Source organism: Phyllobates terribilis, unplaced genomic scaffold, assembly GCF_046119375.1.
Source record: "Phyllobates terribilis strain yellow unplaced genomic scaffold, ASM4611937v1 Scaffold_7__3_contigs__length_470593459, whole genome shotgun sequence".
In the NCBI taxonomy this organism is placed as follows: domain Eukaryota; kingdom Metazoa; phylum Chordata; class Amphibia; order Anura; family Dendrobatidae; genus Phyllobates; species Phyllobates terribilis.
The window spans coordinates 7,159,278-7,288,532 of record NW_027362767.1 but is presented as its reverse complement, the minus strand read 5'-3'; the positions used below and the strand labels follow the sequence as shown (position 1 = coordinate 7,288,532).

The following is a 129,255-nucleotide window of genomic DNA, read 5'->3' as shown; positions in this document are numbered from 1 at the left end:
GGGGGGGAGACAGAGGATGAAGCGGGGACGGGAGACAGAGGATGAAGCGCGGGGGGGAGGACAGAGGATGAAGCGCGGGGGGGAGACAGAGGATGAAGCGCGGGGGGGAGACAGAGGATGAAGCGCGGGGGGGAGACAGAGGATGAAGCGCGGGGGGAGACAGAGGATGAAGCGCGGGGGGGAGACAGAGGATGAAGCGCGGGGGGGAGACAGAGGATGAAGCGCGGGGGGGAGACAGAGGATGAAGCGCGGGGGGGAGACAGAGGATGAAGCGCGGGGGGGAGACAGAGGATGAAGCGCGGGGGGGAGACAGAGGATGAAGCGCGGGGGGGAGACAGAGGATGAAGCGCGGGGGGGGAGACAGAGGATGAAGCGCGGGGGGGGAGACAGAGGATGAAGCGCGGGGGGGAGACAGAGGATGAAGCGCGGGGGGGGAGACAGAGGATGAAGCGCGGGGGGGAGACAGAGGATGAAGCGCGGGGGGGGAGACAGAGGATGAAGCGCGGGGGGGAGACAGAGGATGAAGCGCGGGGGGGGAGACAGAGGATGAAGCGCGGGGGGGGAGACAGAGGATGAAGCGCGGGGGGGGAGACAGAGGATGAAGCGCGGGGGGGAGACAGAGGATGAAGCGCGGGGGGGGAGACAGAGGATGAAGCGCGGGGGGGAGACAGAGGATGAAGCGCGGGGGGGAGACAGAGGATGAAGCGCGGGGGGGAGACAGAGGATGAAGCGCGGGGGGGAGACAGAGGATGAAGCGCGGGGGGGAGACAGAGGATGAAGCGCGGGGGGGAGACAGAGGATGAAGCGCGGGGGGGAGACAGAGGATGAAGCGCGGGGGGGAGACAGAGGATGAAGCGCGGGGGGGAGACAGAGGATGAAGCGCGGGGGGGAGACAGAGGATGAAGCGCGGGGGGAGACAGAGGATGAAGCGGGGACGGGAGACAGAGGATGAAGCGCGGGGGGAGACAGAGGATGAAGCGGGGGGGGGGTGAAGCGGGGAGGAGAGGGAGGTTGAAGCGGGGGGGGGAGACAGAGGATGAAGCGGGGGGGAGACAGAGGATGAAGCGGGGGGAGACAGAGGATGAAGCGGGGGGGAGACAGAGGATGAAGCGGGGGGGAGACAGAGGATGAAGCGGGGGGGAGACAGAGGATGAAGCGGGGGGGAGACAGAGGATGAAGCGGGGGGGAGACAGAGGATGAAGCGGGGGGGGGAGGGGGGAGACAGAGGATGAAGCGGGGGGGGGGGGAGGGGGGAGACAGAGGATGAAGCGGGGGGGAGACAGAGGATGAAGCGGGGGGGGAGGGGGGAGACAGAGGATGAAGCGGGGGGGGAGGGGGGAGACAGAGGATGAAGCGGGGGGGGGGGCGGGAGACAGAGGATGAAGCGGGGGGGGGCGGGAGACAGAGGATGAAGCGGGGGGGCGGGAGACAGAGGATGAAGCGGGGGGCGGGAGACAGAGGATGAAGCGGGGGGGCGGGAGACAGAGGATGAAGCGGGGGGGCGGGAGACAGAGGATGAAGCGGGGGGGCGGGAGACAGAGGATGAAGCGGGGGGGCGGGAGACAGAGGATGAAGCGGGGGGGCGGGAGACAGAGGATGAAGCGGGGGGGCGGGAGACAGAGGATGAAGCGGGGGGGCGGGAGACAGAGGATGAAGCGGGGGGGGGGGGGAGACAGAGGATGAAGCGGGGGGGGAGGGGGGATGAAGCCGGGGGGGAGAGAGGATGAAGCGGGGGGGGGAGACAGAGGATGAAGCGGGGGGGGAGACAGCGGACGAAGCGCGGGGGGAGACAGCGGACGAAGCGCGGGGGGGAGACAGCGGACGAAGCGCGGGGGGGAGACAGCGGACGAAGCGCGGGGGGGGAGACAGCGGACGAAGCGCGGGGGGGAGACAGCGGACGAAGCGCGGGGGGGAGACAGCGGACGAAGCGCGGGGGGAGACAGCGGACGAAGCGCGGGGGGGAGACAGAGGATGAAGCGCGGGGGGGGAGACAGAGGATGAAGCGCGGGGGGGGAGACAGAGGATGAAGCGCGGGGGGGGAGACAGAGGATGAAGCGCGGGGGGGAGACAGAGGATGAAGCGGGGACGGGAGACAGAGGATGAAGCGGGACGGGAGACAGAGGATGAAGCGGGGACGGGAGACAGAGGATGAAGCGGGGACGGGAGACAGAGGATGAAGCGGGGACGGGAGACAGAGGATGAAGCGGGGACGGGAGACAGAGGATGAAGCGGGGACGGGAGACAGAGGATGAAGCGGGGACGGGAGACAGAGGATGAAGCGGGGACGGGAGACAGAGGATGAAGCGGGGACGGGAGACAGAGGATGAAGCGGGGACGGGAGACAGAGGATGAAGCGGGGACGGGAGACAGAGGATGAAGCGGGGACGGGAGACAGAGGATGAAGCGGGGACGGGAGACAGAGGATGAAGCGGGGACGGGAGACAGAGGATGAAGCGGGGACGGGAGACAGAGGATGAAGCGGGGACGGGAGACAGAGGATGAAGCGGGGACGGGAGACAGAGGATGAAGCGGGGACGGGAGACAGAGGATGAAGCGGGGACGGGAGACAGAGGATGAAGCGCGGGGGGGAGACAGAGGATGAAGCGCGGGGGGGAGACAGAGGATGAAGCGGGGACGGGAGACAGAGGATGAAGCGGGGACGGGAGACAGAGGATGAAGCGGGGACGGGAGACAGAGGATGAAGCGGGGACGGGAGACAGAGGATGAAGCGGGGACGGGAGACAGAGGATGAAGCGGGGACGGGAGACAGAGGATGAAGCGGGGACGGGAGACAGAGGATGAAGCGGGGACGGGAGACAGAGGATGAAGCGGGGACGGGAGACAGAGGATGAAGCGGGGACGGGAGACAGAGGATGAAGCGGGGACGGGAGACAGAGGATGAAGCGGGGACGGGAGACAGAGGATGAAGCGGGGACGGGAGACAGAGGATGAAGCGGGGACGGGAGACAGAGGATGAAGCGCGGGGGGGAGACAGAGGATGAAGCGCGGGGGGGAGACAGAGGATGAAGCGGGGACGGAGACAGAGGATGAAGCGGGGACGGGAGACAGAGGATGAAGCGGGGACGGGAGACAGAGGATGAAGCGGGGACGGGAGACAGAGGATGAAGCGGGGACGGGAGACAGAGGATGAAGCGGGGACGGGAGACAGAGGATGAAGCGGGGACGGGAGACAGAGGATGAAGCGGGGAGGGGAGACAGAGGATGAAGCGGGGGGGGAGACAGAGGATGAAGCGGGGGGGGGAGAGACAGAGGATGAAGCGGGGGGGGGAGAGACAGAGGATGAAGCGGGGGGGGGAGAGACAGAGGATGAAGCGGGGGGGGAGAGACAGAGGATGAAGCGGGGGGGGGAGAGACAGAGGATGAAGCGGGGGGGGGAGAGACAGAGGATGAAGCGGGGGGGGGAGAGACAGAGGATGAAGCAGGGACGGGAGACAGAGGATGAAGCGCGGGGGGAGACAGAGGATGAAGCGGGGACGGGAGACAGAGGATGAAGCGCGGGGGGGAGACAGAGGATGAAGCGCGGGGGGGAGACAGAGGATGAAGCGCGGGGGGGAGACAGAGGATGAAGCGCGGGGGGGAGACAGAGGATGAAGCGCGGGGGGGAGACAGAGGATGAAGCGCGGGGGGGAGACAGAGGATGAAGCGCGGGGGGGAGACAGAGGATGAAGCGCGGGGGGGGAGACAGAGGATGAAGCGCGGGGGGGGGAGACAGAGGATGAAGCGCGGGGGGGAGACAGAGGATGAAGCGCGGGGGGGGAGACAGAGGATGAAGCGCGGGGGGGGAGACAGAGGATGAAGCGCGGGGGGGGAGACAGAGGATGAAGCGCGGGGGGGGAGACAGAGGATGAAGCGCGGGGGGGGGAGACAGAGGATGAAGCGCGGGGGGGAGACAGAGGATGAAGCGCGGGGGGGGAGACAGAGGATGAAGCGCGGGGGGGGAGACAGAGGATGAAGCGCGGGGGGGGAGACAGAGGATGAAGCGCGGGGGGGGAGACAGAGGATGAAGCGCGGGGGGGGAGACAGAGGATGAAGCGCGGGGGGGGAGACAGAGGATGAAGCGCGGGGGGGAGACAGAGGATGAAGCGCGGGGGGGAGACAGAGGATGAAGCGCGGGGGGGAGACAGAGGATGAAGCGCGGGGGGGAGACAGAGGATGAAGCGCGGGGGGGAGACAGAGGATGAAGCGCGGGGGGGAGACAGAGGATGAAGCGCGGGGGGGAGACAGAGGATGAAGCGCGGGGGGGAGACAGAGGATGAAGCGCGGGGGGGAGACAGAGGATGAAGCGCGGGGGGGAGACAGAGGATGAAGCGCGGGGGGGAGACAGAGGATGAAGCGCGGGGGGGAGACAGAGGATGAAGCGCGGGGGGGAGACAGAGGATGAAGCGGGGACGGGAGACAGAGGATGAAGCGCGGGGGGGAGACAGAGGATGAAGCGGGGGGGGTGAAGCGGGGAGGAGAGGGAGGTTGAAGCGGGGGGGGAGACAGAGGATGAAGCGGGGGGGAGACAGAGGATGAAGCGGGGGGGAGACAGAGGATGAAGCGGGGGGAGACAGAGGATGAAGCGGGGGGGAGACAGAGGATGAAGCGGGGGGGAGACAGAGGATGAAGCGGGGGGGAGACAGAGGATGAAGCGGGGGGGAGACAGAGGATGAAGCGGGGGGGGGGAGGGGGGAGACAGAGGATGAAGCGGGGGGGGGGGGAGGGGGGAGACAGAGGATGAAGCGGGGGGGAGACAGAGGATGAAGCGGGGGGGGAGGGGGGAGACAGAGGATGAAGCGGGGGGGGAGGGGGGAGACAGAGGATGAAGCGGGGGGGGGGGGCGGGAGACAGAGGATGAAGCGGGGGGGGGGGGGCGGGAGACAGAGGATGAAGCGGGGGGGCGGGAGACAGAGGATGAAGCGGGGGGGCGGGAGACAGAGGATGAAGCGGGGGGGCGGGAGACAGAGGATGAAGCGGGGGGGCGGGAGACAGAGGATGAAGCGGGGGGGCGGGAGACAGAGGATGAAGCGGGGGGGCGGGAGACAGAGGATGAAGCGGGGGGGCGGGAGACAGAGGATGAAGCGGGGGGGCGGGGAGACAGAGGATGAAGCGGGGGGGGGGGGGGAGACAGAGGATGAAGCGGGGGGGAGGGGGGATGAAGCCGGGGGGGAGAGAGGATGAAGCGGGGGGGGAGACAGAGGATGAAGCGGGGGGGGAGACAGCGGACGAAGCGCGGGGGGAGACAGCGGACGAAGCGCGGGGGGGAGACAGCGGACGAAGCGCGGGGGGGAGACAGCGGACGAAGCGCGGGGGGGAGACAGCGGACGAAGCGCGGGGGGGAGACAGCGGACGAAGCGCGGGGGGGAGACAGCGGACGAAGCGCGGGGGGGAGACAGCGGACGAAGCGCGGGGGGGAGACAGCGGACGAAGCGGGGGGGGGGGATGAAGCGGGGAGGAGAGGGAGGTTGAAGCGGGGGGGGGGGGAGACAGAGGATGAAGCGGGGGGGAGACAGAGGATGAAGCGGGGGGGGGAGGGGGGAGACAGAGGATGAAGCGGGGGGGGGGGAGGGGGGAGACAGAGGATGAAGCGGGGGGGGGAGAGGATGAAGCGGGGGGGGAGACAGAGGATGAAGCGGGGGGGCGGGAGACAGAGGATGAAGCGGGGGGGCGGGAGACAGAGGATGAAGCGGGGGGGCGGGAGACAGAGGATGAAGCGGGGGGGCGGGAGACAGAGGATGAAGCGGGGGGGGGCGGGAGACAGAGGATGAAGCGGGGGGGGGCGGGAGACAGAGGATGAAGCGGGGGGGGGGGGAGACAGAGGATGAAGCGGGGGGGGGGGAGACAGAGGATGAAGCGGGGGGGGGGAGACAGAGGATGAAGCGGGGGGGAGACAGCGGAGGAAAAGGGGGGAGACAGCGGAGGAAAAGGGGGGGAGACAGAGGAGGAAAAGGGGGGGAGACAGAGGAGGAAAAGGGGGGGAGACAGAGGAGGAAAAGGGGGGAGACAGAGGAGGAAAAGGGGGGGAGACAGAGGAGGAAAAGGGGGGGAGACAGAGGAGGAAAAGGGGGGGAGACAGAGGAGGAAAAGGGGGGGAGACAGAGGAGGAAAAGGGGGGGAGACAGAGGAGGAAAAGGGGGGGAGACAGAGGAGGAAAAGGGGGGGAGACAGAGGAGGAAAAGGGGGGGAGACAGAGGAGGAAAAGGGGGGGAGACAGAGGAGGAAAAGGGGGGAGACAGAGGAGGAAAAGGGGGGGAGACAGAGGAGGAAAAGGGGGGGAGACAGAGGAGGAAAAGGGGGGAGACAGAGGAGGAAAAGGGGGGGAGACAGAGGAGGAAAAGGGGGGAGACAGAGGAGGAAAAGGGGGGGAGACAGAGGAGGAGGAAAAGGGGGGGAGACAGAGGAGGAAAAGGGGGGGAGACAGAGGAGGAAAAGGGGGGGAGACAGAAGGGGAGGAGGAAAGGGGGGGAGACAGAGGAGGAAAAGGGGGGGAGACAGAGGAGGAAAAGGGGGGGAGACAGAGGAGGAAAAGGGGGGGAGACAGAGGAGGAAAAGGGGGGGAGACAGAGGAGGAAAAGGGGGGGAGACAGAGGAGGAAAAGGGGGGGAGACAGAGGAGGAAAAGGGGGGGAGACAGAGGAGGAAAAGGGGGGGGAGACAGAGGAGGAAAAGGGGGGGAGACAGAGGAGGAAAAGGGGGGGGAGACAGAGGAGGAAAAGGGGGGGAGACAGAGGAGGAAAAGGGGGGGAGACAGAGGAGGAAAAGGGGGAGACAGAGGAGGAAAAGGGGGGGAGACAGAGGAGGAAAAGGGGGGAGACAGAGGAGGAAAAGGGGGGGAGACAGAGGAGGAAAAGGGGGGAGACAGAGGAGGAAAAGGGGGGGAGACAGAGGAGGAAAAGGGGGGGAGACAGAGGAGGAAAAGGGGGGGAGACAGAGGAGGAAAAGGGGGGGAGACAGAGGAGGAAAAGGGGGGGAGACAGAGGAGGAAAAGGGGGGAGACAGAGGAGGAAAAGGGGGGAGACAGAGGAGGAAAAGGGGGGGAGACAGAGGAGGAAAAGGGGGGGAGACAGAGGAGGAAAAGGGGGGGAGACAGAGGAGGAAAAGGGGGGGAGACAGAGGAGGAAAAGGGGGGGAGACAGAGGAGGAAAAGGGGAGGAGACAGAGGAGGAAAAGGGGGGGAGACAGAGGAGGAAAAGGGGGGAGACCAGAGGAGGAAAAGGGGGGAGACAGAGGAGGAAAAGGGGGGGAGACAGAGGAGGAAAAGGGGGGGAGACAGAGGAGGAAAAGGGGGGGAGACAGAGGAGGAAAAGGGGGGGAGACAGAGGAGGAAAAGGGGGGGAGACAGAGGAGGAAAAGGGGGGGAGACAGAGGAGGAAAAGGGGGGGTGGAGGGAGACCGAGGGCGAAGCGGGGGGTGGAGGGAGACCGAGGGCGAAGCGGGGGGGGGGGGGTAGACCGAGGATGAAGCGGGGGGGGAGACAGAGGATGAAGCGGGGGGAGACCGACGCACAACGCCATCAAGGCCCCCACCAGCTCTCAGGATCATCTGAACATGGTCATTCTCAGCTCGGCCATTGGGGGCGCTCCAGATCCCATTTCATGCTCCCGGTAGCCGCCCTACTATTGCAGAGTCCAGGAAATGACGGACTGCAGGGGGACGTCCGGTACCAGTGCTATCCCGGACCCCCAAAGATTGCGGCCCCACGTGTTACTATCCCGGACCCCCAAACATGGCGGCCTAACGTGTTACTATACCGGACCCCCAAACATGGCGGCCTCATGTGTTACTATCCCGGACCCCCAAACATGGCGGCCTCACGTGTTACTATCCCGGACCCCCAAACATGGCGGCCTCATGTGTTACTATCCCGGACCCCAAACAGGGCGGCCTCATGTGTTACTATCCCGAACCCCCAAACATGGCGGCTTCACGTGTTACTATCCCGAACCCCCAAACATGGCGGCCTCACGTGTTACTATCCCGAACCCCCAAACATTGCGGCCTCACGTGTTACTATCCCGGACCCCAAACAGGGCGGCCTCACGTGTTACTATCCCGGACCCCCAAACAGGGCGGCCTCACGTGTTACTATCCCGAACCCCCAAACATGGCGGCTTCGCGTGTTACTATCCCGAACCCCCAAACATGGCGGCCTCGCGTGTTACTATCCCGAACCCCAAACATGGCGGCCTCACGTGTTACTATCCCGAACCCCCAAACATTGCGGCCTCACGTGTTACTATCCCGAACCCCCAAACAGGGCGGCCTCACGTGTTACTATCCCAAACCCCCAAACAGGGCGGCCTCACGTGTTACTATCCCGAACCCCCAAACATGGAGGCCTCACGTGTTATTATCCCGAACCCCCAAACATGGCGGCTCATGTGTTACTATCCCGAACCCCAAACATGGCGGCCTCACGTGTTACTATCCCGAACCCCCAAACATGGCGGCTTCGCGTGTTACTATCCCGAACCCCCAAACATGGCGGCCTCGCGTGTTACTATCCCGAACCCCCAAACATGGCGGCCTCACGTGTTACTATCCCGAACCCCCAAACATGGCGGCCTCACGAGTTACTAATCACTGGTTATTACATATACATGGTCTTTTCCCTGAACGCTTTGTACAGTTCATCCTGATGTTCTGGTTCATGAACAGAATGCTGGAACTTCAGTTAAGACTGACACAAAGCATTAGAGGAAGCAGAATGCTGGGTGACGACCCCAAGGAGCACAGTAACGGCGGCCATTAGCAGAGACCCCCAGATCTGGCAGTTTAGTAGAGGACAGCGCTCATATGTAGATTTGGGGGTAATGGCGCTACAACTGAGGGGGTCGGGCTCTTTATTCCACAAGTTCAAAAATTCACCTCCCCGCTTGCATCCCGGAGGGAGGTCTCGTCTCCCCGTGGTAATGCAGTGCCCCTGTCCTCCTCACCTGGTCCACAGCAGGCACAATGTCCTGCAGAAATGGCTGCAGCACCACAGCAAAGTCCTTCTTCCCATCGTATCTTCCAGACGTCTGGACGAGCAGCTGCAGCCGCTCCTGGAGGAGACAAAGCTGGAGAACAACAAGGACCAGAGACGCAGTAACCGGAGCGTGTGCTGAACATAGGGGGCGACACTGAGCCTGGGGGAAGGACCCAGAGAAGCAGCCGCGGAACGGCCGTAGATATATAGGAGATGGGAGAACAAGAGGCGCCGCATCATCATTATAATGGGACTGAGCGCTCGTCTGGACGGATCAGTGACCGCAGGGATCTATGGGCAGGATACGACACAGGATCCCTCACCTGGAACCGAGCGCTCGTCTAGAAGGGTCTGTGACCACTGGGATCTATGGGAAGGATACGACACAGGATCTCTCACCTGGAACCGAGCGCTCGTCTAGAAGGGTCTGTGACCACTGGGATCTATGGGAAGGATACGACACAGGATCTCTCACCTGGAGCTGAGTGCTCGTCTAGAAGGATCGGTCACCTCTGTGATATATGGGAAGGATACGACACAGGATCCCTCACCTGGAACAGAGCGCTCGTCTAAAAGGGTCTGTGACCACTGGGATCTATGGGAAGGATAAGACACAGGATCTCTCACCTGGAGCTGAGCGCTCGTCTAGAAGGATCGGTCACCGCTGTGATCTATGGGAAGGATACGACGCAGGATCCCTCACCTGGAATCGAGTGCTCGTCTAGAAGGATCAGTGAACGATGTGATCTATGGGAAGGATACGACACAGGATCCCTCACCTGGAGCTGAGCGCTTGTCTAGAAGGATCAGTAACCGCTGTGATCTATAGGAAGGATACGACACAGGATCTCTCATCTGGAGCTGAGCGCTCGTCTAGAAGGATCAGTGACCGCTGTGATCTATGGGAAGGATAGAACACAGGATCCCTCACCTGGAGCTGAGCGCTCGTCTGGAAGGATCAGTGACCGCTGTGATCTATGGGAAGGATACGATGCAGGATCCCTCACCTGGAGCTGAGCGCTCGTCTAGAAGGATCAGTGACCGCTGTGATCTATGGGAAGGATACGACGCAGGATCCCTCACCTGGAGCCGAGCGCTCGTCCAGAAGGATCGGTCACTTCTGTGATCTATGGGAAGGATACGACGCAGGATCCCTCACCTGGAGCTGAGCGCTCGTCTAGAAGGATCAGTGACCGCTGTGATCTATGGGAAGGATACGACGCAGGATCCCTCACCTGGAGCCGAGCGCTCGTCCAGAAGGATCGGTCACTTCTGTGATCTATGGGAAGGATACGACGCAGGATCCCTCACCTGGAGCTGAGCGCTCGTCTAGAAGGATCAGTGACCGCTGTGATCTATGGGAAGGATACGACGCAGGATCCCTCACCTGGAGCCGAGCGCTTGTCGAGAAGGATCGGTCACTTCTGTGATCTATGGGAAGGATACTACACAGGATCCCTCACCTGGAGCTGAGCACTCGTCTAGAAGGATCGGTCACTTCTGTGATCTATGGGAAGGATACGACACAGGATCCTTCACCTGGAGCTGAGCGCTCATCAAGAAGGATCAGTGAAAGCAGGGATCTATGAGCTGGATACGACACAGGATCCCTCACCTGGAACCGAGCGCTCGTCTAGAAGGATCTGTGACCGCTGTGATCTATAGGAAGTATACGACGCAGGATCCCTCACCTGGAGCCGAGCGCTCGTCTAGAAGGATCTGTGACAGCTGTGATCTATGGGAAGATACGACACAGGATCCCTCACCTGGAGCTGAGCGCTCGTCTAGTAGGATCAGCGACCGCTGTGATCTATGGGAAGGATACTACACAGGATCCCTCACCTGGAGCTGAGCGCTCGTCTAGAAGGATCGGTCACTTCTGTGATCTATGGGAAGGATACGACACAGGATCCTTCACCTGGAGCTGAGCGCTCATCAAGAAGGATCAGTGAAAGCAGGGATCTATGAGCTGGATACGACACAGGATCTCTCACCTGGAACCGAGCGCTCGTCTAGAAGGGTCTGTGACCACTGGGATCTATGGGAAGGATACGACACAGGATCTCTCACCTGGAGCTGAGTGCTCGTCTAGAAGGATCGGTCACCTCTGTGATCTATGGGAAGGATACGACACAGGATCCCTCACCTGGAACCGAGCGCTCGTCTAAAAGGGTCTGTGACCACTGGGATCTATGGGAAGGATAAGACACAGGATCTCTCACCTGGAGCTGAGCGCTCGTCTAGAAGGATCGGTCACCGCTGTGATCTATGGGAAGGATACGACGCAGGATCCCTCACCTGGAATCGAGTGCTCGTCTAGAAGGATCAGTGAACGATGTGATCTATGGGAAGGATACGACACAGGATCCCTCACCTGGAGCTGAGCGCTTGTCTAGAAGGATCAGTAACCGCTGTGATCTATAGGAAGGATACGACACAGGATCTCTTATCTGGAGCTGAGCGCTCGTCTAGAAGGATCAGTGACCGCTGTGATCTATGGGAAGGATAGAACACAGGATCCCTCACCTGGAGCTGAGCGCTCGTCTGGAAGGATCAGTGACCGCTGTGATCTATGGGAAGGATACGATGCAGGATCCCTCACCTGGAGCTGAGCGCTCGTCTAGAAGGATCAGTGACCGCTGTGATCTATGGGAAGGATACGACGCAGGATCCCTCACCTGGAGCCGAGCGCTCGTCCAGAAGGATCGGTCACTTCTGTGATCTATGGGAAGGATACGACACAGGATCCCTCACCTGGAGCTGAGCACTCGTCTAGAAGGATCGGTCACTTCTGTGATCTATGGGAAGGATACGACACAGGATCCTTCACCTGGAGCTGAGCGCTCATCAAGAAGGATCAGTGAAAGCAGGGATCTATGAGCTGGATACGACACAGGATCCCTCACCTGGAACCGAGCGCTCGTCTAGAAGGATCTGTGACCGCTGTGATCTATAGGAAGTATACGACGCAGGATCCCTCACCTGGAGCCGAGCGCTCGTCTAGAAGGATCTGTGACAGCTGTGATCTATGGGAAGATACGACACAGGATCCCTCACCTGGAGCTGAGCGCTCGTCTAGTAGGATCAGCGACCGCTGTGATCTATGGGAAGGATACTACACAGGATCCCTCACCTGGAGCAGAGCACTCGTCTAGAAGGATCGGTCACTTCTGTGATCTATGGGAAGGATACGACACAGGATCCTTCACCTGGAGCTGAGCGCTCATCAAGAAGGATCAGTGACCGCAGGGATCTATGAGCAGGATACGACACAGGATCCCTCACCTGGAACAGAGCGCTCGTCTAGAAGGATCTGTGACCGCTGTGATCTATGGGAAGGATACGACACAGGATCCCTCACCTGGAACCGAGCGCTCGTCTAGAAGGATCTGTGACCGCTGTGATCTATAGGAAGTATACGACACAGGATCCCTCACCTGGAGCCGAGCGCTCGTCTAGAAGGATCAGTGACCGCTGTGATCTATGGGAAGGATACGACGCAGGATCCCTCACCTGGAGCTGAGCGCTCGTCTAGAAGGATCTGTGACCGCTGTGACCTTTGGGAAGGATACAACGCAGGATCCCTCACCTGGAGCTGAGCACTCGTCTAGAAGGATCAGTGACCGCTGTGATCTATGGGAAGGATAGGACACAGGATCCCTCACCTGGAGCCGAGCGCTCATCTAGAAGGACCAGTGACCGCAGTGATCTATGGGAAGGATACGACGCAGGATCCCTCAATTGGACCTGAGCGCTCGTTTAGAAGGATTAGTGACGGTTGTGATCTATGGGAAGGATACGACGCAGGATCCCTCACCTGGAGCTGAGCGCTGGTCTAGAAGGATCGGTCACCGTTGTGATCTATGTGAAGGATACGACGCAGGATCCCTCACCTGGAGCTGAGCGCTGGTCTAGAAGGTTCGGTCACCGTTGTGATTTATGGGAAGGATACGACGCAGGATCCCTCACCTGGAGCTGAGCGCTCGTCTAGAAGGATCAGTGACCGCTGTTATCTATGGGAAGGATATGACACAGGATCCCTCACCTGGAACTGAGCGCTCGTCTAGAAGGATCAGTGACTGCTGGGATCTATGGGAAGGATACGACACAGGATCCCTCACCTGGAGCTGAGCGCTAGTCTAGAATGATCAATGACCCCTGTGATCTATGGGAAAGATACGACGCAGGATCCCTCACCTGGAGCTGAGTTCTCGACTAGTAAGATCAGTGACCGCTGGGATCTATGGAAAGGAAACGACGCAGGATCCCTCACCTGAAGCTGAGCACTCGTCGAGAAGGATCAGTGACCGCTGTGATCTATGAGAAGGATACGATGCAGGATCCGTCACCTGGAGCTGAGCTCTCGTCTAGAAGGATCAGTGACCGCTGTGATCTATAGGAAGGATACGACACAGGATCTCTCACCTGGAGCTGAGCGCTCGTCTAGAAGGATCAGTGACCGCTGTGATCTATAGGAAGGATACGACGCAGAATCCCTCACCTGGAGCTGAGCTCTCGTCTAGTAGGAACAGTGACAGGGTGATCTATGGGAAGGATACGACACAGGATCTCTCACCTGGAGCTGAGCGCTCGTCGAGAAGGATCAGTGACTGCTGGGATCTATTGGAAGGATACGACGCAGGATCCCTCACCTGGAGCTGAGGGCTAGTCTAGAAGGATCAGTAACCGCTGTGATCTATGGGAAGGATACGACACAGGATCCCTCACCTGGAGCTGAGTGCTCGTCTAGAAGGATCGGTCACTGTTGTAATCTATGAGAAGGATGAGACACAGGATCCCTCATCTGGAGCAGAGCGCTCGTCTAGAAGGATCGGTGATCGCTGTGATCTATGGGAAGGATACGACGCAGGATCCCTCACTTGGAGCTGAGAGCTAGTCTAGAAGGATCAGAGACCGCTGTGATCTATGGGAAGGATACGACGCAGGATCCCTCACCTGGAGCTCAGCGCTCGTCTAGAAGGATCAGTGACCGCTGTGATCTATGGGAAGGATACGACGCAGGATCCCTCACCAGGAGCTGAGCGCTCGTCTAGAAGGTACGGTCACCGCTGTGATCTATGGGAAGGATACGACGCAGGATCCCTCACCTGGAGCTGAGCGCTCGTCTAGAAGGATCAGTGACCGCTGTGATCTATGGGAAGGATACGACGCAGGATCCCTCACTTGGAGCTGAGCGCTCGTCTAGAAGGATCAGTGACCGCTGTGATCTATGGGAAGGATACGACGCAGGATCCCTCACCTGGAGCTGTGCGCTAATCTAGAAGGATCAGTGATCGCTGTGATCTATTGGAAGGATACAACGCAGGATCCCTCACTTGGAGCTGAGCGCTCGTCTAGAAGGATCGGTCACGGCTGTGATCTATGGGAAGGATACGACGCAGGATCCCTCACCTGGAGCTGAGCGCTCGTCTAGAAGGATCAGTGACCGCTGGGATCTATGGGAAGGATACGACACAGGATCTCTCACCTGGAGCTGAGCGCTCGTCTAGAAGGATCAGTGACCGCTGGGATCTATGGGAAGGATACGACACAGGATCTCTCACCTGGAGCTGAGCGCTCGGCTAGAAGGATCAGTGACCGCTGTGATCTATGGGAAGGATACGACGCAGGATCCCTCACCTGGAGCTGAGCTCTCGTCTAGTAGGATCAGTGACTGGGTGATCTATGGGAAGGATACGATGCAGGATCCCTCACCTGGAGCTGAGCGCTCGTCGAGAAGGATCAGTGACTGCTGGGATCTATGGGAAGGATACGACACAGGATCCCTCACCTGGAGCTGAGCGCTAGTCTAGAAGGATCAGTAACCGCTGTGATCTATGGGAAGGATACGACACAGGATCTCTCATCTGGAGCTGAGCGCTCGTCTAGAAGGATCGGTCACTGTTGTGATCTATGAGAAGGATACGACACAGGATCCCTCATCTGGAGCAGAGCGCTCGTCTAGAAGGATCGGTGATCTCTGTGATCTATGGGAAGGATACGACGCAGGATCCCTCATCTGGAGCAGAGCGCTCGTCTAGAAGGATCGGTCACTGTTGTGATCTATGAGAAGGATACGACACAGGATCCCTCATCTGGAGCAGAGCGCTCGTCTAGAAGGATCGGTGATCGCTGTGATCTATGGGAAGGATACGACGCAGGATCCGTCACTTGGAGCTGAGCGCTCGTCTAGAAGGATCAGTGACCGCTGTGATCTATGGGAAGGATACGACGCAGGATCCCTCACTTGGAGCTGAGCGCTGGTCTAGAAGGATCAGTGACCGCTGTGATCTATGGGAAGGATACGACGCAGGATCCCTCACCTGGAGCTGTGAGCTTATCTAGAAGGATCAGTGATCGCTGTGATCTATGCGAAGGATACAACGCAGGATCCCTCACTTGGAGCTGAGCGCTCGTCTAGAAGGATCAGTGACCGCTGTGATTAATGGAAGGATACTACGCAGGGTCCCTCACCTGGAGCTGAGCGCTCGTCTAGAAGGTTCAGTGACCGCTGTGATCTATGGGAAGGATACGACGCTGGATCCCTCACCTGGAGCTGAGCGCTCGAGATCTATGGGAAGAATACGACACAGGATCCCTCACCTGGAGCTGAGCGCTAATCTAGAAGGATCAGTGACCGCTGTGATCTATGGGAAGAATACGACGCAGGATCCCTCACATGGAGCTGAGAGCTCGTCTAGAAGGATCAGTGACCGCTGTGATCTATAGGAAGGATACGACACAGGATCTCTCACCTGGAGCTGAGCTCTCGTCTAGTAGGATCAGCGACTGCTGTGATCTATGGGAAGAATACGACGCAGGATCCCTCACTTGGAGCTGAGCGCTCGTCTAGAAGGATCAGTGACCGCTGTGATCTATGGGAAGGATACGACGCAGGATCCCTCACCTGGAGCTGAGCGCTAATCTAGAAGGATCATTGATCGCTGTGATCTATGGGAAGGATACGACACAGGATCCCTCACCTGGAGCTGAGCGCTCGTCTAGAAGGATCAGTGACCGCTGTGATCTATGGGAAGGATACGACACAGGATCCCTCACCTGGAGCTGAGCGCTCGAGATCTATGGGAAGGATACGACGCAGGATCCCTCACCTGGAACTGAGCTCTCGTCTAGTGGGATCAGTGACCACTGTGATCTATGGGAAGGATACGATGCAGGATCCCTCACCTGGAGCGGAGCGCTCGTCGAGACGGATCAGTGACCACTCTGATCTATGGGAAGGATACGACACAGGATCCTTCACCTGGAGCTGAGCGCTCGTCTAGTAGGATCAGTGACCGCTGTGATCTATGGGAAGGATACGACGCAGGATTCCTCACCTGGAGCTGAGCACTCGTCTAGAAGGATCGGTCACTTCTGTGATCTATGGGAAGGATACGACACAGGATCCTTCACCTGGAGCTGAGCGCTCATCAAGAAGGATCAGTGACCGCAGGGATCTATGAGCAGGATACGACACAGGATCCCTCACCTGGAACCGAGCACTCGTCTAGAAGGATCTGTGACCGCTGTGATCTATGGGAAGGATACGACACAGGATCCCTCACCTGGAGCAGAGCGCTCGTCTAGAAGGATCAGTGACCGCTGTGATCTATGGGAAGGATACGACGCAGGATCCCTCACCTGGAGCTGAGTGCTCGTCTAGAAGGATCTGTGACCGCTGTGATCTTTGGGAAGGATACAACGCAGGATCCCTCACCTGGAGCTGAGCACTCGTCTAGAAGGATCAGTGACCGCTGTGATCTATGGGAAGGATAGGACACAGGATCCCTCACCTGGAGCCGAGCGCTCATCTAGAAGGACCAGTGACCGCAGCGATCTATGGGAAGGATACGACGCAGGATCCCTCACCTGGACCTGAGCGCTCGTTTAGAAGGATTAGTGACGGTTATGATCTATGGGAAGGATACAACGCAGGATCCCTCACCTGGAGCTTAGCTCTGGTCTAGAAGGATCGGTCACCGTTGTGATCTATTGGAAGGATACGACGCAGGATCCCTCACCTGGAGCTGAGCGCTCGTCTAGAAGGATCAGTGACCGCTGTCATCTATGGGAAGGATACGACACAGGATCCCTCACCTGGAACTGAGCGCTCGTCTAGAAGGATCAGTGACTGCTGGGATCTATGGGAAGGATACGACACAGGATCCCTCACCTGGAGCTGAGCGCTAGTCTAAAATGATCAGTGACCCCTGTGATCTATGGGAAAGATACGACGCAGGATCCCTCACCTGGAGCTGAGCGCTCGACTAGTAAGATCAGTGACCGCTGTGATCTATGGGAAGGATACGATGCAGGATCCCTCACCTGGAGCTGAGCGCTCGTCGAGAAGGATCAGTGACCGCTGTGATCTATGGGAAGGATACGACACAGGATCCCTCACCTGGAGCTGAGCGCTCGTCTAGAAGGATCGGCGACCGCTGTGATCTATGGGAAGGATACGATGCAGGATCCCTCACCTGGAGCTGAGCGCTTGTAGAGAAGGATCAGTGACCGCCGGGATCTATGGGAAGGATATGACGCAGGATCCCTCACCTGGAGCCGAGCGCTCGTCTATAAGGATCGGTCACTTTTGTGATCTATGGGAAGGATACGACACAGGATCCCTCACCTGGAGCAGAGCGCTGGTCTATAAGGATCGGTCACTTTTGTGATCTATGGGAAGGATATGACGCAGGATCCCTCACCTGGAGCAGAGCGCTGGTCTAGTAGGATCAGCGACCGCTGTGATCTATGGGAAGGATATGACGCAGGATCCCTCACCTGGAGCTGAGCGCTCGTCTAGAAGGATCAGTGACCGCTGTGATCTATGGAAAGGATACGACAGAGGATCTCTCACCTGGAGCTGAGCGCTCGTCTATAAGGATCAGTGACCGCTGTGATCTATGGGAAGGATACGACACAGGATCTCTCACCTGGAGCAGAGCGCTCGTCTAGAAGGATCAGTGACTGCTGTGATCTATAGGAAGGATATGACGCAGGATCCCTCACCTGGAGCTGAGCGCTCGTCTAGAAGGATCAGTGACCGCTGTGATCTGTGGGAAGGATAAGACACAGGAGCCCTCACCTGGAGCTGAGCGCTCGAGATCTATGGGAAGAATACGTCACAGGATCCCTCACCTGGAGCCAGGCTCTCGTCTAGTAGGATCAGCGACTGCTGTGATCTATGGGAAGGATATGACGCAGGATCCCTCACCAGGAGCTGAGCGCTTGTCTAGAAGGATCGGTCACTGTTGTGATCTATGAGAAGGATACGACGCAGGATCCCTCACCTGGAGCTGAGCGCTCGTCTAGAAGGATCGGTCACCGCTGTGATCTATGGGAAGGATACGACGCAGGATCCCTCAATTGGAGCTGAGCGCTAGTCTAGAAGGATCAGTGACCGCTGTGATCTATGGGAAGGATACGACGCAGGATCCCTCACCTGGAGCTCAGCGCTCGTCTAGAAGGATCAGTGACCGCTGTGATCTATGGGAAGGATACGACGCAGGATCCCTCACCTGGAGCTGAGCGCTCGTCTAGAAGGAACGGTCACCGCTGTGATCTATGGGAAGGATACGACGCAGGATCCCTCACCTGGAGCTGAGCGCTCGTCTAGAAGGATCAGTGACCGCTATGATCTATGGGAAGGATACGACGCAGGATCCCTCACCTGGAGCTGTGCGCTAATCTAGAAGGATCAGTGATCGCTGTGATCTATGGGAAGGATACAACGCAGGATCCCTCACTTGGAGCTGAGCGCTCGTCTAGAAGGATCGGTCACGGCTGTGATCTATGGGAAGGATACGACGCAGGATCCCTCACCTGGAGCTGAGCGCTCGAGATCTATGGGAAGAATACGACACAGGATCCCTCACCTGGAGCTGAGCGCTCGAGATCTATGGGAAGAATACGACACAGGATCCCTCACCTGGAGCTGAGCGATCGTCTAGAAGGATCAGTGACCGCTGTGATCTATAGGAAGGATATGACGCAGGATCCCTCACCTGGAGCTGAGCGCTCGTCTAGAAGGATCAGTGACCGCTGTGATCTATGGGAAGGATAAGACGCAGGATCCCTCACTTGGAGCTGAGCGCTCGTCTAGAAGCATCAGTGACCGCTGTGATCTATGGGAAGGATACGACGCAGGATCCCTCACCTGGAGCTGTGCGCTAATCTAGAAGGATCAGTGATCGCGGTGATCTATGGGAAGGATACAACGCAGGATCCCTCACTTGGAGCTGAGCGCTCGTCTAGAAGGATCGGTCACGGCTGTGATCTATGGGAAGGATACGACGCAGGATCCCTCACCTGGAGCTGAACGCTCGTCTAGAAGGATCAGTGACAGCTGTGATCTATAGGAAGGATATGACGCAGGATCCCTCACCTGGAGCTGAGTGCTCGTCTAGAAGGATCAGTGACCGCTGTGATCTGTGGGAAGGATACGACACAGGATCTCTCACCTGGAGCTGAGAGCTCGGCTAGAAGGATCACTGACCGCTGTGATCTATGGGAAGGATACGACACAGGATCCCTCACCTGGAGCTGAGCTCTCGTCTAGTAGGATCAGTGACCGGGTGATCTATGGGAAGGATACGACACAGGATCTCTCACCTGGAGCTGAGTGCTCGTCTAGAAGGATCAGTGACTGCTGGGATCTATGGGAAGGATACGACGCAGGATCCCTCACCTGGAGCTGAGGGCTAGTCTAGAAGGATTAGTAACCGCTGTGATCTATGGGAAGGATATGACGCAGGATCCCTCACCTGGAGCCGAACGCTCATCTAGAAGGACCAGTGACCGCAGTGATCTATGGGAAGGATACGACGCAGGATCCCTCACCTGGACCTGAGCGCTCGTTTAGAAGGATTAGTGATGGTTATGATCTATGGGAAGGATACAACGCAGGATCCCTCACCTGGAGCTGAGCGCTGGTCTAGAAGGATCGGTCACCGTTGTGATCTATTGGAAGGATACGACGCAGGATCTCTCACCTGGAGCTGAGCGCTCGTCTAGAAGGATCAGTGACCGCTGTCATCTATGGGAAGGATACGACACAGGATCCCTCACCTGGAACTGAGCGCTCGTCTAGAAGGATCAGTGACTGCTGGGATCTATGGGAAGGATACGACACAGGATCCCTCACCTGGAGCTGAGCGCTAGTTTAAAATGATCAGTGACCCCTGTGATCTATGGGAAAGATACGACGCAGGATCCCTCACCTGGAGCTGAGCGCTCGACTAGTAAGATCAGTGACCGCTGGGATCTATGGAAAGGAAACGACGCAGGATCCCTCACCTGGAGCTGAGCGCTCGTCGAGAAGGATCAGTGACCGCTGTGATCTATGAGAAGGATACGATGCAGGATCCGTTACCTGGAGCTGAGCTCTCGTCTAGAAGGATCAGTGACCGCTGTGATCTATAGGAAGGATACGACACAGGATCTCTCACCTGGAGCTGAGCGCTCGTCTAGAAGGATCAGCGACCGCTGTGATCTATGGGAAGGATACGATGCAGGATCTCTCACCTGGAGCTGAGCGCTCGTCGAGAAGGATCAGTGACCGCTGTGATCTATGGGAAGGATACGACACAGGATCCCTCACCTGGAGCTGAGCGCTCGTCTAGAAGGATCAGCGACCGCTGTGATCTATGGGAAGGATACGATGCAGGATCCCTCACCTGGAGCTGAGCGCTTGTCGAGAAGGATCAGTGACCGCCGGGATCTATGGGAAGGATATGACGCAGGATCCCTCACCTGGAGCCGAGCGCTCGTCTATAAGGATCGGTCACTTTTGTGATCTATGGGAAGGATACGACACAGGATCCCTCACCTGGAGCAGAGCGCTGGTCTATAAGGATCGGTCACTTTTGTGATCTATGGGAAGGATATGACGCAGGATCCCTCACCTGGAGCTGAGCGCTCGTCTAGAAGGATCAGTGACCGCTGTGATCTATGGGAAGGATACGACGCAGGATCTCTCACCTGGAGCTGAGCGCTCGTCTAGAAGGATTGGTCACCGCTGTGATCTATGGGAAGGATACGACGCAGGATCCCTCACCTGGAGCTGAGCGCTCGTCTAGAAGGATCAGTGACCGCTGTGATCTATGGAAAGGATACGACAGAGGATCTCTCACCTGGAGCTGAGCGCTCGTCTATAAGGATCAGTGACCGCTGTGATCTATGGGAAGGATACGACACAGGATCTCTCACCTGGAGTTGAGCGCTCGTCTAGAAGGATCAGTGACTGCTGTGATCTATAGGAAGGATATGACGCAGGATCCCTCACCTGGAGCTGAGCGCTCGTCTAGAAGGATCAGTGACCGCTGTGATCTGTGGGAAGGATAAGACACAGGAGCCCTCACCTGGAGCTGAGCGCTCGAGATCTATGGGAAGAATACGTCACAGGATCCCTCACCTGGAGCCAGGCTCTCGTCTAGTAGGATCAGCGACTGCTGTGATCTATGGGAAGGATATGACGCAGGATCCCTCACCAGGAGCTGAGCGCTTGTCTAGAAGGATCGGTCACTGTTGTGATCTATGAGAAGGATACGACGCAGGATCCCTCACCTGGAGCTGAGCGCTCGTCTAGAAGGATCGGTCACCGCTGTGATCTATGGGAAGGATACGACGCAGGATCCCTCAATTGGAGCTGAGCGCTAGTCTAGAAGGATCAGTGACCGCTGTGATCTATGGGAAGGATACGACGCAGGATCCCTCACCTGGAGCTCAGCGCTCGTCTAGAAGGATCAGTGACCGCTGTGATCTATGGGAAGGATACGACGCAGGATCCATCACCTGGAGCTGAGCGCTCGTCTAGAAGGAACGGTCACCGCTGTGATCTATGGGAAGGATACGACGCAGGATCCCTCACCTGGAGCTGAGCGCTCGTCTAGAAGGATCAGTGACCGCTGTGATCTATGGGAAGGATACGACGCAGGATCCCTCACCTGGAGCTGTGCGCTAATCTAGAAGGATCAGTGATCGCTGTGATCTATGGGAAAGATACAACGCAGGATCCCTCACTTGGAGCTGAGCGCTCGTCTAGAAGGATCGGTCACGGCTGTGATCTATGGGAAGGATACGACGCAGGATCCCTCACCTGGAGCTGAGCGCTCGAGATCTATGGGAAGAATACGACACAGGATCCCTCACCTGGAGCTGAGCGCTCGAGATCTATGGGAAGAATACGACACAGGATCCCTCACCTGGAGCTGAGCGATCGTCTAGAAGGATCAGTGACCGCTGTGATCTATAGGAAGGATATGACGCAGGATCCCTCACCTGGAGCTGAGCGCTCGTCTAGAAGGATCAGTGACCGCTGTGATCTATGGGAAGGATACGACGCAGGATCCCTCACTTGGAGCTGAGCGCTCGTCTAGAAGCATCAGTGACCGCTGTGATCTATGGGAAGGATACGACGCAGGATCCCTCACCTGGAGCTGTGCGCTAATCTAGAAGGATCAGTGATCGCGGTGATCTATGGGAAGGATACAACGCAGGATCCCTCACTTGGAGCTGAGCGCTCGTCTAGAAGGATCGGTCACGGCTGTGATCTATGGGAAGGATACGACGCAGGATCCCTCACCTGGAGCTGAGCGCTCGTCTAGAAGGATCAGTGACCGCTGTGATCTATAGGAAGGATATGACGCAGGATCCCTCAACTGGAGCTGAGCGCTCGTCTAGAAGGATCAGTGACCGCTGTGATCTATGGGAAGGATACGACACAGGATCTCTCACCTGGAGTTGAACGCTCGTCTAGAAGGATCAGTGACAGCTGTGATCTATAGGAAGGATATGACGCAGGATCCCTCACCTGGAGCTGAGCGCTCGTCTAGAAGGATCAGTGACCGCTGTGATCTGTGGGAAGGATACGACACAGGATCTCTCACCTGGAGCTGAGAGCTCGGCTAGAAGGATCAGTGACCGCTGTGATCTATGGGAAGGATACGACACAGGATCCCTCACCTGGAGCTGAGCTCTCGTCTAGTAGGATCAGTGACCGGGTGATCTATGGGAAGGATACGACACAGGATCTCTCACCTGGAGCTGAGCGCTCGTCGAGAAGGATCAGTGACTGCTGGGATCTATGGGAAGGATACGACGCAGGATCCCTCACCTGGAGCTGAGGGCTAGTCTAGAAGGATTAGTAACCGCTGTGATCTATGGGAAGGATATGACGCAGGATCCCTCACCTGGAGCCGAGCGCTCATCTAGAAGGACCAGTGACCGCAGTGATCTATGGGAAGGATACGACGCAGGATCCCTCACCTGGACCTGAGCGCTCGTTTAGAAGGATTAGTGACGGTTATGATCTATGGGAAGGATACAACGCAGGATCCCTCACCTGGAGCGGAGCGCTGGTCTAGAAGGATCGGTCACCGTTGTGATCTATTGGAAGGATACGACGCAGGATCTCTCACCTGGAGCTGAGCGCTCGTCTAGAAGGATCAGTGACCGCGGTCATCTATGGGAAGGATACGACACAGGATCCCTCACCTGGAACTGAGCGCTCGTCTAGAAGGATCATTGACTGCTGGGATCTATGGGAAGGATACGACACAGGATCCCTCACCTGGAGCTGAGCGCTCGTCTAGAAGGATCGGTCACTGTTGTGATCTATGAGAAGGATACGACACAGGATCCCTCATCTGGAGCAGAGCGCTCGTCTAGAAGGATCGGTGATCGCTGTGATCTATGGGAAGGATACGACGCAGGATCCCTCACTTGGAGCTGAGCGCTAGTCTAGAAGGATCAGTGACCGCTGTGATCTATGGGAAGGATACGACGCAGGATCTCTCACCTGGAGCTGAGCGCTCGTCTAGAAGGATCGGCTACCGCTGTGATCTATGGGAAGGATACGATGCAGGATCCCTCACCTGGAGCTGAGCGCTCATCTAGAAGGATCAGTGACCGCTGTGATCTATGGGAAGGATACGACGCAGGATCCCTCACCTGGAGCTGAGCGCTCGAGATCTATGGGAAGAATACGACACAGGATCCTTCACCTGGAGCTGAGCGCTAATCTAGAAGGATCAGTGACCGCTGTGATCTATGGGAAGGATACGACGCAGGATCCCTCACCTGGAGCTGAGCGCTCGAGATCTATGGGAAGAATACGACACAGGATCCCTCACCTGGAGCTGAGAGCTCGTCTAGAAGGATCAGTGACCGCTGTGATCTATAGGAAGGATACGACACAGGATCCCTCATCTGGAGCAGAGCGCTCGTCTAGAAGGATCGGTGATCGCAGTGATCTATGGGAAGGATACGACGCAGGATCCCTCACTTGGAGCTGTGCGCTCGTCTAGTAGGATCATTGATCGCTGTGATCTATGGGAAGATACGACACAGGATCCCTCACCTGGATCTGAGGGCTCGTCTAGAAGGATCAGTGACCGCTGTGATCTATGGGAAGGATACGACGCAGGATCCCTCACCTGGAGCTGAGCGCTCGTCTAGAAGGATCAGTGACCGCTGTGATCTATGGGAAGGATACGACGCAGGATCCCTCACCTGGAGCTGAGCGCTAATCTAGAAGGATCAGTGATCGCTGTGATCTATGGGAAGGATTCAACGCAGGATCCCTCACTTGGAGCTGAGCGCTCGTCTTGTAGGATCATTGATCGCTGTGATCTATGGGAAGATACGACACAGGATCCCTCACCTGGAGCTGAGCGCTCGTCTAGAAGGATCAGTGACCGCTGTGATCTATGGGAAGGATACGACACAGGATCCCTCACCTGGAGCTGAGCGCTCGAGATCTATGGGAAGGATACGACGCAGGATCCCTCACCTGGAACCGAGCGCTCGTCTAGAAGGATCAGTGACCACTGTGATCTATGGGAAGGATACGATGCAGGATCCCTCACCTGGAGCTGAGAGCTCGTCGAGAAGGATCAGTGACCGCTGGGATCTATGGGAAGGATACGACGCAGGATCCCTCACCTGGAGCCGAGCGCTCGAGATCTATGGGAAGGATACGACACAGGATCCCTCACCTGGAGCTGAGAGCTCGTCGAGAAGGATCAGTGACCGCTGGGATCTATGGGAAGGATACGACGTAGGATCCCTCACCTGGAGCCGAGCGCTCGTCTAGAAGGATCAGTGACCGCTGTGATCTATGGGAAGGATACGACGCAGGATCCCTCACCTGGAGCTGAGCGCTCGTCTAGAAGGATCAGTGACCGCTGTGATCTATGGGAAGGATACGACGCAGGATCCCTCACCTGGAGCTGAGCGCTAATCTAGAAGGATCAGTGATCGCTGTGATCTATGGGAAGGATTCAACGCAGGATCCCTCACTTGGAGCTGAGCGCTCGTCTTGTAGGATCATTGATCGCTGTGATCTATGGGAAGATACGACACAGGATCCCTCACCTGGAGCTGAGCGCTCATCTAGAAGGATCAGTGACCGCTGTGATCTATGGGAAGGATACGACACAGGATCCCTCACCTGGAGCTGAGCGCTCGAGATCTATGGGAAGGATACGACGCAGGATCCCTCACCTGGAACCGAGCGCTCGTCTAGAAGGATCAGTGACCGCTGTGATCTATGGGAAGGATACGACGCAGGATCCCTCACCTGGAGCTGAGCGCTCGTCTAGAAGGATCAGTGACCGCTGTGATCTATGGGAAGGATAAAACGCAGGATCCCTCACCTGGAGCTGAGCGCTAATCTAGAAGGATCAGTGATCGCTGTGATCTATGGGAAGGATTCAACGCAGGATCCCTCACTTGGAGCTGAGCGCTCGTCTTGTAGGATCATTGATCGCTGTGATCTATGGGAAGATACGACACAGGATCCCTCACCTGGAGCTGAGCGCTCATCTAGAAGGATCAGTGACCGCTGTGATCTATGGGAAGGATACGACACAGGATCCCTCACCTGGAGCTGAGCGCTCGAGATCTATGGGAAGGATACGACGCAGGATCCCTCACCTGGAACCGAGCGCTCGTCTAGAAGGATCAGTGACCACTGTGATCTATGGGAAGGATACGATGCAGGATCCCTCACCTGGAGCTGAGAGCTCGTCGAGAAGGATCAGTGACCGCTGGGATCTATGGGAAGGATACGACGCAGGATCCCTCACCTGGAGCCGAGCGCTCGAGATCTATGGAAAGGATACGACACAGGATCCCTCACCTGGAGCTGAGAGCTCGTCGAGAAGGATCAGTGACCGCTGGGATCTATGGGAAGGATACGACGTAGGATCCCTCACCTGGAGCCGAGCGCTCGTCTAGAAGGATCAGTGACCGCTGTGATCTATGGGAAGGATACGACGCAGGATCCCTCACCTGGAACTGTCGGTTCACCTCCATAAGCTCCAGCAGCTCCTGGGAATTCTCTTTCGGTTGGACCACACAAGGGCAGAAGAACCTGGAGAAGAAGCAGCAGAGAATCGTCTGCAGCCGCCATGATGGACAGTGAGTCAGATACAGCAGCGCCGTCCACAGACTACAACACCCATCATCAGCACAGACAGAAGACGATGCTCTGAAGAAACCTGCTCTACACCGGAGCACTACAAGTCTCAGCATTGGGGGTCAGAACACGATCCTGCGCTATAGACCTGGTATAGAGAATGATGGGAGTGATCACCTCTGCAGGACGCAGCCCAGACGCGGATCCTTCACCTGCCGCAGCTGATCCACCCGGAAGAGCTGGACCACATTAACCAGGCAGCGAGGAAGCTGAGGAGAGAGATGAGATACAGCTATATCCAAGCTGCAGGACAGTGTCACACACAACAAGCTCAGGTTTAATAGGCTTAGATACAGCAGCTCAGCAGACAGTACCACACAGGATGAGATTAGATACACGGCTCAGCAGACGGTACCACACAGGATGAGATTAGATACACGGCTCAGCAGACGGTACCACACAGGATGAGATTAGATACACGGCTCAGCAGACAGTATCACACAGGATATGATTAGATACACGGCTCAGCAGACAGTACCACACAGGATGAGATTAGATACACGGCTCAGCAGACAGTATCACACAGGATGGGATTAGATACCCGGCTCAGCAGACGGTACCACACAGGAGAGGATTAGATACACGGCTCAGCAGACAGTATCACACAGGATAGGATTAGATACACGGCTCAGCAGACAGTATCACACAGGATGGGATTAGATACCCGGCTCAGCAGACGGTACCACACAGGATGGAATTAGATACACGGCTCAGGAGACGGCACCACACAGGATGGGATTAGATACAGGGGCGGACCTATCAGCGATGCAATGGTACCGGGGCCCGGCGGTGCAGGGGGGCCCTTGCCGGGTGGCTAACGATGAAGGCAATCTGGCCTGCTTCTCGGAGCCCCATGCTCCAGGGGGGCCCATAGCCAGATTGCCCTGATCATATGCGGTGAGCAGGGAGCGATGACAGGAGGAAAATGGCAGTGGAGCGGAGCTGCAGGGATCCGTAATTACCTCTGCTTCCCGCCCGGCGCTTCCTCCCTGACACAGGCCCGCGCTGCTTGATTACGTCTGTGTCAGGGAGAGAGTTAGCGGAGACGAGGAGGATGTTGCAGGGGAGCGAGGAGAGAGGTAAGCTCTGTGTGTGTGTTTTTTTTTTTTATACTGAAACGCTGGGAGAGGAACAAGAGAATGAGGGGAGGTGGGGGAGAGCAATGGTGGGGCTGGGGAATGCAATGATGCGATGAGGCTGGGGTGAGCAATGATGGGGATGGTGGGGTTGGGGACGGCAATAATGGGGATGGGGTGAGCAATGATGGGGCTGGGGTGAGCAATGATGGGGATGGGGAGAGCAATGATGGGGATGTGGTGAGCAATGATGGGGCTGGAGAGAGCGAAGATGGGGATGTGGGGTTGGGGAGGGCAGGGATGGGGTGAGCAATGATGGGGCTGGAGAGAGCAATGATGGGGCTGGGGAGAGCAATGACGGGGGTGCTGGGACAGAACAATGATGGGGGTGCTGGGAAAGAACAATGATGGGGGTCACTTTGCTTGTATATTTTTCGTGTTACAGTTAATTGGGGAGAGTCACACAGACTGAATAATTTATATTATTGGCCGGTGGAGATTATAGTTAATGGGGGGCACAGTGCTGCTTATCACTTTGTATTTTGATTACTAAGTGGCTAATAGTATATTAATGGGGGGGTACATATCTATATTCAGGGGCACAGTTCGGGGGAGACACATGTATGTATACAATATGTGACCTTGTTATTTTCTAGGCTGGAGATCATCGTGACAAGACGAGTCGTGGCTGGGAGATGTGGACATGAAGGTCTGACCAGATGGAGAAGAAGCAGCAGAAACCGACTCTGATCAGATGAGACGTCAGTGGTAAGTGCCTGGATGTAAGTATTATTCTGTATCTGCACTGTGTGACTTGGAGTGCTGTTATCTGTAAAATCCCTTAGGCCTCATTCTCACATTTGTGTGAAATGTCCGTGAGCTGCCAGATCTTTTTATTGGATGGTCCACGGACTCGTAGAGTTTTATAGATCCATTCACACATCCATGAAAATCACGTATCTGAGAATGAGATTTGTGAGGGTCAGAGAATGTCCTGTTCTGATCCGATATTGAGGATTAGAATAGGACATGCTCATTGCATCTGTAAAAGCGGGCAGCACAGTCTTATTATGTATAGCGCCGTCCTTAGTTACATAGTTTCCTCTTTTATTATGTCTAACACCCTCCCTTATTACATACCATCCTCTCTAGTTATATATGGTGCTGTCCCTTATTATATAGCTTCCTCTGCTGTTATGTACAGTGCTGTCCCTTATTATATAGCTTCCTCTGCTGTTATGTACAGTGCTGTCCCTTATTATATAGTTTCCTCTGCTGTTATGTACAGTGCTGTCCCTTATTATATAGCTTCCTCTGCTGTTATGTACAGTGCTGTCCCTTATTATATAGCTTCCTCTGCTGTTATGTACAGTGCTGTCCCTTATTATATAGTTTCCTCTGCTGTTATGTACAGTGCTGTCCCTTATTATATAGCTTCCTCTGCTGTTATGTACAGTGCTGTCCCTTATTATATAGCTTCCTCTGCTGTTATGTACAGTGCTGTCCCTTATTATATAGCTTCCTCTGCTGTTATGTACAGTGCTGTCCCTTATTGTATAGCTTCCTCTGCTGTTATGTACAGTGCTGTCCCTTATTATATAGCTTCCTCTGCTGTTATGTACAGTGCTGCCCCTTATTATATAGCTTTCTCTGCTGTTATGTACAGTGCTGTCCCTTATTATATAGCTTCCTCTGCTGTTATGTACAGTGCTGTCCCTTATTATATAGCTTCCTCTGCTGTTATGTACAGTGCTGTCCCTTATTATATAGTTTCCTCTGCTGTTATGTACAGTGCTGTCCCTTATTATATAGTTTCCTCTGCTGTTATGTACAGTGTTGTCCCTTATTATATAGCTTCCTCTGCTGTTATGTACAGTGTTGTCCCTTATTATATAGCTTCCTCTGCTGTTATGTACAGTGCTGTCCCTTACATAGCATATTCTTGTTATTTTTGTCAGTCACAGCACCCTCTTTTATTACATAGTCGTCTCTCGTTAGATAAATAATGACGGCGGATGGAGCAGCCGGAGAACAGTCCGTCAGCTCCTCCATCAGAAAAGAAGCTTTCCCATGCTCCATCAGCCGCCATTGTATCATATATCTAACAAGAGAGGACGGTATGTAATAAAGAACAGGGCGCTATAGATAATCCAATATGTAAGGGACGGTGCTGTACATAACAAGAGAGGGCACTGTGTAACAAGGGACGGCAATATACATAATAAAGGAGGCAATGTAAGAGGTATATATGTGTGACTATATATACATCTGTAGCTTTCTCGCCATAAAAGGTGGGGGCCCAGACACATTTCTCAAACAGGGGCCCCAGGCAGTCAGTGTCCGCCCCTGATTAGATACACGGCTCAGCAGGCAGTATCACACAGGATAAAATTAGATACAAGGTTCAGCAGACAGTATCACACAGGATAAAATTAGATACAAGGTTCAGCAGACAGTATCACACAGGATAGGATTAGATACACAGCTCAGCAGACAGTATCACACAGGAGAGGATTAGATACACGGCTCAGTAGACGGTATCACACAGGATAGGATTAGATACACGGCTCAGTAGACGGTATCACACAGGATAGGATTAGATACACGGCTCAGCAGACAGTATCACACAGGATAGGATTAGATACACAGCTCAGCGGACAGTATCACACAGGATAGGATTAGATACAGCTCAGCTGACAGTATCACACAGGATAGGATTAGATACACAGCTCAGCGGACAGTATCACACAGGATAGGATTAGATACAGCTCAGCTGACAGTATCACACAGGATAGGATTAGATACACGGCTCAGCAGATGGTATCACACAGGATAGGATTAGATACACGGCTCAGCAGACAGTATCACACAGGATAGGATTAGATACACAGCTCAGCAGACAGTATCACACAGGATAGGATTAGATACACGGCTCAGCAGACAGTATCACACAGGATAGGATTAGATACACAGCTCAGCAGACAGTATCACACAGGATAGGATTAGATACAGCTCAGCGGACAGTATCACACAGGATAAGATTAGATACACGGCTCAGCAGATGGTATCACACAGGATAGGATTAGATACACGGCTCAGCAGTCAGTATCACACAGGAGAGGATTAGATACACAGCTCAGCAGATGGTATCACACAGGATAGGATTAGATACACAGCTCAGCAGACAGTATCACACAGGAGAGGATTAGATACACGGCTCAGCAGACAGTATCACACAGGATAGGATTAGATACACGGCTCAGCAGACAGTATCACACAGGAGAGGATTAGATACACGGCTCAGCAGTCAGTATCACACAGGATAGGATTAGATACACGGCTCAGCAGACAGTATCACACAGGAGAGGATTAGATACACAGCTCAGCAGACAGTATCACACAGGAGAGGATTAGATACACGGCTCAGCAGTCAGTATCACACAGGATAGGATTAGATACACGGCTCAGCAGACAGTATCACACAGGATAGGATTAGATACACGGCTCAGCAGACAGTATCACACAGGAGAGGATTAGATACAGCTCAGCGGACAGTATCACACAGGATAAGATTAGATACACGGCTCAGCAGATGGTATCACACAGGATAGGATTAGATACACGGCTCAGCAGACAGTATCACACAGGATAGGATTAGATACAGCTCAGCGGACAGTATCACACAGGATAAGATTAGATACACGGCTCAGCAGACAGTATCACACAGGATAGGATTAGATACACGGCTCAGCAGACAGTATCACACAGGATAGGATTAGATACACGGCTCAGCAGACGGTATCACACAAGATAGGATTAGATACACGGCTCAGCAGACAGTATCACACAGGATAGGATTAGATACACGGCTCAGCAGACAGTATCACACAGGATAGGATTAGATACACGGCTCAGCAGACGGTATCACACAGGATAGGATTAGACACACGGCTCAGCAGACAGTATCACACAGGATAGGATTAGATACACGGCTCAGCAGACAGTATCACACAGGAGAGGATTAGATACACGGCTCAGCAGACAGTATCACACAGGAGAGGATTAGATACACGGCTCAGCAGACGGTATCACACAGGATAGGATTAGACACACGGCTCAGCAGACGGTATCACACAGGAGAGAATTAGATACACGGCTCAGCAGACAGTATCACACAGGAGAGGATTAGATACACGGCTCAGCAGACAGTATCACACAGGATAGGATTAGATACACGGCTCAGCAGACGGTATCACACAGGATAGGATTAGATACACGGCTCAGCAGACGGTATCACACAGGATAGGATTAGATACACGGCTCAGCAGACAGTATCACACAGGATAGGATTAGATACACGGCTCAGCAGACGGTATCACACAGGATAGGATTAGATACACGGCTCAGCAGACGGTATCACACAGGATAGGATTAGATACACGGCTCAGCAGACAGTATCACACAGGAGAGGATTAGATACACGGCTCAGCAGACAGTATCACACAGGAGAGGATTAGATACACGGCTCAGCAGACAGTATCACACAGGATAGGATTAGATACACGGCTCAGCAGACAGTATCACACAGGAGAGGATTAGATACACGGCTCAGCAGACAGTATCACACAGGATAGGATTAGATACACGGCTCAGCAGACAGTATCACACAGTATAGGATTAGATACACAGCTCAGCAGACAGTATCACACAAGATAGGATTAGATACACGGCTCAGCAGACAGTATCACACAGGAGAGGATTAGATACACGGCTCAGCAGACGGTATCACACAGGATAGGATTAGATACACGGCTCAGCAGACAGTATCACACAGTATAGGATTAGATACACAGCTCAGCAGACAGTATCACACAAGATAGGATTAGATACACGGCTCAGCAGACAGTATCACACAGGATAGGATTAGATACACGGCTCAGCAGACGGTATCACACAAGATAGGATTAGATACACGGCTCAGCAGACAGTATCACACAGGAGAGAATTAGATACACGGCTCAGCAGACAGTATCACACAGGAGAGGATTAGATACACGGCTCAGCAGACAGTATCACACAGGATAGGATTAGATACACGGCTCAGCAGACGGTATCACACAGGATAGGATTAGATACACGGCTCAGCAGACGGTATCACACAGGATAGGATTAGATACACGGCTCAGCAGACAGTATCACACAGGATAGGATTAGATACACGGCTCAGCAGACGGTATCACACAGGATAGGATTAGATACACGGCTCAGCAGACGGTATCACACAGGATAGGATTAGATACACGGCTCAGCAGACAGTATCACACAGGAGAGGATTAGATACACGGCTCAGCAGACAGTATCACACAGGAGAGGATTAGATACACGGCTCAGCAGACAGTATCACACAGGATAGGATTAGATACACGGCTCAGCAGACAGTATCACACAGGAGAGGATTAGATACACGGCTCAGCAGACAGTATCACACAGGATAGGATTAGATACACGGCTCAGCAGACAGTATCACACAGTATAGGATTAGATACACAGCTCAGCAGACAGTATCACACAAGATAGGATTAGATACACGGCTCAGCAGACAGTATCACACAGGATAGGATTAGATACACGGCTCAGCAGACGGTATCACACAAGATAGGATTAGATACACGGCTCAGCAGACAGTATCACACAGGATAGGATTAGATACACGGCTCAGCAGACAGTATCACACAGGATAGGATTAGATACACGGCTCAGCAGACGGTATCACACAGGATAGGATTAGACACACGGCTCAGCAGACAGTATCACACAGGATAGGATTAGATACACGGCTCAGCAGACAGTATCACACAGGATAGGATTAGATACACGGCTCAGCAGACGGTATCACACAGGAGAGGATTAGATACACGGCTCAGCAGACAGTATCACACAGGAGAGGATTAGATACACGGCTCAGCAGACAGTATCACACAGGAGAGGATTAGACACACGGCTCAGCAGACAGTATCACACAGGATAGGATTAGATACACGGCTCAGCAGACAGTATCACACAGGATAGGATTAGATACACGGCTCAGCAGACGGTATCACACAGGAGAGGATTAGATACACGGCTCAGCAGACAGTATCACACAGGATAGGATTAGATACACGGCTCAGCAGACAGTATCACACAGGATAGGATTAGATACACGGCTCAGCAGACGGTATCACACAGGATAGGATTAGACACACGGCTCAGCAGACAGTATCACACAGGATAGGATTAGATACACGGCTCAGCAGACAGTATCACACAGGATAGGATTAGATACACGGCTCAGCAGACAGTATCACACAGGAGAGAATTAGATACACGGCTCAGCAGACAGTATCACACAGGATAGGATTAGATACACGGCTCAGCAGACAGTATCACACAGGATAGGATTAGATACACGGCTCAGCAGACAGTATCACACAGGAGAGAATTAGATACACGGCTCAGCAGACAGTATCACACAGGATAGGATTAGATACACGGCTCAGCAGACGGTATCACACAGGATAGGATTAGATACACGGCTCAGCAGACAGTATCACACAGGATAGGATTAGATACACGGCTCAGCAGACAGTATCACACAGGATAGGATTAGATACACGGCTCAGCAGACAGTATCACACAGGAGAGGATTAGATACACGGCTCAGCAGACAGTATCACACAGGATAGGATTAGATACACGGCTCAGCAGACAGTATCATACAGGATAGGATTAGATACACAGCTCAGCAGACAGTATCACACAGGAGAGGATTAGATACACAGCTCAGCAGACAGTATCACACAGGATAGGATTAGATACACGGCTCAGCAGAAAGTATCACACAGGAGAGGATTAGATACACAGCTCAGCAGACAGTATCACACAGGAGAGGATTAGATACACAGCTCAGCAGACAGTATCACACAGGAGAGGATTAGATACACAGCTCAGCAGACAGTATCACACAGGATAGGATTAGATACACGGCTCAGCAGAAAGTATCACACAGGAGAGAATTAGATACACGGCTCAGCAGACAGTATCACACAGGAGATGATTAGATACACAGCTCAGCAGTCAGTATCACACAGGAGAGGATTAGATACACGGCTCCGCAGACAGTATCACACAGGATAGGATTAGATACACGGCTCAGCAGACAGTATCACACAGGATAGGATTAGATACACGGCTCAGCAGACAGTATCACACAGGATAGGATTAGATACACGGCTCAGCAGACAGTATCACACAGGAGAGGATTAGATACACGGCTCAGCAGTCAGTATCACACAGGATAGGATTAGATACACGGCTCAGCAGTCAGTATCACACAGGATAGGATTAGATACACGGCTCAGCAGACAGTATCACACAGGATAGGATTAGATACACAGCTCAGCCGACAGTATCACACAGGAGAGGATTAGATACACGGCTCAGCAGACAGTATCACACAGGATAGGATTAGATACACGGCTCAGCAGACAGTATCACACAGGATAGGATTAGATACACGGCTCAGCAGACAGTATCACACAGGATAGGATTAGATACACGGCTCAGTAGACGGTATCACACAGGAGAGAATTAGATACACGGCTCAGCAGACAGTATCACACAGGATAGGATTAGATACACGGCTCAGCAGACAGTATCACACAGGAGAGGATTAGATACACGGCTCAGCAGACAGTATCACACAGGAGAGGATTAGATACACGGCTCAGCAGACAGTATCACACAGGAGAGGATTAGATACACAGCTCAGCAGTCAGTATCACACAGGATAGGATTAGATACACGGCTCAGCAGTCAGTATCACACAGGATAGGATTAGATACACGGCTCAGCAGACAGTATCACACAGGATAGGATTAGATACACGGCTCAGCAGACAGTATCACACAGGATAGGATTAGATACACGGCTCAGCAGTCAGTATCACACAGGATAGGATTAGATACACGGCTCAGCAGTCAGTATCACACAGGATAGGATTAGATACACGGCTCAGCAGACAGTATCACACAGGAGAGGATTAGATACACGGCTCAGCAGACAGTGTCACACAGGATAGGATTAGATACACGGCTCAGCAGACTGTATCACACAGGATAGGATTAGATACACGGCTCAGCAGACAGTATCACACAGGATAGGATTAGATACATGGCTCAGCAGACAGTATCACACAGGAGAGAATTAGATACACGGCTCAGCAGACAGTATCACACAGGAGAGGATTAGATACACAGCTCAGCAGACAGTATCACACAGGAGAGGATTAGATACACGGCTCAGCAGACAGTATCACACAGGATAGGATTAGATACACGGCTCAGCAGACAGTATCACACAGGAGAGAATTAGATACACGGCTCAGCAGACAGTATCACACAGGATAGGATTAGATACACGGCTCCGCAGACAGTATCACACAGGATAGGATTAGATACACGGCTCAGCAGACAGTATCACACAGGATAGGATTAGATACACGGCTCAGCAGTCAGTATCACACAGGAGAGGATTAGATACACGGCTCCGCAGACAGTATCACACAGAAGGGGATTAGATACATGGCTCAGCAGACAGTATCACACAGGAGAGGATTAGATACACGGCTCAGCAGACAGTATCACACAGGAGAGAATTAGATACACGGCTCAGCAGTCAGTATCACACAGGATAGGATTAGATACACGGCTCAGCAGACAGTATCACACAGGAGAGGATTAGATACACAGCTCAGCAGACAGTATCACACAGGAGAGGATTAGATACACGGCTCAGCAGTCAGTATCACACAGGATAGGATTAGATACACGGCTCAGCAGACAGTATCACACAGGATAGGATTAGATACACGGCTCAGCAGACAGTATCACACAGGAGAGGATTAGATACAGCTCAGCGGACAGTATCACACAGGATAAGATTAGATACACGGCTCAGCAGATGGTATCACACAGGATAGGATTAGATACACGGCTCAGCAGACAGTATCACACAGGATAGGATTAGATACAGCTCAGCGGACAGTATCACACAGGATAAGATTAGATACACGGCTCAGCAGACAGTATCACACAGGATAGGATTAGATACACGGCTCAGCAGACAGTATCACACAGGATAGGATTAGATACACGGCTCAGCAGACGGTATCACACAAGATAGGATTAGATACACGGCTCAGCAGACAGTATCACACAGGATAGGATTAGATACACGGCTCAGCAGACGGTATCACACAGGATAGGATTAGATACACGGCTCAGCAGACGGTATCACACAGGATAGGATTAGACACACGGCTCAGCAGACAGTATCACACAGGATAGGATTAGATACACGGCTCAGCAGACAGTATCATACAGGATAGGATTAGATACACAGCTCAGCAGACAGTATCACACAGGAGAGGATTAGATACACAGCTCAGCAGACAGTATCACACAGGATAGGATTAGATACACGGCTCAGCAGAAAGTATCACACAGGAGAGGATTAGATACACAGCTCAGCAGACAGTATCACACAGGAGAGGATTAGATACACGGCTCCGCAGACAGTATCACACAGGATAGGATTAGATACACGGCTCAGCAGACAGTATCACACAGGATAGGATTAGATACACGGCTCAGCAGACAGTATCACACAGGATAGGATTAGATACACGGCTCAGCAGACAGTATCACACAGGAGAGGATTAGATACACGGCTCAGCAGTCAGTATCACACAGGATAGGATTAGATACACGGCTCAGCAGTCAGTATCACACAGGATAGGATTAGATACACGGCTCAGCAGACAGTATCACACAGGATAGGATTAGATACACAGCTCAGCCGACAGTATCACACAGGAGAGGATTAGATACACGGCTCAGCAGACAGTATCACACAGGATAGGATTAGATACACGGCTCAGCAGACAGTATCACACAGGATAGGATTAGATACACGGCTCAGCAGACAGTATCACACAGGATAGGATTAGATACACGGCTCAGTAGACGGTATCACACAGGAGAGAATTAGATACACGGCTCAGCAGACAGTATCACACAGGATAGGATTAGATACACGGCTCAGCAGACAGTATCACACAGGAGAGGATTAGATACACGGCTCAGCAGACAGTATCACACAGGATAGGATTAGATACACAGCTCAGCAGACAGTATCACACAGGATAGGATTAGATACACGGCTCAGCAGACAGTATCACACAGGATAGGATTAGATACACGGCTCAGCAGACAGTATCACACAGGATAGGATTAGATACACGGCTCAGCAGACAGTATCACACAGGATAGGATTAGATACACGGCTCAGTAGACGGTATCACACAGGAGAGAATTAGATACACGGCTCAGCAGACAGTATCACACAGGAGAGGATTAGATACACGGCTCAGCAGACAGTATCACACAGGAGAGGATTAGATACACGGCTCAGCAGACAGTATCACACAGGAGAGGATTAGATACACGGCTCAGCAGACAGTATCACACAGGAGAGGATTAGATACACAGCTCAGCAGTCAGTATCACACAGGATAGGATTAGATACACGGCTCAGCAGTCAGTATCACACAGGATAGGATTAGATACACGGCTCAGCAGACAGTATCACACAGGATAGGATTAGATACACGGCTCAGCAGTCAGTATCACACAGGATAGGATTAGATACACGGCTCAGCAGTCAGTATCACACAGGATAGGATTAGATACACGGCTCAGCAGACAGTATCACACAGGAGAGGATTAGATACACGGCTCAGCAGACAGTGTCACACAGGATAGGATTAGATACACGGCTCAGCAGACTGTATCACACAGGATAGGATTAGATACACGGCTCAGCAGACAGTATCACACAGGATAGGATTAGATACATGGCTCAGCAGACAGTATCACACAGGAGAGAATTAGATACACGGCTCAGCAGACAGTATCACACAGGAGAGGATTAGATACACAGCTCAGCAGACAGTATCACACAGGAGAGGATTAGATACACGGCTCAGCAGACAGTATCACACAGGATAGGATTAGATACACGGCTCAGCAGACAGTATCACACAGGAGAGAATTAGATACACGGCTCAGCAGACAGTATCACACAGGATAGGATTAGATACACGGCTCCGCAGACAGTATCACACAGGATAAGATTAGATACACGGCTCAGCAGACAGTATCACACAGGATAAGATTAGATACACGGCTCAGCAGATGGTATCACACAGGATAGGATTAGATACACGGCTCAGCAGACAGTATCACACAGGATAGGATTAGATACAGCTCAGCGGACAGTATCACACAGGATAGGATTAGATACACGGCTCAGCAGACAGTATCACACAGGAGAGGATTAGATACACAGCTCAGCAGACAGTATCACACAGGAGAGGATTAGATACACGGCTCAGCAGTCAGTATCACACAGGATAGGATTAGATACACGGCTCAGCAGACAGTATCACACAGGATAGGATTAGATACACGGCTCAGCAGACAGTATCACACAGGAGAGGATTAGATACAGCTCAGCGGACAGTATCACACAGGATAAGATTAGATACACGGCTCAGCAGATGGTATCACACAGGATAGGATTAGATACACGGCTCAGCAGACAGTATCACACAGGATAGGATTAGATACAGCTCAGCGGACAGTATCACACAGGATAAGATTAGATACACGGCTCAGCAGACAGTATCACACAGGATAGGATTAGATACACGGCTCAGCAGACAGTATCACACAGGATAGGATTAGATACACGGCTCAGCAGACGGTATCACACAAGATAGGATTAGATACACGGCTCAGCAGACAGTATCACACAGGATAGGATTAGATACACGGCTCAGCAGACAGTATCACACAGGATAGGATTAGATACACGGCTCAGCAGACAGTATCACACAGGATAGGATTAGATACACGGCTCAGCAGACAGTATCACACAGGAGAGGATTAGATACACGGCTCAGCAGACAGTATCACACAGGAGAGGATTAGATACACGGCTCAGCAGACAGTATCACACAGGAGAGGATTAGATACACAGCTCAGCAGTCAGTATCACACAGGATAGGATTAGATACACGGCTCAGCAGTCAGTATCACACAGGATAGGATTAGATACACGGCTCAGCAGACAGTATCACACAGGATAGGATTAGATACACGGCTCAGCAGTCAGTATCACACAGGATAGGATTAGATACACGGCTCAGCAGTCAGTATCACACAGGATAGGATTAGATACACGGCTCAGCAGACAGTATCACACAGGAGAGGATTAGATACACGGCTCAGCAGACAGTGTCACACAGGATAGGATTAGATACACGGCTCAGCAGACTGTATCACACAGGATAGGATTAGATACACGGCTCAGCAGACAGTATCACACAGGATAGGATTAGATACATGGCTCAGCAGACAGTATCACACAGGAGAGAATTAGATACACGGCTCAGCAGACAGTATCACACAGGAGAGGATTAGATACACAGCTCAGCAGACAGTATCACACAGGAGAGGATTAGATACACGGCTCAGCAGACAGTATCACACAGGATAGGATTAGATACACGGCTCAGCAGACAGTATCACACAGGAGAGAATTAGATACACGGCTCAGCAGACAGTATCACACAGGATAGGATTAGATACACGGCTCCGCAGACAGTATCACACAGGATAGGATTAGATACACGGCTCAGCAGACAGTATCACACAGGATAGGATTAGATACACGGCTCAGCAGTCAGCATCACACAGGAGAGGATTAGATACACGGCTCCGCAGACAGTATCACACAGAAGGGGATTAGATACATGGCTCAGCAGACAGTATCACACAGGAGAGGATTAGATACACGGCTCAGCAGACAGTATCACACAGGAGAGAATTAGATACACGGCTCAGCAGACAGTATCACACAGGAGAGGATTAGATACACGGCTCAGCAGACAGTATCACACAGGAGAGGATTAGATACACGGCTCAGCAGACAGTATCACACAGGAGAGGATTAGATACACGGCTCAGCAGACAGTATCACACAGGATAGGATTAGATACACGGCTCAGCAGACAGTATCACACAGGAGAGGATTAGATACACGGCTCAGCAGACAGTATCACACAGGAGAGGATTAGATACACGGCTCAGCAGACAGTATCACACAGGATGGGATTAGATACACGGCTCAGCAGTCAGTATCACACAGGAGGTGATTAGATACACGGCTCCGCAGACAGTATCACACAGAAGGGGATTAGATACATGGCTCAGCAGACAGTATCACACAGGAGAGGATTAGATACACGGCTCAGCAGACTGTATCACACAGGATAGGATTAGATACACAGCTCAGTAGACGGTATCACACAGGAGAGGATTAGATACACAGCTCAGCAGACAGTATCACACAGGATAGGATTAGATACACGGCTCAGCAGACTGTATCACACAGGATAGGATTAGATACACAGCTCAGTAGACGGTATCACACAGGAGAGGATTAGATACACAGCTCAGCAGACAGTATCACACAGGATAGGATTAGATACACGGCTCAGCAGACAGTATCACACAGGATAGGATTAGATACACGGCTCAGCACACAGTATCACACAGGATAGGATTAGATACATGGCTCAGCAGACAGTATCACACAGGATAGGATTAGATACACGGCTCAGCAGACAGTATCCCACATGATAGGATTAGATACACGGCTCAGCAGACTGTATCACACAGGATAGGATTAGATACACGGCTCAGCAGTCAGTATCACACAGGAGAGGATTAGATACACGGCTCAGCAGACAGTATCACACAGGAGAGGATTAGATACACGGCTCAGCAGACAGTATCACACAGGACAGAATTAGATAGATGACTCGGTAGACAGTATCACACAGGATAGGATTAGATACACGGCTCAGCAGAGAGTACCACACAGGATTAGATACAGCACTAGATGACCCGCAGACGTTGCACCTCAGCCTGCAGCAGGTCCAGGGCTTCGCTCATGTAGTGGATGAAACTGTCTGCAGAGAACAGAACCTGGAGAGGACAGAGGACAGGACATTACTCATCTGTGCACCGCATGGAGGGTGATCACACCAGGATCCATCACATCAGATCTCTGCCGAAACATTTATATTTATATTCAGAGACTGAAAACTCGTCCTGATCTTGGGCACCACACACACACACACACAAGACCACCCATCAATATCACACAACAGTCTACTGTGTATGGCGGCCTCATCGTCTGCCGGGAACAGAGGAGCCCAGAAGAGGAGGAGGACAGATGACAGAAGATCCTGGAAGTGGAGGACAGAGGAGCCTGGAAGAGGACAGAAGAGCGAGGAAGAAGAGGAAAAGGACAGAAGAGCCTGGCAGAGGACACAAAGTTGGAGAAAGAGGACAGAGTTACCAGGGGAGGGAGGGGACACAGGAGCTTGGAGAAGGAAAAGGACATAGGGACCTGGAAGAGGACAGAGGAGCCTGGAAGAGGACAAAGGATCCCGGAAGAGGAGGAGGAAAAGGACAGAGGAGCCTGGATTAAGAGGACAGAAGAACCTGGAAGAGAAGGTGGAAGAGAAGGTGGAAGAATACAGAAAAGCCGGGAAAAAGGAGGAATAGGACAGAAGAGCCTGGAAGAAGAGGAATAGGACAGAAGAGCCTGGAAGAAGAGGAATAGGACAGAAGAGCCTGGAAGAAGAGGAATAGGACAGAAGAGCCTGGAAGAAGAGGAAAAAAAAGGACAGAAGAGCCGGGAGGAAAAAAAAGGACAGAGGAGCCGGGAGGAAAAAAAAGGACAGAGGAGCCGGGAGGAAAAAAAAGGACAGAGGAGCCGGGAGGAAAAAAAAGGACAGAGGAGCCGGGAGGAAAAAAAAGGACAGAGGAGCCGGGATGACTAGGACAGAAGAACCTGAAAGAGAAAGAGGACGAGGAGCTGGAAAAGGAGGAAGAATACAAAAGGGCCTGGAAGAGGAATCCTGGAAGAGGGGGAAGACGACAGAGGAGACCGAAAGGGGAAGACGACAGAGGAGACCGAAAGGGGAAGACGACAGAGGAGACCGAAAGGGGAAGACGACAGAGGAGACCGAAAGGGGAAGACGACAGAGGAGACCGAAAGGGGAAGACGACAGAGGAGACCGAAAGGGGAAGACGACAGAGGAGACCGAAAGGGGAAGACGACAGAGGAGACCGAAAGGGGAAGACGACAGAGGAGACCGAAAGGGGAAGACGACAGAGGAGACCGAAAGGGGAAGACGACAGAGGAGACCGAAAGGGGAAGACGACAGAGGAGACCGAAAGGGGAAGACGACAGAGGAGACCGAAAGGGGAAGAGGAGACTGGAAGAGGAGGAGGAAGAGGACAATGGAGTCTGGCAGAGGACACAGAAAGTTGGAGGAAGGATGGAAAAGCCAGCAAAAAAAAAAGGACAGATGATCCAGATAGAGGACAGAGGAGACCGGAAGAGGACAGAGGAGACCGGAAGAGGACAGAGGAGACCGGAAGAGGACAGAGGAGACCGGAAGAGGACAGAGGAGACCGGAAGAGGACAGAGGAGACCGGAAGAGGACAGAGGAGACCGGAAGAGGACAGAGGAGACCGGAAGAGGACAGAGGAGACCGGAAGAGGACAGAGGAGACCGGAAGAGGACAGAGGAGACCGGAAGAGGTGGAAAAAGAGGACAGAGGAGACTGGAAGAGGTGGAGGAAGAGTACAGAAGAGACTGGAAGAGGAGGAGGAAGAGCACAGAGGAGACTGGAAGAGGAGGAAGAGGATAGAGGAGACTGGAAGAAGAGGAGGAAAAGGACAGAGGAACCTGGAGAGCGATGAGGAAGTGGACAGAGGAATATGTCAGCAGTTCTCTGAGAATACAGGAGCACTCGGCGATGCTGACCGTTCCTGATTATTGAGCGGGTTGGGGAGAAGGCATAAGACAATTGTTTGTCTGAACTATCTAATGTGTATAAGGGGCCATTAGTCGTCATCACACAGCTGAGGGTTTGTCACAATTAGTGCAGGCCATTTTCTGTGAGTTACACAACAGACCAGCAGAAATCTCCTGTTCCGCAGGTTTGTTATAATGTTACAATATGTCCTTTATCACTTTCCACTCAGTGTTGTTTCTTGGCCCATCCGCTGTGTGAGCAGAACAAGATGGTACCGATTACTATCAGCAGAGATCTTGATTATGGTGAAACGGGTGAAAACAAATCGTATTAGAAATCTGCAGAACTTATAATGATACGACGACCGGGATCCAGAGGGTGACGATCTGTAAGAGGAGCAGGGGGCAGAGCAGTGGGTGACGAGGGGTTAATCCGCCGCGCACCTTGTCTTTGCAGTAGTCGCACAGGTCGTTTGAGCCGATGAATATGGTGACGATTTTCCAGTCCTCCTGGAAGTTGATTTCCTGGGAAGATACAAAAAGGTTGTGACAAGCGCCGGCCCGAAACCGGCAGAATCGCTGGAGGAGACGGAGACGTACCGGCAGAAGCCGCAGGAGGTCGATCAGACGCCGCACCTGGTCCGGTAGCAAACTGCAAAGAAGCAGAAGACGAAGGACTCACACCGCCAGCTCCAGGAGAAAACTGCTTACATAGCTGAGGGTCTGTTACAATGTGTTCAGGCACAGCCGCAGTGTCACGGGGTTACCGCCACAGGTTGGAGCCAGGAGACCTCAGCGCTGGAGGGCTCCTGCTTCAATTTCGAGAAGAAGCACTTCTCCTTCATTTTAAATGCATTTATTTCTTCCAGCAGAACAGGGGTTAAGCGGCCATGTTGGAATTCCAGGTGCTCACAGCTGAGCTTGGTTAGCCACTCCCTTTCCCTTAATAATCTGTGCTCTGATACTAAGTCCTTGTCAGAGCTAGCACTTGCTGCATGGCTAAAGGAGAGTGAGGAGTTCTATGAGAAGTGTTGGAGGAATAACTTGTGACAGTTGCCTGATTTGTATGCGTGGTTATTCCTTATCCTTCTCCATTTTGGTTTATCCCCCTACTTACACACCTCGGTGCTTCCCTCTGTTACATGTCAGAGAATATTTCATGTGCCTGGAGTTTTCTATTTATCCCTGTCTGTGTTGCCTTGTTTGTCGCTTTGGTGTACTACGGTGCACAGTAGCGCCTCTCTTCCCCGGGTGGGGGAGGAGAACTAGCGGAGGGCTAACTCAGGAGTTAGTGCGAAGGCGGAGGCCTCAACATCCTCACCTTCAGAGGTATCCTGAGGAATAGGGGGAGCTAGGGCGCCCCCTAGTGTCATGACACGCAGAACTGACAGATTATTATGGATCACTTTCAAGTTGTGTACACTGATACCAAGTAACAAAACTTCAGCTGTGGAAAATAACAGATCGGCACAGCTTAGTCACTGGATGTAAAAAGAACTAATTACAACCGAGAACAAGATGGCTGCACCTGTTGTACCCACCAGGGGAAGACCCCCGGCTGCCCACAGTGACAGCTCAGAATATGCCAGAAGATGCCTCCTCCCGCCCCTCGAGGAACATGGTGCCCCCTCCTATCAAGATGCGGCTCCTCCCCCAGCTCCTCGCGGTGCACAGCGCCCCCTCCTGCTCCTCGCGGTGGACAGCGCCCCTCCTGCTCCTCGCGGTGCACAGCGCCCCCTCCTGCTCCTCGCGGTGCACAGCGCCCCCTCCTGCTCCCCGCGGTGCACAGCGCCCCCTCCTGCTCCCCGCGGTGCACAGCGCCCCCTCCTGCTCCCCGCGGTGCACAGCGCCCCCTCCTGCTCCCCGCGGTGCACAGCGCCCCCTCCTGCTTCCCGCGGTGCACAGCGCCCCCTCCTGCTTCCCGCGGTGCACAGCGCCCCCTCCTGCTCCCCGCGGTGCACAGCGCCCCCTCCTGCTCCCCGCGGTGCACAGCGTCCCCTTCTTTGTGGTGCACAGCGCCCCCTCCTGCTCCCCGCGGTGCACAGCGTCCCCTTCTTTGTGGTGCACAGCGCCCCCTCCTGCTCCCCGCGGTGCACAGCGTCCCCTTCTTTGTGGTGCACAGCGTCCCCTCCTGCTCCCCGCGGTGCACAGCGCCCCCTCCTGCTCCTCGCGGTGCACAGCGCCCCCTCCTGCTCCCCGTGGTGCACAGCGTCCCCTTCTTTGTGGTGCACAGCGCCCCCTCCTGCTCCCCGTGGTGCACAGCGCCCCCTCCTGCTCCCCGTGGTGCACAGCGCGACCTTCTTTGTGGTGCACAGCGCCCCCTCCTGCTCCCCGTGGTGCACAGTGCCCCCTTCTTTGTGGTGCACAGCGCCCCCTCCTGCTCCTCGCGGTGCACAGCGCCCCCTCCTGCTCCTCGCGGTGCACAGCGCCCACTCCTGCTCCCCGTGGTGCACAGCGCCCCCTCCTGCTCCCCGTGGTGCACAGCGCCCCCTCCTGCTCCCCGTGGTGCACAGCGCCCCCTCCTGCTCCCCGTGGTGCACAGCGCCCCCTCCTGCACTTACAGGGTGTTGGCTCCGGTCACCGCGAGGTTCAGTCCTGCGTCCTCCAGGGCGGCCGGTCTGTAGCTCAGGGTGCTCCTTTTTCCAAATCCGACAAGATGAGGGTTAAAATTCTTGAGAATATCTAGAAAATAAAGGACGAGTCGTCAGGATGATCGGGAGCGACGGAAGAAAGCGGGTGACGGCCGGGCAGGAGGCAGCGGGAGCGCGGTCAATGTACTCACTGGGCAGCGTTATGGTGTCGGACAGGTTGCCGTAGCCCCCGATACTGCAGGAGAGATGACAGTTACTATGACGACACGCCGGCTGATACCCTGGTCACCCCTCTTATACTATGGGGGCACAGGGAGCAGTCACCCCGGGTCCTGGGCGCTGAGGCTCCTCTGCTACATAACAGCACTATACCCGGCACCGGTCTGGCATCAGGGCACAGGAGCCCCAGCGCAGGCACATGGCGGTTAGCAGATGGTGACCAGCAGATGGTGACCGTCACACGGCGCCCGGCACATGGTGACTGGCACACGCCGCCCGGCACATGACGCTTAGCAGATGGTGACCAGCAGACGGCGCCCGGCACATGGTGACCAGCACACGCCGCCCAGCGACCAGTAGATGGCGCCCGGTCTCCTCCTACCTCCAGGACAGCTGCCGATACTCAGTTGGGATTTCTAATATGTTTGTCGCATTTGCACCAATTGCCGCCTGTAACAAAAGAGAGATCAGGACGGTCCAGACTGGGAGGACCCCCGTAGACCCCCTGTGCCTTCATACCGTCAGCGAGTCCCCCAGGGCCGCCACGATCTTCACGTCTCCCGGTCTCACGCGGTCGGCTGCAGAAAAAGTACCAGACAGCATCACCGCCGCCCGCGGGGAATCCTGGGCTCCCACCTCGGTATCTGGGGGTCGCACTAACCTGTGGTCGGGGGTTCAGGGGAGGCCGAGGTGTCTGGACAACCAAACCCTCTGTCGTCGCGGCGCCATCCTGTGGATTTCTCAGGAAATTGCTGCAAATCATAAGAAAAAGGAGAAATTGCTGACGGCCGAACTCTGGCGACAAATTACTGCAGGTAAAACGCCGCAAGGACGGCAAGAGGCAAAACGACCTGACCGCATCCTCACAGCTGATGGGTTGTTACAATGTATCAGTGCAGGCAAAGCACTGACGCACTGACAGCCGGCAGAGATCTTAACAAGGGCGGGCACCGATCGCAGCGTGGAGGGAGAAGTCACCGACGATGCAGGCGACGAGGAGACGACAATCATTACCTGCAGCCCGAACTCCGACACCTGACGCTTCATCCCGTCCATGTAACTCGCCAGCCAGTCCAAACCTGCAGAGCATCGACAACCAGGTCACAGGCCTGGGTGTAATAATCTGCAGGATACATCACTATGCACGTGTCAGGGGGTGGAGGAGCAATGTTCTGCAGAGGTCAGTGGTGTAATAATCTGCAGGATACATCACTATGCACGTGTCAGGGGGTGGAGGAGCGATGTTCTGCAGAGGTCAATGGTGCAATAATCTGCAGGATACATCACTATGCACGTGTCAGGGGGTGGAGGAGCAATGTTCTGCAGAGGTCAGTGGTGTAATAATCTGCAGGATACATCACTATGCATGTGTCAGGGGGTGGAGGAGCAATGTTCTGCAGAGGTCAGTGGTGTAATAATCTGCAGGATACATCACTATGCACGTGTCAGGGGGTGGAGGAGCGATGTTCTGCAGAGGTCAATGGTGCAATAATCTGCAGGATACATCACTATGCACGTGTCAGGGGGTGGAGGAGCAATGTTCTGCAGAGGTCAGTGGTGTAATAATCTGCAGGATATATCACTGCATGTGTCAGGGGGTGGAGGAGCGATGTTCTGCAGAGGTCAATGGTGTAATCTGCAGGATATATCACTATGCACGTGTCAGGGGGTGGAGGAGCAATGTTCTGCAGAGGTCAGTGGTGTAATAATCTGCAGGATACATCACTATGCATGTGTCAGGCGGTGGAGGAGCGATGTTCTGCAGAGGTCAATGGTGTAATAATCTGCAGGATACATCACTATGCACATGTCAGGGGGTGGAGGAGCAATGTTCTGCAGAGGTCAGTGGTGTAATAATCTGCAGGATACATCACTATGCATGTGTCAGGGGGTGGAGGAGCAATGTTCTGCAGAGGTCAGTGGTGTAATAATCTGGATACATCACTATGCATGTGTCAGGCGGTGGAGGAGCGATGTTCTGCAGAGGTCAGTGGTGTAATAATCTGCAGGATACATCACTATGCATGTGTCAGGGGGTGGAGGAGCGATGTTCTGCAGAGGTCAGTGGTGTAATAATCTGCAGGATACATCACTATGCATGTGTTGGGGGGTGGAGGAGCGATGTTCTGCAGAGGTCAGTGGTGTAATAATCTGCAGGATACATCACTATGCATGTGTCAGGGGGTGGAGGAGCGATGTTCTGCAGATCTGTAGAGGTCAGTGGTGTAATAATCTGCAGGATACATCACTATGCATGTGTTGGGGGGTGGAGGAGCGATGTTCTGCAGAGGTCAGTGGTGTAATAATCTGCAGAATACATCACTACGCATCTGTCAGGGGGTGGAGGAGTAATGTTCTGCAGAGGTTAGTGGTGTAATAATCTGCAGGATACATAACTATGCACATGTCAGGGGGTGGAGGAGCAATGTTCTGCAGAGGTCAGTGGTGTAATAATCTGCAGAATACATCACTACGCATCTGTCAGGGGGTGGAGGAGTAATGTTCTGCAGAGGTTAGTGGTGTAATAATCTGCAGGATACATCACTATGCATATGTCAGGAGGTGGAGGAGTGATGCTCTGCAGATGTGTAGAGGTCAGTAGTGTAATAAGCTGGATGTATCACCATGTACCTATAGGTAGAGGAGCGATGCTCTGCAGACACTTACCAGACACCTGGTGCAGGTAGAAGCAGCAGACGATCAGCGTCACCCGTGTCGCCCCCATCTTCATCTCCACATGGCAGGTGCAGTTGTGGGCGGGCGGCTCCGGGTGATGGCACAACTGAATATACAAAGTCCACGGTGACGGGCGGGCGATTCGCTGTTTGGGACTGGCACTCATCATCCGCCTGGCACCGCATCTGCAGTTATTGCCCCGTTATCAGGAGCAGGAACGACTTATTGTGGCGTCAGCACAAACCCGCATAACGGCAGGACGGATCCTGGGGGGCACAGAGCAGGATAATGGAAGCCCCTCACGCCCCATCACAAGCCCGAGCGTCCATGCACACGGCTGTATCACCAGTCTGCAGCCCGGCGGGCACACGCCTCCGCGGCCGACCAAAACATGGCGGCGTTTCATCAGACACCGTACCGGATACATAAGGAAGCGTCACCTCTAATGCAGCTACGCACACCGACACCGCGCAGCGCCCAGCGAGGCCTCGTTCACATGTCCGCGTCTCCGGTACGTTACAGATACCACATGGACCCATTATAATCTATGGCGCTGTTCACATGTCCGCTGTTTACCGGCATCACGGATGACAGGGACCAATACAAGTCTATGGACCACGAACACCTCGTACAGCGCACGGACGGCAGCAGTGTATGTGTGCATCCATGTGCTGCAGAGGGGTCCGGGAGGGAAGACGGGGGGGGGCAGAGGGGTCCGGGAGGGAAGACTGGAGGGCAGAGGGGCCCGGGAGGGAAGACGGGGGGGGGGGGGGGGCAGAGGGGTCCGGGAGGGAAGACTGGAGGGGGGCAGAGGGGTCCGGGAGGGAAGACTGGAGGGCAGAGGGGCCCGGGAGGGAAGACGGGGGGGGGGGGGGGCAGAGGGGTCCGGGAGGGAAGACTGGAGGGGGGCAGAGGGGCCCGGGAGGGAAGACGGGGGGGGGGGCAGAGGGGCCCGAGAGGGAAGACTGGGGGGGGCAGAGGGGTCCGGGAGGGAAGACTGGAGGGGGGCAGAGGGGCCCGGGAGGGAAGACTGGAGGGGGGCAGAGGGGCCCGGGAGGGAAGACTGGAGGGGGGCAGAGGGGCCCGGGAGGGAAGACTGGAGGGGGGCAGAGGGGCCCGGGAGGGAAGACGGGGGGGGGGCAGAGGGGCCCGGGAGGGAAGACTGGGGGGGGGGGCAGAGGGGCCCGGGAGGGAAGACTGGGGGGGGGGGCAGAGGGGCCCGGGAGGGAAGACTGGAGGGGGGCAGAGGGGCCCGGGAGGGAAGACGGGGGGAGGGGGGGGGGGCAGAGGGGCCCGGGAGGGAAGACTGGAGGGGCCCGGGAGGGAAGACTGGAGGGGGGCAGTGGGGCCCGGGAGGGAAGACTGGAGGGGGGCAGAGGGGCCCGAGAGGGAAGACTGGAGGGGGGCAGAGGGAAGACTGGAGGGGGGCAGAGGGAAGACTGGAGGGGGGCAGAGGGAAGACTGGAGGGGGGCAGAGGGAAGACTGGAGGGGGGCAGAGGGAAGACTGGAGGGGGGCAGAGGGGCCCGGGAGGGAAGACGGGGGGCAGGGGATGGGGAGATCGGTCAGGGTGTACAATACATGCAATGCAGGAAAGTGCTGGGTCGGCTTTTGCCCTGGGAGGACTCTCTGTTATCAGCACCTTCTCCGGGATGGACCTTACACCATCCCTGAACCTTGTCCGAGGCTCTGATAACACCCGGCCCGCGGCCGCGCTACCAGGAAAACACAGAACATCCACGTTCCTTTTCTGATTTTATTACTTAAATAAAACTCACAAGCCAAAGTGAACGATGACACCCCGAACCACGGACCACCCTAGCGGTGCCGCTCGTCCCACTGGACAGAGTTCAATATTTTCATCTGGGAGGGCGGCCGTCACAGGATCCTCTGGCTGCTCCTCATGACAGAAGACGTGGAGGGCAGACAAGGAGAAAGGACGGAGGGAAATCTGAGCGCGGAGGAACGTGGTGTCCATCGTCCACAGAGCCGCTCACCGCTGCCATCAGCCGGCGTCACTGATCGGCAATATGACAGGAGCCTCGCAGGCCGAATAAGAGACAGCCTCATCTCCAGCCCATAGGGGGCAGAAGACTCAGCCCCTCACTATACAGACCGCAGGGTACTGCCTGGCACAGTGGGGTCTTAGTACTGGCAACGCGGCAGGAAGGAACACGCTGGGGTATAGGACACCGAGACTCAGGCAAAAGGCGAGAAAAGTTATTTTTCTTCTTGGAGTTTCTGCTGCATCCGAAAAAACAAAAGGGGAGAAAATGGCGAAAAATACTCATTTAGAAATGGTGGCTGATGAAAACAAAGGGGTCCGCCGCACAGAGGGGCCCACCCCTACCCATACTCAGATAATAAAAAACACCAATCATGGATGGGTAGTATAGATCACACAGTGTGTGTAGATATAGGTATGATGTATACCTCCTGTTAGTTACTACCCTATATGGACTAAATGCGACTCCATCGCCAAAATATAGAACAACCACCAAAGAAAAAAGCGAAGACCGAATCAACAATTCTATAGCAAAAAATAGTCAATGTTTATTATGATACAAAGATCAGACATACACAGAGATCGCCCCCTGACGAAGGGAACAACCGAAACGCGCGTCGGGGCGCCTCTCTCGACATGTGCCTCCCTGTTATGGACCCCTAACAGTGTTATTGCCCCCTGTGGATTACATGTGGATACTGGAGAGTTGCGATAAGCATACAATGGGGACATCCATGCTCCCTGTATTCATCTAGTGCACCGCACGTGACAATAGCAGTAGTTAATAGGAGGGTGATATGGTGGATGATTTCCACATGTATCCACTATACATCAGTGAGGGTAATCAGCATATATAGTATCCACTTCAATGCTACACTTGTAATCTACACATCAGATATGATATAATAAAAGTAAATATATAGGATCTGTGTTTGCTTTGGATTACTTACATTATGGGTCCTTTGATGGGGTCACATGTGGAGAGGGCTGTTGTTGATTTGATTTTATTGTCCTTTTTATATTGTTGTACTGATCTCTGTGTATGTCTGATCTTTGTATCATAATAAACATTGACTATTTTTTGCTATAGAATTGTTGATTCGGTCTTCCATACTCAGATAAGCAGCCTGTGAGCAGGTTGGTGGGGAGCGGACCCTCCAGTAGTGGCCTCAGCGGGACGGCCGGGGGAGCGGTGGCTGTCACCAGCTGCAGATATTGGGGGGGCTTTATAAAAGCTCATGTTTTGGCCCAATAATAAAGTAAACTCTCCCTGAAGAGGGCGGTGATGATCCGACGAGCCCCGCAGACGAGGTCCGGCGAGTCCCGCAGACGGGGTCAGTAATAAATAGTGGAATTCCTCTACAATCCGCTGAGTGAAACGTTCACAGCGAAGAAGACGGGGAGAGCGGCACTGATCCTGGGGTCACCCAGAGTCACCACGTGGGGGCAGTGTCCTGGGCGGACAATGGGGTCCGCAGCGCTCCTGGAAGCCGTCGTGTCAGTCTCTCTTCGCAGGACCGGTGATGTCACTGAGGCGGCGGCTGCTCCTGCGCTTCCTGCGGTGGCTGCGCTTCTTGCGGTGGCTGCGCTTCCTGTGCAGGGTCCTGCGGCGCTGCTCTCGGTGCTGGTGTCGGGGGTCTCAGGATGACCTGGGGTTGCCTCTGCCGATAAGCAATGACGGTCCCGAGCAGCAGAGCTATGATGGTCATGAGGTAGAGGTCCCACTCCGGTCCCAGCAGCTGATCCAGATCCACCTGCGACATCATCTCCTTCACCTGATCAGAGACAGACAAGAGGTCACAAGAAAAGTCCGCAGGACCCGGCGCTGCGCTAGAGGGGGAAGCCCCCCGGGCGAGGGCCCGACATCTCACAGAAGTGTCAGCAGGTCAGGTGCAGGGCGGCATGCAGTGAGGGCGCACACGGGCAGCATGCAGTGAGGGCGCACACGGGCAGCATGCAGTGAGGGCGCACACGGGCAGCATGCAGTGAGGGCGCACACGGGCAGCATGCAGTGAGGGCGCACACGGGCAGTATTCTGAATGGGGGGCAGCATGCAGCGAGGGCGCACACGGGCAGTATTCTGAATGGGGGGCAGCATGCAGCGAGGGCGCACACGGGCGGCATGCAGCGAGGGCGCACACGGGCGGCATGCAGCGAGGGCGCACACGGGCGGCATGCAGCGAGGGCGCACACGGGCGGCATGCAGCGAGGGCGCACACGGGCGGCATGCAGCGAGGGCGCACACAGGCGGCATGCAGCGAGGGCGCACACGGGCGGCATGCAGTGAGGGCACATGGCCGGTATTCTGAATGCAGGGCAGCACAGGTCTCTGCCGGAGATGAAACCAGTCGTCGGTAACGGCCCGTCCATATTTCAGCCCATGTACCGGGGAGACACATGTTGTGCTAAAGCTCGAGCCGCTCACCACAATATACAGAATATTACACACAGATCACTCGCTCCGCACTTACATTCAGCTCCTGCAGGAACTGCAGCGAATACAGCAAACCGAGCTTACAGAGAGCGAGGAAGACCGGGACCTGCGCATCCGGACTCGCCTCAGCCGCCATGTCATAAAACCGCTTAGCGAGGTGAATGTCCTGAGGAAGAGGAGAAGAAGACGCTGAAGAAAACAACCAAATCCTGCAGATCACATCATAAGCAGCAACGGCACTTCATCAGACATTACTGATCCTGTATTATACTCCAGAGCTGCACTCACTATTCTGCTGGTGCAGTCACTGTGTACATACATTACATTACTCATCCTGAGTTACCTCCTGTATTATACTCCAGAGCTGCACTCACTATTCTGCTGGTGCAGTCACTGTGTACATACATTACATTACTGATCCTGAGTTACATCCTGTATTATACTCCAGAGCTGCACTCACTATTCTGCTGGTGCAGTCACTGCGTATATACATTACATTACTGATCCTGAGTTACATCCTGTATTATCCTCCAGAGCTGCACTCACTATTCCGCTGGTGCAGTCACTGTGTACATACATTACATTACTGATCCTGAGTTACATCCTGTATTATACTCCAGAGCTGCACTCACTATTCTGCAGGTGCAGTCACTGTGTACATACATTACATTACTGATCCTGAGTTACATCCTGTATTATACTCCAGAGCTGCGCTCACTATTCTGCTGGTGCAGTCACTGTGTACATACATTACATTACTGATCCTGAGTTACATCCTGTATTATACTCCAGAGCTGCACTCACTATTCTGCTGGTGCAGTCACTGTGTACATACATTACATTACTGATCCCGAGTTACCTCCTGCATTATACTCCAGAGCTGCACTCACTATTCTGCTGGTGCAGTCACTGTATACATACATTACATTACTGATCCTGAGTTACCTCATGATCAGTAATGTATGTACACAGTGACTGCACCAGCAGAATAGTGAGTGCAGCTCTGGAGGATAATACAGGATGTAACTCAGGATCAGTAATGTAATGTATGTATACAGTGACAGCACCAGCAGAATAGTGAGTGCAGCTCTGGAGTATAATACAGGATGTAACTCCGGATCAGTAATGTAATGTATGTACACAGTGACTGCACCAGCAGAATAGTGAGTGCAGCTCTGGGGTATAATACAGGAGGTAACTCAGGATAACTAATGTAATGTATGTACACAGTGACCCCACCAGCAGAATAGTGAGTGCAGCTCTGGAGTATAATACAGGATGTAACTCAGGATCAGTAATGTAATGTATGTACACAGTGACTGCACCAGCAGAATAGTGAGTGCAGCTCTGGAGTATAATACAGGATGTAACTCAGGATCAGTAATGTAATGTATGTACACAGTGACTGCACCAGCAGAATAGTGAGTGCAGCTCTGGAGTGCAATACAGGAGGTAACTCAGGATCAGTAATGTAATGTATGTACATAGTGACTGCACCAGCAGAATAGTGAGTGCAGCTCTGGAGTATAATACAGGATGTAACTCAGGATCAGTAATGTATGTACACAGTGACTGCACCAGCAGAATAGTGAGTGCAGCTCTGGGGTATAATACAGGAGGTAACTCAGGATCAGTAATGTAATGTATGTGCACAGTGACTGCACCAGCAGAATAGTGAGTGCAGCTCTGGAGTATAATACAGGAGGTAACTCAGGATCAGTAATGTAATGTATGTATGCAGTGACTGCACCAGCAAAATAGTGAGTACAGCTCTGGAGTATAATACAGGATGTAACTCAGGATCAGTACAGGATCAGTAATGTAATGTATGTACAGTGACTGCACCAGCAGAATAGTGAGTGCAGCTCTGGAGTATAATACAGGAGGTAACTCAGGATCAGTAATGTAATGTATGTACAAAGTGACTGCACCTGCAGAATAGTGAGTACAGCTCTGGAGTACAATACAGGATGTAACTCAGGATCAGTAATGTAATGTATGTACACAGTGACTGCACCAGCAGCATAGTGAGTGCAGCTCTGGAGTATAATACAGGATGTAACTCAGGATCAGTAATGTAATGTATGTATACAGTGACTGCACCAGCAGAATAGTGAGCGCAGCTCTGGGGTATAATACAGGATGTAACTCAGGATCAGTAATGTAATGTATGTACACAGTGACTGCACCAGCAGAATAGTGAGTGCAGCTCTGGAGGATAATACAGGATGTAACTCAGGATCAGTAATGTAATGTATGTATACAGTGACAGCACCAGCAGAATAGTGAGTGCAGCTCTGGAGTATAATACAGGATGTAACTCCGGATCAGTAATGTAATGTATGTACACAGTGACTGCACCAGCAGAATAGTGAGTGCAGCTCTGGGGTATAATACAGGAGGTAACTCAGGATAACTAATGTAATGTATGTACACAGTGACCCCACCAGCAGAATAGTGAGTGCAGCTCTGGAGTATAATACAGGATGTAACTCAGGATCAGTAATGTAATGTATGTACACAGTGACTGCACCAGCAGAATAGTGAGTGCAGCTCTGGAGTATAATACAGGATGTAACTCAGGATCAGTAATGTAATGTATGTACACAGTGACTGCACCAGCAGAATAGTGAGTGCAGCTCTGGAGTGCAATACAGGAGGTAACTCAGGATCAGTAATGTAATGTATGTACATAGTGACTGCACCAGCAGAATAGTGAGTGCAGCTCTGGAGTATAATACAGGATGTAACTCAGGATCAGTAATGTATGTACACAGTGACTGCACCAGCAGAATAGTGAGTGCAGCTCTGGGGTATAATACAGGAGGTAACTCAGGATCAGTAATGTAATGTATGTGCACAGTGACTGCACCAGCAGAATAGTGAGTGCAGCTCTGGAGTATAATACAGGAGGTAACTCAGGATCAGTAATGTAATGTATGTACACAGTGACTGCACCAGCAGAATAGTGAGTGCAGCTCAGGAGTATAATACAGGAGGTAACTCAGGATCAGTAATGTAATCTATGTACACAGAGACTGCACCAGCAGCATAGGGAGTGCAGCTCTGGAGTAAAATACAGGATGTAACTCAGGATCAGTAATGTAATGTATGTACAAAGTGACTGCACCTGCAGAATAGTGAGTACAGCTCTGGAGGATAATACAGGAGGTAACTCAGGATCAGTAATGTAATGTATGTACACAGTGACTGCACCAGCAGAATAGTGAGTGCAGCTCTGGAGTATAATACAGGATGTAACTCAGGATCAGTAATGTAATGTATGTACACAGTGACTGCACCAGCAGAATAGTGAGTGCAGCTCTGGAGTGCAATACAGGAGGTAACTCAGGATCAGTACAGGATCAGTAATGTAATGTATGTACAAAGTGACTGCACCAGCAGAATAGTGAGTGCAGCTCTGGAGTATAATACAGGAGGTAACTCAGGATCAGTAATGTAATGTATGTACATAGTGACTGCACCAGCAGAATAGTGAGTGCAGCTCTGGAGTATAATACAGGAGGTAACTCAGGATCAGTAATGTAATGTATGTACACAGTGACTGCACCAGCAGAATAGTGAGTGCAGCTCTGGAGTATAATACAGGAAGTAACTCAGGATCAGTAATGTAATGTATGTATGCAGTGACTGCACCAGCAAAATAGTGAGTACAGCTCTGGAGTATAATACAGGATGTAACTCAGGATCAGTACAGGATCAGTAATGTAATGTATGTACAGTGACTGCACCAGCAGAATAGTGAGTGCAGCTCTGGAGTATAATACAGGAGGTAACTCAGGATCAGTAATGTAATGTATGTACACAGTGACTGCACCAGCAGAATAGTGAGTGCAGCTCTGGAGTATAATACAGGAGGTAACTCAGGATCAGTAATGTAATGTATGTACACAGTGACTGCACCAGCAGCATAGTGAGTGCAGCTCTGGAGTATAATACAGGATGTAACTCAGGATCAGTAATGTAATGTATGTATACAGTGACTGCACCAGCAGAATAGTGAGCGCAGCTCTGGGGTATAATACAGGATGTAACTCAGGATCAGTAATGTAATGTATGTACACAGTGACTGTACCAGCAGAATAGTGAGCGCAGCTCTGGAGTATAATACAGGAGGTAACTCAGGATCAGTAATGTAATGTATGTACACAGTGACTGCACCAGCAGAATAGTGAGTGCAGCTCTGGAGTAAAATACAGGATGTAACTCAGGATCAGTAATGTAATGTATGTACACAGTGACTGCACCAGCAGAATAGTGAGTGCAGCTCTGGAGGATAATACAGGATGTAACTCAGGATCAGTAATGTAATGTATGTATACAGTGACTGCACCAGCAGAATAGTGAGCGCAGCTCTGGGGTATAATACAGGATGTAACTCAGGATCAGTAATGTAATGTATGTACACAGTGACTGTACCAGCAGAATAGTGAGTGCAGCTCTGGAGTATAATACAGGATGTAACTCAGGATCAGTAATGTAATGTATGTACACAGTGACTGCACCAGCAGAATAGTGAGTGCAGCTCTGGAGTATAATACAGGAGGTAACTCAGGATCAGTAATGTATGTACACAGTGACTGCACCAGCAGCATAGCGAGTGCAGCTCTGGAGTAAAATACAGGATGTAACTCAGGATCAATAATGTAATGTATGTACACAGTGACGGCACCAGCAGAATAGTGAGTGCAGCTCTGGAGTATAATACAGGATGTAACTCGGGATCAGTAATGTAATGTATGTACACAGTGACTGCACCAGCAGAATAGTGAGTGCAGCTCTGGAGTATAATACAGGATGTAACTCGGGATCAGTAATGTAATGTATGTACACAGTGACTGCACCAGCAGAATAGTGAGTGCAGCTCTGGAGTATAATACAGGATGTAACTCGGGATCAGTAATGTAATGTATGTACACAGTGACTGCACCAGCAGAATAGTGAGTGCAGCTCTGGAGTATAATACAGGATGTAACTCAGGATCAGTAATGTAATGTATGTACACAGTGACTGCACCAGCAGAATAGTGAGTGCAGCTCTGGAGTATAATACAGGAGGTAACTCAGGATGAGTAATGTAATGTATGTACACAGTGACTGCACCAGCAGAATAGTGAGTGCAGCTCTGGAGTATAATACAGGAGGTAACTCAAGATCAGTAATGTAATGTATGTACACAGTGACTGCACCAGCAGAGAAGTGAGTGCAGCTCTGGAGTATAATACAGGAGGTAACTCAGGATCAGTAATGTAATGTATATACACAGTGACTGCACCAGCAGAATAGTGAGTGCAGCTCTGGAGTATAATACAGGATGCACCTCAGGATCAGTAATGTAATGTATGTACACAGTGACTGCACCAGCAGAATAGTGAGTGCAGCTCTGGGGTATAATACAGGATGTAACTCAGGATCAGTAATGTAATGTATGTACACAGTGACTGCACCAGCAGAATAGTGAGTGCAGCTCTGGGGTATAATACAGGATGTAACTCAGGATCAGTAATGTAATGTATGTACACAGTGACTGTACCAGCAAAATAGTGAGTGCAGCTCTGGAGTACAATACAGGAGGTAACTCAGGATCAGTAATGTAATGTATATACACAGTGACTGCACCAGCAGAATAGTGAGTGCAGCTCTGGAGTATAATACAGGATGTAACTCAGGATCAGTAATGTATGTACACAGTGACTGCACCAGCAGCATAGCGAGTGCAGCTCTGGAGTAAAATACAGGATGTAACTCAGGATCAATAATGTAATGTATGTACACAGTGACGGCACCAGCAGAATAGTGAGTGCAGCTCTGGGGTATAATACAGGATGTAACTCAGGATCAGTAATGTAATGTATGTACACAGTGACTGTACCAGCAGAATAGTGAGTGCAGCTCTGGAGTATAATACAGGATGTAACTCAGGATCAGTAATGTAATGTATGTACACAGTGACTGCACCAGCAGAATAGTGAGTGCAGCTCTGGAGTATAATACAGGAGGTAACTCAGGATCAGTAATGTATGTACACAGTGACTGCACCAGCAGCATAGCGAGTGCAGCTCTGGAGTAAAATACAGGATGTAACTCAGGATCAATAATGTAATGTATGTACACAGTGACGGCACCAGCAGAATAGTGAGTGCAGCTCTGGAGTATAATACAGGATGTAACTCAGGATCAGTAATGTAATGTATGTACACAGTGACTGCACCAGCAGAATAGTGAGTGCAGCTCTGGAGTATAATACAGGAGGTAACTCAGGATCAGTAATGTAATGTATGTACACAGTGACTCCAGCAGCAGAATAGTGAGTGCAGCTCTGGAGTATAATACAGGAGGTAACTCAGGATCAGTAATGTAATGTATGTACACAGTGACTCCAGCAGCAGAATAGTGAGTGCAGCTCTGGAGTATAATACAGGATGTAACTCAGGATCATTAATGTAATGTATGTACACAGTGACTGCACCAGCAGCATAGTGAGTGCAGCTCTGGAGTATAATACAGGAGGTAACTCAGGATCAGTAATGTAATGTATATACGCAGTGACTGCACCAGCAGAATAGTGAGTGCAGCTCTGGAGTATAATACAGGATGTAACTCAGGATCAGTAATGTAATGTATGTACACGGTGACTGCACCAGCAGAATAGTGAGTGTAGCTCTGGAGTATAATACAGGAGGTAACTCAGGATCAGTAATGTAATGTATGTACACAGTGACTGCACCAGCAGAATAGTGAGTGCAGCTCTGGAGTATAATACAGGAGGTAACTCAGGATCAGTAATGTAATGTATGTACACAGTGACTCCACCAGCAGAATAGTGAGTGCAGCTCTGGAGTATAATACAGGATGTAACTCAGGATCATTAATGTAATGTATGTACACAGTGACTGCACCAGCAGAATAGTGAGTGCAGCTCTGGAGTATAATACAGGAGGTAACTCAGGATCAGTAATGTATGTACACAGTGACTGCACCAGCAGCATAGCGAGTGCAGCTCTGGAGTAAAATACAGGATGTAACTCAGGATCAATAATGTAATGTATGTACACAGTGACGGCACCAGCAGAATAGTGAGTGCAGCTCTGGAGTATAATACAGGATGTAACTCGGGATCAGTAATGTAATGTATGTACACAGTGACTGCACCAGCAGAATAGTGAGTGCAGCTCTGGAGTATAATACAGGATGTAACTCGGGATCAGTAATGTAATGTATGTACACAGTGACTGCACCAGCAGAATAGTGAGTGCAGCTCTGGAGTATAATACAGGATGTAACTCGGGATCAGTAATGTAATGTATGTACACAGTGACTGCACCAGCAGAATAGTGAGTGCAGCTCTGGAGTATAATACAGGATGTAACTCAGGATCAGTAATGTAATGTATGTACACAGTGACTGCACCAGCAGAATAGTGAGTGCAGCTCTGGAGTATAATACAGGAGGTAACTCAGGATGAGTAATGTAATGTATGTACACAGTGACTGCACCAGCAGAATAGTGAGTGCAGCTCTGGAGTATAATACAGGAGGTAACTCAAGATCAGTAATGTAATGTATGTACACAGTGACTGCACCAGCAGAGAAGTGAGTGCAGCTCTGGAGTATAATACAGGAGGTAACTCAGGATCAGTAATGTAATGTATATACACAGTGACTGCACCAGCAGAATAGTGAGTGCAGCTCTGGAGTATAATACAGGATGCACCTCAGGATCAGTAATGTAATGTATGTACACAGTGACTGCACCAGCAGAATAGTGAGTGCAGCTCTGGGGTATAATACAGGATGTAACTCAGGATCAGTAATGTAATGTATGTACACAGTGACTGCACCAGCAGAATAGTGAGTGCAGCTCTGGGGTATAATACAGGATGTAACTCAGGATCAGTAATGTAATGTATGTACACAGTGACTGTACCAGCAAAATAGTGAGTGCAGCTCTGGAGTACAATACAGGAGGTAACTCAGGATCAGTAATGTAATGTATGTACACAGTGACTGCACCAGCAGAATATTGAGTGCAGCTCTGGAGTATAATACAGGATGTAAGTCAGGATCAGTAACGTAATGTATGTACACAGTGACTGCACCAGCAGAATAGTGAGTGCAGCTCTGGAGTATAATACAGGAGGTAACTCAGGATCAGTAATGTAATGTATGTACACAGTGACTGCACCAGCAGAATAGTGAGTGCAGCTCTGGAGTATAATACAGGAAGTAACTCCGGATCAGTAATGTAATGTATGTACGCAGTGACTGCACCAGCAAAATAGTGAGTACAGCTCTGGAGTACAATACAGGAGGTAACTCAGGATCAGTACAGGATCAGTAATGTAATGTATGTACAGTGACTGCACCAGCAGAATAGTGAGTGCAGCTCTGGAGTATAATACAGGATGTAACTCAGGATCAGTAATGTAATGTATGTACACAGTGACTGCACCAGCAGAATAGTGAGTGCAGCTCTGGAGTATAATACAGGAGGTAACTCAGGATCAGTAATGTAATGTATGTACACAGTGACTCCACCAGCAGAATAGTGAGTGCAGCTCTGGAGTATAATACAGGATGTAACTCAGGATCAGTAATGTAATGTATGTACACAGTGACTGCACCAGCAGCATAGTGAGTGCAGCTCTGGAGTATAATACAGGAGGTAACTCAGGATCAGTAATGTAATGTATATACGCAGTGACTGCACCAGCAGAATAGTGAGTGCAGCTCTGGAGTATAATACAGGATGTAACTCAGGATCAGTAATGTAATGTATGTATACAGTGACTGCACCAGCAGAATAGTGAGTGCAGCTCTGGGGTATAATACAGGATGTAACTCAGGATCAGTAATGTAATGTATGTACACAGTGACTGCACCAGCAGAACAGTGAGTGCAGCTCTGGAGTATAATACAGGAGGTAACTCAGGATCAGTAATGTAATGTATGTACACAGTAACTGCACCAGCAGAACAGTGAGTGCAGCTCTGGAGTATAATACAGGAGGTAACTCAGGATCAGTAATGTAATGTGTGTACACAGTGACTGCACCAGCAGAATAGTGAGTGCAGCTCTGGAGTAAAATACAGGATGTAACTCAGGATCAGTAATGTAATGTATGTACACAGTGACTGCACCTGCAGAATAGTGAGTGCAGCTCTGGAGTATAATACAGGAGGTAACTCAGGATCAGTAATGTAATGTATGTACACAGTGACTGCACCAGCAGAATAGTGAGTGCAGCTCTGGAGTATAATACAGGAGGTAACTCAGGATCAGTAATGTAATGTATGTACACAGTGACTGCACCAGCAGAGAAGTGAGTGCAGCTCTGGAGTATAATACAGGAGGTAACTCAGGATCAGTAATGTAATGTATATACACAGTGACTGCACCAGCAGAATAGTGAGTGCAGCTCTGGAGTATAATACAGGATGCAACTCAGGATCAGTAATGTAATGTATGTACACAGTGACTGCACCAGCAGAATAGTGAGTGCAGCTCTGGGGTATAATACAGGATGTAACTCAGGATCAGTAATGTAATGTATGTACACAGTGACTGCACCAGCAGAATAGTGAGTGCAGCTCTGGGGTATAATACAGGATGTAACTCAGGATCAGTAATGTAATGTATGTACACAGTGACTGTACCAGCAAAATAGTGAGTGCAGCTCTGGAGTACAATACAGGAGGTAACTCAGGATCAGTAATGTAATGTATGTACACAGTGACTGCACCAGCAGAATATTGAGTGCAGCTCTGGAGTATAATACAGGATGTAAGTCAGGATCAGTAACGTAATGTATGTACACAGTGACTGCACTAGCAGAATAGTGAGTGCAGCTCTGGAGTATAATACAGGAGGTAACTCCAGATCAGTAATGTAATGTATGTACACAGTGACTGCACCAGCAGAATAGTGAGTGCAGCTCTGGAGTATAATACAGGAAGTAACTCAGGATCAGTAATGTAATGTATGTACACAGTGACTGCACCAGCAGAATAGTGAGTGCAGCTCTGGAGTATAATACAGGAGGTAACTCAGGATCAGTAATGTAATGTATGTACACAGTGACTCCACCAGCAGAATAGTGAGTACAGCTCTGCAGTACAATACAGGAGGTAACTCAGGATCAGTACAGGATCAGTAATGTAATGTATGTACAGTGACTGCACCAGCAGAATAGTGAGTGCAGCTCTGGAGTATAATACAGGATGTAACTCAGGATCAGTAATGTAATGTATGTACACAGTGACTGCACCAGCAGAATAGTGAGTGCAGCTCTGGAGTATAATACAGGAGGTAACTCAGGATCAGTAATGTAATGTATGTACACAGTGACTGCACCAGCAGAATAGTGAGTGCAGCTCTGGAGTATAATACAGGAGGTAACTCAGGATCAGTAATGTAATGTATGTACACAGTGACTCCAGCAGCAGAATAGTGAGTGCAGCTCTGGAGTATAATACAGGATGTAACTCAGGATCATTAATGTAATGTATGTACACAGTGACTGCACCAGCAGCATAGTGAGTGCAGCTCTGGAGTATAATACAGGAGGTAACTCAGGATCAGTAATGTAATGTATATACGCAGTGACTGCACCAGCAGAATAGTGAGTGCAGCTCTGGAGTATAATACAGGATGTAACTCAGGATCAGTAATGTAATGTATGTACACGGTGACTGCACCAGCAGAATAGTGAGTGTAGCTCTGGAGTATAATACAGGAGGTAACTCAGGATCAGTAATGTAATGTATGTACACAGTGACTGCACCAGCAGAATAGTGAGTGCAGCTCTGGAGTATAATACAGGAGGTAACTCAGGATCAGTAATGTAATGTATGTACACAGTGACTCCACCAGCAGAATAGTGAGTGCAGCTCTGGAGTATAATACAGGATGTAACTCAGGATCATTAATGTAATGTATGTACACAGTGACTGCACCAGCAGAATAGTGAGTGCAGCTCTGGAGTATAATACAGGAGGTAACTCAGGATCAGTAATGTATGTACACAGTGACTGCACCAGCAGCATAGCGAGTGCAGCTCTGGAGTAAAATACAGGATGTAACTCAGGATCAATAATGTAATGTATGTACACAGTGACGGCACCAGCAGAATAGTGAGTGCAGCTCTGGAGTATAATACAGGATGTAACTCGGGATCAGTAATGTAATGTATGTACACAGTGACTGCACCAGCAGAATAGTGAGTGCAGCTCTGGAGTATAATACAGGATGTAACTCGGGATCAGTAATGTAATGTATGTACACAGTGACTGCACCAGCAGAATAGTGAGTGCAGCTCTGGAGTATAATACAGGATGTAACTCGGGATCAGTAATGTAATGTATGTACACAGTGACTGCACCAGCAGAATAGTGAGTGCAGCTCTGGAGTATAATACAGGATGTAACTCAGGATCAGTAATGTAATGTATGTACACAGTGACTGCACCAGCAGAATAGTGAGTGCAGCTCTGGAGTATAATACAGGAGGTAACTCAGGATGAGTAATGTAATGTATGTACACAGTGACTGCACCAGCAGAATAGTGAGTGCAGCTCTGGAGTATAATACAGGAGGTAACTCAAGATCAGTAATGTAATGTATGTACACAGTGACTGCACCAGCAGAGAAGTGAGTGCAGCTCTGGAGTATAATACAGGAGGTAACTCAGGATCAGTAATGTAATGTATATACACAGTGACTGCACCAGCAGAATAGTGAGTGCAGCTCTGGAGTATAATACAGGATGCACCTCAGGATCAGTAATGTAATGTATGTACACAGTGACTGCACCAGCAGAATAGTGAGTGCAGCTCTGGGGTATAATACAGGATGTAACTCAGGATCAGTAATGTAATGTATGTACACAGTGACTGCACCAGCAGAATAGTGAGTGCAGCTCTGGGGTATAATACAGGATGTAACTCAGGATCAGTAATGTAATGTATGTACACAGTGACTGTACCAGCAAAATAGTGAGTGCAGCTCTGGAGTACAATACAGGAGGTAACTCAGGATCAGTAATGTAATGTATGTACACAGTGACTGCACCAGCAGAATATTGAGTGCAGCTCTGGAGTATAATACAGGATGTAAGTCAGGATCAGTAACGTAATGTATGTACACAGTGACTGCACCAGCAGAATAGTGAGTGCAGCTCTGGAGTATAATACAGGAGGTAACTCAGGATCAGTAATGTAATGTATGTACACAGTGACTGCACCAGCAGAATAGTGAGTGCAGCTCTGGAGTATAATACAGGAAGTAACTCCGGATCAGTAATGTAATGTATGTACGCAGTGACTGCACCAGCAAAATAGTGAGTACAGCTCTGGAGTACAATACAGGAGGTAACTCAGGATCAGTACAGGATCAGTAATGTAATGTATGTACAGTGACTGCACCAGCAGAATAGTGAGTGCAGCTCTGGAGTATAATACAGGATGTAACTCAGGATCAGTAATGTAATGTATGTACACAGTGACTGCACCAGCAGAATAGTGAGTGCAGCTCTGGAGTATAATACAGGAGGTAACTCAGGATCAGTAATGTAATGTATGTACACAGTGACTCCACCAGCAGAATAGTGAGTGCAGCTCTGGAGTATAATACAGGATGTAACTCAGGATCAGTAATGTAATGTATGTACACAGTGACTGCACCAGCAGCATAGTGAGTGCAGCTCTGGAGTATAATACAGGAGGTAACTCAGGATCAGTAATGTAATGTATATACGCAGTGACTGCACCAGCAGAATAGTGAGTGCAGCTCTGGAGTATAATACAGGATGTAACTCAGGATCAGTAATGTAATGTATGTATACAGTGACTGCACCAGCAGAATAGTGAGTGCAGCTCTGGGGTATAATACAGGATGTAACTCAGGATCAGTAATGTAATGTATGTACACAGTGACTGCACCAGCAGAACAGTGAGTGCAGCTCTGGAGTATAATACAGGAGGTAACTCAGGATCAGTAATGTAATGTATGTACACAGTAACTGCACCAGCAGAACAGTGAGTGCAGCTCTGGAGTATAATACAGGAGGTAACTCAGGATCAGTAATGTAATGTGTGTACACAGTGACTGCACCAGCAGAATAGTGAGTGCAGCTCTGGAGTAAAATACAGGATGTAACTCAGGATCAGTAATGTAATGTATGTACACAGTGACTGCACCTGCAGAATAGTGAGTGCAGCTCTGGAGTATAATACAGGAGGTAACTCAGGATCAGTAATGTAATGTATGTACACAGTGACTGCACCAGCAGAATAGTGAGTGCAGCTCTGGAGTATAATACAGGAGGTAACTCAGGATCAGTAATGTAATGTATGTACACAGTGACTGCACCAGCAGAGAAGTGAGTGCAGCTCTGGAGTATAATACAGGAGGTAACTCAGGATCAGTAATGTAATGTATATACACAGTGACTGCACCAGCAGAATAGTGAGTGCAGCTCTGGAGTATAATACAGGATGCAACTCAGGATCAGTAATGTAATGTATGTACACAGTGACTGCACCAGCAGAATAGTGAGTGCAGCTCTGGGGTATAATACAGGATGTAACTCAGGATCAGTAATGTAATGTATGTACACAGTGACTGCACCAGCAGAATAGTGAGTGCAGCTCTGGGGTATAATACAGGATGTAACTCAGGATCAGTAATGTAATGTATGTACACAGTGACTGTACCAGCAAAATAGTGAGTGCAGCTCTGGAGTACAATACAGGAGGTAACTCAGGATCAGTAATGTAATGTATGTACACAGTGACTGCACCAGCAGAATATTGAGTGCAGCTCTGGAGTATAATACAGGATGTAAGTCAGGATCAGTAACGTAATGTATGTACACAGTGACTGCACTAGCAGAATAGTGAGTGCAGCTCTGGAGTATAATACAGGAGGTAACTCCAGATCAGTAATGTAATGTATGTACACAGTGACTGCACCAGCAGAATAGTGAGTGCAGCTCTGGAGTATAATACAGGAAGTAACTCAGGATCAGTAATGTAATGTATGTACACAGTGACTGCACCAGCAGAATAGTGAGTGCAGCTCTGGAGTATAATACAGGAGGTAACTCAGGATCAGTAATGTAATGTATGTACACAGTGACTCCACCAGCAGAATAGTGAGTACAGCTCTGCAGTACAATACAGGAGGTAACTCAGGATCAGTACAGGATCAGTAATGTAATGTATGTACAGTGACTGCACCAGCAGAATAGTGAGTGCAGCTCTGGAGTATAATACAGGATGTAACTCAGGATCAGTAATGTAATGTATGTACACAGTGACTGCACCAGCAGAATAGTGAGTGCAGCTCTGGAGTATAATACAGGAGGTAACTCAGGATCAGTAATGTAATGTATGTACACAGTGACTGCACCAGCAGAATAGTGAGTGCAGCTCTGGAGTATAATACAGGAGGTAACTCAGGATCAGTAATGTAATGTATGTACACAGTGACTCCAGCAGCAGAATAGTGAGTGCAGCTCTGGAGTATAATACAGGATGTAACTCAGGATCATTAATGTAATGTATGTACACAGTGACTGCACCAGCAGCATAGTGAGTGCAGCTCTGGAGTATAATACAGGAGGTAACTCAGGATCAGTAATGTAATGTATATACGCAGTGACTGCACCAGCAGAATAGTGAGTGCAGCTCTGGAGTATAATACAGGATGTAACTCAGGATCAGTAATGTAATGTATGTACACGGTGACTGCACCAGCAGAATAGTGAGTGTAGCTCTGGAGTATAATACAGGAGGTAACTCAGGATCAGTAATGTAATGTATGTACACAGTGACTGCACCAGCAGAATAGTGAGTGCAGCTCTGGAGTATAATACAGGAGGTAACTCAGGATCAGTAATGTAATGTATGTACACAGTGACTCCACCAGCAGAATAGTGAGTGCAGCTCTGGAGTATAATACAGGATGTAACTCAGGATCATTAATGTAATGTATGTACACAGTGACTGCACCAGCAGCATAGTGAGTGCAGCTCTGGAGTATAATACAGGAGGTAACTCAGGATCAGTAATGTAATGTATATACGCAGTGACTGCACCAGCAGAATAGTGAGTGCAGCTCTGGAGTATAATACAGGATGTAACTCAGGATCAGTAATGTAATGTATGTACACAGTGACTGCACCTGCAGAATAGTGAGTGCAGCTCTGGAGTATAATACAGGATGTAACTCAGGATCAGTAATGTAATGTATGTACACAGTGACTGCACCAGCAGAATAGTGAGTGCAGCTCTGGAGTATAATACAGGATGTAACTCTGGATCAGTAATGTAATGTATGTACACAGTGACTGCACCAGCAGAATAGTGAGCGCAGCTCTGGGGTATAATACAGGATGTAACTCAGGATCAGTAATGTAATGTATGTACACAGTGACTGCACCAGCAGAATAGTGAGTGCAGCTCTGGAGTATAATACAGGATGTAACTCAGGATCAGTAATGTAATGTATGCACACAGTGACTGTACCAGCAGAATAGTGAGCGCAGCTCTGGAGGATAATACAGGAGGTAACTCAGGATCAGTACAGGATCAGTAATGTAATGTATGTACACAGTGACTGCACCAGCAGAATAGTGAGCGCAGCTCTGGGGTATAATACAGGAGGTAACTCAGGATCAGTAATGTAATGTATGTACATAGTGACTGCACCAGCAGAATAGTGAGTGCAGCTCTGGAGTATAATACAGGAGGTAACTCAGGATCAGTAATGTAATGTATGTACACAGTGACTGCACCAGCAGAATAGTGAGTGCAGCTCTGGAGAAATAATACAGGATGTAACTCAGGATCAGTAATGTAATGTATGTACACAGTGACTGCACCAGCAGAATAGTGAGTGCAACTCTGGAGTATAATACAGGAGGTAACTCAGGATCAGTAATGTAATGTATGTACGCAGTGACTGCACCAGCAAAATAGTGAGTACAGCTCTGGAGTACAATACAGGAGGTAACTCAGGATCAGTACAGGATCAGTAATGTAATGTATGTACACAGTGACTGCACCAGCAGAACAGTGAGTGCAGCTCTGGAGTATAATACAGGAGGTAACTCAGGATCAGTAATGTAATGTATGTACACAGTGACTGCACCAGCAGAACAGTGAGTGCAGCTCTGGAGTATAATACAGGAGGTAACTCAGGATCAGTAATGTAATGTGTGTACACAGTGACTGCACCAGCAGAATAGTGAGTGCAGCTCTGGAGTAAAATACAGGATGTAACTCAGGATCAGTAATGTAATGTATGTACACAGTGACTGCACCTGCAGAATAGTGAGTGCAGCTCTGGAGTATAATACAGGAGGTAACTCAGGATCAGTAATGTAATGTATGTACACAGTGACTGCACCAGCAGAATAGTGAGTGCAGCTCTGGAGTATAATACAGGAGGTAACTCAGGATCAGTAATGTAATGTATGTACACAGTGACTGCACCAGCAGAGAAGTGAGTGCAGCTCTGGAGTATAATACAGGAGGTAACTCAGGATCAGTAATGTAATGTATATACACAGTGACTGCACCAGCAGAATAGTGAGTGCAGCTCTGGAGTATAATACAGGATGCAACTCAGGATCAGTAATGTAATGTATGTACACAGTGACTGCACCAGCAGAATAGTGAGTGCAGCTCTGGGGTATAATACAGGATGTAACTCAGGATCAGTAATGTAATGTATGTACACAGTGACTGCACCAGCAGAATAGTGAGTGCAGCTCTGGGGTATAATACAGGATGTAACTCAGGATCAGTAATGTAATGTATGTACACAGTGACTGTACCAGCAAAATAGTGAGTGCAGCTCTGGAGTACAATACAGGAGGTAACTCAGGATCAGTAATGTAATGTATGTACACAGTGACTGCACCAGCAGAATATTGAGTGCAGCTCTGGAGTATAATACAGGATGTAAGTCAGGATCAGTAACGTAATGTATGTACACAGTGACTGCACCAGCAGAATAGTGAGTGCAGCTCTGGAGTATAATACAGGAGGTAACTCAGGATCAGTAATGTAATGTATGTACACAGTGAATGCACCAGCAGAATAGTGAGTGCAGCTCTGGAGTATAATACAGGAGGTAACTCCAGATCAGTAATGTAATGTATGTACACAGTGACTGCACCAGCAGAATAGTGAGTGCAGCTCTGGAGTATAATACAGGAAGTAACTCAGGATCAGTAATGTAATGTATGTACACAGTGACTGCACCAGCAGAATAGTGAGTGCAGCTCTGGAGTATAATACAGGAGGTAACTCAGGATCAGTAATGTAATGTATGTACACAGTGACTCCACCAGCAGAATAGTGAGTACAGCTCTGCAGTACAATACAGGAGGTAACTCAGGATCAGTACAGGATCAGTAATGTAATGTATGTACAGTGACTGCACCAGCAGAATAGTGAGTGCAGCTCTGGAGTATAATACAGGATGTAACTCCGGATCAGTAATGTAATGTATGTACACAGTGACTGCACCAGCAGAATAGTGAGTGCAGCTCTGGAGTATAATACAGGAGGTAACTCAGGATCAGTAATGTAATGTATGTACACAGTGACTGCACCAGCAGAATAGTGAGTGCAGCTCTGGAGTATAATACAGGAGGTAACTCAGGATCAGTAATGTACTGTATGTACACAGTGACTCCACCAGCAGAATAGTGAGTGCAGCTCTGGAGTATAATACAGGATGTAACTCAGGATCATTAATGTAATGTATGTACACAGTGACTGCACCAGCAGCATAGTGAGTGCAGCTCTGGAGTATAATACAGGAGGTAACTCAGGATCAGTAATGTAATGTATATACGCAGTGACTGCACCAGCAGAATAGTGAGTGCAGCTCTGGAGTATAATACAGGATGTAACTCAGGATCAGTAATGTAATGTATGTACACGGTGACTGCACCAGCAGAATAGTGAGTGTAGCTCTGGAGTATAATACAGGAGGTAACTCAGGATCAGTAATGTAATGTATGTACACAGTGACTGCACCAGCAGAATAGTGAGTGCAGCTCTGGAGTATAATACAGGAGGTAACTCAGGATCAGTAATGTAATGTATGTACACAGTGACTCCACCAGCAGAATAGTGAGTGCAGCTCTGGAGTATAATACAGGATGTAACTCAGGATCATTAATGTAATGTATGTACACAGTGACTGCACCAGCAGCATAGTGAGTGCAGCTCTGGAGTATAATACAGGAGGTAACTCAGGATCAGTAATGTAATGTATATACGCAGTGACTGCACCAGCAGAATAGTGAGTGCAGCTCTGGAGTATAATACAGGATGTAACTCAGGATCAGTAATGTAATGTATGTACACAGTGACTGCACCAGCAGAATAGTGAGTGCAGCTCTGGAGTATAATACAGGATGTAACTCTGGATCAGTAATGTAATGTATGTACACAGTGACTGCACCAGCAGAATAGTGAGCGCAGCTCTGGGGTATAATACAGGATGTAACTCAGGATCAGTAATGTAATGTATGTACACAGTGACTGCACCTGCAGAATAGTGAGTGCAGCTCTGGAGTATAATACAGGATGTAACTCAGGATCAGTAATGTAATGTATGTACACAGTGACTGCACCAGCAGAATAGTGAGTGCAGCTCTGGAGTATAATACAGGATGTAACTCTGGATCAGTAATGTAATGTATGTACACAGTGACTGCACCAGCAGAATAGTGAGCGCAGCTCTGGGGTATAATACAGGATGTAACTCAGGATCAGTAATGTAATGTATGTACACAGTGACTGCACCAGCAGAATAGTGAGTGCAGCTCTGGAGTATAATACAGGATGTAACTCAGGATCAGTAATGTAATGTATGCACACAGTGACTGTACCAGCAGAATAGTGAGCGCAGCTCTGGAGGATAATACAGGAGGTAACTCAGGATCAGTACAGGATCAGTAATGTAATGTATGTACACAGTGACTGCACCAGCAGAATAGTGAGCGCAGCTCTGGGGTATAATACAGGAGGTAACTCAGGATCAGTAATGTAATGTATGTACATAGTGACTGCACCAGCAGAATAGTGAGTGCAGCTCTGGAGTATAATACAGGAGGTAACTCAGGATCAGTAATGTAATGTATGTACACAGTGACTGCACCAGCAGAATAGTGAGTGCAGCTCTGGAGAAATAATACAGGATGTAACTCAGGATCAGTAATGTAATGTATGTACACAGTGACTGCACCAGCAGAATAGTGAGTGCAGCTCTGGAGTATAATACAGGATGTAACTCAGGATCAGTAATGTAATGTATGTACACAGTGACTGCACCAGCAGAATAGTGAGTGCAACTCTGGAGTATAATACAGGAGGTAACTCAGGATCAGTAATGTAATGTATGTACGCAGTGACTGCACCAGCAAAATAGTGAGTACAGCTCTGGAGTACAATACAGGAGGTAACTCAGGATCAGTACAGGATCAGTAATGTAATGTATGTACAGTGACTGCACCAGCAGAATAGTGAGTGCAGCTCTGGAGTATAATACAGGATGTAACTCAGGATCAGTAATGTAATGTATGTACACAGTGACTGCACCAGCAGAATAGTGAGTGCAGCTCTGGAGTATAATACAGGAGGTAACTCAGGATCAGTAATGTAATGTATGTACACAGTGACTCCACCAGCAGAATAGTGAGTGCAGCTCTGGAGTATAATACAGGATGTAACTCAGGATCAGTAATGTAATGTATGTACACAGTGACTGCACCAGCAGCATAGTGAGTGCAGCTCTGGAGTATAATACAGGAGGTAACTCAGGATCAGTAATGTAATGTATGTACGCAGTGACTGCACCAGCAAAATAGTGAGTACAGCTCTGGAGTACAATACAGGAGGTAACTCAGGATCAGTACAGGATCAGTAATGTACTGTATGTACAGTGACTGCACCAGCAGAATAGTGAGTGCAGCTCTGGAGTATAATACAGGAGGTAACTCAGGATCAGTAATGTAATGTATGTACACAGTGACTCCACCAGCAGAATAGTGAGTGCAGCTCTGGAGTATAATACAGGATGTAACTCAGGATCAGTAATGTAATGTATGTACACAGTGACTGCACCAGCAGCATAGTGAGTGCAGCTCTGGAGTATAATACAGGAGGTAACTCAGGATCAGTAATGTAATGTATATACGCAGTGACTGCACCAGCAGAATAGTGAGTGCAGCTCTGGAGTATAATACAGGATGTAACTCAGGATCAGTAATGTAATGTATGTATACAGTGACTGCACCAGCAGAATAGTGAGCGCAGCTCTGGGGTATAACACAGGAGGTAACTCAGGATCAGTAATGTAATGTATGTACATAGTGACTGCACCAGCAGAATAGTGAGTGCAGCTCTGGAATATAATACAGGAGGTAACACAGGATCAGTAATCTAATGTATGTACACAGTGACTGCACCAGCAGAATAGTGAGTGCAGCTCTGGAGTATAATACAGGATGTAACTCAGGATCAGTAATGTAATGTATGTACACAGTGACGGCACCAGCAGAATAGTGAGTGCAGCTCTGGAGTATAATACAGGATGTAACTCGGGATCAGTAATGTAATGTATGTACACAGTGACTGCACCAGCAGAATAGTGAGTGCAGCTCTGGAGTATAATACAGGATGTAACTCGGGATCAGTAATGTAATGTATGTACACAGTGACTGCACCAGCAGAATAGTGAGTGCAGCTCTGGAGTATAATACAGGATGTAACTCGGGATCAGTAATGTAATGTATGTACACAGTGACTGCACCAGCAGAATAGTGAGTGCAGCTCTGGAGTATAATACAGGATGTAACTCAGGATCAGTAATGTATGTACACAGTGACTGCACCAGCAGAATAGTGAGTGCAGCTCTGGAGTATAATACAGGAGGTAACTCAGGATCAGTAATGTTATGTACACAGTGACTGCACCAGCAGCATAGCGAGTGCAGCTCTGGAGTAAAATACAGGATGTAACTCAGGATCAATAATGTAATGTATGTACACAGTGACGGCACCAGCAGAATAGTGAGTGCAGCTCTGGAGTATAATACAGGATGTAACTCGGGATCAGTAATGTATGTACTCAGTGACTGCACCAGCAGAATAGTGAGTGCAGCTCTGGAGTATAATACAGGATGTAACTCAGGATCAGTAATGTAATGTATGTACACAGTGACTGCACCAGCAGAATAGTGAGTGCAGCTCTGGAGTATAATACAGGATGTAACTCAGGATCAGTAATGTAATGTATGTACACAGTGACTGCACCAGCAGAACAGTGAGTGCAGCTCTGGAGTATAATACAGGAGGTAACTCAGGATCAGTAATGTAATGTATGTACACAGTGACTGCACCAGCAGAACAGTGAGTGCAGCTCTGGAGTATAATACAGGAGGTAACTCAGGATCAGTAATGTAATGTGTGTACACAGTGACTGCACCAGCAGAATAGTGAGTGCAGCTCTGGAGTATAATACAGGAGGTAACTCAGGATCAGTAATGTAATGTATGTACACAGTGACTGCACCAGCAGAATAGTGAGTGCAGCTCTGGAGTATAATACAGGAGGTAACTCAGGATCAGTAATGTAATGTATGTACACAGTGACTGCACCAGCAGAATAGTGAGTGCAGCTCTGGAGTATAATACAGGAGGTAACTCAGGATCAGTAATGTAATGTATGTACACAGTGACTGCACCAGCAGAGAAGTGAGTGCAGCTCTGGAGTATAATACAGGAGGTAACTCAGGATCAGTAATGTAATGTATATACACAGTGACTGCACCAGCAGAATAGTGAGTGCAGCTCTGGAGTATAATACAGGATGCAACTCAGGATCAGTAATGTAATGTATGTACACAGTGACTGCACCAGCAGAATAGTGAGTGCAGCTCTGGGGTATAATACAGGATGTAACTCAGGATCAGTAATGTAATGTATGTACACAGTGACTGCACCAGCAGAATAGTGAGTGCAGCTCTGGAATATAATACAGGAGGTAACACAGGATCAGTAATCTAATGTATGTACACAGTGACTGCACCAGCAGAATAGTGAGTGCAGCTCTGGAGTATAATACAGGATGTAACTCAGGATCAGTAATGTAATGTATGTACACAGTGACGGCACCAGCAGAATAGTGAGTGCAGCTCTGGAGTATAATACAGGATGTAACTCGGGATCAGTAATGTAATGTATGTACACAGTGACTGCACCAGCAGAATAGTGAGTGCAGCTCTGGAGTATAATACAGGATGTAACTCGGGATCAGTAATGTAATGTATGTACACAGTGACTGCACCAGCAGAATAGTGAGTGCAGCTCTGGAGTATAATACAGGATGTAACTCGGGATCAGTAATGTAATGTATGTACACAGTGACTGCACCAGCAGAATAGTGAGTGCAGCTCTGGAGTATAATACAGGATGTAACTCAGGATCAGTAATGTAATGTATGTACACAGTGACTGCACCAGCAGAATAGTGAGTGCAGCTCTGGAGTATAATACAGGAGGTAACTCAGGATCAGTAATGTTATGTACACAGTGACTGCACCAGCAGCATAGCGAGTGCAGCTCTGGAGTAAAATACAGGATGTAACTCAGGATCAATAATGTAATGTATGTACACAGTGACGGCACCAGCAGAATAGTGAGTGCAGCTCTGGAGTATAATACAGGATGTAACTCGGGATCAGTAATGTAATGTATGTACACAGTGACTGCACCAGCAGAATAGTGAATGCAGCTCTGGAGTATAATACAGGATGTAACTCGGGATCAGTAATGTAATGTATGTACACAGTGACTGCACCAGCAGAATAGTGAGTGCAGCTCTGGAGTATAATACAGGATGTAACTCAGGATCAGTAATGTAATGTATGTACACAGTGACTGCACCAGCAGAATAGTGAGTGCAGCTCTGGAGTATAATACAGGAGGTAACTCAGGATCAGTAATGTATGTACACAGTGACTGCACCAGCAGCATAGCGAGTGCAGCTCTGGAGTAAAATACAGGATGTAACTCAGGATCAGTAATGTAATGTATGTACACAGTGACTGCACCAGCAGAATAGTGAGTGCAGCTCTGGAGTATAATACAGGATGTAACTCAGGATCAGTAATGTAATGTATGTACACAGTGACTGCACCAGCAGAACAGTGAGTGCAGCTCTGGAGTATAATACAGGAGGTAACTCAGGATCAGTAATGTAATGTATGTACACAGTGACTGCACCAGCAGAACAGTGAGTGCAGCTCTGGAGTATAATACAGGAGGTAACTCAGGATCAGTAATGTAATGTGTGTACACAGTGACTGCACCAGCAGAATAGTGAGTGCAGCTCTGGAGTATAATACAGGAGGTAACTCAGGATCAGTAATGTAATGTATGTACACAGTGACTGCACCAGCAGAATAGTGAGTGCAGCTCTGGAGTATAATACAGGAGGTAACTCAGGATCAGTAATGTAATGTATGTACACAGTGACTGCACCAGCAGAATAGTGAGTGCAGCTCTGGAGTATAATACAGGAGGTAACTCAGGATCAGTAATGTAATGTATGTACACAGTGACTGCACCAGCAGAGAAGTGAGTGCAGCTCTGGAGTATAATACAGGAGGTAACTCAGGATCAGTAATGTAATGTATATACACAGTGACTGCACCAGCAGAATAGTGAGTGCAGCTCTGGAGTATAATACAGGATGCAACTCAGGATCAGTAATGTAATGTATGTACACAGTGACTGCACCAGCAGAATAGTGAGTGCAGCTCTGGAGTATAATACAGGATGTAACTCAGGATCAGTAATGTATGTACACAGTGACTGCACATCAGAATAGTGAGCGCAGCTCTGGAGTATAATGCAGGATGTAACTCAGGATCAGTAATGTATGTACACAGTGACTGTACCAGCAGAATAGTGAGTGCAGCTCTGGAGTACAATACAGGAGGTAACTCAGGATCAGTAATGTATGTACACAGTGACTGCACCAGCAGAATAGTGAGTGCAGCTCAGGAGTATAATACAGGATGTAACTCAGGATCAGTAATGTAATGTATGTACACAGTGACTGCACCAGCAGAATAGTGAGTGCAGCTCTGGAGTATAATACAGGATGTAATTCAGGATCAGTAATGTAATGTATGTACACAGTGACTGCACCAGCAGAATAGTGAGTGCAGCTCTGGAGTATAATACAGGATGTAACTCAGGATCAGTAATGTAATGTATGTACACAGTGACTGCACCAGCAGAATAGTGAGTGCAGCTCTGGAGTATAATACAGGATGTACCTCAGGATCAGTAATGTAATGTATGTACACAGTGACTGCACCAGCAGAATAGTGAGGGCAGCTCTGGATTATAATACAGGATGTAACTCAGGATCAGTAATGTAATGTATGTACACAGTGACTGCACCAGCAGAATAGTGAGTACAGCTCTGGAGTATAATACAGGAGGTAACGCAGGATCAGTAATGTAATGTATGTACACAGTGACTGCACCAGCAGAATAGTGAGTGCAGCTCTGGAGTATAATACAGGATGTAACTCAGGATCAGTAATGTAATGTATGTACACAGTGACTGCACCAGCAGAATAGTGAGTGCAGCTCTGGAGTATAATACAGGATGTAACTCAGGATCAGTAATGTAATGTATGTACACAGTGACTGCACCAGCAGAATAGTGAGTGCAGCTCTGGAGTATAATACAGGATGTAACTCAGGATCAGTAATGTAATGTATGTACACAGCGACTGCACATCAGAATAGTGAGCGCAGCTCTGGAGCATAATACAGGATGTAACTCAGGATCAGTAATGTAATGTATGTACACAGTGACTGCACCAGCAGAATAGTGAGTGCAGCTCTGGAGTATTATACAGGATGTAACTCAGGATCAGTAATGTAATGTATGTACACAGTGACTGCACCAGCAGAATAGTGAGTGCAGCTCTGGAGTATTATATAGGATGTAACTCAGGATCAGTACCGTTCTTGCACATGATCCCAGCACTCACCTGTTTGATGCCGAGCCCTTTCTCATGCATGTACCCCAGATTAAACATGGCTTGTGCGCTGTGCTGCTGCTCGGACGCCAAGCGGTAATGAATAAAAGCTGTTTCGTAATCTATCTCGGTTCCGTAGCCGTAGAAATGGTAATCGCCGAGCTTCAGCCGAGCCACAGTGTAACCTAAAGACAGCGGGCAGAGGATTTACCAGAGGGCAGAGGACGTGGGACAGAGGATGCGGGGCAGAGCAGCACTTTATGCCATCATTACCCCACAGAACCGCTCTGCTTCCCATACACAGGTTTCCCAGTGAGAATGTGGCAGATGTGGGAGCGCAGCTGTTGTCTGCAGGTATCAGCACATTATGGCCGTGGCTGCAAGGATCCTTCACTATAATAAGTCACATGTGGCCAAAGACTACAATGGAGCGGAGGCGGCCGCCTGGATCTTCTAGGTGATGTAATGGGAGCACCCACCTTGTGCCGCCGCCCGGTTCCAGTGCAGCAGCGCTCTCGGGAATGTCTCGTTCTCACCAAATAGATTGGCTTCTTCTGCAGGAGAAGAGACAACAATGTAAGTGCAGAAGACGAGCAGAATATCCTCCTCCTGGGGGAATATCCTCCTCCTGGGGGAATATCCTCCTCCTGGGGTCACCGCAGCCACGAGGATCACACGGCCATAAGAATCGGTGAGGTTATACAGCAGGAGCAAGCGGCACAGGGCCGAGGGGGTAGGGGGGCCGGCACAGGGCAGAGAGGGGGCGGCAGACACGAGGCAGAGGGGGCGGCTCCTTCACCTCTATTTACTGAAACTAATGGCTTATTAGGAATCTTATATCCTTGCCATCCTCATATATACAGCATATACCATAAATGGAGGCAGCGGCACACCCGATTAACCCTGTCAGTGCCCCACCTCATGGGCAGTCACTCACTTTGGTCGAGGATGAAGGCCGCGTTACTTTGTGCCACCTCGTACCCCTGCTCGGCCAGTAACAAGTACTGCACCACCGCGGCGTTGGAGTTCCCGCTCTTGTAGCCGTTATACGCTGTCATCAGCCTCTCCGACCATCGGCCGCGTTCACACACGTTCTTAAAGAGCTGGAAAAGAGAGAGAGGTTTGTGCCGAATCGTCTGTGATTTGCTGGAGGTTCACGCCAGGAGCTCGCTGCACGTTTTACATTATTCAGCATTTAAGGGTTCACTTACTTCCACCGCGGTTTGGCAGGATCGCAGCACTCCGGTGCCGGTGGCGTGCATCTGAGCCAGGTTGTAGAAAGCCAAGATGTGCCCGCCCTGGGATGCCAGGTTGAAATACTTCAGGGCCTGTTTGTAATCTCTCTTCACTCCGACACCATCTGCAAGAAGCCACGATGGCGGACTTAATAATCATCTGTGCCGCAACCTGGCATCAGCTCCCGCATGTTGTGCCGCTGCCCGTCTCTGCCACCACCTCCCGCATGTTGTGTCTCTGCCACCACCTCCCGCATGTTGTGCCGCTGCCCGTCTCTGCCACCACCTCCCACATGTTGTGCCGCTGGCCGTCTCTGCCACCACCACCAGTATGTTGTGCCGCTGCCCGTCTCTGCCACCACCTCCCACATGTTGTGTCTCTGCCACCACCTCCCGCATGTTGTGCCGCTGCCTGTCTCTGCCACTTCCCGCATGTGGTGCCGCTGCCTGGCAGGTTTCGGACATACGGCCGCCGCCATCTGACCATTAATCACTGTTGTATGTATGTTGGCTGCGAGTTAATGGCACGGGTGGAGGAGCTGATCCTGCGCCATACATGACGGGCACTGTTTGGTGTATACCGCCATCACCTGCTGGTCCAATCATTGGCGATAATAACTTACACGCCGAGGTCGGTCTCTGACAGATTGCTCCGCTGCTCCACGATGCACATCTTAGATTCACTCGTTTTATGCCAAGTTTGTTGACCGGCAGCGACCAATGAAGGGTTAATAGACGTCGGCCGCCTGCGCCAGCACTTACTGTAGTACATGGACCCGAGCTGCAGCTGCCCGTCCACCCAGCCCTGCTCCGCCGCCTTCTGGAAATACTTCAGAGCCAGATCGTAATTCTACAAGAAAAGAGGCGGCAGAAGGTGAGGTCGGTGCGGCCGCGGATCACCACACAACGTGCGGGCACTCACCACAGGAACGCCCCTGCCGTACAGGTACGCCATCCCCAAACCGCTTTGGCCAACCGGGTTCCCCTGACAGCAGAAAACAAGAGAATGAGATGGTGGAAGTTATTCTCACACCGCCGCCTGCTGGCCGCAGGCACCGCTCTCACACCGCCACCTGCTGGCCGCAGGCACCGCTCTCACACCGCCACCTGCTGGCCGCAGGCACCGCTCTCACACCGCCACCTGCTGGCCGCAGGCACCGCTCTCACACCGCCACCTGCTGGCCGCAGGCACCGCTCATCACCAGACCCTGCACTCGCACCGCCCTGTGTCACACACAAAACATTATTATCTGTACAGTGCAGGACGCCGAAGTCTAAGATATAAAACGGAAACTGTGCCCCATAAATGTGCCGCCATCACACAAACGGCGCGATCTCCAGCACACACCGCAGACGTCCCAGAGCAGCAGACAATACACGTACCATGTCCGCCGCTTTCTTGAAGTACTGCAGAGCCGTTTCATTGCTCTGCCGCACGGTGTCGCTGCCCTCCGAATACATCTGTAAGATAAAGTGACGCTCCGCATGAGAAAATCCGCTATACACCAAGATGGCGCCCCCGCGTATACAGCACCATATACACCAGGACAGGGGCTCCCCCCCATATACACCAGCACAGAGGCCCCCCCCCCCCATATACACCAGCACAGAGGCCCCCCCCCATATACACCAGCACAGAGGCCCCCCCCCATATACACCAGCACAGAGGCCCCCCCCATATACACCAGCACAGAGGCCCCCCCCATATACACCAGCACAGAGGCCCCCCCCCATATACACCAGCACAGAGGCCCCCCCCCCATATACACCAGCACAGAGGCCCCCCCCATATACACCAGCACAGGGGCTCCCCCCATATACACCAGCACAGAGGCCCCCCCCATATACACCAGCACAGGGGCTCCCCCCATATACACCAGCACAGGGGCTCCCCCCATATACACCAGCACAGGGGCTCCCCCCCCATATACACCAGCACAGGGGCTCCCCCCCATATACACCAGCACAGGGGCTCCCCCCCATATACACCAGCACAGAGGCCCCCCCCCCCATATACACCAGCACAGAGGCCCCCCCCCCATATACACCAGCACAGAGGCCCCCCCCCCATATACACCAGCACAGAGGCCCCCCCCCCATATACACCAGCACAGAGACCCCCCCCCATATACACCAGCACAGAGACCCCCCCCCATATACACCAGCACAGAGACCCCCCCCCATATACACCAGCACAGAGGCCCCCCCCATATACACCAGCACAGAGGCCCCCCCCCCATATACACCAGCACAGAGGCCCCCCCCCCATATACACCAGCACAGAGGCCCCCCCCCATATACACCAGCACAGGGGCTCCCCCCATATACACCAGCACAGAGGCCCCCCCCATATACACTAGCACAGGGGCTCCCCCCGTATACACCAGCACAGAGGCCCCCCCCCCCCCATATACACCAGCACAGGGGCTCCCCCCCATATACACCAGCACAGGGGCTCCCCCCCATATACACCAGCACAGGGGCTCTCATGGACCTCACCTTTCCCAGGAAGGCCATGGCGTGCGAGTTCCCAGCGTTGGCCGCTTGATTGAAATATTCAAATGCTCTCTGTGCAAGAAGGAAAAGAAAATCATTGCAGGGTGGTCCGGGGGGCTCGGCTGTCTGTGCAATGCTGCCATTCCCCGTGCAGGTGTGAGGTCACATGACCTCAAGTGTGCAAATGACACATAAGCAGTCACGCAACAACCCCCACTACGGGCAGATAGCAGGGTCCGGAGCCGAGGCAGCCGGGGGCCACAGAGCGAATAAAGACTTGTCCTTTTTTTAATTCAGCTCAATTCCTTTAACACCAGGAATAAAAGATGTCGCTGGTGGAAAACGGCCATCTACGACGAGGACGACACCTCTGCTCCGGGCGCAAAAAGGAGCAGATCGCTCCATTCACACCAAGCAGCAAACGCCGAGACGTAAGATGTATATACAAGAGCCGAGCAATGGTGAGAGGGCGCCCCGCTAATAGGGGGACAAGCTCGGGCCCCGGCGTCCGGGAAGTAGGACACGGCTGAACCCTCAGTCTATCACTCGGCCCCGCAGTGATGCGTGGATGTTACACCTGTGCGGTGCCGCCCTGCAGAAGGTGTCTCGGCGGGAAGGCTTCGGTGAGGACGCGGGGCCATCACCCAGGTAGGACGATCCTGGCGATGATGGACGCACCTGATGGTTCTGCTCCACGCCTCGTCCCCCGTGCAGGTGAAGTTGTCCCAGTCCCACCTGGGAAGAGAAGAAGATCTGTGTTAAAAACAGCTGCACCCAACAGTCGGGAGTCAGAGGACACCGCGCAGGACGTACAGCACTAAATCACGCGTTACACCTGGTGCTGTGCTCCAGAGCGCAGTCACAATGCAGAGCGGAAATATCCCAGCATTCCTCCAAAAGGTCAGTGACTGAGCGCAACCGAAAACTGTAACTCCTCCATTACAGGAGCCCAGGAGCGCGTCTGTGTACAAGACTGCCGACAACCAGCAGAACTGTAAATGCAGCTCCGGAGAATAAAAGCATGTAACGCATCACTGACAACGCAACACTTCTGCAGGGACACGGCTGTGTTCACACCAGGCTAATGGCCTCCTGAGTCCTGTTTTATTCTCTATAGATCCACCATACGGTTCCCAGGATCTGGGGCCTTTATCTTTTGTTCATTCTTATGTTCTTTACAAGGGGGCGGGGCTCACAGTATCCTCAGGGGTGTGTCCTTAGACTGCTCTGCATAATTATCCTGAGACACGCCCCTCGTCAGCCCATAAGAATCAGCACTAAATAAAAAGGCCCAAATCTCCAGAACAGGATGGCAGACCACAAAGAAAAGCCCAATCTGCCGCTCCTGACGCAGGTGCCGACCGCGCGCCTCACTGCAGGAAAATGCAGACGTCCACATGGGTAAACCTGCTTGTAACGCTCCGCTATGCTACACCACTGACATGTGATCGGCGGAGCAAACACCACCCCCCCGGGGGCGACAGGTTCCAGCCACATCATCCCCCCCCCCCCCCCCCCGGGTGCAAAGGTTCCGGCTACATCATGCCCCCCTGCCTGGGTGTGACAGGTTCCGGCCACATCATCCCCCCCCCCCCCCGGGTGCGACAGGTTGCGGCCACATCATCCCCCTCTCCCCACCGGGTGCGACGGGTTCTGGTCACGTCATCCCCCCCCCCGGGTGCGACAGGTTCCGGCCACATCATCCCCCTCTCTCCACCGGGTGCGACTGGTTCCGGCCACGTCATCCCCCCCGGGTGCGACAGGTTCCGGCCACATCATTCCCCCCCCCGGGTGCGACAGGTTCCGGTCACATCATCCCCCCCGGGTGCAACAGGTTCCGGCCACGTCTCCCTGCCTGTGGCCCTACAGACCCTGCTATCGGGAGGGCCCTCACTGACTGTCGAGGGCTGACCTGAGCCTGGACATCCCCCTTCTCGGCCAGGAACTGGTAGTACTGGATCAGGTCCTCCTCCAGCATGCCGCTGGCCATCCCGGGGTTCTCCAGCTCGTCAGGCAAGCGAATCCTCTGGACGACAGTCCCTCCGGTGAGCGAGATGTCGCTGGCCACTGCAGAGAGGAGGTCAAGTAGGTGATGACGGCCATGTCTGCTCTCTCCTGCCTTCGTCTTCCTCATCAGTTACAGATCATTATATCGTGGACCGTGTAATATGACGGTTGGATGTGACGTTCACACCCGACATTTATAGACACCCCCCCGGCATGGTCACTGAGCGGAGCAGTGTATAGCGGTACACAACACTGGGAGCATATTACCGTGATTGGCGACCAGCCGGTAATGTGTCAGCGCCGATTCACAGCTCTGCAGAACACCGATCCCGGCCCAGTAACGATAGCCCTGCAACAGAGACGGAGCGTCAGCTCCTGCAGTCGGTGTGCAGCGCCGCAGCTTCTGGCGGGTTTATGGGGTCATTATAGCAATGTCCACATCCCGTATCCTCCACGCTGAAGTCATGCGTTCAGATGTGCTGGGTCCTGTGGTTCTACAGGAGGCATCACAGTGGGGTCTCCTGCAAGGTAAAGCCTGAACTCACCAGAACCATGTGGGCGATCAGATTCCCTCCTAACGCTCCAAAGGTGTAATAGACGAGAGCCTGAAACAGAAGCCACAATGGCGTCAGCCGTGAGCGACCGGCAAGGGGGGGAGGGAAGGCACGGATGGGGTGGGGGAAGGACGGCATGGGGGAGACGGCACTAGTACCTTGGCCTGACTAGAGTTCACACCAAGACCGGAGGCGTAGAGAAAGCCCAGCGCCTAAACACAGAGGAAGACGTTACTGTGGGGTCAGAAATCCATGCAACACCCCTGCGAGTTGCCCGCGACAGGGACCCAGCTCCAGGGCTTTATATGTCAGCTACAGCTAGCACCAGGACAGCAGCAGGAAACTGGAGGCTCACCCTGCCAGGTCAGACGCCAGCTCCCCGCCGCTGCTCCGGTCTCTGGATTGGCTGCAGCGGTGACGTCTACATTGGCAGATTATTTTTGTGATTGGCTGCAGTGATGTGCAGTGTACTTGTGAGGTCACCGCTGCAGCCATTACAGAAACAACAGGGTGCTGGCCGGCACTGAACCCGGGGAGGGCGAGTACTGTCTGATTTTATCACATCAATGATCAACAGAGGCCAAGTACATCCAAGTGGAAAACCCCTTTAACCCCAGGATGCGGTGTCTTACCGTCTGCCCTCTGGGGGAGCCCTGCTCGGTCAGCTTCTCCAGAAGAGCCTTGGCTGAGCGGATATCCTGCTTCAAGGGATCCCCGAATAACAGAGCGTAGGCCACCTTCTCCATGGCTTTACTGTGATTCACCTCAGAGGCCCTCAGGAAGTACTGGAACGCTCTGCCGAAGGGAGGCCAGAGTGAGACGGCGCGCAGACGCAGCCCCGCAAGACGCAGCCCCGCAAGACGCAGCCCCGCAAGACGCAGCCCCGCAAGACTCACTCTCTCCGCTGCGACCTCTTTGTGCTCTCATTCAGTATCTTCGCCCCCTGCTGGTACAGATCCTCGGCCTCCTGCATCTGCCGTCTCTCGTTGGCTTGTTCTTCCGCTAAAAAAAAAAAAAAAAAAAAAAAAAGCGGACAAGTGATGTGAAGGATAAAGGACGGGAGGAGGAAGACAGAAGAAAGGAGCGATTGTGTGCAGCTGCCGGAGGGCTCACAGGTTACTACGGCCACACTGTGTATACATCACACACCACCGCCTCATCTCCAGGGGGCACTTACTTTCGCAGAAGCCCCATTTTAAGTCGTGCTTGTAGTCGTAGGTGGTGGCGCACCATAACCGTCCGTCTTCCCGTCCGTCTGACGTGCACTCATCGTATGTCTTCTCCATGAAGAGGAAAGGGAAGGTGCACGGCTCTCCCTCCGACGTCCCTCCGATGGCAGTGATCACTGAGGGGAGAGGGGGAGACGAGTGATCGGGGGGAGACTAGTGATCGAGCGGTGGATCCCTCTCCTCGATCTGGGCTATAAAACGTCACTAGAGAATGAAGAGAAGCTGCACATAAGCCACAATGGCCGCTCGCTGCTGCAATGAGACCCCTGCGGAGACCCCGTGATGTAGACTCTTCAGATAATCCGGCACTACTCATACGGGGGTGGGGCATGTCCTGGTACAGGGTGGGTGAATGTTTGCCCCCCAGGGTCAGGATCCTGTGGCTGATTTCTAGGACTGTACACGACGCTCCAGCTTTCAGCCACTTCTTGTTTACACAAATATGCGTCGTGGACCAATCAGCTCGAGGGGAAGTGGTGACGCGGCCGACACCTGCCGGGGACGAGAGAGGCGATCGCTGACATGTGGAGGTTTCACATAGACATCTGGATGGTGAAACTCCAGACAAGTTACAGTCCTGAACTCGGCGGCTGCAGACACGGCCCGGGGAGACGCCGCCCGCGCTCCCATCCCCCCCCAGTGATCACAGGCCAATCCCCCGAGCTCCCATCCCCCCCCAGTGATCACAGGCCAATCCCCCGAGCTCCCATCCCCCCCCCCCCAGTGATCACAGGCCAATCCCCCGAGCTCCCATCCCCCCCCAGTGATCACAGGCCAATCCCCCGAGCTCCCATCCCCCCCCAGTGATCACAGGCCAATCCCCCGAGCTCCCATCCCCCCCAGTGATCACAGGCCAATCCCCCGAGCTCCCATCCCCCAATAATCACAGGCCAATCCCCCGAGCTCCCATCCCCCAATAATCACAGGCCAATCCCCCGAGCTCCCATCCCCCAATAATCACAGGCCAATCCCCAGAGCTCCCATCCCCCAATAGTCACAGACCAAGCCCCCATCCCCCAATAATCACAGACCAAGCAGCCATCCCCCAATAATCACAGACCAAGCCGCCATCCCCCAATAATCACAGACCAAGCCGCCATCCCCCAATAATCACAGACCAAGCCGCCATCCCCCAATAATCACAGACCAAGCCCCCGAGCTCACATCCCCCCAATAATCACAAACCAAGCTCCCCCGAGCTCCCATGCCCCCAATAATTACAGGCCAAGCCCCCGAGCTCCCATGCCCCCAATAATTACAGACCCAGCCCCCGAGCTCCTAATAATTACAGGCCAAGCCCCCGAGCTCCCATGCCCCCAATAATTACAGGCCATGCCCCCGAGCTCCCATGCCCTTAATAATTACAGGACAAGCCCCCGAGCTCCCAAGCCCCCAATAATCACAGGCCAAGCCCCCATCCCCCAATAATCACAGACCAAGCCCCCGAGCTCCCATGCCCCCAATAATCACAGACCAAGCCCCCCTGAGCTCCCATCCCCAAATAATCACAGACCAAGCCCCCAAGCTCCCGCTGCTTCAGTCACTTCTGCTTGGAGGCTCCACCGGGGGCTCAGACTATACAGAGATGTCATAAGACCACCCACAGCTCCGGTGTTGTGTCCGTCGCTCACGTCTCACATTTCCGCTTGGTTTCGGGGAGCGGCTGTGAGACAGACGACCCCTCGTGCCCCTGCCTTCTAGCACTATGGGGTGACCAGGCCCTCTGGGAAGTACCTGATTTTTGGACGTCTGCTTTGTCGGCCTCGCTCTTCTCCTCCTGTTCCGGCCAGGAGCCAGCGTCCGGGGCCCCCGATGTGTCTGTGTTGTCCAGGAAGGTGACGGTCTGTGTGCTCGGCTCGTCCTGTGGGTCTCCCCGCTCTGGATTCTGGGGTGCGGGGATCTGGGGATCCTCTGCGGCTGCAGCCTCTTGGCTGTCCTGTGGGCTCTCACTCTCCGTCCACCATGCTGACCGCTCAGCATCCGGCTCCTCGTACAGAGCCTGCTCTCCTGTAGGGTAGTGTGGCTCCAGGATCTCCTGGTAACGAGGGGCCACAGTCAGGACACTGGACAGCAGCTGCGTCTCTGGACAGATGTCAGGGTGTAAAGGAGGAGACCGGCGGTCACCTCACCAGACCTCGCCCCCTGCACCCCGAAATATGTCCCATCACACATTCAAGACACAACATAAAGCAGAGAAAACTCACCGAGGTCTCATCATCCTCCCCGTCATCATCTGCAAGAGGAAACAAGTCCATCACCAGCGGCTCCTGCAGCCCCTGATCTGTCACTGGGGGTCTCCCCTGCCAGTCGGGGGGCCCCCTCCTCCTCCACTGTCAATCGGGGGGCCCATCCTGTCAATCGGGGATGGGGGGGGGGGTCTCTCCTGACAGTCGAGGAAAGGGGGGGGGTGTGTGTCTCACCTGTCAGTCAGAAGGGGGGGGGGGGTCTGCCAGTCGGCGATCGGGGGCGGGGTGTGTCTCCTCTGCCAGTTTGGGGGGGGGGGGGGATCTCTCCCGTCAGTCGGGGGGGGGGTGTCTCTCCCGTCAGTCGGGGGGGTCTCTCCCGTCAGTCGGGGGGTCTCTCCCGTCAGTCGGTGGGGATTTCCGTGTTTTCTGTCACTCACCGCCCGCAGTCCGCGATATCCCGTAGCCGAGCAGGGCCGTTATTACCCCGTAGTAAAGGCCCAGGAGCAGCAGAGCCCGCACACTCCGGCCCCCCATCCTGTCCCCGCTGTGAACCTGACTGACAGTCCCGGGCTCCAGCTGCGGCCTAACCAGAAGCCAGAACCACCCGAGCAGAAAAACCAACGAATCAGCGGCCGAGGCTCTTCCACCTGGACCAATGAGGCAGCGGCAGTGGCCGGCCAGCCAATCAGACGAGCGGGGAGGGACATCAGGCCGGGAAGCCTCGTCATCAATGCTCGGCTACATGGCCCTCTCTGATTGGCTTATAGGCTAGATAGTAAACAAACTACAGCTCCCGGCATTCTCTGCTGTCTCCGCAGTACGCAAGGCTCATGGGAAATGTAGTCTTCCAGAATGAAGTCTCTGCATCCAGGATTATGCAATGTGCAGTAACAGTGAAGAGTAGTCACCTGGCGGCGGCGGCTGAGGGAAGTACTGAGGGGTCTGCAGAGGAGGATGAATAATGTGCAGCACGTAGTGAAGGGTAGCTTGAAGAATGAAAGTTGGGCTCTGATTGCTTGCTGTAGATAATGAAAGCTGGGCGCTGATTGGTTGCGATGAGCAATGAAAGCTGGGCTGTGAGTATTGAAAGCTGATTGGTTGCTTTGGTCAGGTCAAACTTCAGCTGAGCTTTGATAGGTGGATATTGCCACTAAAAGCTAAACACTGATTGGTTGCTGTGGTCACTGTCAGTTGTTGTCCTGTAGGAGCCGGTGCGGCGGCCGCCGGGATCACAATGCGCAGTCCATAGAACGGCGAGGACACGACGAGTCTCCTCCATTATAAATACACAAGAAATGCCCTGAATGATCCTCCGGGCGCCGCTGATCAGTGCAGGTCGGGCAGACAGAGGACGAGAACAATCCGCTGATCAGTGCAGGTCGGGCGGACAGAGGACGAGAACAATCTGCTGATCAGTGCAGGCCGGGCGGACAGAGGACGAGAACAATCCGCTGATCAGTGCAGGCCGGGCGGACAGAGGACGAGAACAATCCGCTGATCAGTGCAGGCCGGGCGGACAGAGGACGAGAACAATCTGCTGATCAGTGCAGGCCGGGCGGACAGAGGACGAGAACAATCCGCTGATCAGTGCAGGTCGGGCGGACAGAGGACGAGAACAATCCGCTGATCAGTGCAGGTCGGGCAGACAGAGGACGAGAACAATCTGCTGATCAGTGCAGGCCGGGCGGACAGAGGACGAGAACAATCTGCTGATCAGTGCAGGTCGGGCGGACAGAGGACGAGAACAATCTGCTGATCAGTGCAGGCCGGGCGGACAGAGGACGAGAACAATCTGCTGATCAGTGCAGGCCGGGCGGACAGAGGACGAGAACAATCCGCTGATCAGTGCAGGCCGGGCGGACAGAGGACGAGAACAATCCGCTGATCAGTGCAGGCCGGGCGGACAGAGGACGAGAACAATCTGCTGATCAGTGCAGGCCGGGCGGACAGAGGACGAGAACAATCTGCTGATCAGTGCAGGCCGGGCGGACAGAGGACGAGAACAATCTGCTGATCAGTGCAGGCCGGGCGGACAGAGGACGAGAACAATCTGCTGATCAGTGCAGGCCGGGCGGACAGAGGACGAGAACAATCTGCTGATCAGTGCAGGCCGGGCGGACAGAGGACGAGAACAATCTGCTGATCAGTGCAGGCCGGGCGGACAGAGGACGAGAACAATCTGCTGATCAGTGCAGGCCGGGCGGACAGAGGACGAGAACAATCTGCTGATCAGTGCAGGCCGGGCGGACAGAGGACGAAAACAATCCACCGTCCACTGATCAGTGCAGGCCGGGCAGACAGAGGACGAGAACAATCCACCGTCCGCTGATCAGTGCAGGCCGGGCGGACAGAGGACGAGAACAATCCACCGTCCGCTGATCAGTGCAGGCCGGGCAGACAGAGGACGAGAACAATCCACCGTCCGCTGATCAGTGCAGGCCGGGCAGACAGAGGACGAGAACAATCCACCGTCCGCTGATCAGTGCAGGCCGGGCAGACAGAGGACGAGAACAATCCACCGTCCGCTGATCAGTGCAGGCCGGGCAGACAGAGGACAAAAACAATCCACTGATCAGTGAAGGCTGGGCGGACAGAGGACGAGAACAATCCACTGATCAGTGCAGGCCGGGCGGACAGAGGACGAGAACAATCCGCTGATCAATGCAGGCCGGGCAGACAGAGGACGAGAACAATCCGCCGTCCACTAATCAGTGCAGGCCGGGTAGACAGAGGACGAGAACAATCCGCTGATCAGTGCAGGCCGGGCGGACAGATGATGAGCACAATCCCCTGTGCGCTGATCAGTGAAGGCCGGGCGGACAGAGGACGAGAACAATCCGCTGATCAGTGCAGGCCGGGCGGACAGAGGACGAGAACAATCTGCTGATCAGTGCAGGCCGGGCGGACAGAGGACGAAAACAATCCACCGCTGATCAGTGCAGGCCGGGCGGACAGAGGACGAGAACAATCCGCTGATCAGTGCAGGCCGGGCGGACAGAGGACGAGAACAATCCGCTGATCAGTGCAGGCCGGGCGGACAGAGGACGAGAACAATCTGCTGATCAGTGCAGGCCGGGCGGACAGAGGACGAAAACAATCCATCGTCCGCTGATCAGTGCAGGCCGGGCGGACAGAGGACGAGAACAATCCGCTGATCAGTGCAGGCCGGGCAGACAGAGGACGAGAACAATCCGCTGATCAGTGCAGGCCGGGCGGACAGAGGACGAGAACAATCCACCGTCCGCTGATCAGTGCAGGCCGGGCGGACAGAGGACGAGAACAATCCGCTGATCAGTGCAGGCCGGGCAGACAGAGGACGAAAACAATCCGCTGATCAGTGCAAGCTGGGCTGACAGAGGATGAAAGCAATCCACTGATCAGTGCAGGCCGGGCGGACAGAGGACGAGAACAATCCACCGTCTGCTGAACAGTGCAGGCCGGGCGGACAGAGGACGAGAACAATCCACCGTCCACTGATCAGTGCAGGCCGGGCAGACAGAGGACGAGAACAATCCACCGTCCGCTGATCAGTGCAGGCCGGGCAGACAGAAGACGAGAACAATCCACTGTCCGCTGATCAGTGCAGGCCGGGCAGACAGAGGACGAGAACAATCCACCGTCCACTGATCAGTGCAGGCCGGGCAGACAGAGGACGAGAAAAATCCACCGTCCGTTGATCAGTGCAGGCCAGGCAGACAGAGGACAAAAACAATCCACTGATCAGTGCAGGCCGGGCAGACAGAGGACGAGAACAATCCACCGTCCGCTGATCAGTGCAGGCCGGGCGGACAGAGGACGAAAACAATCCGCTGATCAGTGAAGGCCGGGCAGACAGAGGACGAGAACAATCCACCGTCCGCTGATCAGTGCAGGCCACGCGGACAGAGGCGAGAACAATCCGCTGATCAGTGCAGGCCGGGCAGACAGAGGACGAGAAATATCCACCGTCCGCTGATCAGTGCAGGCCGGGCTGACAGAGGACGAAAACAATCCACCGTCCGCTGATCAGTGCAGGCCGGGCAGACAGAGGACGAGAACAATCCACTGTCCGCTGATCAGTGCAGGCCGGGCAGACAGAGGACGAGAACAATCCACCGTCCGCTGATCAGTGCAGGCCGGGCAGACAGAGGACGAGAACAATCCACCGTCCGCTGATCAGTGCAGGCCGGGCAGACAGAGGACGAGAAAAATCCACCGTCCGCTGATCAGTGCAGGCCAGGCAGACAGAGGACAAAAACAATCCACTGATCAGTGCAGGCCGGGCAGAGAGAGGACGAGAACAATCCACCGTCCGCTGATCAGTGCAGGCCGGGCGGACAGAGGACGAAAACAATCCGCTGATCAGTGAAGGCCGGGCGGACAGAGGACGAGAACAATCCACCGTCCGCTGATCAGTGCAGGCCACGCGGACAGAGGCGAGAACAATCCGCTGATCAGTGCAGGCCGGGCAGATAGAGGACGAGAAAAATCCACCGTCCGCTGATCAGTGCAGGCCGGGCTGACAGAGGACGAAAACAATCCGCTGATCAGTGCAGGCCGGGCAGACAGAGGACGAGAACAATCCACCGTCCGCTGATCAGTGCAGGCCGGGCGGACAGAGGACGAAAACAATCCACTGATCAGTGCAGGCCGGGTAGACAGAGGACGAAAACAATCCGCCGTCCGCTGATCAGTGCAGGCCAGACGGACAGAGGACGAGAACAATCCGCTGATCAGTGCAGGCCGGGCGGACAGAGGATGAGAACAATCCGCTGATCAGTGCAGGCCGGGCGGACAGAGGACGAGAACAATCCGCTGATCAGTGCAGGCCAGGCGGACAGAGGACAAGAACAATCCGCCGTCCGCTGATCAGTGCAGGCTGGCTGGACAAAGGACGAGAACAATCCACTGATCAGTGCAGCCCGGGCGGACAGAGGACGAGATCAATCCACCATCCACTGATCAGTGCAGGCCGGCTGGACAAAGGACGAGAACAATCCGCTGATCAGTGCAGCCCGGGCAGACAGAGGACGAGAACAATCCACCGTCCTCTGATCAGTGCAGGCCAGGCAAACAGAGGACGATAGCAATCCGCTGATCAGTTCAGGCTGGGCGAACAGAGGACGAGAACAATCCACCGTCCGCTGATCAGTGCAGGCCGGGCGGACAGAGGACGAGAACAATCTGCCATCCGCTGATCAGTGATCTGATGGTGACAACCAATATGGCGGCAACTCTGCTGCCTGAGCATTGTCGAAGGGACAGAAACAGTTTCCTGTCAGATAGGGCTCAGTGTGCTTAGAAAGATAGAAGACCTAAGGTCTGATGTGAGAGGTGCCGAGTGATCTGGGTGTCCCTAACATGAGAGGAGGCTAAGACAGAGGATAGCGAGATCCTAGTGGTGAGTAAGGCTATGCTCACACGTTGCATTTTTTTGCAGGCAAAATCTGCTCTCTTGGCAGTAATTTACAAAGAGCAGATTTTGCTGCGTTTTTCAGGATCCCAAAGTTCAGCTTTGCTTCGACCACAGAAGCATGAACAATGCAACGTGTTAGGTCACCAATACAAGACATTTTCAGAAAATAGGGCAATTTAATCAAATAATTTAGTGAAATAATTTTTTTATGTTTTAGACAATAGTGACTATTCGAAACAAAAAATTTCATATGAGTTCATGAAAAAATATGCAATTACAAATGTAAAAACAGCGGGGGTAGGTGAACTTGGTGGGGCATAGTTTACCTAAGAAATTGGCAGAGCATTCAGTTTGTAGGACACTGTTTACTTTCACACTTTGGTCGACCATTGAGTTGCTCAGGTATTGGTCAATCTCACAGCTTGGTTGGCCAGTGTTTACTTTAACACATAACTAATTAATAAACTGTACTAATCCTAAGGCTACAGCCCCACTATCAGTATTTGGTCAGTATTCGGTCAGTATTTTTTCTCAGGAGTGGGAGCCAAAACCAGGTGAGGAACAATCAAAGAAAAGGTAGAATAGAAACAAGTCACCAATTCTGCATTTATCACCCACTCCTGGTTTTGGCTCCCACTCCTGAGAAAAAATACTGACCGAATACTGATAGTGGGACCATGGCCTAACTACCATCTAGGTGAGGAGATTAAGACATTATGGTTTAAACTTGGGAAAATCACAAAAATAAGTGGGTTTCACATTCTGCAGTAACTGCTTTTTTCACTAAAATGCAGCTAGTGAGGACTCCAGGTGATGGAGATGATCTTTTGAAGTTATTTGATTTAGGTCTTAGGAACAGAAGTAATTTTGTACCCCCAAAGATATACCACCCTATTGAAACGTATATTGATTTTGTCTATTGACTGATTTAAATGGTTTTCAATTAGATGTCGATTTGAATCGTTTTTATAGAAATCTTAGGTTGAAATCATACTTTTCTAATGTTCCATCGTCTTCGCTAGTGAGGACTCCAGGTGATGGAGATGATCTTTTGAAGTTATTTGATTTAGGTCTTAGGAACAGAAGTAATTTTGTACCCCCAAAGATATACCACCCTATTGAAACGTATATTGATTTTGTCAAAAGGGACGTGAATAGTTTGCTTAATCAAGTACAACGGGGAGACTTTGAAATTTATGGCAACTTAACATTTGAGGAGAGGGAAGCTCTGAAACAATTGCGAGGGGATAAACATATTGAAATTAAACCTGCCGATAAGGGGGGATCAATTGTCATAATGGATCGTGATAAATATATTGGTGAGATTCAAAGACAATTGATGGATATTGAAACATATATGCCTTTGAAAAGGAATCCATTATTTGAAATACAAATTAAGATTAAAAATGTGGTTGACAAACATAGATCCAGGGGCATCATTGATATTAAATTGGTTGAATATTTGATTAAAGTGGACCCTATTACCCCTGTGATCTATGTGTTGCCTAAGGTCCATAAGACTTTAATTGACCCCCCCGGGAGGCCAATAGTAGCTTCATCAGAATCTGTGTTGAGCCCTCTGTCGATTGTTTTGGAACGTATTTTGACTCCCTTTACTAAAAAAAGTAAATCTTTTCTACTTGATACAGGAGACTTTTTGGAAAAAATTAAAAACATTGATGATATCTCTGCAAATGCTATTATTGCCACTATTGATGTGGTTAGTTTATATACTTCTATTGAACACCAGAAGGGGTTAAATGCAGTTAATTGGATATTGGAGGAATTTCAAGTCTCTGAAGCACGACGAGAGTTTGTATCAGACTTGCTTGAAATTGTTCTTTATGAGAACTACTTTTTATTTCAGGATGTTTTTTACAAACAAAAAAGAGGATCGGCGATGGGTGCTAATGTGGCCCCCCCATATGCAAATCTATATATGACATTCTTTGAAGAAAAATTCGTCTATTGTCATGAATTATTTATAGCCCATGCTAAAGTTTGGTTAAGATTTATAGATGACATATTTTGCATATGGGAGGGGCCACATGAAACACTTATGGAGTTCCAGAACTATTTGAATAGTATATGGTTGGAATTAAAATTCACTTTATCATGCGATGATTTCCGCATGAATTTTCTGGATACAATGATTATTAAGACTGGGACTGGACGTGTGGCTGTTGATCTATATAAAAAAACTACAGACAGAAACAGTTTTTTACATTTTAAAAGTGCCCACCCGTATTCTATGAAACAGGCAATTCCCAAATCACAACTTTTGAGAGTAAAAAGGATTGTTACAGATCCTATATTATGTGAACAGCGCATGAAAGAAATGAGGAACAATTTTCAACATCGTGGTTACCCCAGACATGTTTTAAATCAGGCAGAGAAAGATATGGAATTGGACAGGGTTAAAAGAGATAATAATATGTCTCGGATACCGTTTGTTAGACAATATCATCCAATTAATGTTAAAGTTGATAAAATCATTAAAAAACATTGGCATATTTTGAAAGAAGCTTTCCCAAATGTGAATGAGTTTCAAACGCTTCCCAGAATTTGTAACAAAAAGGTTCCTAATATCAGGGATAAATTAGTACGTGCTGATGTAGGCAGTGATCTATTGATTCCCAGGCAGACATTCCTTAGTACAAGAAATAGAGGCACACATCCTTGTCTTGGATGTGCGCAATGTAATAACGTTATCAGAGGAGAATATTTTTGCCACCCCCATACTGGGAAGAGATTCGATATAAAAGGTTTCTTCACTTGTAAATCTACCAATGTTGTCTACTTGATTAAGTGCCCCTGTGGTTCTATTTATATAGGAGAGACTACGCAGGCTGTCGGTGTACGTATTAACAAGCATAAATCTACTATTAGATGCAGCGATATTACACTCCCGTTGCCACAACATTTTAAAGAAAAAAAACATTCTGTGGCACAATTAAAATATCAAGTAATTGAGGAAATTTGTACACCTAGAAGAGGGGGAAACCTCAAAAAACTGCTTTTGAAGAGAGAGGCATATTGGATTTTTACACTTAATAGTTTATTTCCCAATGGTCTCAACAGGGATTATAATGTAAGTCAAATGTTCTAAAAATCTTTTTCCTTTTCCCCCCCTTTTTTTAGACTATTCAAAATCATTGAACATTTTTTCTGGATATTACAATATTGGATGAGGTCAAGAAAAAACAACCTGTGGATATGGCTATATTCTACAGTAGTGTTATATATTATTTGGGATATGAAATCATGTATTTTTGAAAAATTCTTTATTAAAGGATGTATTATTGAGGCTACTTTATGATATTAATCTCTTCGCATATTAATTTGGAGAATATCGCATGGTAAATAAATAAATAAATTAATAAATAGAATATAAAAAACCTCTATAATGAGGAATATATATTTGTATAATAACTCTTCATGGAATCATTATGATTTGACTATGCATGATATCTCTTGAATATCGTTATTATAAAGAAGTGATTTGGGGATATGGCTACATTTTGTAGCAACATAATACATTATTTGTGATATGAAATTTCATGTTTTTGAGACTTTCCATCACCTGGAATTAATTTATCCTCACAATAGGATTAATAGTTGGATGATTATGAGCACGATATTTGATGATATAATTGTGATCTGATTCTACATAGAAAGATCTAGTTATTTAGTATATACACATAGAGATTAGTTTCTTTTCAATCTTGAGAGCATTATGAGATGAATAATAATAGTAAATAAATTAATTAAAATTTCTTCAGCAAAAATCTCTCTTTGATATGATGTTTATATAGGGAACTCTCTATGTAATAATTGCTTTTTGTGACGTTACAGTTGTGATATTACATTATACATGACATGACTTGTATGTTGGTAACATTTTAATGATTGGTGATAATATATTGGGGTCACTAATTAGATAGGGTGAGCATTATAAAATACATAAAAAAATTATAAAATTAACAGAAATACAAAGAAAATATATATAATTAATGATGTGTAAAAATATTCTATAAAATTATACTATTTATAGCAATCTGTGGATTGTTCATCTATATATTATGATTGGGTGGATTAGATTATTTAAAATGTGACATTTAATTTTCATTTTTTTATATCAACATGGAGATGTTACTTGTTTTTTATTATATTTTGCTTTTTATGATACTTTATCATCTTCTGTATGTTGTATTTTGTGTTATATTCTATTGTATATTCCTTTGTTGTTTTTTTTTTTTTTTTTTTTTTTTTTTTGTAAAAACTTCCTTATGATGTCATTTCCTTTGAATTCCTTTATATATATGTGAAAGTTTTCTTTGTTATCCACAATTGAAAAAAGCCTGTGAGGGGCTGAAACGTCTTGTTGTAGTTTTCCTACATGTGGAATAAATGAACAGATTGTACACACGTGAGTGCTGGGATTTTCTTCATTTTAAAATGCAGCAAAGACTGATGGCAACTTTTTTCCTGTGTTTTTTGCTGCTTTTTTGCTTTCTATGGGTGAAAAAATGCTGCAAAAACGCTGAAAAAAACCACAGGAGTTTTCCAATTTAGTGAGGAAAAAACCCGAATGTGTGTGCAGGAGATGTCTGAAATCTCAGAGCTTTTGCTGGTACTGTAAAAAGCAGCTTTTTAATTTGCATTAAAAAAACGCAGCAAAACGCAACGTGTGAACATATCCTAAGACGGGGAAGTGACCGAAAGTACAGAGTGATCGATCGGAGACAGGTCGTGGGTCAGGACGCCTAGCAGTACGGCCCAGAGAGTATAACTCACAGAGGTAACGGCCAAGACAGGACGGAGGACGTGAGATGAAGAGAGAGAAGCGAGAGTGAGCCGGGCGGGAGTTCCAGAGCGTCCGAGACAGAGGTGATAAGGACCGGCCATACTGGTGATCTAGGTGCCTAGAGGGGAGAGAAGAAGCGCGGGCTGAGAATAGGACTCTCACTAGCTGGACTGTGGTGCCGAGCCGGAGGAGACCGAGAACAGGAGAGAAAAGAGGAAGAAACTGAGGGTGGAAACGGCTCCGTACTGTGAAGGACCCGTCCATGAAGATATGTGCCGCCATCTCCTGTATATCTTTATTATTGGCTGGTGTTTCCCTCACTGAACTTTACACCATCTGTTCCTGGTCAGCCAAAGTCACCGGCGTCACGCGGCCTTCACGGGCGTAGCGCCCCCGTAGCACAAGTCCACACCCCCAGCTAGGACCCCCATCCTCATGTAGCATGACGGGGCATGAGACGAGCACCCGCGCCACGTTACCAGGCCACTGGCGTTATGTTGCTGGGCATTTCTAGTGGCACGCGTCTCACATAGGACCTGCAAATGGTGATGACAAAGTGTCGCTTCGTTGGGGTCTCGTCCCAGGAAGGTGCCGTCACATAACTGTCTGTTGGTTCCATAGGACCCCGGCCGTTCCTGAACCCCAGGTACGGCCTGGCTTTGGATGCAGTGTGACACTGGTCCTGCAGGGGGCGCCGTGGCTCCACTATTTGCTGTGACAGCCGCCTGTAGGAACAATGTCTTGGCTAACGGAGACACAACTGTCACCGGCCGAGGCGTGAAATGAATCCGCCAGGGGCCCTCCGCTCAGGGGCCACATCTTCATGTCTTCTCCGCAGTGCAGAACACAAGGACGGCGGCATCCAGGGGTCTCCTGCACTACAACCCCCATCATCCATAGGCTGCTGTAAATAAAGGAGTTCTGCTACCTTCTCATTTTCAGTTCTTCACCATTTTGTCAGACATTTCATAACATTCTTATTTGTATCCATCCTGTCGTGATCCTAATCACAGCTGAGGGTTTGTTACAGTTGTGTCCTGGCCGTTCAGTCCTATGTGAGAGGAACAGTCTGTGCTCCGGCCTGATTGCCTCTTCATAAGTCCTGTATACACAGAACGAGACAGTGACAGCGCCCCATCTAGGACATGATACATTGTAACAAACCCCCAGCTCTGAGATCTCTGCTGCGTGTTACACTGGGCTGCAGGGGCCACAGGACGGGATTCAGCTCCTGGGTGTGAGAACAAGGATATTTCTATTCCCCGACAGCGAGCAGAGACAATGGTGGCGGATTGTACACAAGGTCCATTCCTGTGGGTGCAGATGGACACATGCTTCCCTAGGCTGCGGCTGTGAGATTTCAGCTCTGGAGAGCGCACACTGCTTCCACCTCGGGGTCTTCGCGGCTCCCTCTCTTCTTACACTAATTTCCCTCCATCCTGGGTCTTTTCATCCGGTTCCATTACCTCCGTGCTGTAATCTCCTGCGCAATCACACTTCAAAGGCTCCTGGAGCCGCGCTACGGTAATGCTGCGGTGATGTTGCGGTAATGCTGCGGTGATGTTGCGGTAATGCTGCGGTGATGTTGCGGTAATGCTGTGAGGCTGTGGTAATTCTGCGGTGATGCTGCGGTAATTCTGCGGTGATGCTGCGGTAATGCTACGGTAATGCTGCGGTGATGTTGCGGTAATGCTGCGGTGATGTTGTGGTAATGCTGCGGTGATGTTGTGGTAATGCTGTGAGGCTGTGGTAATTCTGCGGTGATGCTGCAGTGATGTGGTAATGCTGTGGTGAGGCTGCGGTGAGGCTGTGGGAATGCTGCGGTGATGTTGTGGTAATGCTGCGGTGATGTTGCGGTAATGCTGCGGTGATGTTGCGGTAATGCTGCGGTGATGTTGCGGTAATGCTGTGAGGCTGTGGTAATTCTGCGGTGATGCTGCGGTAATTCTGCGGTGATGCTGCGGTAATGCTACGGTAATGCTGCGGTGATGTTGCGGTAATGCTGCGGTGATGTTGTGGTAATGCTGCGGTGATGTTGTGGTAATGCTGTGAGGCTGTGGTAATTCTGCGGTGATGCTGCAGTGATGTGGTAATGCTGTGGTGAGGCTGCGGTGAGGCTGTGGGAATGCTGCGGTGATGTTGTGGTAATGCTGCGGTGATGTTGCGGTAATGCTGCGGTGATGTTGCGGTAATGCTGCGGTGATGTTGCGGTAATGCTGTGAGGCTGTGGTAATTCTGCGGTGATGCTGCGGTAATTCTGCGGTGATGCTGCGGTAATGCTACGGTAATGCTGCGGTGATGTTGCGGTAATGCTGCGGTGATGTTGCGGTAATGCTGCGGTGATGTTGTGGTAATGCTGCGGTGATGTTGTGGTAATGCTGTGAGGCTGTGGTAATTCTGCGGTGATGCTGCAGTGATGTTGTGGTAATGCTGTGGTGAGGCTGCGGTGAGGCTGTGGGAATGCTGCGGTGATGTTGTGGTAATGCTGCGGTGATGTTGCGGTAATGCTGCGGTGATGTTGCGGTAATGCTGCGGTGAGGCTGTGGTGATGCTGTGGTGGTGTTGCGGTAATTCTGCGGTGATGCTGCAGTGATGTTGCGATAATGCTACAGTAATGCTGCGGTGAGGTTGTGGTAATGCTGCAGTGATGATGTGGTAATGCTGTGGTGAGGCTGCGGTGAGGCTGTGGGAATGCTGTGGTGAAGTGGTAATGCTGCGGTGATGTTGCGGTAATGCTGCAGTGATGTTGCGGTAATGCTGCGGTGATGTTGCGGTAATGCTGTGGTGAAGCTGTGGTAATGCTGTGGTGATGTTGCGGTAATGCTGTGGTGAAGCTGTGGTAATGCTGTGGTGATGTTGCGGTAATGCTGCGGTGAGGCTGTGGTAATGCTGCGGTGAGGCTGTGGTAATTCTGCGGTGATGCTGCAGTGATGTTGTGGTAATGCTGTGGTGAGGCTGCGGGAATGCTGCGGTGATGTTGCGGTAATGCTGCGGTGAGGCTGCGGTGAGGCTGTGGGAATGCTGCGGTGATATTGCGGTAATGCTGCGGTGATGTTGCGGTAATGCTGTGGTGAGGCTGTGGGAATGCTGCGGTAATGCCGGAATGCAGAAACTAAACCCCAGATGTGTCCGACCAGAAGCCGCACAGAGTCATCGTCACGACCGGGACATCGGGGTTTAAAGGGCAACTCTACCCACAGGCATCATCACCTGCAACGTCCCAACAACTGCCCCCATCATCCGCGAGTGCTGCTGTTCTCTACATACAGGTGACTTCTCACTTTCAGCTGTGCAGCGCGCTGAGACTTTGTGCTTCCATCCCTCATCCATGATCTCTGCTTGTTGTCAGTGAACGGGAACATTTGTTTCTGCATTTTGGCAGCTGCTCTGGACGCTCAGTGCCAGGAAGGAGCCACCAGGGGCCCCGAACTGCAAAAGCTCCACTGAGAACCACAGATCTATGTCGCTGCCAGATCGTACTGCCAGTGGCGGCAGGCTACGCCACTGCTATGGGGTCCGCGGGCCGGGGGGCCCGCACCAGGCCCTCCCTGCATCGTACCCTCCCTGCATCGAACCCTCACCGCATCGGGCCCCGGCTCCACCCATCAGCACCCTCACTGCCTGCCCGCCCGCACATAACGGGGGTGGAGGCGTCAGCTGACGCTCCCTCCTCCATCATCATTGCTCGCGCTGACGGCCGGAGGGGGGCCCAATGCGAGCAATGATGATGGAGGAGGGAGCGTCAGCAGACGCCTCCACCCTACATCATTCTGCCTCAGAGTCTAACTGTCAGAGCAGCGGGCGCGATGATGTCATTACAGGGCGCCGCTGCTCTGAGATGTCCGGCGCTTCACACTGAGAAGACCGAATCATCGGGTGGAACCGGGAGAGTTGAGAACTGGGTTTATTATTTTAAATCAGTGTCCGGTGGCCATAATACAATATGGGGGGTGCATTATATTGTGTGGAGGACCATGGGGGGGGGTGCATTATACTATATAGAGGTCTATGGGGATGCATTATACTGTATGGAGGATCATGGGGGCGCATTATATTGTGTGGAGGATCATGGGGGGCGCATTATAGAGTGTGGAGGATCATGGGGGCGCATTATAGAGTGTGGAGGATCATGGGGGGCGCGTTATATTGCGTGGAGGATCATGGGGGCGCATTATATTGTGTGGAGGATCATGGGGGGCGCATTATAGAGTGTGGAGGATCATGGGGGCGCATTATAGAGTGTGGAGGATCATGGGGGGCGCGTTATATTGCGTGGAGGATCATGGGGGCGCATTATATTGTGTGGAGGATCATGGGGGGCGCATTATAGAGTGTGGAGGATCATGGGGGGCGCGTTATATTGCGTGGAGGATCATGGGGGCGCATTATATTGTGTGGAGGACCATGGGGGGTCCATTATACTGTATGGAGGACTATAGGGGTGCATTATATTGTATGGAGGACGATGGGTGTGCATTATATTGTATGGAGGATCATGGGGGGCGCATTATATTGTGTGGAGGATCATGGGGGGCGCATTATATTGTGTGGAGGACCATGGGGGGTGCATTATACTATATAGAGGCCTATGGGGGTGCATTATACTATATGGAGGCCTATAGGGTGAGAGGGAGTGAGGGGGATCATATACAAGGGATGGTTTGTGCCCCCCAAAATGCGCATAGAAGCATATTGAACCCCCTGGAGTGCATTGCAATCACAGACATAGTGTAGTTGCAGTGCAAAATAAAAGTAAGTTGAACTTGGTCATGCTATTTGACCAAGGAGGATTAAGAAAACCCGGCATGGGGTTTTATTCTTGGAGTGAATTCCTGATGGCAGTGGGGCGGTCCACTCCCTCTGGCCCGGGTCTTGCATGTGGCTCATGTCCACAGTTTTCATTTAAAAACCTGCAGCAAAGGTTTGGGTGCGTCAGTCTTTGGTTTGCTGACTGCAGAGCAGGAGGCTCTGTGCTATAGAGGCTTGTGTGACCTGAACACAGAGCCCAAGAAGGCAAAGCTTCTGACACTCCTCAGAGTGATACGGCGGTGCAGTCGCCCACGGCAACGCTGTTTTGTTTGTACGGACCATTGTGGACAACCCGGCTGCGATCTGGAGGATAAAGCTGCCTTCACTGTGTGAGTTTCTGGACAGTAAAAACTTTAAGTTGAACATTCTTGGGTCACTGCCTGTTAAATTGCACTGCGGGCAGTGTGAACTGAGGCATACCCCAAAAGCTGCATGTCCATGATCAAGCCTGCAAAGCTACAGCTCAGGCCTGCTGACAACATGGAGGAGCTATAAAAGTAGTTGGTACTCTCCCTGCAGGAACAACAGCAGCAGCTGCAACAGCATCACAACCAGCAACAGCAGCACAATCAGCAGCAGCAGCTACTGTATCAACAGCAGCAGAAAACTAACAAACTGATCTTGCAACAGATTGCTGCTCTGCGAGAGACGCCCCGAACACCGACCCCGATTCGTTCTGATGCCCAGGACAAAGTCAGGTCAACACTGAGGAAGATGATGTCACGCCAGGTGTGAGTGCAACACAGAGAATCACGCCAGGTGTGAGTGCAACACAGGGGGAAAAGGTAAAGAGAGCCCAGACACTAGGGAAAGGGGAAGTGGTGACCTCCTAAACTGGACTAGCGTCACCCTGTCTTCCCCTACCGTCCCTATACCGCCTCCGCAGCTGTCGCCGATCACGTGCCTCACCCTACTATCCATGGTGTAAAGAAAAAACCTGGGAGTCTGAACTGAAACGTAAATTGATGTGCATGCAAAATGTAAATGCATGTTCACATAAGGCCACTAGACAGAGAAAAACCAAAGACAAGCAAAATACCCAAATAACTGGAAGTAAATGGATAAATCGCACAGTGCAAAAATAATGATAAATAATAAAGGGTATTTAGTTAACATAATTTTGATCAAAATAATGTAAAAGCCATCCCGCCACATCATGGCAACCCTTATGGGACAGTCCTAACTGTAATATTTATCCAATTACTTCCAGTTATTTGGGTATTTTGCTTGTCTTTGGTTTTTCTCTGTCTTGTGGCCTTATGTGAACATGCATTTACATTTTGCATGCACATCAATTTACGTTTCAGTTCAGACTCCCAGTTTTTTTCTTTGTAGTTTAGTGTGCTTCAGTGCATATAAGGGTGTGGCCGCCCTTTGTCTGAGCTGAAAGGTTCATTCTGCCTCTCAGGTCTATGCTTCTACTAGCGGTTCAGTCTCTCTGCCCTTATCCATATGTATGTCACTTGACAAATGATAAGGTTTTAATATTAGAGTTAGGACTGTCCCATAAGGGTTGCCGTAACATGAACATGGCGGGATGGCTTTTACATTATTTTGATCAAAATTATGTTAACTAAATACCCTTTATTATTTATCATTATTTTTGCACTGTGCGATTTATCCATTTACTTCCAGTTATTTGGGTATTTTGCTTGTCTTTGGTTTTTCTCTATCCCTGATGTAAGGCTATAGCTGGGGGTGGAAGGAGATGAGCACTAGTCAACCTCCGCTAGCACTCTAAAGACAAAAGGGGAAGACAACACAGGGGAATAACAACTTGGCTTTAGAAGAAACTCCAACAGGGCACACAGCCTCAAGACTCCAGAGAGGACATGATGCTGCTTCAGCCAAGTTCCAAGTAGAAATGAGTATAACCAGCGACGCCCACCTAGACACACCAGGTATATATACACCCAGACTAAAGGGAGGTAGTCGTTGGGTCCTAAACACAGCCTCCTATCTAGGCAGCTGTCTGCATTGCCAAACGTGGAGATCTCCTGCAGGGCGACTGTCTGTCACTTCTGACACACCTGTGACAGTACCCCCCCCTCTACGAGTGGCCTCCAGGACCTGGTTTCTCAGGAAAAGAGGTGTGAAAAGAGCGAACCAATATGGGGGCGTTTGCCTCTAACGCTGAAACCCACGTCCTCTCCTCTGGACCATAGCCTCTCCAGTGCACCAAGTATTGTAGAGAACCACGTTGGAGATGAGAATCTACTATCCTCGAAATCTCGAACTCCAAATTACCATCAACCATTACTGGGGGCGGTGGTAGAGGTGAGGGCTCAAGAGGTTCTATGTATCTTTTGAGTAAGGACCTGTGGAACACATTGTGAACCTTAAGGGCCCGAGGAAGTTCAAGACAAAACGCTGCTGGGTTAATGACGGCAGTAACAGTGTACGGACCAATAAACCTAGGTCCCAGCTTCCAAGACTGAACTTTTACTCTTATATTCCTGGTAGACAACCACACAAAGTCATTCACATTAAGGTCCGGACCTGGCAAGCGTTTTCTGTCAGCCATACGTTTATACCAGTCACCCATGGTCTTTAAATTACACAGAACACCCCGCCATACCGAGGAGAGCGACGAAGCAAAACGTTCCTCCTCAGGAACTCCTGAAGCTCCTCACCCACTGAAGGTACCAAACTGTGGGTGATAACCGTATGCATTAAAGAACGGTGACCTGCCAGTGGATTCTTGACGATGATTATTGATGGCAAATTCTGCCAGCGGTAAGTAGGGTGCCCAATCTTCCTGATTTTCGGAGACGAAACACCTGAGGTAGGTCTCCAAGTTCTGATTGACACGCTCGGTCAGTCCATTCGACTGAGGGTGGAAGGCTGAGGAAAAGGACAGCGGCACCCCCAGTCGAGAACAGAATGCCTTCCAGAACTTGGAAACAAACTGGGTCCCCCGATCTGACACCACATCGGAGGGAACCCCGTGAAGCTTCACAATCTCATTTATGAACCCCTGAGCAAGTGTCTTAGCATTGGGAAGTGCAGGTAAAGCGACGAAGTGAACCATTTTACTGAACCTATCTACTACTATCAAAACCACCGTTTTGCCTGCAGAAACCGGTAGGTCAGTAATAAAATCCATGGACAAGTGTGTCCATGGCCTGCTAGGGATAGGTAGCGGAAGAAGAGTACCAGACAGACGGGTGTGCGAAACCTTAGAACAGGCGCAAATACTACAAGCAGCTACGTGTTCAATTACATCCCGATACAACCCCGGCCACCAAAAACGACGAGAGAGGAGGTCCGCAGTTGCCTTACCACCTGGATGCCCAGCAAGCACAGAGTTATGATGTTCCTTGATTACTTTATGGCGCAGATCAGGTGGTACAAATAACTTTCCTGGAGGGCAGGAGGCAGGGGCGTCCCCTCTGAGCCTCCAACACCTCACCCTCCAGTTCAGGAAAAAGAGCTGAAATAACTACCCCTTTCTGTAATATTGGGGCAGGGTTCTCATGGTCACCACCACCAGGGAAGCTCCGGGACAAAGCATCAGCCTTGACGTTTTTGACCCCTGGACGAAAAGTGAAAACAAAATTGAACCTAGTAAAAAAGAGGGACCATCTGGCTTGCCTAGGGTTGAGACGTTTAGCTGACTGGAGATGTGACAGATTCTTATGGTCAGTAATAACAGTAATAGGATGGACAGCCCCCTCCATCCAGTGTCGCCATTCCTCGAACGCCAATTTGATCGCCAAAAGTTCCCCATTACCCCTATTACCCACGTCATAATTTCAGCCGAAGACAATTTTTTAGAAAAGAAGGTGCATGGACGCCATTTACCAGGGGACGGACCCTGAGACAAAACAGCCCCAACCCCGACATCCGAAGCATCGACCTCCACAATAAAGGGTTGAGAAACATCGGGTTGACTGAGTATAGGTGCAGTGGCAAAATGATTCTTTAAGGAAGAAAAAGCCTGGAGGGAAGCCTCCGACCAGTTGGAAAAATCAGACCCCCTCTTAGTCATGTCAGTGAGGGGTTTCACTACCACCGAGTAATTCTGGATGAATTTTCTGTAAAAATTAGTAAAGCCACCAATGGATTATGTTTAACAAGCCAGGGGATACCTAAAACAATCGGAGTAGGGAGATTTTCCAAAACATAGCAAGGGATTATTTCACAATGAACTGACCCCACCCTCAGTTTTACATTATGTATAATCTGAGTAAATGCTTTCTGTGCAAGTGGCACCGAGTCGATGGCAAAGATGGGAATAGGTTCAGCTAAAGTACAGCAAGCAAGACCATGAGTTTTCACAAACTAAGCATCAACCATGCTGACTCCGGTTCCACAGTCAACAAACACAGAAATTTTTTGGTTTTGCTCTCTAGCACCACCTCTGCTGTCAGGACAAAGCAGGAACTGCATTTTGGCCACAAATGCACCCCTTGTTTATCCAACTCCTGACTACCGAGAGTTAAACGAGTCTCCTTTTGCTTAGAAATTGAAGGACAGGTCCCAACAAAGTGTCCCTTTTTCCCACAAAAAAACATACGCCTCTTTTTTTGTGAATCTCCAGGGAGATGTATGATGTAGAGACACCCCCTAACTGCATGGGTTCCTCCACCTCCCCCACTACTGGTTCACCCCCAGAACGCTCCCCTGGCAGAGGTACACAACCCCGACAAGAAGGCCCTGAAGAAGGGGGTCGCACCCATCTATCCCGAAGGCGCCTATCAAGACGTATGGCCAAAGACATGGCAGCCTCCAAGGACTGAGGGGTTTCATATACAGCCAAGGCATCTTTCAACCTTTCAGTAAGACCCTCACAACATTGACTTTTAAGGGTTGAGTCTTTCCATTTGGAATCCGTTGCCCATCTACGGATTTCCAAACTGTACGTCTCACTGACCGATTCCCCCGCTGAAGGCGATGTAGCCTAGACTCAGCCAAGGCGACTCGGTCAGGGTCGTCATAGATGAGGGCCAGAAAGCCGAAAAAACCCTCCACAGACTGGAGACAAACCGAGTCTTGTGGTAACAAAAACGCCCATGACTGAGGATCTCCCTGCAATAGAGAGATCACAATATCAAATCACTGCTCCTCATTACCGGATGAGTAGGGACGAAGCTTGAAATATAATTTGCATGCCTCCATAAACACAAAAAACGCGTCACTACCTCCTGAAAACCTGTCCGGAAGGGCAACCTTGGGCTCAGGCTGGACAGGCCTACCAGCAGAGACCCCCACATTGGTGACCTGCAGCCGCTGAAACTGCTGCTGCACTTCACAGCGGAGGTCATTCACCTCCAGAGACAGACCGTGCAGCCGCTCTGCAAGCTCTGCAGCTAAACCCATACCCAAAAACACACAGAAAAAAAGGAACCCACAGTGTCAGATTTGTGTCTTTTTTTCCCCCAAAAAACGTGCTCGGCTCAAGCTCCAGAGAGGATGAGGTACTGCTCCTGCTAAGCTTCACAAGTAGAAATTAATATAACCGACGACGCCCTCTCAGACACACCAGGTATATATACACCCAGGCAAGAGAGCAAATTAGCAAGAGAGAGGTAGTCGCTTGGTCCTAAAGACAGCCTCCTATCTAAGCAGCTGTCTGCAATGCCAGATGTGGAGATCTCCTGCAACACACTGCAGGGCGACTGTCACCTCTGACACACCCGTGACACCCACTGGGGGTAAAGTTGGGGGCGTTTGCATACATGGCGAACTCCGCGAGTATCCGACAGCCAAGGTTACCTTTTCCTCTCCGTGTGGAGAGGTGAAACATGTGGTGGGAGTGGTAAAGACTCTTCCTTATGGGACTGTGCTGGGAAGAGATTTACCCCTGTTTCGGTCCCTGTGGGAGAGTAAGATTAACCCTCCCAAATAAAGATGTGTCCGGGTGCGGATCCCGAAGATCCCGAGTCAGGGATACCTGCCGTAGGGGTCACCAACCTAGGGGCAGAGTGTAACCCCGATAGGTTTCCCCTAGAGGTATTGGCAGGAGAGGTCGAGGAGACCACGTCGATCCCAGAGCTGAGATGGCCCACACACACGTGCTGGGTGGGCACCTAGGGGTTAAAAAGATGCAAGAGCGTATCTTGCAGCGGTTCTTTTCGCCTGGGATATACGCCGAGGTACAGAACTATTGTGAATCTTGCCCGGAATGTCAGCTGACCACACCCACCGCAAGCTTCCATAGCCTATTGGTACCTCTGCCGGTTATACAGGTACCGTTTGAACGAATTGCGGTGGATTTGGTGGGGCCCATTGTAAAGTCCGCTCGTGACCACCAACACATACTTGGGCTACCTAAGGAGATCCTTACAGATCAAGGGACTCCTTTTATATCCAAGGTGACAAGGAACTGTGCAAGCTGCTGAAAATAAAACAGTTGTGCATGTCGGTGTACCACCCATAGACCGACGGTTTAGTCCATGCCAGGGGTGGGATTAGGCCAGTTCTCTCCGGTTCGATGGAACCGCTTGTTAGAAGACCAGCCGGTTCCCCGAACCGGGGAGATCCAGAGCTGTGATCCGGTTCAGTTGCTTCCAATGGGACCCCATAGCAGCAAGGGAAGGAGGAGGATAGGTGAGTATTGGGGGGAGGTAGGTTGCGGCGGTTGAGGAGCGGGCACACGCATTAGCAGCTGCTGGAGCTACCACGTGTGCCCGCTGCTAAAGGGAAATGAATATTCCTTCTTCTCCACTCCCGTGGGCGTGGAAAAGAATGAATATTCATTCTCTTTAGTAGCGGGCATGGAGGCATGCTGAGCCGCAGCTCCTGCTGACAGTGCCCGCTACTAAAGAGAATGCATATTCACTTTTCTCCACGCCCATAGTCCCGGCATGGAGAGGAGTGAATATGCCGGCAGCAGCAGCGTCAGAGAGCGCATGGCTGTGACGCCATGCTCTGCTCAGATGCTGACATGAGCTGCTGGCAGAACAGGACGCAGCGCTGGAGCAGAGGTGAGGAAGGAAGGTGAGTATAAGTGTTCATTTTTTTTAATGTGTAAAGTGATTGGGCCACAAATACCAGGATTGGGGGATGAGGGGGCCAAACATACCAGGATTGGGGGGAGGAGGCCATACATACCAGGATTGGGGGATGAGGAGGCCACACATACCAGGATTGGGGGATGAGGAGGCTAAACATACCAGGATTGGAGGATGAGGAGGCCATGCATACCAGGATTGGGGGATGAGGCGGCCACACATACCAGGATTGGGGATGAGGAGGCCAAACATACCAGGATTGGGGGGTGAGGAGGCCAAACATACCAGGATTGGGGGATGAGGAGGCCATACATACCAGGATTGGGAAATGAGTGGGTGAATGCATACCAGGATTGGGGGATGAGGAGGCCATACATACCAGGATTGGGGGGTGAGGGGGCCTACACATACCAGGATTGGGGGATGAGGAGGCCATGCATACCAGGATTGGGGGATAAGGGGGCCATACATACCAGGATTGGGGGATGAGGAGGCCATACATGCCAGGATTGGGGGATGAGGGGGCCCACACATACCAGGATTGGGGGATGAGGAGGCCATGCATACCAGGATTGGGGGATGAGGAAGCCATGCATACCAGGATTGTGGGATGAGGTGGCCATGCATACCAGGATTGGGGGATTGAGGAGGCCATGCATAAAAGGATTGGGGGATGAGGTGGCCATGGGTACCAGGATTGGGGGATGAGGGGTGCCATGCGTACCAGGATTGGGGATGAAGGGTGCCATACGTACCAGGATTGGGGGATGAGGGGTGCCAAACGTACCAGAATTGGGGGATGAGGGGTGCCATACATACCAGGATGGGGAAATTTACCAGTAGCTGCTGCACTTCCCACCCTAGGCTTATACTTGAGTCAATACGTTTTCCCAGCTTTTTGTGGTAAAGTTAGGTACCTCGGCTTACTGTTTGAGTGCGCCCCTACTTGTATATGTTTGAGGAAAAGGTAAGTGTAAATGGGTGTGGCTTAAAAGGGGTGTGGCTTTTAAAAATGGGTGTGGTTTTCCTACACACAAACACAGAACCTGTTGTTAAAAATTTTAATCCCACCCCTGGTTCATGCTAAAAAAGATGGTTTCCAAGGACGGGAGGGATTGGGACATGTTACTGCCCTACTTGATGTTCGCTGTCCGCAAGGTACCACAGACTTCCACGGGGTTCTCACCCTTTGAGTTATTGTATGGCAGGCATCCCAGGGGTCTGCTTGACGTAGCCAAAAAGACGTGGGAACAGGAGGCTACCCCACATCGGAGTGTAATTGAGCACGTGGCAAATATGCAGGACCGGATCGCGGCGGTCATGCCCATAGTAAAGGAACACCTCCTGGATGCGCAGAGCCGTGCATATAAGGGAAAGGCCACCGTCAGGTCCTTTAAAGAAGGGGATCGGGTATTGGTATTAGTGCCCAAAGCAGAGAGTAAGCTCTTGGTCAAGTGGCAAGGGCCATATGAAGTCCGGGAAAAGGTGGGGGAGGTGAATTACAGAGTGCACCAACCCGGGAAGAGGAAACCCAAACAACTGTATCATGTGAACCTGCTAAAAGTCTGGAAAGACCGGGAGTGTTTGGTTACGGAGGCGACTGCTGACATCTCGTCTGTAGACCCTTTGTCACCATTTGTCACCGGCCCGGGAGGAGGCCGGGGGAGAGGCAAAGTTAATTGACGCTCTCTTTAAACATCAGCGGCAGGCGGCCCGGAGGTTAGTGCAGCAGAATACGGACGTATTCTCCGAACTACCCGGCCACACCTCTGTCATTCAAAATGATATTGTCACCGAACCTCGGGTGAGGGTACGAATGAAACCGTACCGTGTACCAGAGGCCCAGAGGCAAGCTATCGCGGCTGAGGTCAAAGAAATGCTCCAGTTAGGAGTCATTGAGCAATCCAGGAGTGAGTGTGCCAGCCCAACTGTGCTGATTCCGAAGCCGGACGGATCCTTACGATTTTGTAATGACTTCCAGAAATTGAATGAGGTGTCAAAGTTTTACCCTTATCCAAGGCCTCGGGTAGACGAGCTGATCGAGAGACAGGGGCAGGCCGAGTACTTCACCACGCTCGATCTGACCAAGGGTGTGAGCTGCACACATCTGTGTCCTCTCCTTATTGTTACAGTGTATCAGTGCAGACAATCCTCTGCAAGCTGTGTCTCCTCTGTGAGCTGTGTCTCCTCTGTGAGCTGTGTCTCCTCTGTGAGCTGTGTCTCCTCTGTGAGCTGTGTCTCCTCTGCGACCTGTGTCTCCTCTGCGACCTGTGTCTCCTCTGCGAGCTGTGTCTCCTCTGCGACCTGTGTTTCCTCTGTGAGCTGTGTCTCCTCTGCGAGCTGTGTCTCCTCTGCGAGCTGTGTCTCCTCTGCGACCTGTGTTTCCTCTGTGAGCTGTGTCTCCTCTGCGACCTGTGTCTCCTCTGCGAGCTGTGTCTCCACCGCGAGCTGTGTCTCCTCTCTGAGCTGTGTCTCCTCTGCGACCTGTGTCTCCTCTGTGGGCTGTGTCTTCTCTGCGAGCTGTGTCTCCTCTGCAAGCTGTGTCTCCTCTGTGAGCTGTGTCTCCTCTGCGAGCTGTGTCTCCTCTGCGACCTGTGTTTCCTCTGTGAGCTGTGTCTCCTCTGCGACCTGTGTCTCCTCTGTGAGCTGTGTCTCCTCTGCGACCTGTGTTTCCTCTGTGAGCTGTGTCTCCTCTGCGACCTGTGTCTCCTCTGTGAGGTGTGTCTCCTCTGCGAGCTGTGTCTCCTCTGCGAGCTGTGTCTCCTCTGTGACCTGTGTCTCCTCTGCGAGCTGTGTCTCCTCTGCGAGCTGTGTCTCCTCTGCGAGCTGTGTCTCCTCTGTGAGCTGTGTCTCCTCTGTGAGCTGTGTCTCCTCTGTGAGCTGTGTCTCCTCTGTGAGCTGTGTCTCCTCTCTGAGCTGTGTCTCCTCTGTGACCTGTGTCTCCTCTCTGAGCTGTGTCTTCTCTGCGAGCTGTGTCTCCTCTGCGAGCTGTGTCTCCTCTGCGAGCTGTGTCTCCTCTCTGAGCTGTGTCTCCTCTGCGAGCTGTGTCTCCTCTGCGAGCTGTGTCTCCTCTGCGACCTGTGTCTCCTCTGCGACCTGTGTCTCCTCTCTGAGCTGTGTCTCCTCTCTGAGCTGTGTCTCCTCTCTGAGCTGTGTCTCCTCTCTGAGCTGTGTCTCCTCTGTGACCTGTGTCTCCTCTGTGACCTGTGTCTCCTCTGCGAGCTGTGTCTCCTCTGCGAGCTGTGTCTCCTCTGTGAGCTGTGTCTCTTCTGTGACCTGTGTCTCCTCTGTGACCTGTGTCTCCTCTGCGAGCTGTGTCTCCTCTGTGACCTGTGTCTCCTCTCTGAGCTGTGTCTCCTCTGCGAGCTGTGTCTCCTCTGTGACCTGTGTCTCCTCTCTGAGCTGTGTCTCCTCTCTGAGCTGTGTCTCCTCTGTGAGCTGTGTCTCCTCTGTGACCTGTGTCTCCTCTCTGAGCTGTGTCTCCTCTGTGACCTGTGTCTCCTCTCTGAGCTGTGTCTCCTCTGCGACCTGTGTCTCCTCTGCGACCTGTGTCTCCTCTGCGAGCTGTGTCTCCTCTCTGAGCTGTGTCTCCTCTCTGAGCTGTGTCTCCTCTCTGAGCTGTGTCTCCTCTGTGAGCTGTGTCTCCTCTGTGAGCTGTGTCTCCTCTGTGACCTGTGTCTCCTCTCTGAGCTGTCTCCTCTGTGAGCTGTGTCTCCTCTGTGAGCTGTGTCTCCTCTGTGAGCTGTGTCTCCTCTGTGACCTGTGTCTCCTCTGCGAGCTGTGTCTCCTCTGTGACCTGTGTCTCCTCTCTGAGCTGTGTCTCCTCTCTGAGCTGTGTCTCCTCTGCGAGCTGTGTCTCCTCTGCGAGCTGTGTCTCCTCTGTGACCTGTGTCTCCTCTCTGAGCTGTGTCTCCTCTGCGAGCTGTGTCTCCTCTGCGAGCTGTGTCTCCTCTGTGACCTGTGTCTCCTCTCTGAGCTGTGTCTCCTCTGTGAGCTGTGTCTCCTCTGCGAGCTGTGTCTCCTCTCTGAGCTGTGTCTCCTCTGTGGGCTGTGTCTCCTCTGTGAGCTGTGTCTCCTCTGCGACCTGTGTCTCCTCTGCGAGCTGTGTCTCCTCTGCGGGCTGTGTCTCCTCTGTGAGCTGTGTCTCCTCTGTGACCTGTGTCTCCTCTGCGAGCTGTGTCTCCTCTGCGAGCTGTGTCTCCTCTGCGAGCTGTGTCTCCTCTGCGAGCTGTGTCTCCTCTGTGACCTGTGTCTCCTCTCTGAGCTGTGTCTTCTCTGCGAGCTGTGTCTCCTCTGTGACCTGTGTCTCCTCTGCGAGCTGTGTCTCCTCTGTGAGCTGTGTCTCCTCTGTGAGCTGTGTCTCCTCTGTGAGCTGTGTCTCCTCTCTGAGCTGTCTCCTCTGTGAGCTGTGTCTCCTCTGTGAGCTGTGTCTGCTCTGCGAGCTGTGTCTCCTCTGTGAGCTGTGTCTCCTCTGTGAGCTGTGTCTTCTCTGCGAGCTGTGTCTCCTCTGCGAGCTGTGTCTCCTCTGCGAGCTGTGTCTCCTCTGTGACCTGTGTCTTCTCTGCGAGCTGTGTCTCCTCTGTGACCTGTGTCTTCTCTGCGAGCTGTGTCTTCTCTGCGAGCTGTGTCTCCTCTGTGAGCTGTGTCTCCTCTGCGACCTGTGTCTCCTCTGCGACCTGTGTCTCCTCTGTGAGCTGTGTCTCCTCTGCGAGCTGTGTCTCCTCTGCGAGCTGTGTCTCCTCTGCGAGCTGTGTCTCCTCTGTGAGCTGTGTCTCCTCTCTGAGCTGTGTCTTCTCTGCGAGCTGTGTCTCCTCTGTGAGCTGTGTCTCCTCTCTGAGCTGTGTCTCCTCTGCGAGCTGTGTCTCCTCTGCGAGCTGTGTCTCCTCTGTGACCTGTGTCTCCTCTGTGAGCTGTGTCTTCTCTGCGAGCTGTGTCTCCTCTGTGACCTGTGTCTCCTCTGTGAGCTGTGTCTCCTCTGCGAGCCGTGTCTCCTCTGCGAGCTGTGTCTCCTCTCTGAGCTGTGTCTCCTCTGTGACCTGTGTCTCCTCTGCGACCTGTGTCTCCTCTGTGAGCTGTGTCTCCTCTGCGAGCTGTGTCTCCTCTGCGAGCTGTGTCTCCTCTGCGAGCTGTGTCTCCTCTGTCTCCTCTGCGAGCTGTGTCTCCTCTCTGAGCTGTGTCTCCTCTGTGAGCTGTGTCTCCTCTGCGACCTGTGTCTCCTCTGTGAGCTGTGTCTCCTCTGCGAGCTGTGTCTCCTCTGTGAGCTGTGTCTCCTCTGTCTCCTCTGCGAGCTGTGTCTCCTCTGTCTCCTCTGCGAGCTGTGTCTCTTCTGTGAGCTGTGTCTTCTCTGTGAGCTGTGTCTCCTCTCTGAGCTGTGTCTTCTCTGTGAGCTGTGTCTCCTCTCTGAGCTGTGTCTTCTCTGCGAGCTGTGTCTCCTCTGTGAGCTGTGTCTCCTCTGTGAGCTGTGTCTTCTCTGCGAGCTGTGTCTCCTCTGTGACCTGTGTCTCCTCTCTGAGCTGTGTCTTCTCTGCGAGCTGTGTCTCCTCTGCGAGCTGTGTCTCCTCTGCGAGCTGTGTCTCCTCTGTGAGCTGTGTCTCCTCTGCGAGCTGTGTCTCCTCTGTGAGCTGTGTCTTCTCTGCGAGCTGTGTCTCCTCTGCGAGCTGTGTCTCCTCTGTGAGCTGTGTCTCCTCTGCGAGCTGTGTCTCCTCTGCGAGCTGTGTCTCCTCTGTGACCTGTGTCTCCTCTCTGAGCTGTGTCTCCTCTGCGAGCTCTGTCTCCTCTGTGACCTGTGTCTCCTCTGTGACCTGTGTCTCCTCTCTGAGCTGTGTCTCCTCTGCGAGCTGTGTCTCCTCTGTGACCTGTGTCTCCTCTCTGAGCTGTGTCTCCTCTGTGAGCTGTGTCTCCTCTGCGAGCTGTGTCTCCTCTGTGAGCTGTGTCTCCTCTGCGAGCTGTGTCTCCTCTGTGAGCTGTGTCTCCTCTGTGAGCTGTGTCTCCTCTGCGAGCTGTGTCTCCTCTGCGAGCTGTGTCTCCTCTGTCTCCTCTGCGAGCTGTGTCTCCTCTCTGAGCTGTGTCTCCTCTGTGAGCTGTGTCTCCTCTGCGACCTGTGTCTCCTCTGTGAGCTGTGTCTTCTCTGTGACCTGTGTCTCCTCTGTGAGCTGTGTCTCCTCTGCGAGCTGTGTCTCCTCTGTGAGCTGTGTCTCCTCTGCGAGCTGTGTCTCCTCTGCGAGCTGTGTCTCCTCTGTCTCCTCTGCGAGCTGTGTCTCCTCTCTGAGCTGTGTCTCCTCTGTGAGCTGTGTCTCCTCTGCGACCTGTGTCTCCTCTGTGAGCTGTGTCTTCTCTGCGAGCTGTGTCTCCTCTGCGAGCTGTGTCTCCTCTGCGAGCTGTGTCTCCTCTGTGAGCTGTGTCTCCTCTGCGAGCTGTGTCTCCTCTGTGAGCTGTGTCTCCTCTCTGAGCTGTGTCTTCTCTGCGAGCTGTGTCTCCTCTGCGAGCTGTGTCTCCTCTGCGAGTTGTGTCTCCTCTGTGAGCTGTGTCTCCTCTGCGAGCTGTGTCTCCTCTGCGAGCTGTGTCTCCTCTGTGAGCTGTGTCTCCTCTGCGAGCTGTGTCTCCTCTGCGAGCTGTGTCTCCTCTGTGAGCTGTGTCTCCTCTGCGAGCTGTGTCTCCTCTGCGAGCTGTGTCTCCTCTGTGAGCTGTGTCTCCTCTGCGAGCTGTGTCTCCTCTGTGAGCTGTGTCTCCTCTGTCTCCTCTGCGAGCTGTGTCTCCTCTGTCTCCTCTGCGAGCTGTGTCTCTTCTGTGAGCTGTGTCTTCTCTGTGAGCTGTGTCTCCTCTCTGAGCTGTGTCTTCTCTGTGAGCTGTGTCTCCTCTCTGAGCTGTGTCTTCTCTGCGAGCTGTGTCTCCTCTGTGAGCTGTGTCTCCTCTGTGAGCTGTGTCTTCTCTGCGAGCTGTGTCTCCTCTGTGACCTGTGTCTCCTCTCTGAGCTGTGTCTTCTCTGCGAGCTGTGTCTCCTCTGCGAGCTGTGTCTCCTCTGCGAGCTGTGTCTCCTCTGTGAGCTGTGTCTCCTCTGCGAGCTGTGTCTCCTCTGTGAGCTGTGTCTTCTCTGCGAGCTGTGTCTCCTCTGCGAGCTGTGTCTCCTCTGTGAGCTGTGTCTCCTCTGCGAGCTGTGTCTCCTCTGCGAGCTGTGTCTCCTCTGTGACCTGTGTCTCCTCTCTGAGCTGTGTCTCCTCTGCGAGCTCTGTCTCCTCTGTGACCTGTGTCTCCTCTGTGACCTGTGTCTCCTCTCTGAGCTGTGTCTCCTCTGCGAGCTGTGTCTCCTCTGTGACCTGTGTCTCCTCTCTGAGCTGTGTCTCCTCTGTGAGCTGTGTCTCCTCTGCGAGCTGTGTCTCCTCTGTGAGCTGTGTCTCCTCTGCGAGCTGTGTCTCCTCTGTGAGCTGTGTCTCCTCTGTGAGCTGTGTCTCCTCTGCGAGCTGTGTCTCCTCTGCGAGCTGTGTCTCCTCTGTCTCCTCTGCGAGCTGTGTCTCCTCTCTGAGCTGTGTCTCCTCTGTGAGCTGTGTCTCCTCTGCGACCTGTGTCTCCTCTGTGAGCTGTGTCTTCTCTGTGACCTGTGTCTCCTCTGTGAGCTGTGTCTCCTCTGCGAGCTGTGTCTCCTCTGTGAGCTGTGTCTCCTCTGCGAGCTGTGTCTCCTCTGCGAGCTGTGTCTCCTCTGTCTCCTCTGCGAGCTGTGTCTCCTCTCTGAGCTGTGTCTCCTCTGTGAGCTGTGTCTCCTCTGCGACCTGTGTCTCCTCTGTGAGCTGTGTCTTCTCTGCGAGCTGTGTCTCCTCTGCGAGCTGTGTCTCCTCTGCGAGCTGTGTCTCCTCTGTGAGCTGTGTCTCCTCTGCGAGCTGTGTCTCCTCTGTGAGCTGTGTCTCCTCTCTGAGCTGTGTCTTCTCTGCGAGCTGTGTCTCCTCTGCGAGCTGTGTCTCCTCTGCGAGTTGTGTCTCCTCTGTGAGCTGTGTCTCCTCTGCGAGCTGTGTCTCCTCTGCGAGCTGTGTCTCCTCTGTGAGCTGTGTCTCCTCTGCGAGCTGTGTCTCCTCTGCGAGCTGTGTCTCCTCTGTGAGCTGTGTCTCCTCTGTGAGCTGTGTCTCCTCTCTGAGCTGTGTCTTCTCTGTGAGCTGTGTCTCCTCTGCGACCTGTGTCTCCTCTCTGAGCTGTGTCTTCTCTGCGAGCTGTGTCTCCTCTGCGAGCTGTGTCTCCTCTGTGAGCTGTGTCTCCTTTGTGAGCTGTGTCTCCTCTGCGAGCTGTGTCTCCTCTGCGAGCTGTGTCTCCTCTGCGAGCTGTGTCTCCTCTCTGAGCTGTGTCTCCTCTGCGAGCTGTGTCTCCTCTGCGAGCTGTGTCTCCTCTCTGAGCTGTGTCTCCTCTCTGAGCTGTGTCTCCTCTCTGAGCTGTGTCTCCTCTGTGACCTGTGTCTCCTCTGCGAGCTGTGTCTCCTCTGCGAGCTGTGTCTCCTCTGCGAGCTGTGTCTCCTCTGTGACCTGTGTCTCCTCTGTGACCTGTGTCTCCTCTCTGAGCTGTGTCTCCTCTGTGAGCTGTGTCTCCTCTGTGAGCTGTGTCTCCTCTGCGACCTGTGTTTCCTCTGTGAGCTGTGTCTCCTGTGTCTCCTCTGCGAGCTGTGTCTCCTCTGCGAGCTGTGTCTCCTCTGTCTCCTCTGCGAGCTGTGTCTCCTCTCTGAGCTGTGTCTCCTCTGTGAGCTGTGTCTCCTCTGCGAGCTCTGTCTCCTCTGCGAGCTGTGTCTCCTCTGTCTCCTCTGCGAGCTCTGTCTCCTCTGTGACCTGTGTCTCCTCTGTGAGCTGTGTCTCCTCTGCGAGCTGTGTCTCCTCTCTGAGCTGTGTCTCCTCTGTGAGCTGTGTCTCCTCTGCGAGCTCTGTCTCCTCTGCGAGCTCTGTCTCCTCTGCGAGCTGTGTCTCCTCTGTCTCCTCTGCGAGCTCTGTCTCCTCTGTGAGCTGTGTCTCCTCTGTGAGCTGTGTCTCCTCTGCGAGCTCTGTCTCCTCTGCGAGCTGTGTCTCCTCTGCGGATGGATAGGGTCAGTATGTGGTGCAGCCTGTGGCACCTGGTACCTCTCCTGGCAGGCCAGCTGCTCCCGGTGCCAGGCTGCATGCAGGTGACGTTTGTAATGCACACGCCCGGGCTGAGCGGCGTGTGCGTGTGATTCCACTGGACCGTGCCGGAGAGTGAATGCCTGGAGGGGCGTAACTAGGTATTCACCCAATCCGACCAGGGTCGCACGACGGCATACGACGCCAGTGCACCAAGGAGGAACCGAGCAGAGGGACCAGGTGCTACTGCAGGACAGACCCCGGACACGGCTGTTGACCCACACAGGGGAATACAGGAACAGACAGGTTAGGCTGGCACACAGACTGGTGGGTATAGGCTGGCACGACTGGTATGCAGGCAGGCGGGTATGCAGGCAGGGGGGTACAGGCAAGCACGGCTAGAGTGCAGACAGGGAGGCACTAGCAGGTAGGAACACAGGCGGGATAGGACCCAGTACACACTGGGACTCAGGAACAGAACCACAGATGTGGCGGACAAACACAGCAGAGTGAGGCCGCCCAGAGAGGTGAGCGAGAGCAGGGCAAGACCGCCTGGAGTGGTGAGCGAGAGTAGAGCAGGACGAGACCGCCCGGAGCGGTGAGCAAGAGTAGAGCAGGACGAGGCCGCCTGGAGCGGTGAGCAAGAGTAGAGCAGGACGAGGCCGCCTGGAGCGGTGAGCAAAAGTAGAGCAGGACGAGGCCACCTGGAGCGGTGAGCAAGAGCAGAGCAGGACGAGGCCGCCTGGAGCGGTGAGCAAGAGTAGAGCAGGACGAGGCCGCCTGGAGCGGTGAGCAAGAGTAGAGCAGGACAAGGCCGCCTGGAGCGGTGAGCAAGAGTAGAGCAGGACAAGGCCGTCTGGAGCGGTGAGCAAGAGTAGAGCAGGACAAGGCCGCCTGGAGCGGTGAGCAAGAGTAGAGCAGGACAAGGCCGCCTGGAGCGGTGAGCAAGAGTAGAGCAGGACAAGGCCGCCTGGAGCGGTGAGCAAAGGGAGAGCAGGCTAGAACCGCCGGAGCGGTGAGCAAAGGCAGAGCAGGCTAGAACCGCCGGAGCGGTGAGTAAGAGCAGGCTAGAACCGCCAGAGCGGTGAGCAAAGGCAGAGCAGGCTAAAACCGCCGGAGCGGTGAGCAAAGGCAGAGCAGGCTAGAACCGCCGGAGCAGTGAACAAAGGCAGACCAGGCTAGAACCGCCTGGAGCGGTGAGCAAAGGCAGAGCAGGCTAGAACCGCCGGAGCGGTGAGCAAAGGCAGAGCAGGCTAGAACCGCCAGAGCGGTGAGTAAAGGCAGAGCAGGCTAGAACCGCCGGAGCGGTGAGCAAAGGCAGAGCAGGCTAGAACCGCCGGTGCGGTGAGCAAAGGCAGAGCAGGCTAGAACCGCCGGAGCGGTGAGCAAAGGCAGAGCAGGCTAGAACCGCCGGAGCGGTGAGCAAGGCAGAGCAGGGGGGACAGGGCTCTGTTCACACGGAACAGACAGGAAGGGAAAGGCAGAACCAGATACCCACAGGGTACTTGCAGTGAAGTAGCGAGTGGACCACAAACTCACAAACGGAAGTACAGTGACAACAAGCAGGAGTTAGGTACGAGTTCAAACTCTGCAGAAAAAGGAAAGGTACGGACATAGAGAAACACGGGAAACAGGCTAGAAGAGTATACAGACAAGAACAGACACAGTAGCAAGATACAGGAGCGGGTCTAGGAATGCAGCCCCTAGAAGGCGGGAGGAACAGGCTAGGAGCGTGTTCAGACAGGCCTGGAAATACAGCCTCCAAGATAGGCAGACAAGAGAACACAGAAGTGGACCTGGCACATTCAGAGTGAAAGACCACACTGAATGAAACACAATGCTCAGGACCCCTTCTGTGTTCTCTTGTCTGCCTATCCTGGAGGCTGTATTTCCAGGCCTGTCTGAACACGCTCCTAGCCTGTTCCTCCCGCCTTCTAGGGGCTGCATTCCTAGACCCGCTCCTGTATCTTGCTACTGTGTCTGTTCTTGTCTGTATACTCTTCTAGCCTGTTTCCCGTGTTTCTCTATGTCCGTACCTTTCCTTTTTCTGCAGAGTTTGAACTCGTACCTAACTCCTGCTTGTTGTCACTGTACTTCCGTTTGTGAGTTTGTGGTCCACTCGCTACTTCACTGCAAGTACCCTGTGGGTATCTGGTTCTGCCTTTCCCTTCCTGTCTGTTCCGTGTGAACAGAGCCCTGTCCCCCCTGCTCTGCCTTGCTCACCGCTCCGGCGGTTCTAGCCTGCTCTGCCTTTGCTCACCGCTCCGGCGGTTCTAGCCTGCTTTGCCTTTGCTCACCGCTCCAGGCGGCCTCGTCCTGCTCTACTCTTGCTCACCGCTCCAGGCGGCCTCGTCCTGCTCTACTCTCGCTCACCGCTCCAGGCGGCCTCGTCCTGCTCTACTCTCGCTCACCGCTCCAGGCGGCCTCGTCCTGCTCTACTCTTGCTCACCGCTCCAGGCGGCCTCATCCTGCTCTACTCTCGCTCACCGCTCCAGGCGGCCTCGTCCTGCTCTACTCTCGCTCACCGCTCCAGGCGGCCTCGTCCTGCTCTACTCTTGCTCACCGCTCCAGACGGCCTCGTCCTGCTCTACTCTCGCTCACCGCTCCAGGCGGCCTCGTCCTGCTCTACTCTCGCTCACCGCTCCAGGCGGCCTCGTCCTGCTCTACTCTCGCTCACCGCTCCAGGCGGCCTCGTCCTGCTCTTCTCTCGCTCACCGCTCTAGGCGGTCTCGTCTTGCCCTGCTCTCGCTCACCGCTCTAGGCGGTCTCACTCTGCTGTGTTTGTCCGCCACATCTGTGGTTCTGTTCCTGAGTCCCAGTGTGTACTGGGTCCTATCCCGCCTGTGTTCCTACCTGCTAGTGCCTCCCTGTCTGCACTCTAGCCGTGCTTGCCTGTACCCCCCTGCCTGCATACCCGCCTGCCTGCATACCAGTCGTGCCAGCCTATACCCACCAGTCTGTGTGCCAGCCTAACCAGTCTGTTCCTGTATTCCCCTGTGTGGGTCAACAGCCGTGTCCGGGGTCTGTCCTGGAGTAGCACCTGGTCCCTCTGCTCGGTTCCTCCTTGGTGCACTGGCGTCGTATGCCGTCGTGCGACCCTGGTCGGATCGGGTGAATACCTAGTTACGCCCCTCCAGGCATTCACTCTCCGGCACGGTCCAGTGGAATCACACGCACACGCCGCTCAGCCCGGGCGTGTGCATTACAGCATGCTCAGGCAGGGATTCATTGGAGCAGCTGGGTTAAATACCAGGTGACAGACAGCAATAGGCTGAGGACGCACAAGGGGTGTGTCTGCAGCAGGGACAAAAAGCAGGAAGTGATCGGGCGCCGCCCTTAAGCAGCAGACACAGAGGCAAGCAGACAGCATGGAGGGAAGCCAGGCTAGCAGACTGGACTGGAGATCAAGTGCGCGCTCTTCCACAGTGGGAGATGGACCACTATGCAAGGACGCCGCCAAGTATGTTACAACGTTAGACGGGACGTGTGCTTCTTTTGTGGAGGACACGGAGGTACAGCCAGCGGCCATTACAACCTCATTACTAGAGCAATGAATCGGATTGATCCCTCCATAAAGCCGGGAATGCCAGCAATTAACCTACATGCAATTAAACGCTGGCAGTCTTAATGGCACGACGATAAATCAGGACTTTATACCTGAGGCAGAGACATGGGAGAGGGGAATATGCTGCAGCATATGGGATTAATATTCATTATAGGAGGGAGAGCTAGGACCACCGGACAGGAGCGAGGGGAAACAGGGAGAACCGGACAGGAGCGAGGGAAAACGGGGACCATCGGACAGAAGCGAGGGGAAACGGGGACCATCGGACAGTAGCGAGGGGAAACGGGGACCATCGGACAGTAGCGAAGGGGATTGGGGACCATCGGGCAGGAGCGAAGGTGATCGGGAACCATCGGAGAGAAGCGAGGGGAAACAGGGACCACCGGACAGGATCGAGAAGGAACGGGGAGCACCAAACAGGAGCGAGGAAGAACGGGGAGCACTGGACAAAAGCGAGGGGAAACAGGGACCACCGGACCGAAGCGAGGGAAAACGGGGACCATTGAACAGGAGCGAGGGGAAAAGGGGACCATCGGACAGGAGCGAAGTGGAACGGGGACCATCAGACAGAAGCTAGGGGGAACGGGACCATCGGACAGGAACAAGGGGGAACGGGGACCACCGGACAGGAGCAAAGGGAAACGGGGACCACCGGACAGGATCAAGAGGGTACGGGGAGCACCAAACACGAGAAAGGGCGAACGGAGAGAACCTGACAGGAGAAAGGGGGAATAGGGAGCACCAAACAGGAGCGAGGGGGAACGGGGACCATTGGACAGAAGCGAAGGGGAACGGGGACCACCAGACAAAAGTGAGGGGGAACGGGGACCATTGGACAGGAGCGAGGGGGAACGGGGACCATTGGACAGAAGCGAGGGGGAAAGGTGACCAACCATCGGACACGAGCAAGAGGTGAAAGGGGAACACCAGACAGGAGCAAGGAGAACAGGGACCACCGGACAGGAACACGGGGGAACAGGGACCACTGGACAAGGGCAAGGGGGAACGGGGAGTACCAGACAAGAGGAAAGGGGAATGGGGAGCATTAGACAGGAGAGAGGGAGAATGGGGACCACCAGACAGGAGTGAGGAGGAATGGGGAACATTGAACAGGAGCGAAGGGGAACGGGGACCGTCAGACAGGAGCGAGGGGACAATCAGACAGGAGTGAGGGAAATCGGGGACCACCAGACAGAAGCAAGAGGTGAATGGGGACCACCAGACAGGAGTGAGGGAGAACGAGGACCACCGGACAGGAGTGAGGGGGAATGGGGAGCACCAGACAAGAGAAAGGGAGAACGCAGACTGTCAGACAGGAGCGAGGGGGAACGGGGACCATTGGACAGGAGCGAGGGGGAACGGGGACCATTGGACAGAAGCGAGGGGGAATGGTGACCAACCACCGGACACGAGCAAGAGGTGAAAGGGGAACACCAGACAGGAGCAAGAGGTGAATGGGGACCACCAGACAGGAGTGAGGGAGAACAAGGACCACCGGACAGGAGTGAGGGGGAATGGGGAGCACCAGACAAGAGAAAGGGAGAACGCAGACTGTCAGACAGGAGCGAGGGGGAATGGGGACCACCGAAGAGGAGCGAGGGAAAACGTGGAGCATCAGACCGAACAAAGGGAGAACAGGGAGCACTGGAAAGGAGCGAGGAGGAACGGGGACCACCGGACAAGATCGAGGGGGATCATCGGACAGTAACGAGGTGGAACGGGGACCACCGGACATGAGCGAGGAGGAAAGGTGACCACCGGACAGGAGCAAGGGGGAACGGGGACCATCAGATAGGAGTGTGTCACAGGTGTATCAGGTTTAACAGACAGTCGTTCTGGATCCAGCTGTAGAAGGTTGCTGTGCTTGGTCTTGCAGACACCTTCTTGATCCTTTCATCTCTGTAGTGGTATCCTTCTCTCGCTAGGACCCAGCGGTGATCTCCACCTTCTGCTGCTAATTAACAAACCCTTGCTTGATCTTTATATGCCCTCAGTGTCTCCAGAGAGTCGCCCGTGATAGATTAAATTCCTCTGTTCAGGTCTGGTGTGCTAGCAGTCAGCTAGATTCGTCTTGGAGTTCCTTTGAGGATTGTAGTCTTGATCTCTCTGGTGTCTTCTCAAAGCTAAGTGTTTCCCCTTGTCTGTTTCTCTTGTCTGTCTTTAGTTGCAGTGGGGCTGCCTAGTGCTCAGCCCTCCCTACCTAGGGCCTAGTTCTGGGGACAGCCAGGGTTTAGGTATCCTGCTCGACGAAAGGGGAGGAACCTATCAAGGGGCGATAGGTGAGTCAGGGTCTCCACCTAGGGGTCTCCACTCTTCCTTTCCCTAGTTGCTGGGCTTCCATCCTTTTCCCATCGTCGTTCGCTGGTTCTTTCCCATACCTAGCATGACAGAGCGAGGGGGAACGGGGACCATCGGACAGGACACAGCACGTCATTACAAAGAATCGCGAGCAAAAATGAATGGCGCTTTATCCTGGCAGCTGCCTGCTCATTCCATTCTGGTACAATGTGTCAGGAACAGCTGCTTCTCCCCATTCTCTCTAACAAAAAAAAAAGAAAATAACAAATCAGGAAATTTCCATGTGAACTCAGAATGGCGCCGTTATCACATCAAGGCGAGAGGGCGCACGTAACGGCTCGACAGATTTTATGGGCGACAATGGTCAGTCCTCGTCAGATACATGTCAGATTCTCCTTGTTCTGCTCTGATGGGGGTTGTGCTCCTACATTCTATCACCTGTATGAGATGGTGGTGCAATAGTCTGATGTGACCACCAGATAGCAGCAGAGCTCCACAATCGCCATTGACCAGATCCCATTATTTCTTACTTATTATAAAACTTTACAATTTTCTTTCTTATTTCTGATTTTGGACTTTTCTATTCTATTCACCTAGGAAACGGCCTCAGTCAGTGGGCGACCTGCAGATGGGGGATTCTGGGGTTCTCTCTCATACAGGACCGGCCCAGAAGCTTCAGGTGGCCAGTGACGTCACCAGGAGTGGACTCTGCCAGGGGCCCGGAAGCATCTGCATTAGCTGCAAGGATTTCAAGGCTCCGATCTCTTCTATGTGGCTGTGTATAAACTACCCCTACAATCTATTACTTCCTGTTATCAGCCATTACTGGGGGAGGTGACTGTAGTACAGGAGACTACAATCTATTACTCCCTGTTCTCAGCCATTACTGGGGGAGGTGACTTACTGGGGGAGGTGACTGTAGTACAGGAGACTACAATCTTTTATTCCCTGTTATCAGCCATTACTGGGGGAGGAGACTGTAGGACAGGTGCCCACAATCAGTTTCTCCCTGCTGAGAGTAGCACCTGCCTCGTGAGTTCCAGGACTTCCAGGAGGAGGGTCGTCGTCTGCCTCTCTTCTCCCCAGGGAGAGGCAGACTTACTGGGAGGCCGGCATGGCTTCCCCGCCTCCTATCCCTCGCTCTATGCCGGCGGGGGACAAGGAGCCACAACAACCGGCCCAGGAGGGAGTGAGGAGATCGGGTAGGGTGAAGAAAAACATACCCACCTACTGCAACCCCAAGACGGTTCATCGCTCGCCCAGATAGGGAGACCGGGGCACCCCAGGCCCCAGGAACAAGAGTCCAGCAAGATCCTGGGGGGAGATGAGCTCCAGCGAGTCCACAAGTTCCTTCTCCTCCCGAGTGGTTGCCATGCTACGAGAATACGAGGACGCCGGCAAAGCACTAACCCAGCTGAAAGAGGAGCTGCGGGAGGCCCGGGTCCTGAACACCCAGACGTCCAACAAGGAGAGACCCGCGACCTCCCAGAGGTTTAAAGCCCTCAGAGACGAGGTGGTCAGGTTAGTGCTCCTCCGGGAGGGGATTGAGAAAAGCACAGGTCCCTTCCTGGAGAGGTTTAAGAACCAGCGGCGGTTCTCAGAAATGAAGGGGTTAAACACCTCAGGAGAACCGCCAGCCGGTGTCCTTAGTGAAGAGGAGGGGGAAGATGAAGAGGTGACTGGAGTCCCAGGTGCTGGAGCCAGTGAGGGGCAGGGCGGGAGCTCAAGTGGTCTCCCTGCAGGGCAGAGGACTCCGACAGCAGAGGCTGGAGTGTCGGGGGAGGAAGAGGAGGAGGAAAGAGGACTGCTAAGGGAGATCAGACTGCTGGAGTCTCCAGTGGACTTGACTAAATTTTCTTTTGGTGAGGACGAACCAGTGGAGGAGACCAAGAAGAGGAAGAAGACCGGAGGAGCCGCACAGGAGGTGGTGAGTTACAACTATGTACCAAAGTCTGATGTTGCGCCTGCCACCTCCTGTGTAAACCCCACCAAGCCTAAAGGCACGGGCTCTGCAGTGGGCTCGAGGCAGAGGCAAGGTGGGGAGAGGAGAAGGACGTCCGGCGATGCTGCCATCTGTGTGGGGAACAGTGCAGGGGGCGAGGCTGTGGAGGTACTCACGGCGCCGGACATAGGAAGTTCTGTGGAGTTTCCCTCCCTGCCCTCTGCGGCTAAGCCGGTTATCACCGGGGCCGGGGAGGCCGGGAGGGACGTGGAAAAAACACCTGTGAGGAACACTGGGCACACTGCTGCGACAGGGGGGCAGTGTGCCCCAGCGCCCAAAAAGGACACCAAGGCCCCAAAATCTGTGGGTGCAGGGTGGGCAGCGGTGCCCAGGAAACAGTCTGCACAGAACAAGGACCAAAATGCTGCAGTAGGGGGGCGGGGCGCTCCAGGAGAGGACCTGCAGAAAGCCAGCACCAACCAAAAGAAAACGGGTGTGGTGCTGCAGGGAAAGGAGTCTCTGGGAGTGCTCCCCTCCCCCGGCCCAGCAGGTGTGAGTGCAGAGACACCAGAAACAAGGGAAGAAGGAATGGATGTGACTAATGGTGGTAATGGGGTGACAAGTAAAGGGAATGGAAGTAGTGGTGCAGTGAATGGTGGGAGTAGTGGTGCAGCAAATGGTGGGAGTAGTGGTGGAGTGAATGGTGGGAGGAGTAGTGGTGCAGCAAATGGTGGGAGGAGTAGTGGTGCAGCAAATGGTGGGAGGAGTAGTGCAGCGAATGGTGGGAGTAGTAGTGCAGCGAATGGTGGGAGTAGTAGTGGTGCAGCGAATGGTGGGAGTAGTAGTGGTGCAGCGAATGGTGGGAGTAGTAGTGGTGCAGCGAATGGTGGGAGTAGTGGTGCAGCAAATGGTGGGAGTAGTAGTAGAGTGAATGATGGGAGTAGTGGTGCAACAAATGGTGGGAGCAGTGATGATGCAAATATTGGGAGTAGTAGTGGTGTGAATGATGGGAGTAGTGGTGCAGCAAATGGTGGGAGTAGTAGTGGAGTGAATGATGGGAGCAGCACTGGTGTTGGTGGGGGGGAAGTAGGCGCTGGGGGGGAAGTAGGCGCTTCAACCCAAAGCTATTCAGGAGCTGTCAGTGCTGGGGGTAGTAGTGCGCCCTCGTCTGGTGGCCCTGGGGATGGTGACTTGCAACAGCAGCTCCTGGACGCCCTGAGGAGAGGGGAGAGCTCCATCACTGTAGAGGGGAGGGAGGTTGATCTGTCTTTCTGGATAGAGAGACATGGTCTTTCAGCCTTCTGAGATAGAGGGGCAGAGACTGTCTAGTCTCTGCCGACAATGGGGCAGAGGAGTAACCATAGGAACGTGGCCCGTCTCCAGTGGGTAAGCAAGGATGCCTGTCCTGATAGGTCTAAGGTGGTTGAGCTCCTGCTGGGGATGGGCTTTGCGGCATATGACATCTTTGCCTTGATCCATCCCTACGGGACCTCCTACTTCGATGTCAGCTTCGTGAGACCGGAGGGCCTTGAGCTTTTCTGGTCTCGCCATGAGCTGGCTCGGAGTCGCCCCGAATGGCATGGTCTCTTTCCCCTGGCAATAACCCGCCAAAATTCAGTCAGGAAAGTGACCGTTTTGACTAGTAACGAGTCGCTTTCCTGTATGGACATTACGACCTGGGTGAGTCGATACGGAGAGGTCACCGATATTCCCCAAAAGAATCTCGATGACCATGGTATCTGGTCAGGGGCCAGGACCTTCATGGTGAAATTGAAGGTTTCGGGAAACACTGTTACCCATATCCCCTCCTGAACCTTTTTGGGGAGGGATAGGATCTTGATTTTCTACCGGGGGCAGCCTAAGGTCTGTCACAGGTGCGGTAGCCCCACATACTTCAGTGCGCAGTGTACCACCCAGAAATGCGCACTGTGTGGGGACCTTGGTCATCTCGCTGCTGCCTGTCGCAGGATTAGGTGTAACTTGTGTGGTGACCTTGGTCACCCGTTCAGTTGCTGTTCGCGTTCCTTCGCCAATGCGGTCCTGAAAGCGGCGAGTGCGGGACAGGCAAAAGCTGGGACTAATCTTGCCTGTGAAGGGACCAGCAGAGGCGGGGGAAGCAGGGATCCGGTAAGGAGCAAGCTGCCGCCATCCACCATCAGGCGGC

The 129,255-nt window shown here is 52.0% G+C and overlaps 2 protein-coding genes across 2 annotated transcripts; both read right to left on the bottom strand.

Annotated features, from left to right (window-relative positions):
- Positions 1–8,848: 8,848 nt before the first annotated feature.
- Positions 8,849–49,329, bottom strand: LOC141152805 (phospholipase B1, membrane-associated-like). Its single transcript, XM_073637458.1, has 13 exons — positions 49,002–49,329; positions 47,349–47,413; positions 46,996–47,086; positions 46,854–46,912; positions 46,717–46,784; positions 46,307–46,350; positions 46,086–46,206; positions 44,125–44,176; positions 43,969–44,049; positions 41,613–41,678; positions 26,567–26,658; positions 26,263–26,344; positions 8,849–9,043 (listed from the first exon to the last, which is right to left on the bottom strand). Exons 1-13 carry the CDS (start codon positions 49,177–49,179, stop codon positions 8,864–8,866), a joined length of 1,179 nt encoding a protein of 392 aa, XP_073493559.1. The 5' UTR covers positions 49,180–49,329; the 3' UTR covers positions 8,849–8,863.
- A 1,426-nt stretch (positions 49,330–50,755) lies between these two features.
- SEL1L (SEL1L adaptor subunit of SYVN1 ubiquitin ligase) lies at positions 50,756–88,904 on the bottom strand. The gene is made up of 21 exons (XM_073638088.1): positions 88,695–88,904; positions 88,276–88,304; positions 87,806–88,106; positions 86,020–86,187; positions 85,739–85,844; positions 85,475–85,637; positions 85,001–85,054; positions 84,834–84,893; positions 84,556–84,637; positions 84,194–84,348; positions 82,960–83,016; positions 82,285–82,353; positions 81,169–81,246; positions 80,708–80,770; positions 80,548–80,635; positions 79,762–79,910; positions 79,488–79,653; positions 79,030–79,104; positions 78,563–78,735; positions 53,486–53,614; positions 50,756–52,789 (listed from the first exon to the last, which is right to left on the bottom strand). The coding sequence occupies exons 1-21, from the start codon at positions 88,789–88,791 to the stop codon at positions 52,541–52,543; spliced, it is 2,511 nt and encodes an 836-aa protein (XP_073494189.1). The 5' UTR covers positions 88,792–88,904; the 3' UTR covers positions 50,756–52,540.
- Positions 88,905–129,255: the final 40,351 nt, after the last annotated feature.

Bases quoted from the DNA above. Each gene is read 5' to 3' on its own strand.
- LOC141152805 (XM_073637458.1), bottom strand. From the start codon at position 49,179: ATGATGAGTGCCAGTCCCAAACAGCGAATCGCCCGCCCGTCACCGTGG. The intron at 46,913-46,995 runs GTTAGTGCGACC...CTTTTTCTGCAG, and splicing joins CCCTGAACCCCCGACCACAG to CCGACCGCGTGAGACCGGGA. The intron at 9,044-26,262 runs GTGAGGGATCCT...TGTCTCCTCCAG, and splicing joins AGGTGAACCGACAGTTCCAG to GAGCGGCTGCAGCTGCTCGT.
- SEL1L (XM_073638088.1), bottom strand. From the start codon at position 88,791: ATGGGGGGCCGGAGTGTGCGGGCTCTGCTGCTCCTGGGCCTTTACTAC. The intron at 85,638-85,738 runs GTGAGTCTTGCG...TCCCTTCGGCAG, and splicing joins AAGAGGTCGCAGCGGAGAGA to AGCGTTCCAGTACTTCCTGA. The intron at 79,654-79,761 runs GTAAGTGAACCC...TCTCTTTTCCAG, and splicing joins CCTGCCAAACCGCGGTGGAA to CTCTTTAAGAACGTGTGTGA.